Source organism: Aedes albopictus, chromosome 3 (assembly GCF_035046485.1).
Source record: "Aedes albopictus strain Foshan chromosome 3, AalbF5, whole genome shotgun sequence".
In the NCBI taxonomy this organism is placed as follows: domain Eukaryota; kingdom Metazoa; phylum Arthropoda; class Insecta; order Diptera; family Culicidae; genus Aedes; species Aedes albopictus.
Genome location: NC_085138.1, coordinates 238,842,431 through 238,982,372, shown reverse-complemented (window position 1 = coordinate 238,982,372; position 139,942 = coordinate 238,842,431). Strand labels below are relative to the sequence as shown.

The window sequence follows — 139,942 nt, the reverse complement described above, 5'->3', positions numbered from 1 at the left end:
TAGCTAATAGCAACAGAGAACTTTGTTGTCACTCGGTCATCATCGTTGAGAAGCGCCTTTCGATCGAGATTTTTACAAGGTGTTTGCAAAACTGTTGGATAGGTTGAATACGATATATTTACTGATTTTACCAAACTATCTGCCATGATTGGATGCAGTCAGAATTGGTCTCTTATTAGAGGTTTCCGCTTACTTTCCATACATCTCTTAACACGTAGGGTACATTATACTTGGTAGAACCTCAACCAGTTCCCGGGTCGGAAATGCTTTTTGCTTGTTCGATCGATGCCCATCTGATAGCAGCGTTGGAAAGAAATCCATGCCCGAGGCTTGGTCCGTTCCCGACTCAGTGTAATGGGGATAGTTCCAAGGATAGTCCTTATGTCGGCCACCGATGTCGTACACCCAACAATTCAACATCCAACTCAAAGTTTTCTGAATCGGTTGGAAAATTACAAATAAATGCGGTGGGTAATTTATTAAAATGATGCATTTAAGAAAATATTCAGCAGAGGGTTCCATTAGGCACTCATCGACAAAGCAGAAATTGGACGGCAAACGACAGACGAATTATTTGGCCCTAGGTCTGGACCGTCTGGACTGTCAAGTGTGAACACAGCTGTGTGAGCAATCTAGTTACCTAGATTATGTTCAGAAGTGTGAACACGCTCTTAAGAGCAATCAGAGAACAATTTCGGCACGCTCACAGAACATGTGCGTTCAAAATGCATCTCTGATGTCTAATAGCGTGGCACACAAAAAGACATTTTACTCCTGCACACTTTTCGAGTTCCATTTTGGCCCCATATCAACTGTGCAAAATTTCAGATCGATCGGAGAAACTATATTTTAGCGCCAGCCATTTTAAGTTTTCATACGATTTAGTATAGGGAAACTCACTTTTTCAAAGAAAAATCGCCACAGGTTGCCTCTTAGCCCCTAAAAATAAATCGATGAATGATTTCTGTTGTAAATTTTACGAGGAACCAACCCTCCGAAGACCGCAAAGCGATCTAAGGCATGTGGAAAAAATTATTGATTGAAAACCGAATGACATGCAAACGCTGTTTAACATGTAAGGAATAACAATAAATAATAAAATCGCGTTATTTTATCGATCGGGTGAAGCCTAACAACTTTTTCCACGAACGTCGCATCGGTTTGCTGTCTTTGGAGGTCTGATTCCTAGTGAAGTTTTGTACAGAAATCATTTTTAAATTAAAAAATTAAGAAATTATTTTTAAGGATCTAGGGGTGACTCGTAGCGATTTTTCTTTGCAGGAGTAAAATTTCCCCATAGTAAATCGTATGAAAAACTAAGAATGGTGGGCGCTAAAATATAGTTTTTCCAATCGATCTGAAATTTTGCACAGTTTATATGGGACCAAAGTGGAACTCAAAAAGTATACAGGAGCTTGAGTTTTTCCATTTTTTGTATTTTCCCATATAAACCGTGTACCAGGCTAATGTCTAATGATAGATTAGTTTTCATGCTTTACAAGAAAAATATAGAAACCGAGCCAAAACTACTTTTAGTATTTATTACAGCGTGTGCCAATGATAGGAACCCTGTACCAGTTATGGACATAATTGTTAATGTAAGTTCCACTTCGCACTATTTACATACATTCCTTATAGGATTAGCCATAACTGGTACACTATGGCGAAATTCGGTTCAAGGAAACTGAAAAGTTAAGGAAAATGAATTATTTCTATCACGATTTGCATCATTAAAGGTTGAAAATCAACTATGGCGATTTTGGGGTACTATAGCCATAACTGGTACTCTGAGCCTACATGAAAAAAATGTGAAATTTTCAATCACGTTTTTCTCGAAACCTTGATTTTTGAGGTGCCTAGTTCTAGCATTAAGGGGACGATACCATTTCCGTTAAACACTATTTTTAGATAACCAATTTTTGAACTGCCATATCTCCGAAACCAGTGAAGCGTATCGAATGAAATTTTGAACGTTCATCAACAATATATTGATACTTGATGCAACATTTTGAAATAAAATATTTTCTTACGACGAATAAAGTTACACCAGTTTGACATTTTCACCCATATAGAGGAAAATTAGTCAACCCACCTATATTTAAATTGTGAAGCAATAAAATATTATTGATAAACATTCAAAATTTCATTTAATTCGGTTCACCGGTTTCTGATATATGAAAATTCAAAAATAAACTGTTTGAGAAATAGTGTTTTACGTAAACGGTTCTAGCTTCACGAAATATTAACTAATCGAGCTCAAATTTGTACCAATTCTGCACATATAATAGGTTGACAAAGAGTCAAAATATGAGATTTTTTCATGCACTCTATGAAAAGGTACAGCTTGTTGAACTTTTTTGTGAGAGTAAAAAAAGTTGCCTACTCCAAACATTTTGACCACCCCCTGTATATTGAGTGTTTTAATATTTTTGCCAAGTCATTTTTTTAACTGGAACACCATAAATCAGTGCTTCCCAAACTTTTAGGAGGTTTCGCCCCCTTGGAGCTTGCGAAAAACATTTTCGCCCCCCTAGGTGAGATTTATTTGTCTATGATAAAAGTCTGAAAATTTGCCAAGCGGAAGCTTTTGGAAGCCCACTATTTGACGCTACTGTGGCAAACTGATAACACAAGTTTACAAAATAAAACGAAAGTCGTGAACTTCCGTCAACGACCAAAATTTTTGAAGCACAATTTAGTGCTGATTTCGAAACCGACCTTCAAAAAATTTAAAGTAGAACAGTTTTTGAGATTTAGCTCAATATCGAGTTTTGCAACTTTTCAAAATATGTAATTTACTAAAATTCAAATATATTGCGTTTTGTTCAACCCATTTTAAATCTTTTTCCATAAATTAAAAGCTGAATACAATACCATTCGGTCATCTGAATACAGGTTTTGCGTCAGATTGATGAAATTCATGATATTGGCGATTTTAAGGGACGATCTTCTAAAATTTTAGCAAAATTCCCTAATTTTTTTGAAGAAATGTATTTTTTTCAATAAGAAAAAACCAACTTAAAAATTCTTTCTCGACGTTTATTTGACATATCATATGTAGGCGAGTTACAGTAAAAAATTCAGCTCAATCGGAGCATTGATTACGGAGAATGAGGTGTGTGAAGTGAGCGACGTTGCTTAAAAATAGAACAAAAATCGATTTCAAATCATCATCCTTGTATGGAAAGTCGAAAAATGTTCCGCTCTACTGTAATTTTTTTTCTTCGTGTTTTCGAACTCAGGGCATGATTCTACACCAAAAATGATCATCAGCTTACCGAGTTCAAAAATGCTGTAAACTAGTGTAATTAATGTAATTAATGTAATGGGGATGTGTGTGTGTGGGTGTTTCGGTTTCTTCTGAAAAGCTTCGTTTTTTATCGGTGATTCCTGCCGCAAATTACATTTCTGGATCAAATCCAGCTGTAGCATGTACCCTTCCATCACTGTGGCTGATCTACGTGGAAATCTGGACCAACGCCGGCAAAAAATGTCATCACCAATATTCACTTTTTCACGGCCACTTGAACTGCTTCTGGGTCAATTTTTTCAGCACTCCTTTGAGCTGCTGCTTGGCCGTTTATTCAACTCGGTTCCATTCAGTTGGGATTCCACCAATCTAAAAAAAAACCACAGAGTTTGGTTTATGGATAATGACGGTATTGTTTATAAGACTTACCTCTGCTTTTCTCCTGCGGAAATTTCCGATTCTTGTTGGCTTTCTTGGTGTGCTGTTGCATTCGACACTTTTCGCTCTGCGCTTCCGAATCATTTTTTGGTTGGCATCTTCCGAGTGTTTTGACCATTCCACAGGTCCGTCTTCAGCAGCAAAATCACACCCACAAGACAACTTCCCGCCGCGGTTTTTGTTTTCGAAAAATTAGCACTGAAGTAAGCACCCAAGCACTGAAGTAAGCACCCAAGTAAGCAGCAATGACTGGCCGCGGCAAAGGAGGAAAAGGTCTTGGAAAAGGTGGCGCCAAGCGTCATCGCAAAGTTCTTCGTGATAACATCCAGGGTATCACAAAGCCCGCCATTCGTCGTCTGGCTCGGCGTGGTGGAGTCAAGCGTATCTCCGGTCTGATCTACGAGGAAACTCGTGGCGTGCTGAAGGTGTTCCTGGAAAACGTGATCCGTGACGCCGTCACCTACACTGAACATGCCAAGCGCAAGACCGTCACCGCTATGGATGTTGTGTACGCTCTGAAACGCCAGGGACGCACTCTGTACGGTTTCGGAGGTTAAGCTGTGCCAGCAACCACAACTCTTTAAACAAAACAGCCCTTCTCAGGGCTACGACCTATATTTTACCTAAGAGTTATTACTTTTAATCATCTACACTAACACTACAATAAAAATGCATAGATTTCCGGAGATATTTGAACATGGATAATATTTGAGCACATGAAATTCTTGAAATTGTTGTTTGATACAACATAAATTTCAACAGCCGATTTACCAGCAAACCCAAAAATAGTTCCAATTAGGTAACTAGCATTAGGAGGATGATTCAATCATCCAATCTCGTAATGAGTTTGGTGAAACACAAGACGTATAATTTGAAATTTGAGTGGCAATGTTGTAGGTTGGGCATAAGCATAATTTTCAAAACTCAAGAATGAGCCCGCTAAACTTTACATTGCTGCTGATTATTTAAACTTCATCTGTGGATGTTGGGCAAGCCAAACAGTCAATTTCACATTTCTAATTACCTGTCAGTAATGACTGTAAAGTAAGACCATAGTTCAACGCCTTGATGTTGAAACTAGATATAAGTATTTAAATATTCCAAAGCATAGGCAAAGGCACATCCTGTCATAAAACAGTCATTTCAAGATAAGAAGTTTATGTGATTTCATACTGATGTAGGTTTGAATCACTTTGATTTTTTCCCACAGACATAAGAAATTACCGTGCTTTTCATTCATTCATTTCATGTTGCAATTAAAAGCTAATCATAAATTTTAAGTTATGACTTGAAAATTTGGAATATCAGGAATCATTTTCAGTTAATAACTCTCTTGTGAGATCATATTGCTAGTCCTGAAAAGGACTGATTTTTGTAACGGTTTTCCACTTAAACGGCGTCGAACCCAAGCTTACTTCTTGCTCTTGGCAGCTGCTTTTTTCGGAGCAGCTTTTTTAGCTGGAGCGGCTTTCTTCGGCTTGGGAGTCTTGGGCTTCTTGGCAGCAGCCTTCGATGGTTTGGTAGCCTTTTGCTTGGGAGCAGCAGCCTTCTTCACTGTTCCGGCTTTCTTGGCGGCCTTGGCACCGGCTGCTTTGGCCTTCTTCTCACCAGCTGGTTTCTTGGCAGCAGGCTTCTTGACCTTCTTCTCGCCAGTGGCTTTCTTCGCAGCTGGTTTCTTGGCAGCCTTCTTTTTCTCACCTGCAGCCTTCTTGGGCTTTTTCTCAGCGGCAGCCTTCTTGTCCTTCAGCTTGAATGATCCTGAAGCACCGGATCCCTTGGTCTGAACGAAGGTGCCCTTCTCGACGCCAGCTTTCAGAGCCTTCCTGATGAAAATGGACAACTTGGCCACGTCGCACTTGTAATTGGCCCCGATGTACTTCTTGACGGCCTGCAGTGAAGATCCCTTCCGTTCCTTCAGATTCTTGAGAGCGGCCAAGACCATTTCGTTCGCTGGTGGATGAGTGGCTGGTTTCTTTGGCTTCTTGGCGTCTCCTTTGGCGACTACGCCATCAACAGCACAGCATGATCTGCCAGGAGTTCGGCGCACAACCCGTGTCAACACCGATGCTCCACCATTGCAGGAGATAGAAACATCCATCCGTAGCATGAAATTGAATAGAGCCCCGGGAGTCGATCGCATATCAGCCGAGATGCTCAAAGCTGACTCCATAGTATCTGCACAACTGCTGCATAAATTATTCTGCAACATATGGGAATCTACGAAATTTCCGGCCGATTGGATACAAGGCGTCTGGGTAAAGGGCACTGCATTGTTTTGATTTTGTATGGGATTTTGAAGTTTCTTGGCCTTGTTGTTTACAACACTTCTGTAAGAGTGAAAGAGAAGGAGAGAATTTCATGCAGTTCCCTATTGATTGATGCACCAAGCGAAAAGAAGAAGAAGTTTTGACATCCAAGCGGTGTGCCGTCGATTAGATCCTCGTCGCTGATTGGTCGATGGATGTAAACGGCACACCGCTTGGATGTCAAAACTCTTCTTCTTACCGCTTGGTGCATCAATCAATTGGAGGTGCATCATGTGACTGTGCAGTAAGGCCATCCCTTATTTTGCAAAAAATGGAAATGTTATAGGTTCGTTAGTAGAAAATGATCGTTTTAGCTAACAAGAGAAGTTTACGATGGTGTCCCCCGGGGATTTCAATCGGACTATTTTTGTTGCATTCTACATGTGAAAATATGTATAAATCAAAACCTTTCGGGTGATGGGCCAGTGGTGTAGTCAGGAGGGGCCCTCATAGGGGCAAATTAGACAAAATAAAACATTATTGAAAATGTATGGGTCTAAAAAACTCAACTTAAACTGATGATTTTAAAAACATCGGTTTGAGTAGAATAGCGTATTTTTTCGTTAAAAAAAAATCATGTTTTTTAGTTCCATACATTTTTTGACAACTTTAGGCCCCTTGAGGGACCACTTAGCCTTGAGATAAGGACTCCAAATTTTGGCACGATCATTTCTAAGCTAAAACGATCATTTTCCACTAACGAACTTATAACATTTCCAACTTTTGCAAAATATGGGACGGCCTGCTGTACAGTGTGCATTGTTCGCAGCAAGCAGGTTTCCACGCCGGACGATCCTGTGTGGGCCAGGAGTCTTTCCAGTGTCTTGCCCGATCCCTTCCGGGACGTCACTGGAGTAAAGCTGTATACTCCAGCTATTATCACCGCTACTATTTTTCATCGTAATCGACGAGAGTTATCGTGGGTTGATGTGGCAGTCAATTACCATGGATCACCTAAATGACTTCGAACTGGCTGATGACGATGCTGTATTAGTTCAACGGAGCATTGATATACAGAGTAAGCTCGATGATCTTGCCAAACGCTCCTCGGCGGCAGATCTTGCCATCAACGTTAACAAGACCAAATTGTTGGTCAATCCTTACAGTTTTACGGTTGCTGGGCAAGCAGCGGAGAATGTTGAAAGCTTTCAATATCTTGGTTGCCAAATGTCGGCCGATGGCAGCACGACATTGGTGTACGGATCATGGCGGTGAGAACTGCTTTTACGAGCTTAAGAAATGTATACAAAAACAATCAGATTAGTAGACGCACCAAAAATCCGAATTTTCAACTCAAACGTGATATCTGTACTATTGCACGCCAATGAAACCTGGTGTGTATCAGTGGAGAACACTCAACGGCTGCAGATCTTCATCAAATTTATGCCTGCGGTATACAATTCGTGCATAGTAGCCTCATCGTTGAATCTCCAATGTGGAGTTCTATCGTCGATGTCATCAAAAGCCGATAACGACAGAAATTCGGGAGCGAAAGTGGAGGTAGCCATACTCTGCACATGTGCGGGAACGAAATCTGTCAGCAACCGTTAGATAGCAGCCCAGCATGACATCACAGCAGAGGCAGGCCCAGAGGTGCATGTCGGAGCAGCCTTAACAAAGAAACAAAGGAAGTCGATAGAAATTTAACCTGGCTACAGGTCAAGGCGATGGCGAGCAATCGCCCAGAATGGATATCTTGCAATTTGACCGTATCCTCCCCCATGGGTGCTCAGGACTGAAAGTAAGTAATCAGGTCATCCATACTGTCTCTGAGTTTATATCTTCAAGTCTTCAGGTGTAATAGCAACTTTTTACATCGAAAAAAGCTGTAATGTGTAATATGTTATCTACCATACCCAGGGAATATTCTGAAAGTTTAGCAAACATTTCAATATCAGTTGCAGGTCTAGGCCTCCATACTGTTATTAAATTTAAAATATGTGTTTGGATGCATCCATGTCATTGACCGCAGAATGAAAATAATCCTTTGAGTAAGAGGAAGCCTAGATTATCTCTTATTATATTGAGTGATTTAATCTCTTTGCCGTGTCAATTTTAAAACTGGAAAACCATAGATTTTTAAATATTCTCAAGAAGTATTTCATAAGCTCCAATAAATCAATCTCAGCCATTGAAAACATGTTAAACATCTGTGTAAATCTATGTGTAGGCTTGTATTGTTGGCAGTATCATTCACTATGTGGTTTGGGTCGTCTACCAAACATTTTTAAATATAACCAAAACAACTGCAACTATCTTTATTTAAAAGCAAACAAAAGATGTTTAAAAAAGAAAAAATAATTTTTTTTTAACGCTAATAAAAAATGGGTCGCCCATATATAATTCGTCCGTGATGTGAATTTTATTAGAGAAACCCTTTTTTTTCACAATGTTTGCAATCACAGATTTTCCAAATTTGGAATCAAAAGGTAAGGATTTTTTACACAACATATAAAACATTAGAGATGTCTTTTTTTCCTAGTCAGGCACGAACTGTTTTTATAAACCCAGCGTTATTCTATAATGTTAACAACTACCAATTTTAATTCTGAATCAAAACAGGAACGAGCTTTAATTTCTGAGATCATGTTTGCTACTGGAACTTTCCCAAAACACGACAAAGATTGAGATTCCAGATTTAGATTATTTTGAGTTCCTGTGATAAGCAAATTAGTTATTCATTTTTATATATGTAATTCTTTGTAGATTCACAAATCACGGCTAACCAAAGGAATACACTATAATCCGAATAAAGCAGCAATATATTTAAACTTACCAACCTTGTGGTCCTGTCTTGTATATAATCACCTTAACTGTTTATTTATTTTATCTCTGAAGAAACTTCAGAAACAGATTTTAAGAAAAATCACTGCAAGATTCATTTAAAATTCATGAATTGGCCCAACTTTGGCCACTCTATTGTTGCTGTTTGTCACTGCCACACACGTAACACATTGAATGAATTAAAAAAAATTGAAAATTTAACCAAATATAACTCTTTTAGAACATTTCGGTGGCCCTGAGAAGGGCCGTTTTTGTCAGATGTGTTTCTTCGGAGCAAAGTTTCTACTTAGAGCTGGTGTACTTGGTTACAGCCTTAGTACCCTCCGAGACGGCGTGCTTGGCCAATTCTCCTGGCAACAACAGACGCACAGCGGTCTGGATTTCGCGGGATGTGATAGTCGAGCGCTTGTTATAGTGAGCCAGACGGGATGCCTCAGCAGCGATCCGTTCGAAGATGTCGTTGACGAAGCTGTTCATAATGCTCATGGCCTTCGACGAAACACCGGTATCAGGGTGGACCTGCTTTAGCACCTTGTAGATATAGATGGCGTAGCTTTCCTTCCTGCGTTGCTTCTTCTTCTTCTTGTCTCCCTTGACAACGCTCTTCTGAGCCTTGCCGGACTTCTTGGCGGCCTTTCCACTGGTCTTCGGTGCCATTTTCAAACGACTGTATACTCTGGAATCGAGAAACGAATGATTCTACCCAGGCGATTGCCTGCTCTTTTATACCCCTAGAATAGCAACGGACGCTCAGCCCCTTTTCTACACTACGTATAGCTACTGTTCATTTGCCCATCCTTGTATTGGAGTCGTGTACCATAACGAATGTATAAAATAAACGGGGAACGTCATTTCCCATCAGTACTGTTTCGTACATTCGTATCGTTAGCACCCACTCTATACATCTCTATCAAAATGTCTGGCCGTGGCAAAGGAGGAAAAGTTAAGGGAAAGGCAAAGTCCCGCTCGAATCGCGCTGGATTGCAATTCCCAGTCGGTCGTATTCACCGTCTGCTTAGGAAGGGTAATTATGCAGAGCGCGTTGGTGCCGGTGCTCCAGTTTATCTTGCTGCCGTGATGGAATATCTGGCTGCTGAAGTGCTTGAATTGGCAGGAAATGCTGCCCGTGATAACAAGAAGACCCGTATTATCCCACGTCATTTGCAGTTGGCCATCCGTAACGATGAGGAATTGAACAAGCTTCTGTCTGGAGTTACCATCGCACAGGGTGGTGTACTGCCTAACATTCAGGCAGTGCTGTTGCCCAAGAAAACCGAAAAGAAGGCCTAAATCAACTATCGACATCGTTACAATAAAAACCGTCCTTATCAGGACGACCACAAATATTCGATGAAAGAGTTACTTTAGAAAATGATGTTATATAGGTACATGAGTTAATGTACCTACCTCCAAACTTTGTTTCATGCAAGATAAGCACCACTCAACAGGCGCTGTCCATAAACTACGTAGACTCATTTTGGGCCATCCCAGAACCCCCCCCCCCTCCCCCTCCGTAGACTTTTGTTAAACAAAATTTTCGAAATTTGTATGGAGCGTAGACTTTGGCCAGACCCCCCCCGTCCCCCCCTAAGAGTCTACGTAGTTTATGGACAGGCCCACACGAGTCATTTTAAAGCTTTTGATGACAAATGATGGAACCATAATTTGTAAATTTTATCTTACAGAGATCAGTTCTAAAATTCAACAGTAACTTACAAAAGTCTAATCAATACGGGCACATAAAAAAAACGTTAAGTTTCACGTATCAGTTTTACGATACATATTTAAAAAATAAGGTTGATGTGCGGTGAATTTGAAATGTTTCAAGAAATGACAAAAAAAACCATAAAAACTTGAATGACTGTTACGAATTATTCAGGCAAATGGTCCCTCTAGAAAATACACAAATCGTAATTACGCAAATTAGTAAAAATATGGGGTCTGAATCACTATGTGTTAAAGTTATTTATCATGCATCGAATTTGAGAAATACTTTTAATTAGCGTAGAGCATAGCATAGAGAAAAGGTACATTCAACACACGTACCTACATACATACATCGAGATATAACTTTAACCATTTTGAAAAATGAACATCTCCGACAGTTAGGTAAGGATGCCAGGTATTGCAGGAATGTATCATAGTTTAGAGAGAAGTGATGTAATTTCAGATAAAAATGTGAAATACGGTCGAAGTAGTTGTGCGTTTTATTTGCGTATTCTTGGTGAAATAATCTGATTTTGGTTCTTGACTTGACATGGTTAGAAGTTATTGTTACTGACAGGTTTACGTTTAGTAATAAATCATAAATTACAAATTAAATTACATAGATTACATATTAAAATTGGTGTTTGACCGATGATTGACAATAAAAGCACCGTTACATAGCTTATTTTGATTAAACAGCCGAAATTTGTCAACCTCATGTTTTACCAAATTTTTGCATTTGGTACTCTAATATTAATAAAGGAAAATAAACCTATAACTCTATCTAGAAGCGTAATTGTGGCCCTGATAAGGGCCGTTTGTTTTTGGTCAAAAGTGTGTTCTGAGATCACGAGAGTCACATTTGTCACTGAACTTAAGCACGTTCACCACGGATACGACGTGCCAGCTGGATGTCCTTTGGCATAATAGTGACACGCTTGGCATGGATGGCGCACAGATTGGTATCTTCGAACAATCCCACCAGATAGGCTTCGCTGGCTTCCTGCAGAGCCATAACGGCCGAGCTCTGGAAGCGCAGATCAGTTTTGAAGTCCTGGGCGATTTCACGGACCAGGCGTTGGAAAGGCAACTTGCGGATCAACAGCTCGGTGGATTTCTGGTAACGACGAATCTCACGCAGGGCAACAGTTCCTGGCCGGTAACGATGAGGCTTCTTCACTCCTCCGGTAGCTGGGGCACTCTTGCGAGCGGCTTTGGTGGCCAACTGTTTGCGAGGAGCCTTTCCTCCAGTGGACTTACGAGCGGTCTGCTTTGTACGAGCCATTGCTGGTTGATTGTTAACTGAACACGATCGAATAAAGACTGAAAATGATGCCTGAACGGCAATGAGGGTTGCTTTTATACTGTCTCTCGGGTCAGCGTAGGTAACGAAACGAGAAAGAGCAAAGAAAGAATCAAATATCCGTTTTGAGAGTATAAATTAGGGTGCAAGCATCCCAACAGGCCTCAGTTTGATTTCATTCGTTCGAGTCGACACAACGCACATTACCCCAAATAAGCAGCAATGACTGGCCGCGGCAAAGGAGGAAAAGGTCTTGGAAAAGGTGGCGCCAAACGTCATCGCAAAGTTCTTCGTGATAACATCCAGGGTATCACAAAGCCCGCCATTCGTCGTCTGGCTCGGCGTGGTGGAGTGAAGCGTATCTCCGGTCTGATCTACGAGGAAACTCGTGGCGTGCTGAAGGTGTTCCTGGAAAACGTGATCCGTGATGCCGTCACCTACACTGAACATGCCAAGCGCAAGACCGTCACCGCTATGGATGTTGTGTACGCTTTGAAGCGCCAGGGACGCACTCTGTACGGTTTCGGAGGTTAATCTGTATCAGCAACCACAACTCTTTAAACAAAACAGCCCTTCTCAGGGCTACGAACTATATTTTACCTGAGAGTTATTACTTTTAATCTTCTGCACTACCACTACAATAAAAATGCATAGATTTTCGGAGATATTTGAACATGGATATGAGCATATGAATTTCGTGGAATTGTTGTTTGATACAACATAAATTTCAACAGCCGATTTACCAGCAAATCCAAAAATAGTTCAAACTAGGTAACTAGCATTTAGAGGATGATTAACATCCAATCTCTTAATGAGTTTGGTGAAACACAAGACGTACAATCTAAAATTTGAGTAGCAATGTTGTAGGCTAGGCAAAAGGATAATATTCAAAACTCAAGAATGAGCCCGCTAAACTTTACATTGTTGCTGATTATTTAAACTTGAACTGTGGATGTTAGGTAAGCCAAACAGTCAATTTTACATTTTCAAATAGGTACCTGTCAGTAATGACTGTAAAGTAAGGCCATAGTTCAACGCCTTGATGTTGAAACTAGGTATATATAAATATTCCATAGCATAGGCAAAGGCACATCCTGTCATAAAACAGTCATTTTAAGAAAAGAAGTTTATGTGATTTCAAACTGATGTAGGTTTGAATTACTTTGAATCCTTCTAACAGACATAAGAAATTACCGTGCTCAAAAATCAATTCATGTTGCAATTAAAAGCTAATCATAAATTTCAAGTTATGACTTGAAAATATTGAATATCAGGAATCATTTTCATTTAATAACTCTCTTGTGAGATCATATTGTTAGTCCTGAAAAGGACTGATTTTTGTAACGGTTTTCCACTTAAACGGCGTCGAACCCGAGCTTACTTCTTGCTCTTGGCAGCTGCTTTTTTCGGAGCAGCTTTCTTAGCTGGAGCAGCCTTCTTCGGCTTGGGAGTCTTGGGCTTCTTGGCAGCAGCTTTCGATTGTTTGGTAGCCTTTTGCTTGGGAGCAGCAGCTTTCTTCACTGTTCCGGCTTTCTTGGCGGCCTTGGCACCGGCTGCTTTAGTCTTCTTCTCACCAGCTGGTTTCTTGGCAGCAGGCTTCTTCGCCTTTTTCTCACCAGTGGCTTTCTTCGCAGCTGGTTTCTTGGCAGCCTTCTTTTTATCACCTGCAGCCTTCTTGGGCTTCTTCTCAGCGGCAGCCTTCTTGTCCTTCAGCTTGAACGATCCGGAAGCACCGGTTCCCTTGGTCTGAACGTAGGTGCCCTTCTCGACGCCAGCTTTCAGAGCCTTCCTGATGAAAATGGACAACTTGGCCACGTCGCACTTGTAATTGGCCCCGATGTACTTCTTGACGGCCTGCAGTGAAGATCCCTTCCGTTCCTTCAGATTCTTGAGAGCTGCCAAGACCATTTCGTTCGCTGGTGGATGAGTGGCTGGTTTCTTTGGCTTTTTGGCGTCTCCTTTGGCGGCTTTGGTTTTCTTCGGGGTCTTGGCTGGCGAGGCAGCAGCTGGAGCCGCGGCGGCAACTTCGGTGGTGGTTTCAGTCATCTTGATTGGAACTGGATTTAGGTACACTCGTATGTTGAGTAAAACGAATATCTATGGAACCAAGAAGTGTACGAGCCTCAATGTTGATGTCTGTGTTAGGAACGCATGATATTAAAAGAAAACTTACGGAAATAAATTATTTTGAAAACTATTGACATCAATTAATAAAACATAATTTATACAAAATGTGCATACAATAATTACATCAGTTTTATTCCGAGATTATTACTTTAATGTTAGACTTTCAATTTTGTTTAATATTGTACATGTTGGTTATTAAAATTGGCTCATTTTCTTGATTCAATATGAGATCTGTTTCATTGTCAATAAATATTTTTTTGAAAAATATCATAAAATACATAATAAAACAATTTAGAAGAAATATTCATCAATTATAATAAATTCTAGAATAGTTTCCCTCCTGAATTCAAAGCAGATTTTATTTAAAATTACGGTTTTTAATGTATTAATGAATGCTGAAGTTTCCCTGCTTTCAGTATGCTGCTTTTGCTAGAGTAATTCACCCTACTTTATCCTTGTGCCTACAAATTTATATTGAAAGTAATAAAGGAATCTGGAGTAAGCAGAAAATACATTTTACATGAGTAGAAGAATCATATGTTTGCGTTCACCACCTAATGAAAGATATTGGAAATATCTTAATAGTTATTTATGTAACGAGTTGTAAAAAATCGAGTTTTGCAACGAGTTCCATACAAAATTTTATGCAATGATTTTTTCATAATGCAACCCATTTGAGTTGCATAATGTTCATAATGCAACTCAAATGAGTTGCGTTATGAACATTATACAACTATTTTTCATTATGCAACATTTGCAATCATTTCAGTTGCATAATGAGCCAGTTCAGAAAAATTGGCCATTATGATACCAAAATGAGTTATATAAAATGTAAATTATGATACTGAACTGCATAAAGATGATTTTCTAATTTAGGAAATTGATCCGAAATATGGAAAATTGGTAGATATGAAATTTCATGCTTGGACATAGCATAGACATAGTTTTCAATGTTCTGCCAAAATATCGTGTTTTGTAACGCATATCGTAACATATATATGTGACATGGAAATTTGAATAGTTTCCATCCTTTGGCATCAAACCTTTAGAAATTATATAATTTTGGTTGTCCATCCATGAATGAAACTCACGATTGTCGTCAATCAAATTAACTCAAAACTGATGGCCCATGTTGTTCATATTGAAGATTTATGTTCTGAATTTATCGGAAAAGTCGGTCGAGAGTAGTACCGAGACTCCCTGACTCAAATAGGCTCACGCAACCACAGCACTTCACGGATAACTCTTTATTATGCCCAGCACTTGTATCTCTGGTACCTTTATCTTCCAGTTCCTTAAGGACAAGGTATTTGGAGTACATTGCTCAAAATTTCTAGAGCATCGTTTTCTAGAACCGTTGAACGGATTTGGATCAAAATGCATCACGCTAATTGTTCAGTGGTTGTCAATAGCGTGATGCATTTTAATTCAAATCCCTTCAACGGTTCTAGAAAACGATGCTCTAGAAATTTTGAGCAATGTACTTCTAATACCTTCGCTGCTTTTATCCTCTTCAGTTCCCGCAATACGTCAGAGTGTACGCGATGGGGGCGCATGGTTCTTCTTCGATTAAACGCCTGCAATGCATGGCAATGGAGGCGCATGGTCGCTATGTTCAGTTCTCACGGTTGGCGTTACGATATACTGCCCCCACTCGCAAAACAATCCCATATGAATAGGAAACCCAGCAAAGATGGGACTGTTGGGCGGCAGTATAGGGACGTAGGAAAACAAAGTCCAAAATGTCAAAGTGGAGTAAAATGGCCCAACTCATAGAATCATTCCTGAATGTGATTTAATTATATATTTGACTATATCTATTAGTAAATGGTGTCAAGATACGATTGCATAGAATATCCTTCTAGAAGCTAGGCAGACAATCCCACGGAAAATATATTGATTTCCCAATGAAAATAAACAACATACTGGAAGTTGTTGCTTGCAATTAAGGTTTTCTAGCGATTTTATTTTCGGCCAAGTGTTTCCAAGGTTATTTGCTGTTACCACTTTGAATGTCTAACAAATGCGACTATTTATCATTAAAAACGATCTCGGAATCCAGGGTATGATATTAGAATCTAACCAGTTGTTGAAGGAATGGTTGTGATTTTTACTCAAATAGCATCAAATTAGGCAAAGAGTAATAATACCAACGCTTTTACTGCTATTTCATTATAGAAACTGAGAATTGATCATCTCACTATACGAAAATTCAGTCCGCTAATAAAAATCTAATACGTCACCGATTGTGTCCTATTCCAACAAAAAAATCACCGGAAAGAGCCAATAAAAGTAGATAATGAAAATTTCTCTTCGATTAGTGAATAAAAAGTAATTGCAACGTAATGTATTTTCAGTAGAATAAACGAATTACAAATTTTGCAATTATTCTAAATAAGTACCAAACAAACAAAAATAATGGTTAGCTTTATTAGATTAAACAATAGTTCACGTTTACAATAAAAAGAAAAAAATCAATGCCCAGTGAACCAATCGTAGGGTATCGCGCCACTTGGGCGGTGGCTTCTATATTCGTCTGTTTTCCACTATAACTCAGTCAATTTTGATCCAAATGACTTGAAATGTTGTACACGGGTAGATACTATACCTATCTCACCACATTCCAAAAGTTGTGTCAATTGGTTCTCATTTGACTGAGTTATAGTGGAAAACAGACGAATATAGAAGCCACCGCCCAAGTGGCGCGATTCCCTAACGCAATCGCGAGGAGACCAGAATAAAGCGATCAGGCGCCACCATTGCAGGCGCTTAATCGAAGATGAACCATGCGCCCCCATCGCATTGACGTATTGTGGAAGCTGTGGATGGCAGAAGTGGTGGAGTGCTGCACGATGGAGGGCACCTAACGAAATGGTCAGGCCACTTTAAGGACAAACGTCTTGAAATCCCGCTTCAACAGTGCATCAGAACTTCAGACGCACAAATCTCAAGAAGCAAGCTTAACAATAGTGCATTTCATTATTCAGTTCTTGCTCACTTGTAATAAGATTAAAATAATAAGCTTAGGTGCGCTGGTTTTGTTTACGAGGAGATTTGTGCGCTCAAAATCGTCAGTAGGTGCCAAAGTCGGCCATTGTGGCGGCCATTTTGGGATTCTAACAAGTCTGTCCTTAAGGAAGTGGGAGATAAAAGGAGCAAAAAGAACAAGGAACAAGAGATACAAGCGCTGGGCAAAAAAAGGGTTCTCCGCCGACTAGTGCTGTGGTTTTTTTTTAAGTTTTATGTCCGGAAATTCTCTGCCCTTGAGTTACGTGAGGCTATTTGAGACAGGGAGTCAGGGAGTATACTCCTGACTAACTTACCCGATGATAAGAGAATATAAAAATTGCATATCATAAACATAGACACGGAAATAATGGATAATCAAATTAAAAAAAATCGTGGTATAGACGTATTTAGAATACCGTGATTTCGGGTGAAATTGATCACTTTTCGCAGTTTTATCACTTTTCGCAGTTTTTAGGGAATAATTTTTGAATACTTATCGATATGGTTCAATTCAATGCTTTAAAACAAGTACGACCATGGTTTTCATCAGTCAAAGAGGTTGATAATTCTACTGCAAATCATTTTATTACAAAAAATATCATTTGAAATAAAAAATCAAAAATTTTACTTTCGGGGTGAAATTGATCAGTCAGTGACATGTTGTTGAAGGTGCTGAAAATATTTTCTCCACCTAAATTAACCACCCCGGAAAGCGAAAAGCTACGCAAAACTTTTACATGTTTACAAAATTTTTAATTATTTAAGTTTGAAGTTGATTAAATCTTAAGAAAACGCCTGAAAGTATGCAATTTCCATACTAAATATGTTATAACTTGCCGGCTGTTCGGGTCCATATGAAGTTAACCATCAATGTTAACTTCTTCTCCCGATCAGCCTAGATAGCTGTGTAGTGTCGGTAGCGGTTGTCTCAATTGGCTAAGAATAACACTACGGACCACCTGTTCCGGGGGTAAAAGTCCACTAAACAGGGAACCCCAATCCAAGGTGTCAGGCGACCCGTGCTGATGGATGGATGGTTGAGGGGGTTTAAAATATGCTCGATCTTTAACGGAGCCCGTAACGTTGGTAGATCGCCTTTATGTGTTGCGTTACGGTTCAAGATCTACCAAACCGAACCCTAGTGACATCCGGTTTGTCAAGTTGGGGTAATGTGTTTTGGTAATAAGGATTCATGGTACAAAGTCCTTGTTACTGGTGACAGTTTCTAAAATTGCATTTATTCTGCCTTGCTGATAGTTAAAGAATCGGACTTTGCCCACCCGAGACTACACTTGATGTTAGGAAAACATACATGCTTTACGTATCTGATTGCGTACTAACCTATCAAGGACTGTTAAGTTCTGGTAATTCAAGGACTCACGTGCATTCTTATTGCAGAACACGTTCTCTAATTTGACAGAGTTTTGCAACTAGCCTAAAGTCCCGGGTTTTTCTTTGTTGTCCTGGGACTAATCTAGAAGCAATACATGGATGGGGCTAGAGTTCCGATGCATGGATAAATATCAGTACCACCGTTTTGTTTTTCTCAGAATTAAAATAGATTGTGTTTGATTAGGGGCGCTCTTTCACTGAGATTTAAATCTCTATGATAACGGAACCTTTTCATCGCAATCGATTTCTTACACCTCTGAGATAACAAAACTGGAACTGTACAGAAATCGATGCTTCATTTCCTCTCAATGACAATGGAGTAGTACGACATGCACTAAATACTAAGGATACGGGTAATGCCACAAAAGATCTAAATACTGGTCGCAGTGGCTCACCCGAACAGAAAAAAAAAAAAAAAAATGTTATAACTTCCAGAAAAGTACGATTTTATACATAAATTTTAATATTTATAGAACTTTTGATGACGAAATCGGGTTTAGCGAAAACTTGGCAGCTAGAATCAAAAATTCAAATATTCATTACATGTGCGATACAGCTACGGTAACAAAAGTTTGAAAGTGTCTTTGAACACGCAGTTTCGGAAAATATTGAATTTTATACAGAAATATGTGTCTAATTGGCTGTAAAACATGTAAACTCACCATTCAATAACACTTGAGCCAGATGATGGACATTTTTTACAAATCACTTTAAGTTATATTGTTATATTTAAGAAATAATAATGGCCCTCACGTCGATCAATTTCACCCGAAATCACGGTACGTCAATAATCCACGATAGTTCATTTATTATTATTGGTGAATTAAATGAAAAAATAGAACATCCCGAGGGTAACTCGAGTACCCTAAATTTCAAACACCTGTTCTAAAAATTCACCACTTGTTCTAAAAAACTTAGGCTGCCAAATAACTGTTGAGAAATAATTTTCCAAGTTTTAAGTTAATTCAATTGACGACAATCGTAGGTTTCATTCAAGGATGCACAGCTCTAATAATACAATTTTCAGGATTTGATACCAAAGGATGGAAGCTATTCGAATTTCTATGTCACATAAATATGTTCCGATATACGTTACAAAACTTTTGGCAGAAAATTAACAACTATTGTTATGCTATGTCCATTGTCCAAGCATGAAATGGCTTATCTACAAATCCTTTCATATTTCGATTCAATTCCCATCATTGAAAAATGATAATAAATATTCCAATATCTTTCATTCACTGATGAAAGAAAACGAGTAAATCTTCTAGTCATGCAAGTATGTTTGTTCTAGATATTTTTACTATTTTCAATACAAATTTGTTAGTAGGTACAAGAATAAAGTAAGTTGAACTACACTAGCAAGAGTAGCGTACTGAAAGCAGGGAAACTTCAGCATTTATTTATGCATTAAAAACCGTAATTTTAAATAAAATCTACTTTGCTTTCAATAGGGAAACTATTTTATTATTGGTTCAAATTGATAACTTATTCTTCTAAATTGTTTTAATACGTATTTTATGATATTTTTCAAAAAATGTGAGATCTCACATTGAATCATGAGTATGAACCAATTTTAATAACCGAACATGTATAATATTAAACAAAATCGAAAGCCTAGCATTAAAGTTATAGTCTCGAAATATAACTGGTGTAATTATTCGATGTACTGTTTGTATATTTTGTGTTTAAGTAGTTGTTGTCAATAGTTTCCCAAATAATTTATTCCCATAAGTTTTCTTTTAATATCATGCGTTCCTAACACAGACATCAACATTGAGGCTCATGCACTTCTCGATTTCATATACATTCGTTTTATTCAAAGCTCGAGTGAAACTAAATCCAGTTACAATCAAGATGACTGAAACCACCACCGAAGTTGCCGCCGTGGCCCCAGCTGCTGCCTCGCCAGCCAAGGCCCTGAAGAAGACCAAAGCCGCCAAAGGAGACGCCAAGAAGCCAAAGAAGCCAGCCACTCATCCACCAGCGAACGAAATGGTCTTGGCCGCTCTCAAGAATCTGAAGGAACGGAAGGGATCTTCATTGCAGGCCGTCAAGAAGTACATCGGGGCCAATTACAAGTGCGACGTGGCCAAGTTGTCCATTTTCATCAGGAAGGCTCTGAAAGCTGGCGTCGAGAAGGGCACCTACGTTCAGACCAAGGGAACTGGTGCTTCAGGATCGTTCAAGCTGAAGGACAAGAAGGCTGCCGCTGAGAAGAAGCCCAAGAAGGCTGCAGGTGAGAAAAAGAAGGCTGCCAAGAAGCCAGCTGCGAAGAAAGCCACTGGTGAGAAGAAGGCCAAGAAGCCTGCTGCCAAGAAACCAGCTGGTGAGAAGAAGGCCAAAGCAGCCGGTGCCAAGGCCGCCAAGAAAGCCGGAACAGTGAAGAAGGCTGCTGCTCCCAAGCAAAAGGCTACCAAACCATCGAAGGCTGCTGCCAAGAAGCCCAAGACTCCCAAGCCGAAAAAGGCTGCTCCAGCTAAGAAAGCTGCTCCGAAAAAAGCAGCTGCTAAGAGCAAGAAGTAAGCGTGGGTTCAACGCCGTAAGTGGAAAATCGTACAAAAATCAGTCCTTTTCAGGACTAACAATATGATCTCACTAAAGAGTTATAAGTTGAAAATGATTCCTGATATTTAATGTCTTCTAGTCATAAATTTGAATTTCACATTACTTCTTAACTGGTACATGTATTGAGTTTTGAATGATGTCTGTTGGAAAGATTCAATGCGACGTCGTTTTGTTTCATATAAAAAACGGACCTTGCTACCTAGTATGAAACCCAATATTACAATGCATAACCTTCTTCTTTTGAAACACTTGCAAAAAAAAAGTTATTTAATTTCAGCATTAAGAGGATGAAGTGTGGTCTTAGGTAACAACCATGTCTGACAGATAGTTGAAATTGACAGGTACAATTCAAATTGAAAGGGCAATTATTTCTTTGCTTAGCGTAAAATAGTGCTAAAGAGTCCAAACACTAAAAATTAGATTGTATAACTTCTGTTCCATCAAACTCTCACATGAGATTGAATTTATACCGTGCCCTTGAGGCTGCAACTTGGTGTGTAACTTATTCTTGGATATGCTAGCAGTAACGGCCAACGAAATGTATCCTTTAAGGACAGACTTGTTAGAATCCCAAAATGGCCGCTACAATGAACGACTTTGCACCTACTCACGTTTTCGAGGGCACTAATATTTTCGTAAACAAAACCAGTGCACCTGATCTTCTTATTTTAGGCTTATTACAAGTGAACAAGAACAGAATAATAAAATGTACTGCTGTTTAAAGCTTGCTTCTTGATTTGTGCACCTGAAGTTCTGATGCACTGTTGAAGCGGAATTTCAAGACGTTTGTCCTTAACGAATTCAAAGGCTGAATCATAATGCGTTCTCATGTTTTCGGAAATCAAAGCAATTGATTGTCTAGTGTAATGTAGAGGTATAAAAATAATCTGAAAAAATCGCATAACTAGTAACCTAGTTTTTGAAACAAGGATACAACAAGAAAATTAAATGGAAAACTCTTTTAAGGAATACGGCTTGTAGCCCTGAGAAGGGCTGTTTTGTTTTGAAAATTTCTGTTTCTGACACAGCTTAACCTCCGAAACCGTACAGAGTACGTCCCTGGCGTTTCAGAGCGTACACAACATCCATAGCGGTGACGGTCTTGCGTTTGGCATGTTCAGTGTAGGTGACGGCATCACGGATCACGTTTTCCAGGAACACTTTGAGGACGCCACGGGTTTCCTCGTAGATCAGACCGGAGATACGCTTGACTCCACCACGCCGAGCCAGACGACGAATGGCGGGCTTTGTGATACCCTGGATGTTATCACGTAGAACTTTGCGATGACGCTTGGCACCTCCTTTTCCAAGACCTTTTCCTCCTTTGCCGCGGCCAGTCATTGCTGCTTATTTGGGGTAATGTGCGTTGTGCCGACTCGAACGAATGAAATCAAACTGATGCCTGTTCGGATGCTTGCACCCTAATTTATACTGTAAAACGACGGTTGAATTTCCTCTTTGCTCTTTCTCGTCTACCTATACCCTTCTGCTTCAACACAGACTTGAGGGACAGTATAAAAGCAACCCGCATTGCCGTTCAGGCATCATTTTCAGTCTTTATTCGATCGTGTTAATTTAACAATCAACCAGCAATGGCTCGTACTAAGCAGACCGCTCGTAAGTCCACTGGAGGAAAGGCTCCTCGCAAACAGTTGGCCACCAAAGCCGCTCGCAAGAGCGCTCCAGCTACTGGTGGAGTGAAGAAGCCTCATCGCTACCGGCCAGGAACTGTTGCCCTGCGTGAGATCCGTCGTTACCAGAAGTCCACCGAGCTGTTGATCCGCAAGTTGCCTTTCCAACGCCTGGTCCGTGAAATTGCCCAGGATTTCAAAACGGATCTGCGTTTCCAGAGCTCGGCCGTTATGGCTCTGCAGGAAGCCAGCGAAGCCTATCTGGTTGGATTGTTCGAAGATACCAATCTGTGCGCCATCCATGCCAAGCGTGTCACGATTATGCCAAAGGACATCCAGCTAGCACGTCGTATCCGTGGTGAACGTGCTTAAGTTCAGTGACAAATGTGACTCTCGTGATCTCAGAACACACTTTTGACCAAAAACAAACGGCCCTTCTCAGGGCCACAATTACGTTTCTAGAAAGAGTTATGAATTTATTTTCCCTAGTTAGTATTATTGGTCCAAATGCAAAAATTTGAATACGGTTCGTTATTGTAACAAGTTTTACAGACTTTGACGAATATTGTTTGTTTAATCGAAACAAACTGAATGACGGTGCACAGAAAAAAATATGTAATTAAAATTCAGCGAGAAATCATGCACATAAAGGGAATGCTAGAGTTAGTGCACTTTTACATGAGATATATTGTAAAATTACATCACCATCGTGTAAATTTCCGCCAACCATCGCGTAAACCATCATGGACTCCAACCAGTTACGCGACTATTAGCGGAAATTTACACGATCATAACGTAATTTTACATGATATCTCATGTAAATATGCACTAACTCTAGCATTCCCTTTATGTGCATGATTTCTCGCTGAATTTTACATGAATATTTTTTTCTGTGTGGTTTAATTGTCAATCATCGGAAACACATACGTCAGTTCTAAAAAGTTACATGCATCACATTCAGATAATTTCATCAAAAACAGGGTAATTCAAACGCACAATTGAATGTTTTGCACTCAATTGGAAATCATAAACTGTCCTGCAAAGATGCAATTTGTTTTCAGTTAGCTCTCTTATTCAACTGCCAGAGAAGTTCGTCATTCAAAATGGCTGAAGTTATATTCCGACGCTATGACTTTACCCTTCCTCTAAGCAATATAATTAATGGTGTTTTTCAAATTGGAAGTATGGGTAATTATTGAGGTATATTCAGCATGTTCCGTACTTATGTTATAACGTTAACACTTAATGATTCAGATTTAATATTCTTGATGCTCTTTTCTAGAGGGATAATTTACATGAACAGCCATTAAAATTTTCGCATAACGCACGTCATTTCTTGAAATATTTCAAACCATTTCTTCAAGTTCACCATGCCTTGTTCTTTCTTATTTTTGTCATCGTTAAATCCTGACAAAAATAAAGTAGTAAATCATCATCAGATATTTTCTTAAGAACAGCACCTTTATAAAATTACTTTCCAAAATAACTCTTTCATTCAATATCTATGGTCGTCCTAAAAAGGACGGTTTTTGTTGCAACGATGTCGATGGATGATTTAGGCCTTCTTTTCGGTTTTCTTGGGCAACAGCACTGCCTGAATGTTAGGCAGTACACCACCCTGTGCGATGGTCACTCCAGACAGAAGTTTGTTCAATTCCTCATCGTTGCGGATGGCCAACTGCAGATGACGTGGGATAATACGGGTCTTCTTGTTATCGCGGGCAGCGTTTCCTGCCAACTCAAGCACTTCAGCAGCCAGATATTCCATCACGGCAGCCAGATAGACTGGAGCACCGGCACCAACGCGCTCTGCATAATTACCCTTCCTAAGCAGACGGTGAATACGACCGACTGGGAATTGCAATCCAGCGCGGTTCGAGCGGGACTTTGCCTTTCCCTTAACTTTTCCTCCTTTGCCACGGCCAGACATTTTGATAGAGATGTGTAGAGCGGGTGCAAACGATACGATATACGAAACAGTACTGATGAGAAATAACGTTCCCCGTTTATTTTATACATTCGTTATGGTACACGACTTCAATACAAGGATGGGCAAATGAACAGTAGGTATATGTAGTGTAAAAAAGGGGCTGAGCGTCCGTTGCTATTCTAGGGGTATAAAAGAGCAGGCAATCGCCCGAGTATAATTATTCGTTTCTCGATTCCAGAGTATACAGTCGTTTGAAAATGGCACCGAAGACCAGTGGAAAGGCCGCCAAGAAGTCCGGCAAGGCTCAGAAGAGCGTTGTCAAGGGAGACAAGAAAAAGAAGAAGCAACGCAGGAAGGAAAGCTACGCCATCTATATCTACAAGGTGCTGAAACAGGTCCACCCTGATACCGGTGTTTCGTCGAAGGCCATGAGCATCATGAACAGCTTCGTCAACGACATCTTCGAACGGATCGCTGCTGAGGCTTCTCGTCTGGCTCACTACAACAAGCGCTCGACTATCACATCTCGCGAAATCCAGACCGCTGTTCGTCTGTTGTTGCCAGGAGAATTGGCCAAGCACGCCGTATCGGAGGGTACCAAGGCCGTAACCAAGTACACCAGCTCCAAGTAAAAATGTGACCTCGAAGAACCACATCTGACAAAAACGGCCCTTCTCAGGGCCACTGAAATGTTCTGAAAGAGTTATATTTGGTTTAATTTTCTATGAATACTTGGCATTTTGAATGTGTTACGTGTGTGAAAGTGCAAAATGGTCATGTCTAACGTTTGCATTATAAAAATGGACTTTTTCACACAATTTTGTGAAGTTCTTTTACATTCGAGTGTCATATTTCAAAATGTTTCTCGATACTACAACTTGACTTCTACTTTCACATCCATTTCAATATATGCGTTCATTTTGGAGCTACTCCAATAAATCGTCCCCTTAATGCTAGAACTAGGTAACTCGAAATTTGACGTTTTTGAGTTGAATATACCATTATGTCGAGCTTTTTGAGCTCTATAATATATCCAAAGACCAATAAAATACGATTATAAACGACGAAAATATTCACCATTTTCAAAACTAGGTATCTCAGTGTAGAATACAAGAACTGAGTGCTATAACTAGGTAACTAAAAAAATCATATCTAATTTCAACCGCACATGTTAAAAGCCATCGGACGCTTGGACGTGGAAATGTTACGAGCCATTCTTTTGTTAGTAGATTGAAAATCTACTACTGTTTTTCATTTTAGGTTTAAAAACTTAAAATATTTTACTTGTATTGATTAAGCTTAAAACTGTGATTGATCGTAGACACTTTTATCTCCTTATTCATTCGCAAATATAACGGAGGTAATGATATTCTGTATTGACATGAATCTACAATAGACTGGATCAACAAGGTCGATTTTATAGAACAAAGCTTTTTAGATTTCTTTTAGCGTCCATTGCAAAATTTAGGATCGATTGGTTGCGTTCCCGTATGCCGCATTGCGATTAAAATTTGTATGGGATTTTGTATGGGAAAACGTACTTTCATAAGTTTAAGAAAAATGTCTGCGACCAAATAACTTATGACATTAAAGTGTAGCCTAGGATATGTAGAAAAACCGCAAATTTATCAGAGGCTTATAAAAAAGTTATTGCCAGGAGGCAATATGGACCAAAAATTGAGATTTTATTATTGTTGTTATTCCTTAAAAACAAACGTTTTGAAATTCCGCTTCAACAGTGCATCAGAACATCAGACGCACAAATTTCAAGAGGCAAGCTTCGAACAATAGTGAATTTTATTATTCTGTTCTTGCTCACTTGTAATAAGCTTATTATAAGAAGCTCAGGTGTGCTGGTTTTGTTTACAAAGAGGTTTATGCGTTCCAAATCATAAGTAGGTGCCAAAGTCAGTCATTGTGGCAGCCATTTTGGGATTCTAACAAGTCTGTCCTTAACATGTTAAATGTTAAGCACCATCGCATAATCTGTACGTTACAACTTTCGTCGCAAGTGTCAATTCGCTTTGTGGTCTTCGAAAAATCTTTTCAGCACGTCCAAGGCTATATCTTAACGCAGTGCTTCTCAAACTGTGCGCCGCGGCGCCCTGGTGCGCCGTGAACATCTCTCAGGTGCGCCGCAGGCTCTTGAGTCAAAACACAAAGAATAAACTCTTATTATTAAAGGCAGAACATATTTTTTGTTGTTTATGTTTTATTTAGTAAATCTAGTGTCACCTCACAGACTTTTTTGTATTCTATACCAACGTCCTGCCTTTTTGAGGGAGACTTCAAAAGAAAATTACTCAGAGGGGTTTTCCCTCTTCTAAATTATCAATTAAAAAGTAAACATTTTAAAGTCAACGAATGTTTTCCGGAATTTCTTAATATTATCATGAAACATCTAGACTTTTACAAAGTTTTTAAATTTTCGGAATTTTGAAAATTCAAACGTTCTGGGACGATATTTTTACTTACATCACTATCATATATCACTTATCGTAAAAAAAAATCTGAGACAATTTATATGTCAATTTTGTCAATGATTCTGAATACCGTCTTTTTTGAGTTGTGTCCCTCCGCATTAAAAAAAATGACACCTCACCGTCACTATCAGCCGTCTTGACAGCTTCTGAATAATACATTTTCATATATATTTCCCCTAAAACTTGGTAATCTACGCGCTTTATTTAACAAATTTAAAAGCTTTGCAATGCAGTCCTCCAGAAACCTAAAATTTGTGTTAAGTTCTGTTCATTATTAAAATTCTATGTAAAAAGTTGTTGGTGCGTAGCGACGTTTTTGAAAATTTCAAAAGGCGCCGCGGTAGCAAAAAGTTTGGGAACCTCTGTCTTAACGTCATCGATTATATAGTTGACGAAAAACTTAATCCTCTTATTAGAAAAAAAAATGCAAAAAAGTGACCTTTCTCATACTAAATCCCATACAAATTGCAATCGCAATGCTGAATGCGGGGACATAATCAATCGCAAATTTTGCACATTTTTACGGACGCTAAAAGGAATCAAAAAAGCTTTGTTCCGGGTTGATGCGTTTAAATTCAAATTCTACCATACAACGTTCACCCACTCTAATCACGACTCTAAAACGTCGTTTGGCATGATATAATTATAAGTCGAAATTTGCTTTTGTTTTTTTTTACATTTCGGGTAACATGGAATCCCTATTCTTCATAAGTTTCTCGATGATTTCAAATAGTAAATTTATAAGAAGAAGAGAAATTAGTAACTTTAGTAAAATTGCCTTCAAAGGCCTGTACCAGTTTTTCTAGCGTAACCAATAGATGCTGCTTGTAACATGAATAACCACTTGTTTATAATTTGTTTATACATTCCACTAACTCACTTCGGAAACTGTCCATTTGTTTTTAATGCAAGCGTTAAAGTAGCTCAAAAAAGGATTTACCATGAATTTCAGTCTATGCCACTTGAAAAAAATAGTGGTAGAGACGTAGCGTAATATCGAGTGATGTTCATTCATCACTTTTCACAGTTCTTGACGTCCTATTGTGTCTCGTATCGCAATGAAATACACATTCAAACATTTACGCTTGAAAAGAAAACTTTGTACAATATGTGGCACGAATTCACTGCGCAGTGGTTTTTTTCGATTTTATTACTAGTTTTTTAAACCTTTCAGGACGCGCGCCATCGAGCAGCTGAAACTGCACCGCACTCGCGCTATATACGGCAAGCGAAATTTTGTTGGTAGTGCTGTAGTTTTTGCAACGACGCGCGTCCTGAATCAATACTCAACAAATTCTCGCTCGATTTTATCATGGTTTTCGTTTCATTTTATCACGTTTTTTTTTTTTATAAAGCATTACGAGTTCAACATGAAATAGCACAGAAACTGTAATACGACATGTTCGGTGTAGTACTAGAATTATAGTAATGAGCTGAATTTTTGTATGGTGAGAAGGTGAATTCTCTATTTTTGCAATGAAATGGTGTGAACAGCGTGGGTATTATGATTCCTTGCCTAATTTAATGCTGTTTGGGCACACTTTGGGCAACTGTATTGTTTAAACTGCAAGAAATGGAGACAACAACAACACTGTTGCCCAAAGTTTTGCTCAAACATCAAATTAGGCAATGAATCATAATACCCACGCTTTTTACACCATTTCATTGCAGAAACGGAGAATTCACCTTCTTACTATACAAAAATTCATCTCATTACTTCAAATCTAGTACTTCCTGATTGCGTCCTATTTTAAAATTGTAATATATATATATATATATATATATATATATATATATATATATATATATATATATATATATATATATATATATATATATATATATATATATATATATATATATATATATATATATATATATATATATATATATATATATATATATATATATATATATATATATATATATATATATATATATATATTATTTTTCAATAGGACGCAATCAGTGAAGTACTAGATTGAAAGTAGTGAGCTGGATTTTTGTATGGTGAGATGATCAAATCTTCATTTCTGCAGTGAAAAGGTGCAAACAGCGTGGGTTATATAATTTCTTGGCTAATTTGATGCTGTTTGAGCAAAAGTTTGGGTATCTGTGTTGTTGAAGTTGCAAGAAATAATGAATACAACAACACAGTAACCCAAACTTTTGCTCAAACAGCATCAAATTAGTCAAGAAATCATATAACCCACGCTGTTTGCACCATTTCATTGCAGAAATGGAGATTTGATCATCTCATCATACAACAATCTAGCTAACTACTTTCAATCTAGTACTTCACTGACTGCGTCCTATTGAATTTAAAGGTTTAACAAATTATGTATACTAATCCCAAAAATAAAACAATTATGAGCGGAGTTTTTGTATGGCGAAAAAGTCAATTCTCCGGTTCTGCAATGAAATGGTTCAAAAAGTGCGGGTACTATGATTCCTTGCCTAATTTGATGCTGTTTGAGCAACACTTTCGGTAACTGTGCTTTTAAGTGGCAAAAAATGGAGAAAATAACAATACGGTTACCCAAAGTTTTGCTCAGACAGGATCAAATTAGGCAAGGAATCATAATACCCGCACATTTTGAACCATTTCATTGCAGAAACGGAGAATTGATCCTCTCGCCATTCAAAAATTCCGCTCATTACTTCAATTCTAATACTTCATTAAGTTTTTGACAAACTAAATTTATTTTGACATAAGTTTTATCAATTTTAGTGTGATATGGGGTGAATTTATTTTCAGCATGGTGAGTATCATGGGTCCATATTCTCTAAACAACAGAAAGGATTCTTTGATAACTTAAAACACTCTTATGTTGTGTATCGCAATGATCACCTGCATCCTTACACTGCAAATTTTGTTTACTGGTATTCAGCAAACTTTGCTGTTTTTTTTGTGTGTGCTGATTTCATTCAGCAATGCGAATTTACTGAATATCAGCAATTATTTTTCAACTTGCTGAACCATCCAGCAATTTTGACAGTTGATCAGCAATGTTGTGCTGAAATTCAGCAAAAACTTTTCAGCAAATTCAGCACACTAGACTGTATTCCCCCCTCTTACCCCTAGAGCGTTACGTAAGTTGTGGACGGCGACTGAGGGTCTTGATATCACCTTTTGGAATCTTATCCATGATAGCATTCAATAGGCTGTAAAATTTCCTTTTCTTTTGCATTGCAGTAGCATCGCTTGGCGCGTAACATTGGATCAGTGCCCAGGTTGCACTACCAGGTAAGCACACAACTCTTAGCTGGTGGTCTTTGTCATCGATTGACCCGTGGAAGCATGTGGTAGGCACCTATGAAGACCAGAGCTATGTTGTACGCTCCTTGTCAACTCACCATTTTGCAGCCCTTCGGATGACCTAGCCCATTCGAAAAAAATATCTTTCACCATCTCTTGACATGTTCATGTTATGCACCAAACCAAACATGCTTGTATTGATAAGTACTATCTTGTTAAGTTAATAAAACAAAACAAGATATAAAACAAGCTATGCTCGGGATGTCCAGCAACCCGTGTGGCTCATCTCTTCCGAATAACCAATCGTAACGCAATCGCGAGGAGACCAGAATAAAGCGATCAGGCGCCACCATTGCAGGCGCTTAATCGAAGAAGAGCCATGCGCCCCCATCGCATTGACGTATTGTGGAAGCTGTGGATGGAAGAAGTGATGGAGTGCTGCACGATGGAGGGCACCCAACGAAATGGTCAGGCCACTTTAAGAAGTGGGAAATAAAAGGAGCAAAAAGAACAAGAGATACAAGCGCTGGGCAAAAAAAGGGTTCTCCGCCGAGGGGTAGTGCTGTTTTTTTTTAGTTTTATGTCCGGAAATTCTCTGCCCTTGAGTTACGTGAGGCTATTTGAGACAGGCAGTCAGAGTACTACTCCTAACTAACTTACCCGATGATTACAGAATATAAATATTGCATATCATAAACATGGACACAGAAATAATAGATAATCAAATTAAAAAAACGTGGTATAGAAGTATATAGAATACGTCAATAATCCACGATAGTTCATTTATTATTATTGGTGAATTAAATGAATAAATAGAACATTCCGAGGGTGACTCGAGTACCCTAAATTTCAAACACCTGTTCTGAAAATTCACCACTTGTTCTAAAAAACTTAGGCTACCAAATAACTGTTGAGAAATAATTTTCCAAGTTTTAAGTTAATTCAATTGACGACAATCGTAGGTTTCATTCAAGGAGGCACAGCTCTAATAATAAAATTTTCAGGATTTGATACCAAAGGATGGAAGCAATTCAAATTTCTATGTCACATAAATATGTTCCGATATGCGTTACAAAACTCGATTTTGGCAGAACATTAACAACTATTGTTATGCTATGTCCATTGTCCAAGCATGAAATGACTTATCTACAAATCCTTCCATATTTCGATTCAATTCGCATAATTGAGAAATGATAATAAATATTCCAATATCTTTCATTTACTGATGAAAGAAAACGAGTAAATCTTCTAGTCATGCAAGTATGTTTGTTCTACATTACTTTACTATTTTCAATATAAATTTGTTTGTAGGTACAAGAATAAAGTAAGTTGAACTACACTAGCAAGAGTAGCGTACTGAAAGCAGGGAAACTTCAGCATTCATTTATGCATTAAAAACCGTAATTTTAAATAAAATCTACTTTGCCTTCAGTAGGGAAACTATTCTACTATTGGTTCAAATTGATAACTTATTCTTCTAAATTGTTTTAATACGTATTTTATGATATTTTTCAAAAAATGTTAATTGACAATGAAAGAGATCTCACATTGAATCATGAGTATGAACCAATTTTAATATCCGAACATATACAATATTAAACAAAATCGAAAGCCTAACATTAAAGTTATAGTCTCGGAATATAATTGGTGTAATTATTAGATGTACTGTTTGTATAAATTGTGTTTAAGTAATTGTTGTCAATAGTTTTCCAAATAATTTATTTCCCATAAGTTTTCTTTTAATGTCATGCGTTCCTAACACAGACATCAACATTGAGGCTCATGCACTTCTCGATTTCATATACATTCGTTTTATTCAACGCTCGAGTGAAACTAAATCCAGTTACAATCAAGATGACTGAAACCACCACCGAAGTTGCCGCCGTGGCCCCAGCTGCTGCCTCGCCAGCCAAGGCCCCGAAGAAGACCAAAGCCGCCAAAGGAGACGCCAAAAAGCCAAAGAAGCCAGCCACTCATCCACCAGCGAACGAAATGGTCTTGGCCGCTCTCAAGAATCTGAAGGAACGGAAGGGATCTTCATTGCAGGCCGTCAAGAAGTACATCGGGGCCAATTACAAGTGCGACGTGGCCAAGTTGTCCATTTTCATCAGGAAGGCTCTGAAAGCTGGCGTCGAGAAGGGCACCTACGTTCAGACCAAGGGATCCGGTGCTTCAGGATCATTCAAGCTGAAGGACAAGAAGGCTGCCGCTGAGAAGAAGCCCAAGAAGGCTGCAGGTGAGAAAAAGAAGGCTGTCAAGAAACCAGCTGCGAAGAAAGCCACTGGCGAGAAGAAGGTCAAGAAGCCTGCTGCCAAGAAACCAGCTGAGAAGAAGGCCAAAGCAGCCGGTGCCAAGGCCGCCAAGAAAGCCGGAACAGTGAAGAAGGCTGCTGCTCCCAAGCAAAAGGCTACCAAACCATCGAAGGCTGCTGCCAAGAAGCCCAAGACTCCCAAGCCAAAAAAGGCTGCTCCAGCTAAGAAAGCTGCTCCGAAAAAAGCAGCTGCTAAGAGCAAGAAGTAAGCGTGGGTTCAACGCCGTTTGAGTGGAAAATCGTACAAAAATCAGTCCTTTTCAGGACTACCAGCATGATCTCAGTAAAGAGTTATAAGTTGAAAATGATTCCTGATATTTAATGTCTTCTAGTCATAAATTTGAATTTCACATTACTTCTTAACTGGTACATGTATTGAGTATTGAATCATGTTTTTGAATAATGTCTGTTGGAAAGATTCAATGCGACGTCGTTTTGTTTCATATAAAAAACGGACCTTGCTATCTAGTATGAAACCCAGTATTACAATGCATAACCTTCTTCTTGTGAAACACTTGCAAAAAAATTTATCTTCAGTATTTAGAGGATTTAGTGTGGTCTTAGGTAACAATCATGTCTGACAGGTAGTTGAAATTGACAGGTACAATTCAAATTGAAAGGGCAATTATTTCTTTGCTTAGCGTTAAATACTGCTAAAGAGTCCAAACACTAAAAATTAGATTGTATAACTGCTGTTCCATCAAACTCTCATATGAGATTGAATTTATACCGTGCCCTTAAGGCTGCAACTTGGTGTGTAACTTATTCTTGGATATGCTAACAGTAACGGCCAACTAAATGTATCCTTTAAGGGCAGACTTGTTAGAATCCCAAAATGGCCGCCACAATGAACGACTTTACACCTACTCACGTTTTCGAGGGCACAAATATTTTCGTAAACAAAACCAGTGCACCTGATCTTCTTATTTTAGGCTAATTACAAGTGAACAAGAGCAGAATAATAAAATGTACTGTTGTTTAAAGCTTGCTTCTTGATTTGTGCACCTGAAGTTCTGATGCACTGTTGAAGCGGAATTTCAAGACGTTTGTCCTTAACGAATTCAAAGGCTGAATCATAATGCGTTCTCATGTTTTCGGAAATCAAAGCAATTGATTGTCTAGTGTAATGTAGAGGTATAAAAATAATCTCAAAAAATCGCATAACTAGTAACCTAGTTTTTGAAACAAGGACACAACAAGAAAATTAAATGGAAAACTCTTTTAAGGAATACGGCTTGTAGCCCTGAGAAGGGCTGTTTTGTTTTGAAAATTTCTGTTGCTGACACAGCTTAACCGCCGAAACCGTACAGAGTACGTCCCTGGCGTTTCAAAGCGTACACAACATCCATAGCGGTGACGGTCTTGCGCTTGGCATGTTCAGTGTAGGTGACGGCGTCACGGATCACGTTTTCCAGGAACACTTTGAGGACGCCACGAGTTTCCTCGTAGATCAGACCGGAGATACGCTTCACTCCACCACGCCGAGCCAGACGACGAATGGCGGGCTTTGTGATACCCTGGATGTTATCACGTAGAACTTTGCGATGACGCTTGGCGCCACCTTTTCCAAGACCTTTTCCTCCTTTGCCGCGGCCAGTCATTGCTGCTTATTTGGGGTAATGTGCGTTGTGTCGACTCGAACGAATGAAATCAAACTGATGCCTGTTCGGATGCTTGCACCCTAATTTATACTGTAAAACGACGGTTGAATTTCCTCTTTGCTCTTTCTCGCCTACCTATACCAATCTGCATCTATCCAGACTCGAGAGACAGTATAAAAGCAACCCTCTTTGCCGTTCAGGCATCATTTTCAGTCTTTATTCGATCGTGTTCAGTTAACAATCAACCAGCAATGGCTCGTACTAAGCAGACCGCTCGTAAGTCCACTGGAGGAAAGGCTCCTCGCAAACAGTTGGCCACCAAAGCCGCTCGCAAGAGTGCTCCAGCCACCGGTGGAGTGAAGAAGCCTCATCGTTACCGGCCAGGAACTGTTGCCCTGCGTGAGATCCGTCGTTACCAGAAATCCACCGAGCTGTTGATCCGCAAGTTGCCTTTCCAACGCCTGGTCCGTGAAATCGCTCAGGACTTCAAAACCGATCTGCGTTTCCAGAGCTCAGCCGTTATGGCTCTGCAGGAAGCCAGCGAAGCCTATCTGGTTGGATTGTTCGAAGATACCAATCTGTGCGCCATCCATGCCAAGCGTGTCACGATTATGCCAAAGGACATCCAGCTGGCACGTCGTATCCGTGGTGAACGTGCTTAAGTTCAGTGACAAATGTGACTCTCGTGATCTCAGAACACACTTTTGACCAAATACAAACGGCCCTTCTCAGGGCCACAACTATACTTCTAGAAAGAGTTATAAGTTTATTTTCCCTAATGAGTATTATTGGTCCAAATGCAAAAGCTTAGTAAGACAAGGAATTAAAATACGATTCGTTGTTATAACAACTTTTGCATACTTTGACTAATATTGTTTGTTTAATCAAAACAAACTAAATGACGTTGGTTTAATTGTCAATCATCGGAAACACATACGACACTTTTTACAAGTTACATACATCACATTTAGATAATTTCATCAAAAACAGGGTAATTCAAATGCACAATTGAATGTTTTGCACTCAATTTGAATTCTTAATTTTCCTTCAACGATGCAATTTGATTTCATTTAGCTCCCTCATTCAACTGCCAGAGAAGTTCGTTATTCAAAATGGCTGAAGTTATATTCCGACGCTATGAGTTTACCCTTCCTCTAGGCAATTTTATTAAAGGTGTTTTTTAAATTAGATGTATGGGTAATTATTGAGGTATATTCTTTATGTTTTGTACTTGTGTTATGACGTTAACGCTTAGTGATTCAGAACTCATATTCTTGATGGGGTGCGTATTAATAGGAGTTATCTTTACGATTTTGCTCTTTCCTAGAGGGATAATTTACCTTAATAAATGAGTAACAGTCCTTAAGGACAGACTGGTTAGAATCCCAAAATGGCAGCCACAATGGCCGACTTTGGCACCTACTCACGATTTCGAGGGCACAAATCTCTTCGTAAACAAAACCGGCGCTCCTGATCTTCTTATTTTAAGCTTGTTACGAGTGAGCAAGAACAGAATAATGTAATGCACTGCTGTTTGAAGCTTGCTTCTTGAGATTTGTGCGTTTGAAGTTCTGAAGCACAATTGATGCGGGATTTCAAGACGTTTGTCCTTAAAGTTTTTATGATTCTTCGCATAACACACGTCATTTCTTGAAACATTTCAAGCCATTTCTTCAATTTCACCTCGCTTTGTTCTTTCTTATTTTTGTCATCGTTAAACCCTGACACGTATTATGTGTGTGTTCAATCGAGTTCAACGATGTGTATGAAAGTTGCTGTAAAACTTAAAAATCAGCCTTTTGAGATTGAAATTTATACATTTTTCCAACATTTAGCAACAAAACCATAAAAATGACTCATTATGAGTTGTGCTAGTCGTGCACGAAGCGGAAACCAAACATTTGAAAGTAGTCAATCATCACTAGATATTTTCATTAACACAGCGCCTTTATAAAATTACTTTCTAAAATAACTCTTTCACTCAATATCTATGGTCGTCCTGATAAGGACGGGTTTTGTTGCAACGATGTCGATAGATGATTTAGGCCTTCTTTTCGGTTTTCTTGGGCAACAGCACTGCCTGGATGTTAGGCAGTACACCACCTTGAGCGATAGTAACTCCAGACAGAAGTTTGTTCAATTCCTCATCGTTGCGGATGGCCAACTGCAGATGACGTGGGATAATACGGGTCTTCTTATTATCACGGGCAGCGTTTCCTGCCAATTCAAGCACTTCAGCAGCCAGATATTCCATCACGGCAGCCAGATAGACTGGAGCACCGGCACCAACGCGCTCTGCATAATTACCCTTCCTGAGCAGACGATGGATACGACCGACTGGGAATTGCAATCCAGCGCGGTTCGAGCGGGACTTTGCTTTTCCCTTAACTTTTCCTCCCTTGCCACGGCCAGACATTTTGATAGAGATGTGTAGAACGGGTGCTAACGATACGATATACGAAACAGTACTGATGGGAAAACGAATATTCACGTTTATTTTATACATTCGTTATGGTACACGACTCCAATACAGGGATGGGCAAAAGAGTAGTAGGTATACGTAATGCAGAAAAGAGGCTGAGTGTCCGTTACTATTCTAGGGGTATAAAAGAGCAGGCAATCGCCTGGGTAGAATCATTCGTTTCTCGATTCCAGAGTATACAGTCGTTTGAAAATGGCACCGAAGACCAGTGGAAAGGCCGCCAAGAAGTCCGGCAAGGCTCAGAAGAGCGTTGTCAAGGGAGACAAGAAGAAGAAGAAGCAGCGCAGGAAGGAAAGCTACGCCATCTATATCTACAAAGTGCTGAAACAGGTCCACCCTGATACCGGTGTTTCGTCGAAGGCCATGAGCATCATGAACAGCTTCGTCAACGACATCTTCGAACGGATCGCTGCTGAGGCTTCTCGTCTGGCTCACTACAACAAGCGCTCAACTATCACATCCCGCGAAATCCAGACCGCTGTGCGTCTGTTGTTGCCAGGAGAATTGGCCAAGCACGCCGTCTCGGAGGGTACCAAGGCTGTAACCAAGTACACCAGCTCCAAGTAAAAATGTGACCTCGAAGAACCACATCTGACAAAAACGGCCCTTCTCAGGGCCACCGAAATGTTCTGAAAGAGTTATATTTGGTTTAATTTTCTATGAATACTTGGCATTTTGAATGTGTTACGTGTGTGAAAATGCAAAATGGTCATGTCTAACGTTTGCATTATAAAAATGGACTTTTTCACACAATTTTGTGAAGTTCTTTTGCATTCGAGTGTCATATTTCAAAATGTTTCTCGATACTACAACTTGACTTCTACTTTCACATCCATTTCAATATATGCGTTCATTTTGGAGCTTCACCAATAAATGTGAAAATGTGTTGAAAAATAAAATGTGTTTACCAATGATTTTCTACTGAGGACATACAGTGCATTGCAGTGCACCTCTGTGCTCCACTGAGATAAAATCGCCTAAAAATTTATACGAATATACCTTTGCATAGTTGATGAAAATATAAGGAAAACATAGATGACTGTGATCATTTTTGGCTTTGAAGTAGGGTAGGGGAAGCACTTAAGAAACCACGATTAAATCATATTATAAAATTGGTAAACTTTTACATCACATGCACTTTTATCTCCTTATTCATTCGCAAATATAACGGAGGTAATGATATTCTGTATTGACATGAATCTACAATAGACTGGATCAACAAGGTCGATTTTATAGAACAAAGCTTTTTAGATTTCTTTTAGCGTCCATTGCAAAATTTAGGATCGATTGGTTGTGTTCCCGTATTCCGCATTGCGATTAAAATTTGTATGGGATTTTGTATGGGAAAACGTACTTTTAAAATTAAAAAAAAATGTCTGCGACCAAATAACTTATGACGTTAAAGTGTAGCCTAGGATATGTAGAAAAACCGCAAATTTATCAGAGGCTTATGAGAAAAGGCAGGCAACATGGACCAAAAATTGAGATTTTATTATTGTTGTTATTCCTTAAAGACAAACGTCTTGAAATTCCGCTTCAACAGTGCATCAGAACTACAGACGCACAAATCTCAGGAAGTAAGCTTCAAATAATAGTGAATTTTATTATTCTGTTCTTGCTCACTTGTAATAACCTTAAGATAAGAACCTATGGTTTTGTTTACAAAGAGGTTTATGCGTTCCAAATCATAAGTAGGTGCCAAAGTCAGTCATTGTGCCAGCCATTTTGGGATTCTAACAAGTCTGTCCTTAACATGTTAAATGTTAAGCACCATCGCATAACCTGTACGTTATAACTTTCGTCACAAGTGACAATTCGCTTTGTTGTCTTTGAAAAAGCTTTTCGGCACTTTCAAGGTTATATCTTAACGCCATCGGTTATATAGTTGACGAAAAACTCTTATGAGAAAAAAAAATGCAAAAAAGTGACCTTTCTCATACTAAATCCCATACAAATTGCAATCGCAATGCTGAATGCGGGGACATAATCAATCGCAAATTTTGCACATTTTTTACGGACGCTAAAAGGAATCGAAAAAGCTTTGTTCCGGGTTGATGCGTTTAAATTCAAATTTTACCATACAACGTTGACCCACTCTAATCACGACTCTAAAACGTCGTTTGGCATGATATAATTATAAGTCGAAATTTGCTTTTGTTTTTTTTTTACATATCGGGTAACATGGAATCCCTATTCTTCATAAGTTTCTCGATGATTTCAAATAGTAAATTTATAAGAAGAAGAGAAATTAGTAACTTTAGTAAAACTGCCTTCAAAGGCCTGTACCAGTTTTTCTAGCGTAACCAATAGATGCTGCTTGTAACATGAATAACCACTTGTTTATAATTTGTTTATACATTCCACTAACTCACTTCGGAAACTGTCCATTTGTTTTTAATGCAAGCGTTAAAGTAGCTCAAAAAAGGATTTACCATGAATTTCAGTCTATGCCACTTGAAAAAAATAGTGGTAGAGACGTAGCGTAATATCGAGTGATGTTCATTCATCACTTTTCACAGTTCTTGACGTCCTATTGTGTCTCGTATCGCAATGAAATACATATTGAAACATTTACGCTTGACAAGAAAACTTTGTACAATATGTGGTACGAATTCACTGTACAGTGTTTTTTTTTCGATTTTATTACTAGTCTTTTTAACCTTTCAGGACGCGCGCCATCGAGCAGCTGAAACTGCACCGCGCTCGCGCGGTATACGACGAGCGAGGTTTTTTTGGTAGTGTTGTAGTTTTTACAACGACGCGCGTCCTGAATCACTACTCAACAAATTCTCGCTCGATTTCATCATGATTTTCGTTTCGTTTTATCACGTTTTTTATAAAGCATCACGAATTCAACATGAAATAGCACAGAAAATGTAATACGACACGTTCGGTGTAGTACTAGAATTGTAGTAATGAGCTGAATTTTTATATGGTGAGAAGGTGAATTCTCCATTTTTGCAATGAAATGGTGTGAAAAGCGTGGGTATTATCATAACTTACCTACTTTGAAACTGTTTGAGCAACACTTTCGGTAACTGTGTTTTTAAGTGGGGAAAAATAGAGAAAATAACAATACGGTTACCCAAAGTTTTGCTCAAACAGCATCAAATTAGGCAAGGAATCATAATACCCACACTTTTGAACCATTCCATTGCAGAAAAGGAGAATTGTTCTTCTCGCCATACAAAAATTACGCTCATTACTTCAATTCTAGTACTTCATCGATTGTGTCCTATTATCATGCTGCATTTTTGTTTCAATATCAACCAAAAAATTGTATGTATTATCGTTTTTTTTTTCTTGCAGCAATAGCAAAAAAAAATAATGATTTGCAATCGTTTATAGCTGAAATTGTTTTCGAAATTGCTGTCAAAGGAACATTTTTCTGTACTATTTTTTTACCGTTAAAACGGCATCCCATAGTAAAAACAGTGCCCGGCACAAAAAAAAAAAAAGATCCAGTGGTTAAAGTTTCTAATAAACTAAATGCAAAAATAATAAAATATATGTACCTTTCAATGAATGTACTTCATCCATTTTTCATTGTTTTAGTAGTCTATATTGAAAAATTTTGGGTTTTTGTGGAATACAATGATTTCTAATAAGATTGGAAAAGTTTCATGAAAATTAGGTATGACAGAAAAAAGATCTACTTAGCAATTAGTTCTGAAACTTCAAAAGTTTACCAAATTTTCCCACGTTTTCGTTTGTTTGTGTATGCTATAAGTTTTTGACATACTAAATTTATTTTGACATAAGTTTTATCAATTTTAGTTTTTTTTTAGTTTTTATTAACCCTAAAAGGGATACCTTCATGGCCTCAGTTTCGTCACCTCGCTGAGTATGTTCCATCAAAGGCGAGCTCTGAAAGGCACCTGGGGTCCAATGGACCGCAGGCATCCCTTTTACGGTTAATGTGTATTTTAACTTAAATGCTAATTCCACACTCATCAATTTTAGTGTGATATGGGGTGAATTTATTTTTAGCATGGTGAGTTCTTCTTCTTCTTCTTGGCGTAACGTCCTCATTGGGACAAAGCCTGCTTCTCAGCTTAGTGTTCTATGAGCACTTCCACAGTTATTAACTGAGAGCTTCCTCTGCCAATGACCATTTTGCATGCGTATATCGTGTGGCAGGCACGAAGATACTCTATGCCCAAAGAAGTCAAGGAAATTTCTTTTACGAAAAGATCCTGGACCGACCGGGGATCGAACCCGTCACCCTCAGCATGGTCATGCTGAATTTACCGCCTCGGCTATATGGGCCCATGGTGAGTATCATGGGTCAATATTCTCTAAACTACAGAAAGGATTCTTTGATTACTTAAAACACTCTTATGTTTGTGTATCGCATTGATCACCTGCATCCTTATGGTAAAGCTTGCTAGAGGTTCTATTATATATCTAGATAATTACAAATGTATTAAAAGTGATACACACGGTGTATATTCATAATATTAACATCTCAAGTCAACATACGTAACGCTTTTTTTGCATGAAAATACAAAACAAAATGCACGAGTCGTAACACTCGACTGTATCCCCCCCTCTTCCCCCTAGAGCGTTAAGTAAGTTGTGGACGGCGCATGGGGGCTTGATATCACCTTTTGGAATCTTATCCATGATAGCATTCAATAGGCTGTAAAATTTCCTTTTCTTTTGCATTCCAGTAGCATCGCTTGGCGCGTAACAATGGATCAGTGCTTGGGTTGCACTACCAGGTTAGCACACAACTCTTAGCTGGTGGTCTTTGTCATCGATTGACCCGTGGAAGCATGTGGTAGGCACCTGTGAAGACCAGACCTATTTTGTACGCTCCTTGTCAACGACAACTCACCATTTTGCAGACCTTCGTATGACCTAGCCCATCAGAAGAAAATATTTTTCACCATCTCTTGCTATGTTCATGTTATGCACCAAACCAAACATGCTTGTATTAATAAGTACTATCTAATTAAGTTGATAAAACAAAACAAGATATATGCTCGGAATGGCCAGGAACCCGCGTGGCTCATATCTTCCAAATAATCAATCATAACGCAATCGCGAGGAGATCAGAATAAAGCTATCAGGCGCCACCACTGCAGGCGCTTAATCGAAGATGAACCATGCGCCCCCATCGCATTCATGTTTTGTGGAAGCTGTGGGTGTCCAGAAGTGGTGGAGTGCTGCACGATGGAGGGCACCCAACGAAATGGTCAGGCCACTTTAAGGAAGTGGGAGATAAAAGGAGCAAAAAGTACAAGGAACAAGAGATACAAGCGCTGGGCAAAAAAAGGGTTCTCCGCCGAGTAGTGCTGTGTTTTTAAGTTTTATGTCCGGAAATTCTCGGCCCTTGAGTTACGTGAGGCTATTTGAGACAGGCAGTCAGAGTACTACTCCTAACTAACATACCCGATGATTACAGAATATAAATATTGCATATCATAAACATGGACACGGAAATAATGGAAAATCAAATTGAAAAATCGTGGTATAGAAGTATTTGGAATACGTCAATAATCACCGATAGTTCATTTATTATTATTGGTGAATTAAATGAATAAATAGAACATTCCGAGGGTGACTCGAGTACCCTAAATTTCAAACACCTGTTCTAAAAATTCACCACTTGTTCTAAAAAACTTAGGCTACCAAATAACTGTTGAGAACTAATTTTCCAAGTTTTAAGTTAATTCAATTGACGACAATCGTAGGTTTCATCCAAGGAGGCACAGCTCTAATAATAAAATTTTCAGGATTTGATAACAAAGGATCGAAGCTATTCAAATTTCTATGTCACATAAATATGTTCTGATATGCGTTACAAAACTGGATTTTGGCAGAACATTAACAACTATTGTTATGCTATGTCCATTGTCCAAGCATGAAATGGCTTATCTACAAATCCTTTCATATTTCGATTCGATTCCCATAATTGAGAAATGATAATAAATATTCCAATATCTTTCATTTACTGATGAAAGAAAACGAGTAAATCTTCTAGTCATGCAAGTATGTTTGTTCTAGATTGCTTTACTATTTTCAATATAAATTTGTTTGTAGGTACAAAGATAAAGTAAGTTGAACTACATTAGCAAGAGCAGCGTACTGAAAGCAGGGAAACTTCAGCATTTATTTATACATTAAAACCCGTAATTTTAAGTAAAATCTACTTTGCCTTCAGTAGGGAAACTATTCTACTATTGGTTCAAATTGATAACTTATTCTTCTAAATTGTTTTAATACGTATTTTATGATATTTTTCAAAAAATGTTAATTGACAATGAAAGAGATCTCACATTGAATCATGAGTATGAACCAATTTTAATAATCAAACATATACAATATTAAACAAAATCGAAAGCCTAACATTAAAGTTATAGTCTCGGAATATAATTGGTGTAATTATTAGATGTACTGTTTGTATAAATTGTGTTTAAGTAATTGTTGTCAATAGTTTTCCAAATAATTTATTTCCCATAAGTTTTCTTTTAATATCATGCGTTCCTAACACAGACATCAACATTGAGGCTCATGCACTTTTCGATTTCATATACATTCGTTTTATTCAACGCTCGAGTGAAACTAAATCCAGTTACAATCAAGATGACTGAAACCACCACCGAAGTTGCCGCCGTGGCCCCAGCTGCTGCCTCGCCAGCCAAGGCCCCGAAGAAGACCAAAGCCGCCAAAGGAGACGCCAAGAAGCCAAAGAAACCAGCCACTCATCCACCAGCGAACGAAATGGTCTTGGCCGCTCTCAAGAATCTGAAGGAACGGAAGGGATCTTCACTGCAGGCCGTCAAGAAGTACATCGGGGCCAATTACAAGTGCGACGTGGCCAAGTTGTCCATTTTCATCAGGAAGGCTCTGAAAGCTGGCGTCGAGAAGGGCACCTACGTTCAGACCAAGGGAACCGGTGCTTCAGGATCGTTCAAGCTGAAGGACAAGAAGGCTGCTGCTGAGAAGAAGCCCAAGAAGGCTGCAGGTGAGAAAAAGAAGGCTGCCAAGAAGCCAGCTGCGAAGAAAGCCACTGGCGAGAAGAAGGCCAAGAAGCCTGCTGCCAAGAAACCAGCTGGTGAGAAGAAGGCCAAAGCAGCCGGTGCCAAGGCCGCCAAGAAAGCCGGAACAGTGAAGAAGGCTGCTGCTCCCAAGCAAAAGGCTACCAAACCATCGAAGGTTGCTGCCAAGAAGCCCAAGACTCCCAAGCCAAAGAAGGCTGCTCCAGCTAAGAAAGCTGCTCCGAAAAAAGCAGCTGCTAAGAGCAAGAAGTAAGCGTGGGTTTAACGCCGTAAGTGGAAAATCGTACGAAAAACAGTCCTTTTCAGGACTACCAGCATGATCTCACTAAAGAGTTATAAGTTGAAAATGATTCCTGATATTTAATGTTGTCTAGTCATAAATTTGAATTTTACATTACTTCTTAACTGGTACATGTATTGAATTTTGAATCACGTGTTTGAATGATGTCTGTTGGAAAGGTTCAATGCGTCGTCGTCTTATTTCATATAAAAAACGGACCTTGCTGCCTTGTATGAAACCCAGTATTGCAATGCATAACCTTTTTCTTTTGAAACACTTGCAAAAAAAGTTATTATCTTCAGTATTTAGAGGATTTAGTGTGGTCTTAGGTAACAATCATGTCTGACAGGTAGTTGAAATTGACAGGTACAATTCAAATTAAAAGGGCAACTTTTTATTTGCTTAGCGTAAAATACTGCAAAAGAGTCCAAGCACTAAAAATTAGATTGTATAACTTCTATTCCATCAAACTCTCATATGAGATTGAATTTTACACCGTGCCCTTAAGGCTGCAACTTGGTGTGTAACTTATTTTTGAATATACTAGCAGTAACGACCAACGAAATTTATCCAAATAATTACTTACAATACCTTTAAGGACAGACTTGGTAGTATCCCAAAATGGCCGCCACAATGGACGACTTTGGCACCTACTCACGTTTTCGAGGGCACAAATATTTTCGTAAACAAAACCAGTGCACCTGATCTTCTTATTTTAGGCTCATTACAAGTAAACAAGAACAGAATAATAAAATGTACTGTTGTTTAAAGCTTGCTTCTTGAGATTTGTGCATCTGAAGTTCTGATGCACTTTTGAAGCGGAATATCAAGACGTTTGTCCTTAACGAATTCAAAGGCCGAATCATAATGCGTTATCATGTTTTCGGAAATCAAAGCAATTGATTTTCTAGTGTAATGAAGAGGTATAAAAATAATCTCAAAAAATCGCATAGCTAAATACCTAGTTTTTGAATTAAGGATAAAACAAGAAAATTAAATGAAAACTCTTTTAAGGAATATGGCTTGTAGCCCTGAGAAGGGCTGTTTTGTTTTGAAAATTTCTGTTGCTGACACAGCTTAACCTCCGAAACCGTACAGAGTGCGTCCCTGGCGCTTCAGAGCGTACACAACATCCATAGCGGTGACGGTCTTGCGCTTGGCATGTTCAGTGTAGGTGACGGCATCACGGATCACGTTTTCCAGGAACACTTTGAGGACGCCACGAGTTTCCTCGTAGATCAGACCGGAGATACGCTTGACTCCACCACGCCGAGCCAGACGACGAATGGCGGGCTTTGTGATACCCTGGATGTTATCACGCAGAACTTTGCGATGACGCTTGGCGCCACCTTTTCCAAGACCTTTTCCTCCTTTGCCGCGGCCAGTCATTGCTGCTTACTTGGGGTAATGTGCGTTGTGTCGACTCGAACGAATGAAATCAAACTGAGGCCTGTTGGGATGCTTGCACCCTAATTTATACTGTGAAACGACGGTTGAATTTCCTCTTTGCTCTTTCTCGTCTACCTATACCAATCTGCATCTATCCAGACTCGAGAGACAGTATAAAAGCGACCCGCATTGCCGTTCAGGCATCATTTTCAGTCTTTATTCGATCGTGTTCAGTTAACAATCAACCAGCAATGGCTCGTACTAAGCAGACCGCTCGTAAGTCCACTGGAGGAAAGGCTCCTCGCAAACAGTTGGCCACCAAAGCCGCTCGCAAGAGTGCTCCAGCCACCGGTGGAGTGAAGAAGCCTCATCGCTATCGGCCAGGAACTGTTGCCCTGCGTGAGATCCGTCGTTATCAGAAGTCCACCGAGCTGTTGATCCGCAAGTTGCCTTTCCAACGCCTGGTCCGTGAAATCGCTCAGGACTTTAAAACCGATCTGCGTTTCCAGAGCTCAGCCGTTATGGCTCTGCAGGAAGCCAGCGAAGCCTATCTGGTTGGATTGTTCGAAGATACCAATCTGTGCGCCATCCATGCCAAGCGTGTCACGATTATGCCAAAGGACATCCAGCTGGCACGTCGTATCCGTGGTGAACGTGCTTAAGTTCAGTGACAAATGTGACTCTCGTGATCTCAGAACACACTTTTGACCAAAAACAAACGGCCCTTCTCAGGGCCACAACTATACTTCTAGAAAGAGTTATAAGTTTATTTTCCCTAATGAGTATTATTGGTCCAAATGCAAAAGCTTAGTAAGACAAGGAAATAAAATACGATTCGTTGTTATAACAACTTTTGCATATTTTGACTAATATTGTTTGTTTAATCAAAACAAACTAAATGACGTTGGTTTAATTGTCAATCATCGGAAACACATACGACACTTTTTACAAGTTACATACATCACATTTAGATAATTTCATCAAAAACAGGGTAATTCAAATGCACAATTGAATGTTTTGCACTCAATTTGAATTCTTAATTTTCCTTCAACGATGTAATTTGATTTCATTTAGCTCCCTCATTCAACTGCCAGAGAAATTCGTTATTCAAAATGGCTGAAGTTATATTCCGACGCTATGAGTTTACCCTTCCTCTAGGCAATTTTATTAAGGGTGTTTTTTAAAATTAGATGTATGGGTAATTATTGAGGTATTTCTTTATGTTTTCTACTTGTGCTATGACGTTAACGCTTAGTGATTCAGAACTCATATTCTTGATGGGGTGCGTATTAATAGGATTTATCTTTACGATTTTGCTCTTTCCTAGAGGGATAATTTACCTAAATAAATGAGTAACAGTCCTTAAAGTTTTTATGATTCTTCGCATAACACACGTCATTTCTTGAAACATTTCAAGCCATTTCTTCAATTTCACCTCGCTTTGTTCTTTCTTATTTTTGTCATCGTTAAACCCTGACACGTATTATGTGTGTGTTCAATCGAGTTCAACGATGTGTATGAAAGTTGCTGTAAAACTTAAAAATCAGCCTTTTGAGATTGAAATTTATACATTTTTCCAACATTTAGCATCAAAACCATAAAAATGACTCATTATGAGTTGTGCTAGTCGTGCACGAAGCGGAAACCAAACATTTGAAAGTAGTCAATCATCACTAGATATTTTCATTAACACAGCGCCTTTATAAAATTACTTTCTAAAATAACTCTTTCACTCAATATCTATGGTCGTCCTGATAAGGACGGGTTTTGTTGCAACGATGCCGATAGATGATTTAGGCCTTCTTTTCGGTTTTCTTGGGCAACAGCACTGCCTGAATGTTAGGCAGTACACCACCCTGTGCGATGGTCACTCCAGACAGAAGCTTGTTCAATTCCTCGTCGTTGCGGATGGCCAACTGCAGATGACGTGGGATAATACGGGTCTTCTTGTTATCACGGGCAGCATTTCCTGCCAGTTCAAGCACTTCAGCAGCCAGATATTCCATCACGGCTGCCAGATAGACTGGAGCACCGGCACCAACGCGCTCTGCATAATTACCCTTCCTGAGCAGACGATGAATACGACCGACTGGGAATTGCAATCCAGCGCGGTTCGAGCGGGACTTTGCTTTTCCCTTAACTTTTCCTCCTTTGCCACGGCCAGACATTTCGATTGAAGATGTTTAGAGCGGTTGCTAACTATACGAATGTACGAAACAGTACTGATGGGAAATCGACTATCCACGTTCATTTTATACATTCGATATGCTACACGACTCTAATACAAGGATGGGCAAATGAACAGTAGGTATACGAAATGTCCAAAAGGGGCTGAGCGTCCGTTGCTATTCTAGGGGTATAAAAGAGCAGGCAATCGCCCGGGTATAATCATTCGTTTCTCGATTCCAGAGTATACAGTCGTTTGAAAATGGCACCGAAGACCAGTGGAAAGGCCGCCAAGAAGTCCGGCAAGGCTCAGAAGAGCGTTGTCAAGGGAGACAAGAAGAAGAAGAAGCAACGCAGGAAGGAAAGCTACGCCATCTATATCTACAAGGTGCTGAAGCAGGTACACCCTGATACCGGTGTTTCGTCGAAGGCCATGAGCATTATGAACAGCTTCGTCAATGACATCTTCGAACGGATCGCTGCTGAGGCATCTCGTCTGGCTCACTACAACAAGCGCTCGACTATCACATCTCGCGAAATCCAGACCGCTGTTCGTCTGTTGTTGCCAGGAGAATTGGCCAAACACGCCGTCTCGGAGGGTACCAAGGCCGTAACCAAGTACACCAGCTCCAAGTAAAAATGTGACCTCGAAGAACCACATCTGACAAAAACGGCCCTTCTCAGGGCCACTGAAATGTTCTGAAAGAGTTATATTTGGTTTAATTTTCTATGAATACTTGGCATTTTGAATGTGTTACGTGTGTGAAAGTGCATAATGGTCATGTCTAACGTTTGCATTATATAAAAGGGCTTTTTTACACAATTTTGATGAAGTTCTTTTACATTCGAGGGTCATATTTGAAAATGTTCCTCGATACTTGAACTTGACTACTTACTACTTTCACATCAATATTCATTCACTTCAATATATGCATTCATTTTGGAGTTATACCAATAAATGTGAAACAGTGTTGCAAAATAAAATGTGTTTTCCAATGATTTTCTACTGAGGACATACAGTGCATTGCAGTGCACCTCTATGCTCCACTGAGATAAAATCACTCAAAATTTTATAAGAATATACCATTTCATAATTGATGAAAATATAAGGAAAACATACATGACTGTGATCATTTCACATTATAATAGGGCTTCGAAGTAGGGTAGAAGAAGCATTTTTAAGAAAACACGAGTAAATCATATTATAAAATTGGTAAACTTTTGCATCACTTTCACTTTTACATCCTTATTCATTCAGATATATAACGGGGGTAATGATATTCTGTATTGACATGAATCTACTATAGCCTGGATCAACAAGATAGATTTTATAGAACAAAGCTTTTTAAATTTCTTTTGGCGTCCATTGCAACATTTAGGATCGATTGGTTGCGTTCCCGTATCCCGCATTGCGATTAAATTTTGTATGGAAAAACGTACTTTCATAAGTATAAAAAAAATGTCTGCGACCAAATAACTTATGACGTTAAAGTGTAGCCTAGGATATGTAGAAAAACCGCAAATTTATCAGAGGCTTATGGAAAAAGTTATTGCCAGAAGGCAATATGGACCAAAAATTGAGATTTTATTATTGTTGTTATTCCTTAAGGACAAACGTCTTGAAATTCTGCTTCAACAGTGTATCAGAACTTCAGACGCACAAATCTCAAGAAGCAAGCTTCAAACAATAGTGAATTTTATTATTCTGCTCTTGCTCACTTGTAATAAGCTTAATATAAGAAGCTCAGGTGTGCTGGTTTTGTTTAAAAAGAGGTTTATGCGTTCGAAATCGTGAGTAGGTGCTAAAGTCAGTCATTGTGGCAGCCATTTTGGGATTCTAACAAGCCTGTCCTTAACATGTTAAATGTTAAGCACCATCGCATAATAATATCTTAACGTCATCGGTTATATAATTTACGAAAAACTTAATCCTCTTATGAGAAAAAAAATGCAAAAAAGTGAGTTTTCTCATACTAAATTCCATACAAATTGCAATCGCAATGCTGAATGCGGGGACATAATCAATCGCAAATTTTGCACATTTTTCTTGGACGCTAAAAGGAATCGAAAAAGCTTTGTTCCGGGTTGATGCGTTTAAATTCAAATTTTACCATACAACGTTGACCCACTCACGACTCTAAAACGACGTTTAGCGTGATATAATTATAGGTCAAAATTTGCTTTTGTTTTTTTTTTTCATTTCGGGTAACATGGAATCCCTATTCCTCACAAGCTTCTCGATGATTTCAAATAGTAAATTTATAAGAAGAAGAGAAATTAGTAACTTTAGTAAAACTGCCTTCAAAGGCCTGTACCAGTCTTTCTAGCATAACCAATAGATACTGTTTGTAACATGAATAACCACTTGTTTATTGTTTGTATAGAAATTCCACTAACTCACGTCGAAAATAGTCCATTTGTTTTTAATGCAAACGTTAGAGTAGCTCAAAAAGGATTTACCGCGAATTTGAATCTATGCAACTTCAAAAAATAGTGGTAGCGTAATATCGAATGAAGTTCATCCATCACTTTTCACAGTTCTTGACGTCCTAGTATGTCTCGTACCGCAATGAAATACACAGATTTTATTACTAGAGTCTTTTTTACCTTAAAGGACGCGCGCCATCGAGCAGCTAAAACTGCACCGCGCTCGCGCTGTATATGACGAGCGAGATTTTTTGGTAGTGTTGTAGTTTTTACAACGACGCGCGTCCTGAATCACTACTCAACAAATTCTCGCTCGATTTCATCATGCTTTTCGTTTCGTTTTATCACGTTTTTTATAAAGCATTACGAATTTAACATGAAATAGCACAGAAAATGTAATACGACACAATCAATGAAGTACTAGAATTGTTGTAATGAGCTGAATTTTTGTATTGTGAAAAGGTGAATTCTCCATTTTTGCAATGAAATGGTGTGAAAAGCGTGGGTATTATGATTCCTTGCCTAATTTAATGCTGTTTGACCCGAGCAGAAGAGAATATCAAATTAATAACTACGAAATAACATAACGTGTTTTTATATCTTTGTTTGTTATCATTATCTTATCAAGGCATTACTTCTCCATAACATCTTTTGTAGGGCAATCTTATTTTATTATGAGCACGGTATTGGTATACATTCATTAATTAACATTTAAATAATATGTTTTGTTGTAAATCAAATTTAGTTATTATTTAGCTATAAAGCGTGCATAAATATTTAATCAACAATACCACAACGATAACAAGTTTGGAAATTTTCATGTCCGGGGGAACGAGATATACGGCCGAGAGAAACACTTCCACACGCGGACATTACATAATAAAAACATGCACAATGTGCATTGCACATTTATTAACACAAGACTACTATTTACATTATGTACACAATATTACAAACGAATTAAAAGTAATCTCGCGGAGATCGCGCGGGCAGCATCTTGCTGCTGTAGCAGATGATGGCGTTCTGTTTTTGTTGCTTCTGTTCGTCGTCGTCGTCGTCGGCGGCGGCGGTCGTCGTTTATCTGTCGTCGTGATAGAGACGAGCCGAGCCGATGATGCTTGTATAGGGGGCAGTCGTCTCACGTTAGATCCCGTTCACAACATCTCCCCCTTTTAGGATGACGAACGATATTGAACCAAGGTAATTTTCTTCGACGCTACGAAGAAATCCTTGATCGCACGATGTGGAGTGAAGCTCGTTGTTGCCCCACCATTGCACTAACCGTTGAAAAAGAATGATGCGCAGGATGCCGACTATCTGCTGCTGCCGTGTGGCCAGACAGGATGCATCCGATGACGCCGTACATCTTCGGGATCGAAACCGGGCTTACGCAGAAGGACGTGGCCAAGTAAACGTCTGGCTTCTGCTGGGTTGCGCGATCCAAACGGTGTTGAACGAGTGGAATGGTGGAAACGAGCGGCTGTCTATTGGACCGAATCTTGGTGCTGTAGGAGGAAACTGCGTGGATGAGTACGTCTCCTAGCGAGCTGCGATTGCCAAGTCCAAAAGATGTTGGTGATTATGTCGATGCGAAAACGGCCAACTTGAAGATCGACGGTACATCACCAAAAGAGGATGCCGTGTGTGGATGGCATCGGACTCCTTGCTATGGTGCATGCTGGATGATGATGATGTAGGAGGAAATGAGTATTCCGAATCGAACCGGGCCGATGTGGGAGGACGCTGACTGGGCGTTCGGACTCCCACTGGGTTGCGAGATTCGGCGATGTGCATCTTTCGGAAACAACCTGAGCTGCCACAGGAGGACATCATTGACTGATGATGTGCGACTCCTGCCGGGTTGTGTTTTCCGAATGGCGGCGAAGATACAACTTACTGCGTTACTCCATTTTCCCTCCTGCGTAGATTCGTTGAGTTGGTCGTTTGGAGCTGCGGTACGACCCAACTACGAAAAACCTCGTCGCCACTTTCATGTCCGGGGGAACGAGATATGCGGCCGAGAGAAACACTTCCACACGCGGACATTACATAATAAAAACATGCACAATGTGCATTGCACATTTATTAACACAAGACTACTATTTACATTATGTACACAATATTACAAACGAATTAAAAGTAATCTCGCGGAGATCGCGCGGGCAGCATCTTGCTGCTGTAGCAGATGATGGCGTTCTGTTTTTGTTGCTTCTGTTCGTCGTCGTCGTCGTCGGCGGCGGCGGTCGTCGTTTATCTGTCGTCGTGATAGAGACGAGCCGAGCCGATGATGCTTGTATAGGGGGCAGTCGTCTCACGTTAGATCCCGTTCACAACAGAAATTTACGTTGTTTTCAGCATTTCGTGATGGAGAGCTTATGCATAATCTCTCATCTGTTCACCATCCTCTTCTCTCTGGCCTTACATCCTCACTGGTAGCATACCAGCTTCACAGCCTTATGTTTTAGTGTTATAGATAGTAGAGTCAACATTAATCAGCGGAGATGAGCGACCTATATACAAAAGAACATGTTTTCACGATCCCAACAACGCCAAAGAGCCATTTTACAAGATGTTTTCGTTCAGTAGTAAAATTCCAAGAGGAACTTATTGAAAGGTTTTTTTAGATAGATACCATAAACTTCAGACAAGTCTTCTAGAGAAATTCAAAAAATTGTGTCGATTATGGGGAGAGGGGGGCACTCTATCTCCCTCGTGGTATTTACCATACCTAATATTAAACATAAGGTACATTGTTATATTTCAGGTACAGTCGAGTCTCTTACTAAACGAATTCCTATTAAACGGACTCCTATCAGACGAACTCCTATTAGACAGGGGTGAGCGTTATAGGAGACTAAGAGCTTATGGGATTTCGGCTTTTTGGGGGGTGTGGCCTATTATCTCGGGTGTGTTAAGAGTTAGCGCAATACTTTTTCGGCAAAGTTTTAGGGTTTGATAAGATCTACCATTTAGAAGAATTGCGAAACAAGTGTTAATTTTTATGTAAGTTTATGTCATTCTGATCAACTTATCCAAAGATACCAACTTTTTAAGTTATCAGGATTCTGAGCTATGAGGTTTCTAAAATTTGTATGTTCACTAGCGCCGCCTAGTGGCAGAATTGCGAAACATTTGTTTATTTTTATGTAAGTTTATGTCATACTGATCAACTTTGCTTAAGACACCAACTTTCTAAGTTATAGGGATTCTGAGATATGAGGTTTTGAAAATTTACTTGCTCACTAGCGCCGCCCAGTGGAGGAATTTCGAACTTCGCAACTCATCGTCAGTAAGTTATTGGCGTACCCAACAACTTTCCCGAAGACACTATACTTCCAAATTATCAGGGTCTTGAGCTATCGCATATCGTAACGTTTGCTTGACAACCTGATATGGTTCTTGTAGTGCAATTTAGCATCAAATTGTTGATGGTCCCTCTAGCGGCCAAGTTGCCAGCTAATCATATGAACCAAAGTTCTAAATGGTAGATCTTATCAAGCCCTAAAACTTTGCCGAAGAAAGTATTGCGCTAACTCTTAACACACTCGAGATAATAGGCCACACCCCCAAAAAGCCGAAATCCCATAAGCTCTTAGTCTCCTATTAAGCGGATTCCTATTGCGCCTCCCGACCAGTGATCTTATAAGAGTCTCGACTGTATATTAAATAAATTTTGTTTAATGAATGATTGATATTGAATACATGGTTATAATTTTTGTAATTATAATCAATTTTGTTTTTAAATTATTATCACTTCAAATATTCAAAATTTGTTATTGAAATATTTCTTTATTCATTATTATTAAATTGTTATTGAAACCAACAAAACATGTTATCAAATTGGTCTTCCAGGAACATTTTTTTGTTATGAGTTTTGTTATTTTGCCGCTTATGACAGACAAGTTTATAACATAATATGTTTTGTTAATAACATGAAAATAACTGATTCTATTGCTCAGATATTTTGCCAAAATAACGCATTTTATTATGGTGTTGTTATTTCCTTCTGCTCGAGGAGCAACACTTTGGGCAACTGCATTATTGAAATTGCAAGAAATGGAGACAACAACAAAACCAGAGGCGACGCGTGGTCTAATAGGGGACCTGTTCAACATTGAGGATAAATTCAAAATTGCAATTTGGTACATTTATGTTAAAGAACAGGTATGAGAGATGAGAATTACATATTATATGCATTCCAAAACTGAAAGTGGTGCACTTTTCTTCTGAATAATCGTAGATTTGTTGGAGCCAAAACGAATTCGTGGCCGTTTGATTACAGACGTCAGTCGTTTAAGTTTAACATGGTACACACTTAATTTGGAGTACCGTGTTCGGCAAATTTTTGACGAAAATAGAACAGCTGAATACAGCTATATTGCATTGTTTACCTTTTGCATCCGGTTTTGACAGTTGGTGTACTGAGCCTCAGTAAAATCGATTACCGAAGCTACCGAAATAGTTCTGCTGTTCTATTTTCGTCAAAAAAGTGCTGAACAGGAAATTCAGGATTGAGTGTGTACATACTTGGAGTTTGGGTTTATTTCCCATTCCACTACTGGAAGAAAGCTTTAGTCAAACAACAAATCCTTCACATGGCCACCATGTTGTGGTGCTTGAATGTCCGTCTGACATGATTAACGAAACATGCAATAAAACTACTTTTCCAGATAGTGAGAAAGATTCTGAAATGGATCTTAATCAATCTAATCCTTACGATCACCTTGGTTAATTTGGTTCAATGTTAAAGCCGATTAAAATAAGTTTTAGGATGAATATGGGAGCGTGAGATTACTGATGGCACACATACCCTATGTTGATCAACATAAACCAGCCCGGCTTGGAAAAGTTTAATAAGAATTGCATTTTGACTCTGAATAATGTACGCAATAAACGCCAAATGAAAGCACATTCAGCTTCAGTAGCAACTAGCAAGTAGGTACGCATGGTTGGGTGGTGCGCAAGCCACGCGCATTGAAAGCATGCAATGATGACGGTGAGAAAATTTCCTTCTTTTTTTTCTTCGTTTTTTCTCTCTCGTTCAAGCCGGTGGGTTGAACACGATGAGAGACACCGACGCCAAGCTGCATGCAAGTTAACCGCGCTTTTTGGCGCAACACGGTGAGAGTGGCTCACACAGCGGTATGTTGGTTTAGCAAAAATGGTTCTGCTAGAATTTAGTTGTAATCATTGAGCGCTTTTTGATTTTGGGATAAGAACATGACGACATTCACGTAATTAAACTATTTTGTACTGAAATCCGTTTTCTGCGGAAGCATTGTCATGTGCGATTTGAATGATCCTATGCGAATTGATCCTCAATCCTATGCGAATCATTTTTAGCGTCAAACAAAAACGCGCACGAGAGACTCCCAGCATGTGATAGCAAACGTTGTTCAAATTCTCCTGTAGAACGGGTTGATCTCACACATTTACACCTCCAGCCGTATACAAACATCCGACCTATTGCAGTGTGTTGGGGCGTTCATATATGGGAGCTTGTTCAACAGAAAAAGTTGAACTAGGGGAAAGTGGGGCAATATGCCATTTTTCAAACTTTCATCGTTTTCAATGATATATAGCCTCATTTGTTAGGCTTTCAAAGTGGTAACAGCAACTAGACAATATTTGCTCGATGCTTCAACAAAAATATTCACTAAATTATGGCATTTTCATCGATTTTTTGCGATTTCAAAAACTGGTTCGTAAAACGGAAGTGGTGCAAAATGACCATCTGCCATGGGGTAAGATGCCACTTCATGAAAACATTCAAAAATTACGTCCATCAGTTTTCGGGCATTTCCGACTCCTTTTCCCCCCTCTGTCCCGCTTTTTTCGTATACTCAATAAATGGAGTGTTACCCCCCTCTCCACAAAACGATGATCGTAATATTTGAATGACCCCTAACATGGATAGCGTAGACTTCAACAACCATGCGCCTCCATGGGTGCCTCAATCTACTTGGAAACACTTGGCTGGTAATAAAATCTCCCGAAAACCTTAATTGCAAGCACGAAAAACCGGAAGTTGCCAATTTTCATTGGGAAATCAAAAGATTTTCCGTGGGTTTGGCGGCCTAGCTTCTAGAAGAATGTTTAATGCAAATATATCTTGACACCATTCAACTATAGCAATGATCAAGTCCCATTCAGGAATGATTTTATGCGTTGGGCCATTTTACCCTATCTTGGCATTTTGGGCTCTGTTCCCCTACGGTGCGGTGTGCTTGTTTTGATTCTCAGCCTTTTCACGATGGGTAGGTGGGGCGACTGTCTTAGAGCAAGTTTACCGGGGGCTACTATCTGGGTGAGTAAAATGATTGCCCACAGAGTTGTCATTTTAGTTTAGTTACTCATTTCCTCACCGGTCGCTACTATATTTAGTTACCGGATTGCGTACCGGCCGTTGCCAAATACTGTTACGGTATAAACAAAATATTTTGGAAACCTATTTTGGAAAAATGTCTTCTGGGATTCCCCAGGAATTCCCTCTGATATACCAGCATGAATTTTTACTGAGTATCCTCGAGCAATACGTACTAAGATTTTCCCAGGAATCTCTTCCGGAATTTTACCTGAAATTTCTACTGGGACTTCTCATTCTTTTCGGGATTCCTCCTTGAATTTCTCCGGGGATTCCTCCAAGAGTTCCTCCGGGGATTCATTCAGGAATTTCTCCAGGGTTTCTACCAGGAATTCCTTCGGGGATTACTCACGGAATTCTTCCGGGGATTCCTCTAGAAATTCCTCCGAGGATCCTTCCAAGAATTCCTCCGGGGATTCCTCCAAGGATTCCCCCACGAATTCCTCCGGGGATTCCCTCAAGAGTTCCGCCGGGAATTCCTCCGAGGATTCCTCCGGAAATTCCTCCGAGGATTCCTCCGGGAATTCCTCCGAGGATTCCTCCGGGAATTCCTCCGAGGATTCCTCCGGGAATTCCTCCGAGGATTCCTCCGGGAATTCCTCCGGGAATTCCTCCGAGGATTCCTCCGGGAATTCCTCCGAGGATTCCTCCGGGAATTCCTCCGAGGATTCCTCCGGGAATTCCTCCGAGGATTCCTCCGGGAATTCCTCCGAGGATTCCTCCGGGAATTCCTCCGAGGATTCCTCCGGGAATTCCTCCGAGGATTCCTCCGGGAATTTCTCCGGGAATACCTCCGAGGATTCCTCCAGGAATTTCACTGAGGAATCCTCCGAGGATTCTTCCAGGAATTCCTCCGAGGACTCCTCCGGGAATTTTTCCAAGAATTTCTCCAGGAATTCCATTAGGAGTTTCTCCAGGAATTCCTCCGGGGGTTCATTCAGAATTTTCGGATGTTCCTTCAGAAAATTCCTCCGTGGGTTTTTTATTCAGGAATTCCTCCGGGGATTCCTTCCGGATATTCCCCGAGGATTGCCCCAGGCATTTCTCCAGGAAATCCTCACGGAAATTCCTCCGGGAATTCACCTGAGGAATTTTCGGATGAATTTCTAGGGGAATCTTCGAAGGAATTCTAGGAGGAATCTCCACAGAAATTTTATATGAAATTCCCGGAGGAACTGCCGGATTAATCCCCGGATAAATTCTTGAGCAATCCTGGAGGTTTTTCTGCAATAATCTCCGTAGGAATAACCGGAAGAATTGCTGGATAAATTTGCGGAAGAATTTCTATACGAACTCTTGCAGGAATGCCAAGAGAAATTAAAGGAGGAGTTTCCTTAGGAATCACAGGAGCAATCGCTACAGGAATCTCTGGAAAAATTCCTTGAGGTATCTCAAGAGAAATACCCGGGCCGATTTCTAGATTAATCTCCGGAGGGATGCTTGAAGAAATTTCCGAAGAAATTCCTGGAGGAACTCTTTGAGGAGATTATTGAGGAATCCAAGGAGAAAATGCTGTAGGGTTCTCCGGAGGAATTTCTGAAGAATTTTTGGAGAATCTTCCGGAGGAGTTCCTGGAGAATTCCCCGGAAGAATTCCTGGAAAATTCCCGGAGGAATTCCTGGAGCAATGCCTGGAGGAATTCCTGGAGGAATACCCGGAGGAATTCCTGGAGGAATACCCGGAGGAATTCCTGGAGGAATAACCGGAGGAATTCCTGGAGGAATACCCGGAGGAATTCCTAGATTAATACCCGGAGGAATTCCTGGAGGAAAACCCGGAGGAATTCCTGGAGGAATGCCCGGAGGAATGCCCGGAGGAATTCCTAGAGGAATTCCCGAAGGAATTCCTGGAGGAATTCCTGGAAGAATTCCCGAAGGAATTCCTGGAGGAATTCCCGAAGGAATTCCTGGAGGAATTTTTGGAGGAATTCTCAGAGGAGTTGCTGGAGGAATTCCCGTAGGAGTTTCTGAAGGAATTCCCGGAGGAATTATTGGAGGAATCCCTGGAGAAATCCTCGGAGGAATTTCTGGAGGAATTCCTGGAGGAAACCCCGTAATTCCCGGAGGACTCCCCGGAGGAATTTTGGTCAGGATGGCCGTTTGACCTAAACCTGTTCCGGGTGGACCGGGTTCACCGAAATCCCCTCGACGTGCAGAGCGAGATTTTCCGTTTCTCGCTCACGCCCCGGGAGACATCCCACAGCAGTGACACTCATTTCTTCCGGCTTGTCCTCCGGTGATTCTTTCGGTGGTCGTACTCTGCCCCGCTTTGACGGAGAGGCTTCCACTCCTCCTCCTCCATTGTGGTGTCGTGCTTCCTTCGTAGAGGCTGTCCCTTCCGTTTGGGAGTGATATTTTCTTTTGATTCTTCCAACACTTCTCTCACCCGAACGCTGCGACGGGTACTCCTGGACATTTTTGCTTGTGATATTCGCAGCAGATTTTATCTAACTGCAAGTGTTTACCAAATTTGTTGCTTACCACTGGTGCGTTTTGTTCGAAACAAACAAATAAAAACAATACAGCACTTTTGACATATATGAAATAGCAATCGTTTCCCGCGCAACTATCGGGCGCCTAAATTTGTGCGCCCGATGTTTCCCGAAAGCCTCGCTGCTATTTTACTAGCCCGGTTAGTAGCCCCCGATAAGGTATAGCGCTATGATACTGCGCTATGTAATTTAGTTTAGTCGCGCACCGGTAAAGGTGCTCAGTGGTGGGAGGGGTGGTACGCACCAGATTTTTTGTTCTAACGGAGATGCAATGTATTGAAGTCTTGTATTTTTTTTTAAGTTTCTGTGTTAATATAACATTTAATCCATATCATTTAGGTTAAATTAAAATGACAAAGACTGGGATGGTGAAACAATTCCTATTTATTTTCTTCCAAATCGAATACCTGTGCAATGAACCGGTTGAACACGCCGACGAGACGCCTCTGAACAAAACTGGTGTCCAAAGTTTTGCTCAAACATCAAATTAGGCAATGAATCATAATATCCACGCTTTTTGCACTATTTCATTGCAGAAACGGAGAATTCACCTTCATACCATACAAAAATTCAGCTCATTACTTCAAATCTAGTACATCCTGATTGCGTCCTATTGTAAAATTGTAATATATATATTTTATTTTTCAATAGGACGCAATCAGTGAAGTACTAGATTGAAAGTAGTGAGCTGGATTTTTGTATGGTGAGATGATCAAATCTCCATTTCTGCGGTGAAATGGTGCAAACACCGTGGGTTATATGATTTCTTGGCTAATTTGATGCTGTTTGAGCAAAAGTTTGGGTATCTGTGTTGTTGAAGTTGCAAGAAATAAATAATACAACAACACAGTAACCCATACTTTTGCTCAAACAGCATCAAATTAGTCAAGAAATCATATAACCCACGCTGTTTGCACCATTTCATTGCAGAAATGGAGATTTGATCATCTCACGATACAAAAATCCAGCTAACTATTTTTAATCCAGTACTTCACTGATTGCGTCCTATTAAATTTAAAGGTTCAATAAATTATGTATACTAATCCAAAGAATAAAACAATACGACACAATCAGTGAAGTACTAGAATTGAAGTAATGAACTTATTTTTTGTATGGTGAGAAGATCGAATTTTCGTTTCTGCAATGAAATGGTACAAAAAGCGTGGGTATTATCATAACTTACCTAATTTGAAACTGTTTGAGCAACACTTTGGGGCCATTCATAAACCACGTGGTCATGTTGGGAGGAAGGGGGGGGGGGGTTCGCGCAAAGACCACGGTCCATACAAATTTAATTTTCTTTGTATGAACGAAAGACCACGCGAGGGAGGGGGGGGGGGGTCGGAATCTCCCAAAAAATGACCACGTGGTTTATGGACAGCCCCTTTCGGTAACTGTGTTTTTAACCCTAAAAGGGATACCTGGGGTCCATTGGACCCCAGGCGCCTTTTAGAGCTCTTCTTTGATGGAACACACTCAGCGAGGTGACGAAACTGAGGCCATGAAGGTATCCCTTTTAGGGTTAAGTGGCAAAAAATGAAGAAACTAACAATACAGTTACCCAAAGTTTTGCTCAAACAGCATCAAATTAGGTAAGGAATCATAATACCCACACTTTTTGATCCATTTCATTGCAGAAACGGAGAATTTACCTTCTCGCCAAACAATAATTCCACTCATTACTTCAATTCTAGTTGAAACGGCATCCCATAGTAAAAACAATGACCGGCACAAAAAAAAAGATCCAGTGGTTAAAGTTTCTAATAAACTTAATGCAAAAATAATAAAACATACCTTTCAATGAATGCACTTCATCCATTTTTCATTGTTTTAGTAGTCTGTGTTGAAAAATGTTTTTGTGGAATACAGTGATTTCTAATTAGATTGGGAAAGTTTCATGAAAATAAGGTATGAAAGAAAAATGATCCACTTAGCAATTAGTTCTGAAAGTTCAAAATTTTACCAAATTTTCCCACGTTTTCGTTTGTTTGTGTACGCTATTATGATGTTTTTGACATATTAAATTTATTTTGACATATTTTTTCTTAATTTTAGTATGATATGGGGTGAATTTATTCTTAGCATGGTGAGTATCATGGGTCAATGTTCTCTAAACTACAGAAATGATTCTTTGATAACTTAAAACACACTTATGTTTGTGTATCGCAATGATCACCTGCATCCTTATGGTAAAGCTTGCTAGAGGTATATTCTATCATATATCTAGATAATCACAAATGTATTAAAAGTGGTACACACGGTGTATATTCATAATATTACAACATTATATTCATAATAAAACAAAATGCACGAGTCGTAACACTCGACTGTATTCAAACCCCCTCACCCCCCCCCCCCCTCTTCCCCCTAGAGCGTTACGTAAGTTGTGGACGGCGCCTGAGGGTCTTGATATCACCTTTTGGAATCTTATCCATGATAGCATCCAATAGGTTGTAAAATTTCCTTTTGTCTTGCATTCCAATAGCATCGCTTGGCGCGTAACATTGGATCAGTGCCCAGGTCGCACTACCAGGTTAGCACACAACTCTTAGCTGGTGGTCTTTGTCATCGATTGACCTGTGGAAGCATGTGGTAGGCACCTGTGAAGACCAGACCTATGTTGTACGCTCCTTGTCAACTCACCATTTTGCAGCCCTTCGGATGACCAAGCCCATCCTTCATGGCCTCAGTTTCGTCACCCCGCTGAGTGTGTTCCATCAAAGACGAGTTCTGAAAGGTGCCTGGGGTCCAATGGACCCCAGGTATCCCTTTTAGGGTTAATAAAACAAAACAAGATATAAAACAAGTTATGCTCGGGATGTCCAGGAACCCGTGTGGCTCATCTCTTCCGAATAACCAATCGTAACGCAATCGCGAGGAGACCAGAATAAAGCGATCAGGCGCCACAATCGCAGGCGCTTAATCGAAGAAGAGCCATGCGCCCCCATCACATTCATGTATTGTGGAAGTTGTGGATGTCCAGAAGTGGTGGAGTGCTGCACGATGGAGGGCACCTAACAAAATGGCCAGGCCACTTTAAGGAAGTGGGAGATAAAAGGAGCAAAAAGTACAAGGAACAAGAGATACAAGCGCTGGGCAAAAAAGGGTTCTCCGCCGAGCAGTGCTGTGGTTTTTTTTAGTTTTATGTCCGGAAATTCTCTGCCCTTGAGATACGTAAAGCTATCTGAGTCAGGGAGTCAGAGTACTACTCCTGACTAACTTACCCGATGATTACAGAATATAAATATTGCATAAACATGGACACAGAAATAATGGATAATCAAATTAAAAAATCGTAATATAGAAGTATTGAGAATACGTCAATAATCCACGATAGTTCATTTATTATTATTGGTGAATTAAATGAATAAATAGAACATCCCGAGGGAGACTCGAGTACCCTAAATTTCAAACATCTGTTCTAAAAATTCACCACTTGTTCTAAAAAACTTAGGCTGCCAAATAACTGTTGAGAAATAGTTTTCCAAGTTTTAAGTTAATTCAATTGACGACAATCGTAGGTTTCATTCAAGAAGGCACAGCTCTAATAATAAAATTTTTAGGATTTGATACCAAAGGATGGAAGCTATTCGAATTTCTATGTCACATAAATATGTTCCGATATGCGTTACAAAACTTTTGGCAGAAAATTAAAAACTATTGTTATGCTATGTCCATTGTCCAGCATGAAATGGCTTATCTACAAATCCTTTCATATTTCGATTCAATTCCCATAATTGAAAAATGATAATAAAGATTCCAATATCTTTCATTTACTGATGAAAGAAAACGAGTAAATCTTCTAGTCATGCAAGTATGTTTGTTCTAGATTACTTTACTATTTTCAATATAAATTTGTTTGTAGGTACAAGAATAAAGTAAGTTGAACTACACTAGCAAGAGTAGCGTACTGAAAGCAGGGAAACTTCAGCATTTATTTATGCATTAAAAACCATAATTTTAAATAAAATCTACTTTGCCTTCAGTAGGGAAACTATTCTACTATTGGTTCAAATTGATAACTTATTCTTCTAAATTGTTTTAATACGTATTTTATGATATTTTTCAAAAAATGTTAATTGACTATGAAAGAGATCTCACATTGAATCATGAGTATGAACCAATTTTAAAAACCGAACATGTATAATATTAAACAAAATCGAAAGCCTAACATTAAAGTTATAGTCTCGGAATTTAATTGGTGTAATTATTAGATGTACTGTTTGTATAAATTGTGTTTAAGTAATTGTTTGTCAATAGTTTTCCAAATAATTTATTTCCCGTAAATTTTCTTTTAATATCATGCGTTCCTAACACAGACATCAACATTGAGGCTCATGCAGTTCTTGATTTCATACACATTCGTTTTATTCAACGCTCGAGTGAAACTAAATCCAGTTTCAATCAAGATGACTGAAACCACCACCGAAGTTGCCGCCGTGGCCCCAGCTGCTGCCTCGCCAGCCAAGGCCCCGAAGAAGACCAAAGCCGCCAAAGGAGACACCAAGAAGCCAAAAAAGCCAGCCACTCATCCACCAGCGAACGAAATGGTCTTGGCCGCTCTCAAGAATCTGAAGGAACGGAAGGGATCTTCACTGCAGGCCGTCAAGAAGTACATCGGGGCCAATTACAAGTGCGACGTGGCCAAGTTGTCCATTTTCATCAGGAAGGCTCTGAAAGCTGGCGTCGAGAAGGGCACCTACGTTCAGACCAAGGGAACCGGTGCTTCCGGATCGTTCAAGCTGAAGGACAAGAAGGCTGCAGCTGAGAAGAAGCCCAAGAAGGCTTCAGGTGAGAAAAAGAAGGCTGCCAAGAAGCCAGCTGCGAAGAAAGCCACTGGTGAGAAAAAGGCCAAGAAGCCTGCTGCCAAGAAACCAGCTGGTGAGAAGAAGGCCAAAGCAGCCGGTGCCAAGGCCGCCAAGAAAGCCGGAACAGTGAAGAAGGCTGCTGCTCCCAAGCAAAAGGCTACCAAACCATCGAAAGCTGCTGCCAAGAAGCCCAAGACTCCCAAGCCGAAAAAGGCTGCTCCAGCTAAGAAACCTGCTCCGAAAAAAGCAGCTGCTAAGAGCAAGAAGTAAGCGTGGGTTCAACGCCGTAAGTGGAAAATCGTACAAAAAACAGTCCTTTTCAGGACTACCAGCATGATCTCACTAAAGAGTTATAAGTTGAAAATGATTCCTGATCCTGATATTTAATGTCTTCTAGTCATAAATTTGAATTTCACATTTCTTCTTAACTGGTACATGTATTGAGTTTTGAATGATAGATTCAATGCGACGTCGTTTTGTTTCATATAAAAACGGACCTTGCTATCTAGTATGAAACCCAGTATTACAATGCATAACCTTCCTCTTTTGAAACACTTGCAAAAAAAGTTATTTAATTTCAGCATTAAGAGGATGAAGTGTGGTCTTAGGTAACAACCATGTCTGACAGATAGTTGAAATTGACAGGTCCGATTCAAATTGAAAGGTCAATTATTTCTTTGCTTAGCGTAAAATACTGCAAAAGAGTCCAAACACTAAAAATTAGATTATATAACTTCTGTTCCATCAAACTCTCATATGAGATTGAATTTATACCGTGCCCTTAAGGCTGCAACTTGGTGTGTAACTTATTATTGGATATGCTAGCAGTAACGGCCAACGAAATGTATCCTTTAAGGACAGACTTGTTAGAATCCCAAAATGGCCACCACAATGGACGACTTTGGCACCTACTCACGTTTTCGAGGGCACAAATATTTTCGTGAACAAAACCAGTGCACCTGATCTTCTTATTTTAGGCATATTACAAGTGAACAAGAACAGAATAATAAAATGTAGTGTTGTTTAAAGCTTGCTTCTTGAAATTTATGCATCTGAAGTTCTAATGCACTTTTGAAACGAAATTTCAAGACGTTTGTCCTTAACGAATTCAAAGGCCGAATCATAATGCGTTCTCATGTTTTCGGAAATCAAAGCAATTGATTTTCTAGTGTATTGTAGAGGTATAAAAATAATCTCAAAAAATCGCATAACTAGTAACCTAGTTTTTGAAACAAGGATACAACAAGAAAATTAAATGGAAAACTCTTTTAAGGAATACGGCTTGTAGCCCTGAGAAGGGCTGTTTTGTTTTGAAAATTTCTGTTGCTGACACAGCTTAACCTCCGAAACCGTACAGAGTACGTCCCTGGCGCTTCAGAGCATACACAACATCCATAGCGGTGACGGTCTTGCGCTTGGCATGTTCAGTGTAGGTGACGGCGTCACGGATCACGTTTTCCAGGAACACTTTCAGCACGCCACGAGTTTCCTCGTAGATCAGACCGGAGATACGCTTGACTCCACCACGCCGAGCCAGACGACGAATGGCGGGCTTTGTGATACCCTGGATGTTATCACGTAGAACTTTGCGATGACGCTTGGCGCCACCTTTTCCAAGACCTTTTCCTCCTTTGCCGCGGCCAGTCATTGCTGCTTACTTGGGATAATGTGCGTTGTGCCGACTCGAACGAATGAAATCAAACTGATGCCTGTTCAGATGCTTGCACCCTAATTTATACTGTAAAACGACGGTTGAATTTTCTTTTTGCTCTCTCTCGCCTACCTATACCAATCTGCATCTATCCAGACTCGAGAGACAGTATAAAAGCAACCCGCATTGCCGTTCAGGCATCATTTTCAGTCTTTATTCGATCGTGTTCAGTTAACAATCAACCAGCAATGGCTCGTACAAAGCAGACCGCTCGTAAGTCTACTGGAGGAAAGGCTCCACGCAAACAGTTGGCCACCAAAGCAGCTCGCAAGAGTGCCCCAGCCACCGGAGGAGTGAAAAAGCCTCATCGCTACCGGCCAGGAACTGTTGCCCTGCGTGAGATTCGTCGTTATCAGAAGTCCACCGAGCTGTTGATCCGCAAGTTGCCTTTCCAACGCCTGGTCCGTGAAATCGCCCAGGACTTCAAAACTGATCTGCGCTTCCAGAGCTCGGCCGTTATGGCTCTGCAGGAAGCCAGCGAAGCCTATCTGGTTGGATTGTTTGAAGATACCAATCTGTGCGCCATCCATGCCAAGCGTGTCACGATTATGCCAAAGGACATCCAGCTGGCACGTCGTATCCGTGGTGAACGTGCTTAAGTTCAGTGACTCTCGTGATCTCAGAACACAATTTTGACCAAAACCAAACGGCCCTTCTCAGGGCCACAACTATACTTCTAGAAAGAGTTATAAGTTTATTTCCCCTTATTAGTATTATTGGTCCAAATGCAAAAGCTTAGTAAGAAAGGAATTAAAATACGGTTCGTTGTTGTAACAACTTTTACATACTTTGGCTTATATTGTTTGTTTAATCAAAACAAACTGAATAACGTTGGTTTAATTGTCAATCATCGGAAACACACACATACGACAGTTTTTACAAGTAACATGCATCACATTTAGATAATTTCATCAAAAACAGGGTAATTCAAACGCACAATTGAATGTGTTGCACTCAATTTGAAATCTTAATTTCCTTTCAACGATGCAATTTGTTTTCAGTTAGCTCCCTCATTCAAATGCCAGAAAAGTTCGTTATTCAAAATGGCTGAAGTGGTATCCCGACGCTATGAGTTTACCCTTCCCCTGGGCAATATAATTAAGGGTGTTTTTCAAATTAGATGTATGGGTAATTATTGAGGTATATTCTTCATGTTTCGTACTTGTGCTATGACGTTAACAGTTAGTGATTCAGAACTCATATTCTTGATGGGGTGCGTATTAATAGGATTTATCTTTACGATTTTGCTCTTTTCTGGAGGGATAATTTACCTAAATAAATTAGTAACAGTCCTTAAAGTGTTTATGATTCTTCGCATAACACACGTCATTTCTTGAAATATTTCAAGCCATTTCTTCAATTTCACCTCGCTTTGTTCTTTCTTATTTTTGTCATCGTTAAACCCTGACACGTATTATGTGTGTGTTCAATCGAGTTCAACGATGTGTATGTAAGTTGCTGTAAAACTTTAAAATCAGCCTTTTGAGATTGAAATTTATACATTTTTCCAACATTTGGCACCAAAACCATAAAAATGACTCATTATGAGTTGTGCTAGTCGTGCACGAAGCGGAAACCAAACATTTGAAAGTAGGTAGTAAATCCCCAACTAACAATTGCAAGTCACAAACAAGCAAGCTTGCTGAATTGTTGCTTAATAATGGTAATGATAGCTGAACTAAAATTATGCTCAATACGTAACTGTTTAAATGATTTTTCATTTGAGAAAATAGTCAATGTTCGACTTTCCTCATCGGTATCAACAATGATAAATTAAAACACTTTTCAAAAGTTTAACAAGAAATTTATTCGACAAGCATTGATTCTTTAACAAAAGAGTTTAACAAAACATTTGTCTGCATCTTATCAAGCTGATGTATCGATAAGCATATGCTCCTGAACAATATACTTTTCACTTGTCAAATAAACGCCTTCAGCCCGTCATAGTTTGACTCGCAACTTTGTTCGGATTATGGGATAAATCATGGCTAAAACTGTTTAGACAATTTAGGACGCGCGCCATCAAGCAACCGAAACTGGACCGCGCTCACGCTGTATACGACGAGCGAGGATTTTTGGTAGTGTTGTACTTTATACAACAGCGCGCGTCCTGAAGAGTTAAAGAACCAAAATTTTAAACGAATCACATAAAATAAAACAGAATAGAATCATGTAGTTTAACCACAAACTTATTTAGTTTAGCATTGAGTGCCAAGAGACGTAATCAACGTAAAAATGAGGCAATTATTTATTATTATTAGTAGGTAACAAGATATATTGTACCTTGATTATTATTTTTTTAGTTCGATTGTATGAGACGCTTGGGTCTATGCATTCGACATTTCAGTGCTGAATATCGTTCCCACAATCACCTAGATAATCAAACAGCATTCAGAAATTGACAAATTTCAAGTATCCCTAAACATCCTTATGCACTATTTATTGAACATAATATCAAGATTCCATGACAAAAACATAAATAAAAAATGCTTAACAGATCTTCGACTGAGCATGAGTAGATAACCTGAACAGATGCTGTGAATGCACCACGTCTAAGACCATACCGCATCACATATTGTCATACATTTTTAAAGATCGATATTTAATAATAAAAATAAAAAAAATATTCATATCGCAATTAGTTCGTCTGGAAACAATATCTTCAATAAGGACCAACACTTTTTGGCCGCATTCGATACAAGTTTTCTCACCGTGCGATAAAAATACTGACAGCGAAATCAGAATGGAAAACACGTGTTTTGGGCTGAACAGCTGTTGAAGCATAAGGCGTTGTTCAGTTGATTAGCACGTGCTGTGCTAATTCACCACTGCTGAACACAAGTTCAGGAGTGATCATTATTGAGTCATGGGAAGATTATGTTTTGCTTCGGGTGCTGCATCTCACCATCTCTAGGATGGCGCAGATAGGAAGGCATGCGGCTGGCGATTGACAGGTCTCGAGTTCTAATCCGGATTTAGGTAATTTTATATGTAATTCTTATTTCATAATAGGTGTTCTCAACATGAGAGCAAATAATTACTCTCGTGAGAGTTCAAAATTTTTGCTTTTTTTTATTTTCAGTCATTTTTGTCAAAGCTGAATAACAACTTTCTTGTACATTTGTAAAACGTTTTGAACAACAAAAAATCACATATCACATAAAATTGGTGCACAACATGATGCTTTATAACTTCTCCAAATTTGTGTGAACAAAACCCGAACATAGGTTGTACGTGAAAATAATTCAAATGTTATTCAACATTATGCTGAATTAATTCGTCATAATGGTGCCTGTTAAATGAGTGATTGTTAGTTGGGTCATCACTAGATATTTTCATCAACACAGCACCTTTATAAAATTACTTTCCAAAATAACTCTTTCACTCAATATCTATGGTCGTCCTGATAAGGACGGTTTTTGTTGCAACGATGTCGATAGATGATTTAGGCCTTCTTTTCGGTTTTCTTGGGCAACAGCACTGCCTGAATGTTAGGCAGTACGCCACCCTGTGCGATGGTCACTCCAGACAGAAGCTTGTTCAATTCCTCGTCGTTGCGGATGGCCAACTGTAGATGACGTGGGATAATACGGGTCTTCTTGTTATCACGGGCAGCATTTCCTGCCAGTTCAAGCACTTCAGCAGCCAGATATTCCATCACGGCTGCCAGATAGACTGGAGCACCGGCACCAACGCGCTCTGCATAATTACCCTTCCTGAGCAGACGATGAATACGACCGACTGGGAATTGCAAACCGGCGCGATTCGAGCGGGACTTTGCCTTTCCCTTAACTTTTCCTCCTTTGCCACGGCCAGACATTATGATAGTGATGTGTAGAACGGGTGCTAACGATACGATATACGAAACAGTGCTGATGGGAAAACGAATATTCACGTTTATTTTATACATTCGTTATGGTACACGACTCCAATACAGGGATGGACAAAAGAGTAGTAGGTATACGTAATGCAGAAAAGGGGCTGAGTGTCCGTTACTATTCTAGGGGTATAAAAGAGCAGGCAATCGCCTGGGTAGAATCATTCGTTTCTCGATTCCAGAGTATACAGTCGTACGAAAATGGCACCGAAGACCAGTGGAAAGGCCGCCAAGAAGTCCGGCAAGGCTCAGAAGAGCGTTGTCAAGGGAGACAAGAAGAAGAAGAAGCAACGCAGGAAGGAAAGCTACGCCATCTATATCTACAAGGTGCTAAAGCAGGTCCACCCTGATACCGGTGTTTCGTCGAAGGCCATGAGCATCATGAACAGCTTCGTCAACGACATCTTCGAACGGATCGCTGCTGAGGCATCCCGTCTGGCTCACTACAACAAGCGCTCGACTATCACATCCCGCGAAATCCAGACCGCTGTGCGTCTGTTGTTGCCAGGAGAATTGGCCAAGCACGCCGTCTCGGAGGGTACCAAGGCTGTTACCAAGTACACCAGCTCCAAGTAAAGGTGTTGCCTGCAAGAAACAATCTGACAAAAACGGCCCTTCTCAGGGCCACAGAAATGTTCTAAAAGAGTTATATTTGGTTTAATTTTCTAGTTATACACGCATAAAAGTGGAAAACGTGCAACATTAGCTTGGATCCAGTGGTACCGTAATATCGGGTGAAATCACCCACCACAGTTTTAGGCTTTCAATGCAACGCTTTAAAATGTTTACGTTGGTAGATATCAGCAATCAACGCAACTAAAACTGTTACTACTTTGTCAATTTGCAGACGAAATTGATAAGTCGATACAGTGACTTTGTGAGTGCTGATAAAATGCTTACCAACCGTTTTAACTAGACAATACACAATTCATATCTTATAACGATTGTAGCACTAGAAATTACAGCCCATTGTAGCGAGCAACCTTCACAAGGACAAGGCATAGCGCGAAATTTTAAACGTTATCATCTCGATATTGTATTTTTGAAAATAGCCGTAACGACGAAACTAGTTGATCGATTTACAAACTTTAAAAAAAATATATTGTTCGTATGTATTCCAAATTCTAAAGCACACCTCTCTTTTTTCTTGCCACAGTACGGAGCTGAGAAGGAATCAAATGGAGCTTGGTGTGCAAAATCTCTTGACCATTCCGGTCAAGGAAACAAAGGGCGATGAACGAAAACTACGAAAGATGCCCTCAAGTCGATCAATTTCGGCCAAAATCACGGTACATGCTATCTCTGGAAATTTCATGTGGTTTGAAAATGAATGAGTTGTAGTGGAATAAAGAGTCACTGCTCACTGGCCATAAGGTGTCACAAACCCTAGTTAATGTTACTCGTTGACTTAGTGTTAGTGAAGGCTATGAAACTTAAATACCTAAGCAGCAGGCACTCTCATGAACGCACCGTTAGGTACCGTTACCGTAATTCAACATCTACGCAGCAAGCGCCAGACGTTACCAACTCAACGTGGTGGTACATGAGTGAACTAATCGTAGTCTGGCTATGTTTGTTGATTACCTGTTGCACGGTCATGGTCAACTTATCTGTTTTCCTGGGTTCAGCCTATCAAAAGTTATTTTTGTTTGTAAACACCAGCGAAATAATCACAACTAGTGCCTGTTATCGCCCAATCGATTCAAAGACATTTCAGCATGTTTACTATCGGGAACCCGTCCAGTTCGTTAGCACTACGCGAATGAGCACATGCTGCCTCATTTTCACTTTGACTGTGCTCACGTAAGGTGCCAGTGATCGAGCCAATGGAGATCAATTGTTTTCCCAGCGAGGTATGGTGTTTTCCCAGTAGAAGCATATTTGTACTGATAGATTTGTTTTAGGTGCTTTGCTGTATATTCGACTTTCTCACGTGGAATGATCGAAAGCGTGCCTCTCTGGTATGTCGTCGTTGGAATGGAATCATCAATTCAGATCGCTATCTGCGTCAGTCCAAGTTGGTCCTGTACAACTATACTAAAGTGCAATTCTTCTCAGGAGTTGAAGTCGGTCTCGTCAATACTCAAAGAAACATAGAATTTCACTCAAGCCCCATGCTGGATACAGACGAACTCCTATCGACAATAAACGAGGCCTTCCCAAGTGGCGAGGCGGTCGTTGAGTGTGTTGATCTATTCCTAAGATCCGATCATGAGCAACTCTGCAACTTAGTGATAGTGAATCTACCAAAGCTCAAACAACTGAAGCGTTTGAACATCTTAGCCAACGAGGGTTTTAAAACATTGAAAAAAGAGCTGCTTCTTGAAAACGAGACCTTGGAAATATTGAAACTATCGTTTTATCAAAACACACCGTGCCATCTTCAAACTCCAAATCTCCGTTCGTTGGACTTAGTGATAAGATATCCAAGTGATAGCCAGCTGTTGTATGCAGTTAGTCATCAGCTGAAAGAGTTAACGGTTACCTTCCAGTCCAAAGACTTGGTTGCACAGCTGTTCACATGCAGCTTCGAAAACCTGGAGAAGCTGAACATTTCCATTGAAAATGATAAATATCTACCATACACTGTTTCGCGAGCTCCGATCATCTGCTGGCATGAAATTCAAGCGTTCATAAATTCAATACGAGGCCTAAAAAGACTAGAAGTGGTGGACAAATGTAACATGCTTCGGCACAACTATTTGAAAGTTTTCACGCACGCAGAAAACTTAGAATATCTTTCTGTTAATTACATAATACTTGATTGGACAATAGTTGAATTTGTCTCCGCCTTCAAAAACCTTCGCTATCTAAACCTACGAGGATGTTCAACTGCTGGAGAACCCATTCTTCTGGATTTACCCCATCTTGAAGAGCTCCAGATGCCTTACAAACATTACGCCACGTTACCATGCTCAAATCTTCGCAATCTGACGACGCTTACTTACAGCAGCTCGCAAAAGAATCACGCTCAGTTCATCCATCAAATCACCAAAACTTTCGCAAACTTGAGAACTCTGAATCTATTAAATTTTGACTATGAGCTATCCTCAAACTCATTCGAATTCCTAGATCACCTAACACTCCTGAAAACATTGACCATTCGAGATATGTCAGTGTCGAATGAACTCTTCATGAAATGCCCTCCATTACCGACTCTGCAGAAACTTGAGCTCAGAACTATTGTGACGGTAAGAACATAGCCAAAATTATGAACCTACTCCATTTAAAACAATCTTTTTCTTCCCTTCGTAGGAAATCTCGCTGCTGGATTGCTTTCCGGAAAAGCTCAAGCATCTGTACAAGCTGGATATCCACAACTGTTTTTTCTACATTTTCACCAACGATGAATCGAAATCTTCCATTACGTTCGAGCGATTGAGAAAGCTAATGCCTCGCTGTCGGATATCGACGATTGACTCGACCGTCTTCACAAACGAGCAATATGACCAAAACCCGATCTACATTCCCGGCTGAAGAGCGATGGTATTGTGAAAAAAAAAAAAGTTTTTCGTTTGTTCTTCTGTAGATTGTGTGCTGTTTGTTGTTCAATTTCATGAATAGCTACTACGATAACTTTGTGATAACATGTTTTAGAAGTAATTTTTAAAGTGGAACATGCATTACTAAGTGATGTTGTAGGTTTATTCTTAGCTTATGTGAGTAGAATAGAAATAAAATTAATCATATGTTCTTGTTTAGTCATTATTATATACCCTTTTTTCATCTATGTCTATAAGCACAAATTTCCGAACATGCATTTGGAGTTGATACTGATACCTGTGCCTATGAGGTCACCGATTCAAGTTTCTACCCGACTAACATTTCATGTAAATTTAAAGGTCTACAAGGCTCTTTGAATACGGCTTCAAGCTTCCCGACTAGAAAATTATATCAAGTTTATATCATATTGCATTATGATGTTATGATGTTTCTATAACCTTTGTTTGAAAATTGACAATACACAAGCTCTTCAAAGTTTGTATGGGAATTACTATGGGAAAATGACTTTTTTCATTCACTTTACCGTAGCATTTTTTCAACTGCCCTAGAGTGTTAGTTGGCCCTTGGTACTCCCACGCTACTCTATCAGCTTCAACTCTACCGAAGACCACATTCAAATCGGACGCTTCATTAATAAGTTATTGATTTTTATCCAGAATGAAAATCTTTGATCATGGTGGTTACACTATTCGATGGACATCACTGCAGTTTGCCTTGAAACATAGTAGCCATGATTTATGTGTGCTATCTTTGGCGCCATGTGCATCAATGTTGCCTGCTGGGAAGCTGAACGATAACTGTTAAAGTTTTTCCAGTTGGATAAAAATCGATAACTAATTATTGCGACGTCCGATTTGAATGTTGTCTTCGGCAAAGTTGTAACTGATAGAGTAGCCTAGGAGTAGGGAATCGCGCTACTTGGGCGCTGGCTTATATTTTCGTCTGTTTTCCGCTATAACTCAGTCAAATTTGAACCGATTGACACATTTCTTGGAATACGATGAGATTCAATTGGAATACGGTGAGAAGTCATTTGGTTCAAAATTGACTGAGTGATAGTTGAAAACAGACGAATATAGAAGCCACCGCCCAAGTGGCGCGATACCCTAATATACATAGATGACCGTACATTTTGTAGTTGCTACTCCGTCATTTACTAGGACAAGCATAGTTTCAATGCACACATAACTAACAAATGGAGCTTAGGGCTGGCTTACTATTTCCAGTGTGTATATTCGAGAATCCTAAGAAAAGAACTTAGTGTTCTTTTACTACTTTCAAAGCTATTAAATGAAGGGCTTGCTTTGCTTACCATTGCATTGATTTGTATATCGTATACCCGGAATGAGAATCGATCCTTTAATTTAGACTTTATATAAAAGTCGACGTTTACCTGATACTACTTTATTGTAGATCGTTTCATGCGTGTGAGCAATTACGACTCTTTCGAGTAACATTTTTACAGCTTTTGGTGTGAAACATTTTAGCTGAAATTTAATTATCGGGAAATTGGTACAAAACTTTGGAACTTCTGTGTACAAGATCTGGTTTTCTGATTCATAGAAGAGTCCTAAAGAACATTGGCGTAGCTAGCTTTTTCCTTTTCCTTACTCACTCTCCTAAACAAACGCGTGAAAGAGCGGGATGCGAGAGGGGGCCTGTGCCCCCTCTTTCATCCTTCCCTTTCTCGTGTTTGTTTAGGAGAGTGAGCGAAAAAAAAAGATAAAGCTAGCTACGCCAATGCTAAAGAACATACTTTGTATTAGATAGATTTGTAAATCAAACGAATCTATATTTAATATTGATAATTTTGTGAAAATGTATGTATACAAATTCAAAAAAGTGCCCACTGAACAATAACTTCTGAGTTTTTATTGGCATAAACAGAACAAGGAATTTAAATGTTATATGAAAAATTGAAAAACGAAAGAACAAATCCCAACAACTTGTTTTGTTTATTTTTATAGTGTTAGATTCATATAATGGAAATTGGATGGCTTTGCACATTTTCAAATGGTAGTCTAGATGATTTTTTTTCATTGCAAAGATATTCAATAAGTCTTATTAATCATGACCAAATTTAACTTATAGGATTCTGAAGGAATTCTGGCTCCACTGTATAAATTTGTGAGAAACACGCTAAACAGATGAAAAAGAAAGTAATTAGAAAAAGTTTTTTTCCTTCGAAGTGCAAATCTTGCGATCTATATGTGCTATTAGACAATTTGATATATTGTCTTTCAGACAATTTTCCAAAAGTCAGCCTTAGATCACTTTTTTGTAGGTCTTGCCATTTTCGAGCCGCACTGATTTAAAAAAAAATCGATAAAAAAACTTTCGCTCTTTTCAAATGTTGGTCTCGAATCTATACTAACATTTGAAAAGCGAAAGTTTTTCTATCGTTTTTTTTTTTCAATCAGTATGGCTTACGTATCGTAGCGCTGCAGAAGGTGTGTTGGACAGGATCCATGGTGTGAACGTTTAGAGTTAATCAACCCAAAATTATTGTTGAACAGTAGAAGAACAAAACACTCTTAAGCTTAATTTTAAACAAAAACGCATACTACGCGCAGCTCGAACACGAGTACGACCGCTGCCCAAGCCACGTTGTCGATATCATCATAGGAGACCTAAACGATCAGGTAGGCCAGGAGGAGCAATTCAGACCGACGATTAGAAAGTTCAGCGCCCACCTGCTGATGCGAGGTATGCACTTCCAACGGAATCGCAAAAGTAATTTTTGTTCGGTGCATTATTTTTTCGTGACCGGAATGGTCAAGAAATTTAGCACAGCAAGCCCCATTTGAGTTGACGTTTCGTTTCAGCTCCGTACTAAGATCCGGAATAAAGCAACGCTTTATTATTTCTTGAGCGACCCCTCAATGTTATATACACGATTGGAGTGTTGGGTTCGATTAAACTAATTACTAAATAACGAATTATAACCGAGACTTGTGATACGGTAAATAAGTAGTAATGAAACGCGCGTCCGTCCGGGTGTGCAGTCAGTAAGTAAACTGATGTTTATTGTATTGTCTCCACTGCTGTACCAGACAGCCAGTGGTGTAGCTAGGGGTGGATGCTACAGTTCTCCCCCTTTTAGTTATAAACACATTTACAATTTTGTATTCAGCAAAACTTAACTGCCGTAAGCATCTCTTTAAACAGTTCAATTCAACGGCTAAACTTAACTACCGCGAAACAATTGCAAATCGGTGAAACAAGCATACCGGAAACTAATTCAGCTTAAATGTCTTCATGACAAGTTACAGTTCAAACAAACAAACAAACATAAACAAACGAAACTAGTAATATTCAAAGTCAATATCTTTCTTCAGACGCTTAGGTCGCTTAGAACGCTTGACCAACTCCTGTCGGTTCTTCGATGGTGACGAACGATTCTGCATACGACTTGACGGGCCGGCCTGCGGTTCGACTTGTTCGGGCGGCAAACTTGACGATTCTCGTTGATCTTCCTCTCGTGACAAACTTCGTCGGCGCGGAACACTAACCTCCGCGTCAGGACCACGAGCTGTGACCCCGTTACGATCGTCTCCGTCACGGTAGATAAAAGATTCGGATGGAAAACCGTAAAATTCGTCTTCGTCGTCGCTAAACCTTTCGTCATCGTCCTCTCTAGTACGTTTTCTTCGTTGAATCCTCTCGCTCCTTCCCAAGACCAAACCTCGGCGCTTCGGGGTGCCAACCAACTTGAGCTGATTGCGGTGAGCAGAGTAAACTCTTCCTCCAACAGAAACCTGAAAGACATTTGAGGAGATACGTTTGAGAAATTTGGCTTCTAACCATCGTCTGATATCCGTAGGTCTGAAATTTTTGTAGTAAACTATATCTCCAGGACGCAACTTGTCAATCCAGTCATGCTTCTTAAACTTAGGACTATGTACAACACACTTATCCACTTCCTTGGGCTTCGTCGAATGATGCTTAAAACTATTCTTTGGATGGATCAAATCCAACAGCGTCTTCGGCTTAAAACTAAACAAACGTTCGGATGGAAATGTTCTTCCGTCCTCTAAACAAGTATTCCGGTAACCAAACAAGAAATACGAAACCAGGTCTTCAGTACTCAAACCAGTCATATCCGGATCCAGTAGAAACTTCTTTAAACCTTCCTTGACTACTCGAACCATGCGCTCCGCCTGTCCGTTGCTCGATGGGTTGTACGGTGGACTCTTCATCACCTTCACTCCATGTTTTTCGAAGAAAACTATAAACTCTTTCGAACTAAACGGTGGTCCGCCATCTGTAACTACTACGTCAGGTAACCCAAACCTAGCGAACACGCTCATAAACTTTGAAATGACTCTCCTGGCATCTGTTCCAAACTTCATGTACTCAACTTCCAACCATTTAGAAAAACTGTCCACAATGACCAGGAAAACCTTGTTGTCGAAGTAGAAGAAGTCTGCATGAATACGTGTAAACGGTTTTGTTGTAGGAATCCAACTGGAACTTGGTACTGGCTTTGCAACTGCATTCATCTGGCAACACACACTACATGATTTGACGAAACTTTCGATGTCATTGTTCATTCCATACCAGTAAACTGTCCTTCTAGCCATCTGCTTGATCTTGGTGATTCCTGAGTGATTCTTGTGCAACAGCTTCAACATCTGCTTTTGTAAACTAGCAGGAATAAACACACGATACTGGTACAATAAACAACCTTCGACCAGTTCAAGATCTTGATGCTGTGCATAAACGTCCAAAAAACTACGCTCCAACTTCTTCGGCCAACCATGCTTCATGTAGAAAACTATTGTCTGTATAAACTCATCTTGTTTTGACTCGCTGGCAATTAAAACATGGTCCAAAGGAAACTCATCGTAAACGTTCAAACTTTTGATAAACTCTCGTTGCAACGAAACTGGAACTTCATCTGGCAAAGGAAACCTTGAGCAAAAGTCTGCATTGCCCATCTTCGCTGACGGTCTGTAAACAATGTCGAAATCGTAGATATTCAGTTCCATTACATATCTTTGCAGACGCGTTACGAACAACGAATTTTTGCCTTCTTTGCCAAATATGCCGATCAACGGTTTGTGATCTGTATACACAGTAAACTTTTTTCCAAACAAAAACTTGTGAAACTTCTTTATGGTACTCACAACGGCCAACGCTTCCAAGTGTAAAATTGGATAGGACTTCTGCGAGTTAGTTAAACTGAAGGAGGTAAAACAAATGGGCCTCTCTTCTCCATTGATTTTGTGAGCAATCACGCCACCTAACCCATAACTGCTAGCATCTGTTACAACAACAACAGGCTTTTGTGGATCAAAAAACTCAAGTAGCTTTGAAGACAACAAACATTGCTTACTTTCGTTAAACACTCGATGACACTCATCGGTCCAGACAAACTTAACGTCTTTCTTTAGTAAACGATACAAACAGCTTAAACGTGAGGATAGATTTGGGATAAACTTACCGTAGTAATTTATCAAACCAAGAAACGCTTTCAACTCGGTGACGTTATTCGGAACATTAGCTTTCCGAATCGTTTCGACCTTTTCTGGACACGGCAACAAACCTCTATCGGTTAAAATGTGACCCAAAAATGGCAAACTTGTCACAAACCATTTGCATTTCTGCAAATTTACTTTAATGTTGGCTTTAGAAAGTCGTTCCAAAACCAAGTAAAGCTTTCTTAAACAGTCCTCGTAATCCTCACCAGCTATTAAAACATCGTCTAAGTAGCAATAAACTCCGTCTATGCCTTGCAAAACTTGATCCATGACTCGCTGAAAAATAGCAGCACTTGAAGAAGCACCTTGTGGTAAACGATTATACGAAAACAAACCTTTGATCGTATTAATCACCATAATTTTCCTAGACTTTTTCGACAACATTAACTGTGTATACGCTCCGGCAAGATCTAAGGAACAAAAAACTTTAGCACCGGCTAGTGAAGCAAACATATCCTGTGTCAACGGCAGCGGATAGGTGTTCGGAATGATCACCTTGTTGATCGAAACCTTGCAGTCGATCACCATCCTGATACCACCGTCTTTCTTCACTACAACGATCACCGGCGATGCCCACTCGCTTGCATCGATCGGTGTTATGACGCCATCTTTCTCCAAACTGTCCAAATGTTAAACAACCTTGTCCTTTAAACGCAATGGAACGTCATACGCACGTTTGAAAATCGGTGATGCTCCTTTCTTCAACACTAGATCCGCCTCAAAACCTTTGATGGGAGTAAACAACGACTTATCAAAAACATTGGCAAACTTACCCTTGATATCGTCCACGACACGTTCCTCCGACATCGGCAACGACAGCTGATTCAGGTTTGAACTACTGCCGAACGCACTCCTCCATTCTGGGAAAAAGATGTCCAGCCAATCTCGTCCAAGTAACGGTGTGAACGAGCTCCCACAGCGCAAAACAACTAGTTTGACGAACTTCCGACGTCCGTTCAACTCCACCTGCACTGGAATCTGTCCTTCGACCACCAAACGACTTCCGTTGATCACCGCTAATTTCTTCGTACACTTCTGCATCGGAATATCGGCGAATTCTCCCTCGTAGTTGTCCTTGCTGACTACGGAAACTGCAGCTCCACAGTCTATCTCCATGTTCAGACGAATCCCCTCGACCAACACTGATCGGAAACACGGCTCGTTGATTTTGCCGATGGAAGAGATCATCAAGCACTCCATGTCCTCATCGTCCGAGACAGATCTGTTCAACCGCCGACGTAAACTCTTCGTGTACTCCGTCATCTTCGGTTTTTCTGCAGGAGAATCCACAAACTTCACAGATTTCTTGTCTTTGTTCTTCAGGTCGTAGCAGAAGCGGCGTGTGTGACCATCTCTGCCACAGAAACTGCAATGAAACTTCCGTGATCGGGATGAAGAACGATTTCCACGGTTAGACGAAACTGGACTACGGCTCCTGTACCGCTTGCTTGCTCCACGGCTCCGACTCCTACTACGGTATCCACCACGTGAAACTGCTGGCTCTTGTCGCTTTCCAAGCCTGTTCAAAACACTCACTCGACCGGATTCACGAGAAACTAGCTTTCGGTTCGCTCCAGCTAACTCTCTGTTGATGATGATCTTCTCCGCCTTGGCTAGCGTCAAACCTTCCTCATCAAACAAACGCTGTTGAACATCCGGGTCGCGAATTCCACACACAAGCTTGTCGCGGATTGCGATGTCCTTGAACTCGCCAAACTCACACATCACCGCTTGCAGCTTCACAGCTAGGATGAAATCCTCCGCACTTTCGGTAGAACCTTGGACTCGTTGATAAAACTTGTAACGCTGGATCATGTCGCTCTCTGTCTTGTCGTATCGCTTCTTCAACGCATCAGTAATCTCCTTGAACGTCACTGTCTTCAAGTCCTTTCCAGGAAACAGAAGCTTCAACTCGCTGTAGACTTCCTTGCCGCATGCCGCCAAAAACGATGCTTTTTGTTCATTCGGATCCGCCATCTTGTTGTCGATGAAGATCCATTCCATCTGCTCCAGGTACTGGCTAAACGGAATCGTACCGGGCACGTACGGCTCAACGTGATTCACTAACGGCATACTGACAGCAAATAACAAACGACGAAAACTAGAAAACGATTTGATGAATTATTACACAAAACCAAACTAGATTTTTTTTTTCAGTGTAATAATCGAAAAAAACTGATCAAAACAAACAGTTGATAAAATAAATGCAAAAACTTAAAAACTTTTTTGCGAAAACTTTTTGTCCTATTTTTCAACAGTTTTGACCCACAGTGCAAACTATGTTGTTACTGTGTCAACATGAAAACTTTCAAACTGTTTTCAAATGATCGTACTCAACGACAAACTTTATCAACGAAACGTGAAACAAACAAACCAAACTGTTGTTGTCGCTCAAAACTAGCATAAACTATGAGCCTCTGCACGAATGTGGCGTACTGCTCACTCCCACAGAAAACTTGAAAACAATTCGCACAGTAAAAGTCAAATGTGACTTTTACTGTGCGCGGTGTTTTCAAATTTTCTGTGGGAGTGAGCAGGACAGGGCAAATTCATGCAGAGGCTCATTTCTGCTTTTTCCTCTGAGCATAAACTATGCAACGATGTCGCACAACAATCTGCGAAACAATTTTTGTTGCGGGGAAACTTGACGCAACACTGTGTGACAAACTACAATGTTGGATGAAACAAACTACTCGTACGTGACAAAAATGTTCGGCTGCGACTAAAAGTCGTTCGTGTTTACAACACACAAAGCCAGATCACTGTACGGACACAAAATGAAACACAATTTCTTTGCTTGCTAGGCAGAAGAAAATGGTTCAGAAACTCACTTTGTGCATGCAATTAAAACTCAATTTCTCCGTATATTTCCACTTATCGTAGGGACAAACTTACGGTTTTTGCAGCAAACCTGGGCAAAGTGATGAAACAAACCAACTCCGGCGGTGTAAGTACCGCGCAAACTGTTGCTGTTCCCTCCGCCGCACAATGGTCGGAAAAAGATAAAGTTCGGCCAAAACTCTTTTTATGTGTTTAATCGAAGTTATAGGTTGCCCAGATATGGTATATAGTGTTTTTAGTGTTTAAAAAGAGGTATTCAAAAATTACGTAATTTCAATAATTTCAAAAACAGTGAAAATCAGTAAACTCCATATTTTTTGCGTTTTTTGTTAGAAAATCAATTCGGATTTAAATAAATGATCATCTTTCGATCAAATCCAATCAAGTTTGTTCAAAACGTGTGAAAAATGTGGAAAGATAAATTTTATTTCAGTAAAAAATGGAAAAATAACGTAAAATATATGAAAAAACATGACTTTTTTAAAAAGCTCTAATTTGAAAAACTGCAAATTTCTGCAAAATATTTAAACGTTTTTAGGCAGCTCTAAGCATGATGTTTAAGATGTACTATTCGAAATTGCGGCGACACGTGACGACACGAACCGTTTTTTAACTTAAAAATTCCCAAAATTTCTAAGGTACAATATATGAAAATTTGAAAAGTTTTGTGACATATTAATTTTGAATCATACGTGCATTCAAACAGTCCAATAACAAGCTTTCATATGCTGGATAACTTAAAACATATATTCCATTCTCAAAACATTATTATTTTACTTTTTTCGAATAATTCATTTTTCAATTTTATGACTTAGGCCACTTTGGCAGTAAAAATGTCATTGAAATACAAAAGCTAGTATTCTTTTAATTAATAATCATAAAAGTACAGTACATTAACTTTGTTATAAGGTGAAATAAAGTTTAAAATTATCAATTTCGTTTTTTGGGAGTTTTGGCCGCCCCTTTGTATGGAGCCCGACCAATGTGCGTCGTCGCAAAGGGATGAATGGGGAATGGGCTGGCTCACAGTAAAACGCCCAACAGCAGATGAATACGCCAATTTATCACTGGCAAACCGGAAAACTTGCACTTTTTTAACACTTCCCGGGACGCGAAACAACTCCACTTCTCGTCGCCACTGTTATTGTCGCGCTTATCTTTTATTAGAGTCCTGCGGCGGTCGTACGCTCGCAAGGCATACCGCCGCATGACAGTCGCAAGGCAAAACAGAAGAAAAAGTGTTCCCGCCAAAAACAAAAGCACGTGGGTTTCGCGAAGTGACAGATGTTTTCGAATGTATTTGTGACGAACGGCAAGAGTAGCTCAGTGGAATGAGTGTTCTTGCTGTCAAACCCCATATAGTGGAATTATATACTTTTAAATCTGGTGACGCTGTTATGATTAGTGACTGTCGCGCTGATATAAGAAGAAAGAGGCAGATAATCGCCATATTCTGATTTTTCTTGAGAGGCATAATATATACACGATTGGAGTGTTGGGTTCGATTAAACTAATTACTAAATAACGAATTATAACCGAGACTTGTGATACGGTAAATAAGTAGTAATGAAACGCGCGTCCGTCCGGGTGTGCAGTCAGTAAGTAAACTGATGTTTATTGTATTGTCTCCACTGCTGTACCAGACAGCCAGTGGTGTAGCTAGGGGTGGATGCTACACTCAATTATTTATTATTTCTAGACCTCCGACACTACCTGATGAAGATAAAACTTGGTAAAACTGCACCCAAAACTTTCCGCCATCAACAATGTACGTTACCGACACGCAGCGAGGGTGGTCTGCTGCAGCAAGGAACCCGGTAGAACATGTAGAAAATGTTACAAACAGAAGCGGAAACATCAGAACCGTCATTTTCTGGAGAAAAAACGCCACCTGTGAGTAACGTGGTGTGAAGAAATGCGGTGTCGTTTCTGAGAAACACGGAAGTTCTACCAGAAGTCTAACGCATCCCGCAACGGCCGAAATATGCAGCGATAAGGACCGGGAGCTTTATTTTTGGGGTCTCCAGTTAGCCTAGTGGTTAAGGATCGCCAATCCGGATACGGCGGGTTCGATGCCTGTTACGGTAGGGAATTTTTTCTCGACCGCCCGGGCATAGTGTATCATTGAGCTTGCCTCACATTAAAATCATGCAAAGAAAGCCCTTCAATTAACCTTCACGTACCCGACCCCTGACAACTCATTTTCAAAATGCTGCAAATTGGTGCAAATTTATTATACTCAAGTGGCCATGTATTATCCGGAATCATTCCGGAGAAATTCCGGATTGTGCTGGGGTCGGGGGGTGGGGGAGTTGTCTGTTTTGCCAAATGGTTAAAAGTGATTATTTCGTGTGCTATTGTGTTTTAGAGGCCCCCGCTGAACCTGTTCCAGGAGTTCCGGAGCGGCCACATCAGTTGATACATACTTCAGTCATTTTTTTCCATTCTCTCGAAATCATGATGATTGATACGTCGCACGGCATCATGCACAACAGGTAAACAAAATAAGTTTGATTAGTGTGAAATTTCGCTGGGAAATGATGATTCAGTGGATTCTCAAATTATCACAGTAGTCTAAACATTAATAAGAAACCCAATACCAGATGACACCCCCTTGGAACCTATGATAGATTTTCCGGGGTGGCCATATTAATTGATACAGACTTCAGTCTATTGTTTCTGACTCAGTCATTCAAAATCATGAAGATTGGTGTGTCACAAAACATGTTTAGGTTGAAAATCAGAAGTGTCCCTAATGAGGCCCCGTGGTACCTATCACGGTGATCCGGATGGGTCAACTTATTCAAATCTGGTTATCGCTGATGCCTTTCACTGTTCGCGACAAAAATTTCGCTGAAAATCGATGGTTCAAACACAATAACACACGAAACACTGGCGTTGCCACGGGGAGGGTGGGGTTATAGGGTTAAACACCCATCGCACCCCACCCCAGAGCTAAAATTAGCAGAACAAATTTTCAATATAAAGGGCTTTGTAACTTGATGATTTTGTGGCTATATCGGTCTCTTTCTACTCATAAGTATAAGGGAGTAGAGATCAAAGTGGATAATGAAATGATAGATATGATAGAATTCGCTAGGTAGCGAACAAGTGTGAAAATTTTATAGAAGGTGAAATTAGGCAAGTAGGTCATGTATTGAACGAATACATCGAATGCGTGAAACTTCTGCCGTGCGACCTGTGCTTTTAAACAGATCGGCTTGGTTGGTAGTTCATACCTAATTTACCTAGGGAATCGCGCCACTTGGGCGGTGGCTTCTATATTCGTCTGTTTTCCACTATAACTCAGTCAAATTTGAACCAATTGACACAACTTTTGGAATGTGGTGAGATAGGTATAGTATCTACCCGTGTACAACATTTCAAGTCAATTGGTTCAAAATTGACTGAGTTATAGTGGGAAACAGACGAATATAGAAGCCACCGCCCAAGTGGCGCGATACCCTAGTTCATACTAATTTCACCTTCTATAAAATTTTCACACTTGTTCGCTACCTAGCGAATTCTATCATATCTATCATTTCATTATCCACTTTGATCTCTACTCCCTTATACTTATGAGTAGAAAGAGACCGATATAGCCACAAAATCATCAAGTTATTAATAGAATACGGTCGATAAATCAGCATATGATATGAAAAGTTTGGCTCAAAAAGAAAAGTGTTCTATCCTATAAGATCGAAAACAAAACCTAATAGGAAGAACACGCCGCGATATAGACATACCTCTATGAACGGAGTGCGAATTCCGAAAAAGCTACCGATCGATAGAATTTGTGATGAAAACAGAACAATACATTAGGCAGTCGGGTGCCTGAAACTTTTGCCAGTCTTGGTAAGGTGGTATGAACTACCAACCAAGCCGATCTGTTTAAAAGCACAGGTCGCACGGCAGAAGTTTCACGCATTCGATGTATTCGTTAAAATTTTCACACTTGCTCGCTACCTAGCGAATTCTATCATATCTATCATTTCATTATCCACTTTGATCTCTACTCCCTTATACTTATGAGTAGAAAGAGACCGATATAGCCACAAAATCATCAAGTTATTAAGGAGAAACTTCAGAGAATACCAATATGGCTACCACAATGGCCGACTTGGACCCCTACTCACGTTTTCAAGAGCACCAATCTTGAAAATTCGTAAACAAATGCGCTCGATTTGGAAAAGCTGCCTCTTTTTGCAAGTGAGCAAAGCCAGGATAAACAAGTGCGGCTTGGTTCGAGGCCTCGTTCATCAGATTTGTGCCTCTAAAGTTTGTATGCAAAGTTGCAATGGGATTTGTTGACGTTTCACCTTAATAGAATACGGTCGATAAATCAGCATATGATAAAGGGCTTTGTGACAAAAAACTTTTAGCACTTCTATGAGCACTAGAGTGGGTCATCGCTTATATGGAAAAATGAAAATTCATTGGTATCCCATCAGATCAAAGTTTTTTTGGTCCCATTTCAGAACCCAAATAAGTGTGCAAAATTTGGGCGCGATCTGTTATGTCTACGTTTTGCGCATCGCGTTTGAAGTGTGTATGGGATTTTACATGGGAAAACACACTTTTATGCATTTCTCTCATGACAAGCTCGAATTTTTCTAAAACCATGTAGCCGATAAAGTAAAAACATAGCCTAGGGTGTCCTGAAAAACTTTGTAGAAGACTGCGAAGTGATCTGATGCTTATGAAAAAAGTGATAGCGTTGGCATTGCTTGGCGAGACAACTTGATTTGGTTGCTATTGTTATTCCTTTACATGTTAAAACATAAACACATGCATGCGGTTCGATGGTTATAACTATTTTCACAAGCATCGGATCGCTTTGCGGTCTTCAACAAAGTTATTCAGAACATCATAGGCTATCATTTTACAGTATCTGTTAAAAAGTTTCAGACAAACTTTTTCAACTTATGACAAAAATGCAAAAAGTATGTTTTCCCATACAACAGCCCATACAAATTTCAATTGCAATGCGCTAAGTGTAGACGCAACCCATCGAGCTCAAATTTTGCACAGATACTCAGGATTCGGAACGGCACCAAAAAAGCTTTGATCTGAGAAAACGGTTCCGATGACCCACGCTAATGAGCACCTGAATGGCGTAGATAACGTTGGTATGGAACACTACGTTGACGGAGGAAATGGCTACGACAGTGTAGCAGAGGGCGGAAATGATTTAACTCCCACGCTGAGGAAAGTTAAGGCTTTACGGGGCGTCATCAGAATCATCAATAATTGCTCTCAAGCTTCGAAGATGCAAATCTCGAGTTCCACTGCATCAAATGGGCTAAAAATTTGATCGTTTGTATGCTTACATGTGATGAACAATCGACTGAGTTTTCAGTTAGATCAGTGCACTGGATCTGGAGATTTGCATCGTCAAAGTTTTGGGGATAATGATGATGCAAGAGACGAAAGATAGCGTATCACCTTAAGGATGCCAAGCACCAGCTCAAACAAACAAAGCAGCTAGTGAGAATGGTATCGTAGCTGAACTCTTCAAGATGAGCCCGAAAATTTGGTCACCTGTCTGCACCTGCTGATAGTCAGGATCTGCTACCAAAGCACATCTGTCAGAACAGCTACCAAAGGAGTGGAAGGAAGGGGTAATCTGACCTATTCGCAAGAACGGTAACCATTTGTAAAGTGAGAATTCCGAGCATCACAATAAAGTAATCTGGGCACTTTTAGAGCATCCCAAAAATTCACAATTTAGTTTAAGACGCCAAGTTTATATCGCATCGATTTTCAGAGTTACAGCTGCTTTTCTATGAAAAAAATGTACATATTTTCAAAATTCAATGAAAGGCTTCCAACAAAAACAGCACACACAGTTTAATCACCATGAATAGAACAAAGTACGATCTTTTAAATGCATCCTAGAGATTGAAAACCTATTTGTTCCTTAGCCATACCTCAAGGCTTTAAAAAAAATGTTATTTTTCGAAAAAAGTTAATATTCCTTTAACTATGTGAGATAGAACATTATAGTCCTTGGAAAAAATATGCGTCGTTGATAGTTCTAAAAATGCCTGGAACTGTAGGAAAACTGAATTTTAGGGATCACCCTAACATGACTATTTATAAAATCATAAGTTGGGAACCATAAGAGATAGAATAATGAATGGTTTCTTCAGCAAACTTGCTCCAAATAAGTTATTCTACAATTTTGTAGAACATTTTGTAAACGGATATAAGAAGCAGATATTTGGATCAGCTGAACTACCCGGGTAGAGGTGAATGGCAAACCAAAAACAAAAGAATAACAAATTTTATTGTCATAACTAATTTTTCCATTCATGAGTTCTTCATGAAAAGCTTAAAACAACATGTCAATAGCATAATATGATATCATATCAAAATATGCCATTCGTTAGTCATTTATCAAATTTGGAAGAATAACTACTGAATGTCTTATTTTACTATCATAACAAATTTTGCAATTGGTGAGATATTGTTGACCTCTTACGAGTTTGATGAACCATCGCAGTTTTGGCTTTATAAGTGCATAAAAATGACAAAAATTGAACTTTGGTTATTCTAATGGTATCTTTTGATATTTGTTTGAAATTACTTTCCATCCCGAAAAATTAAAAGTTTTCATGTTGTTATTGGAATAAACAACTTAATATGTCCTCCTTTGGGTGACAAACGAATAACTAATTTTGATATTGTTCTGTTTTCAATAACTGAATAATGGTATATTTTGAAATTCTCAACCTTATTTTTTTTTTGCTCTTGGTTTGCCGTTGTAATGTCAAAATTTGACATTCTTTAGTTATTTTATCGAACAATGCCAGTTATTATTTTTGCCCTTTTGTCACTTATTTCAAACAAACCAATGACAAATTTTACCATTCAGTAATTCATTTTGAATGGTAAAACTTGCAATTGTTTTGTAATTTTTTTCTGCCCGGGTAGAGGTACCATCCTAATCAGGAAATGATGAGGAAAAGGATCCAGAAATAAAAAGAAACTCTTCCAAAGACACCATGCATCTAAGGCCAGTAGTACACAAGGTCAAATATTTGATAAGGAAAGAACTCAAGAAACAACATCTGTTTGACACTAATGAAAATTCGATCGAGTCAAACAAGATGTTTGAGCATTGTGTGAGTCGCGAGATTTGAAGGTGCATCATCATTCGTTCCTACTACGGGCTCCAGAAGAAGCTGCAGTCTAACCAGATTATCCCCGCACTAAATGCACCATGTACAAAACATCGATAAGACCGGTGCACCGCGGTGGTCCTCTACGAACACGACCAATAGACCATGAGCAAGAAGGACTTGCAAGCACTCGGAGTATATGAGCATGCTAAATACTGCCTTCGGTGGTATGCAGAAGAACGGTGTGTGGCGGAGCAGAATGAACCGCAAGTTCGCTGACCTCTACGGCGAACCTAGCATCCAGAAGTTCCAGAACCCAGCATCCAAAGCCCGAAGAATAGGTTCGGTGGGCACCTCGGGTTGCAAGAATGCTGGACTACACTACAACCCTGCGAAATTGGTGTTCGCTTATGATCCGGTAGCGTTGCCACAAGAAGGCGTGGAACACACAGAGAACGGTGGGCGCACAAGACGGAACGTGATCTGGCGAGCATTGGGCGTGACCGAGGATGGAGGACGGCAGCCACCAACCAAGTAATTTGGCGTTCTATTGTTAATTATGACTTACAAATAAATTTATGTGTGCATTATATAAGGCTGAGAACGTGAAGTGATCAAAAGGTGGAAGCAGCACTTCGAGAAACGTCAGAGTGCTAATGTGCTACTTTGCTCACGTTTGCGGTCTACAGGAGGTCATGTTCAAAACCAAGTTCAAAACGTTCATTTGGTAAAGAAGGCTCTCAGTTCCAGCGGAGTGCTCATATTTTGCCCAAAGTTACATTTTTTTAAGTTTGAAGGCGGTAGTCTTGTTCTGCAACGCTTTAAGTTTTAAAGCCGGTCTAATCTTTAACTGTCAAATCAAAACGCAACCATAGCTCATCAGCTATGGCATTTTTGCAAACATTCTCCAACGTTACGTCCCTAATGTCAGCCATTTTCTCACGTTCTCACTCGTTTTGTACACAGCAGTCGGGCAATGCAGTCAGTGCGATGAAAATCCCGCACTTCAGTCCCATTGCAACATTCACTTCGCTCAGTCAGTCGGTGTGTTTCTAGTTTTGCAGCTCGATGTAGAAGCGAATCGAGCGCTCATAGTTTTCCCACCTAAATAAATTTGTTCTCGCACACTTTCCCTCTTGCCCGGTGTACCCTTTACAACGCTGTTGTTGTCTGTTTCTTCTGTACATCGTCGCCGTGTCGTCGTTAAATATTCCGGTATGTCACACACGTTGTCTGGTGATCATTAGAAGTTACTGTTACCGAGTCTATCCGTCGTTCCATACACAATGCTCCTTCTGTGACGTGTCTCCGAATGATCTTTCGCATTTGTATGGGAATTGGGAATAAAAATTCATGGTAACATTTTTAGGAAGACTAACGCCAAGCATAATATACATAGAGATAGACGCCGAGAGTTGTGAAGCTCGACTTGTTTATTTTTGGTCTATTTCTGGGTTGAAGAAAGTGAAGGAAGTGAAAAAGTCGAATGTATGTGACCAAGCCGTGAAATCTGTAGTGACATTTTTTTTTCTCCACACCGTAAAATGAATGTGAATTGTATTCAATGCTCAAAAGCTTAAACGAGATAGATAACAGTGCAGTGTGATTTCCTGCTGAAAATAACACACCGGTAGATATTCGATGTGCTTGAATTGTGTTTCTTATCTCGTATTTCCACAGATATCAGAAGAAAAAATTGTGTGAAACCATTGACGAAGCAAAGTCTGAGTTAGGGTCGGTCGACGACGTGTGCAACTGTGTTCGTGTATAGCTATTCGGAAACGAAAAAGTGTGAAGTTCAGTATTTAAAACAAGCAATCACGGGAAACACTATGCCGCAGTTCTACAAAGTAGAAATCAACAAAACGGAATGGGAGGTACCGCAGAAGTACCAAATGCTCACTCCAGTAGGGAGCGGGGCCTACGGACAAGTCTGGTAAGTGTCGATTAAATGAATAATCTTTCAGCGTGATCGGTGCCTTACATATACAGAAATCGTATTCCGGGTGAAATGTAGCTACTAATAGGTGCGGGAATGACGTCATAGTTTGCGCTGGCATATGCGGGATTCATTCACAGATGTTGACATTCTGGTTACTGGTCTAGGCACTGATGATAGAAAGCGACGAAATGAACGAAACGCTTCTGAATTCATTTTCAAACCGGTTGTTTCGTCTGCAACTACCCACACTTGTTGTTATTTATGGACACAGGTCGTTGCGAGTCGATGTCGAAGAAGACAAATTGTATTGTTTAACATGTGCTCTATACCTGCGATGATAAACAATTTACATTTAGAGCACAGGTCTGTTGTTGCACATTGTTGTGCTACATTATGGTATGATTCACCGTTGAACGGTAATTTTAACAAGGAATCTGTGAAAAATTAGTTGACCTTTTCTTTTTAGAGATCAGTATCAATCTAAATCTAGGGGGTGATTAATGCATTCAGCTTGAATTTAGTTATCTCTTCTAAATGGTAAGCAAGGCTAATCGGAACTTTGTCAATAATGCATGTAGGGTATCGCGCCACTTGGGCGGTGGCTTCTATATTCGTCTGTTTTCCGCTAAAACTCAGTCAATTTTGAACCAATTGACTTGAAATGTTGTACACGGGTAGATACTATACCTATCTCACCACATTCCAAAAGTTATGTCAATTGGTTCAAATTTGATTGAGTTATAGTGGAAAACAGACGAATATAGAAGCCACCGCCCAAGTGGCGCGATTCCCTATGTAATAGTAAGAAATCAAAGCTTTTTTTTCTCAGAGATGGCGCCACCACATTAAAAGTAAAATCATTTTTCTTGTATGGACAAATCGCTGGCTTGCACTTGTTCCGCATCACAACGATTTGTACCCTGGGGCAAAAAGTTGCAAATTAGAAACAAAATCATTATACCTATGCGTTTCTTCCAGATTCATTACAGTAACAGAGAATTTATTACGCCACCATACAAATTTCAAGCTGTTTACTTCTTTTTTTCTGACTGGCATTTTCCACCCGTGCTGCGCATGATGTTTCCGAGTGGATAGGTGCAGGCGGCGCCGCTGTATATGTGGAAAACACGTGGAACACGAGCGCCATCTATGATTCCGTAGCGTAAACTTTTCTGCTTGTTTACACTGTTATCATGTTTACCGCATTTATCAGAAAAGCGCCTCTACCGGCACTCTAGCAAAAACGCAGCTGATTACTTCCTATTAATCATAATGCTTACATTGAATTGTCGAGGTTGTTTTGTCGTTTAAATCAAACAGTACGTATCTGATAACGAACTAGTGGGGACCCGATTTTGTCAGTCCCCGATTTTGACAACCTCCGATTTTGTCAGCTTTTTTTGAAGTAGAAAAAAAAAGTGTTTTTCATTCAGCATTTTAACTTTATAATAAATATAAATTCAGTTGATGTCTTTAGGCGTCATACAAAAATTACATAATGAACAAAGCTCGTGTAACTTTTGAAAACGGCCAAACTTTGTTTCAAACTTACACATTTAAGACATTATAGCACTCAACCCTAGCCAAAGTTTCAAGCCAATATCGTTTTAAATTGTTAAAAGATTCCCGCTCTCTCTCTCTCTCTTCTTGGCGTAACGCTCCAACTGGGACACAGCCTGCTCCTCAGCTTAGTATTTTATGAGAATTTTCACAATTATTAACTGAGATCCCCCACAGTCAATGTCTATTTTGCATAAATTTTCCAAAAATTTCTTCAAAGATTTCTCCAGAGTTTTTTTTGTTGAGATTAGGCTCTGGAAATTAAAGTGCAAAGGCAGCGAAAACGTAGTCAATTCAGAAAGTATGGTAATTATTCCCTTCGTTGTGTTAGTACCTATTGTTGCGGCAATGGCAAATGAGCACTTTTTCGATTGAAATGTTACAAAAGGCATTTTCAATAGATGTATTATGCTTAAATTATGAGATTGCACTTTTTGTGGGCTTAAGATTTGCCCAAACACCTATTTCAAAAAAATATTTTCCTTAATATTTCTGCTGCTGTGTTCCTATTGTTGCGGTACGTACCGCACCGATCAGGCTAAGGCCGGGGTGACCTCTGCTGTACATAGTAGCCGTCTCCATTCCACTCGGTCCATTTTCGCGGTATGGACGATGGTTGGTTCTCTTAGCAGCTGATGCAGCTCGTGGTTCATTCGCCTTCTCCAAGTCCTGTCTTACATCTGCACTCCGCCGTAGATGGTACGCAACACCTTCCGTTCGAAAACTCCAAGGGCGCGTTAACCCTCTGCAAGTAGGGCCCATATTTCGTGCCCATAGTGGACGACCGGTCTGATCAGCGTTTTGTAGTAGATAGCTAACTTCGTGTTACGACGAACTTTATTCGATCGTAGAGTTCTGCGGAGTCCAAAGTAAGCACGATTTCCTTCCACAATGCGCCTCTGAATTTCTCTACTGGTGTCGTTGTCGGCATTCACCAGTGAGCCCAAATACACAAATTCTTCAACCGCCTCGATTTCATCACCGTCGATATAAATTCGGGGTGGCGGGCGCGGCGATTCCTCCCTAGAGCCCTTTGCCATTATGTACTTTGTCTTCGACACATTAATGCCTAATCCGATTCGCCTAGCTTCACTCTTTAGTCGGATGTACGTTTCCGCCATCGTCTCAAATTTACGAGCTATAATATCAATATCATCAGCGAAACCAAGCAGCTGAGCGGACTTCGTGAAAATCGTCCCACTCGTGTTCATCCCCGCTCTCCTTATTACACCTTCTAACGCAATGTTGAACAGCAAGCACGTAACCTTGTCGTAACCCTCTGCGAGATTCGAAGGGACTCGAGAGTGTCCCTGATACTCGAACTACGCACATCACTCGATCCATCGTCGCCTTGATCAATCGTATCAGTGTATCCGGGAATCCGTATTCATGCATAATCTGCCATAGCTGTTCTCGATCGATTGTATCATACGCCCATTTGAAATCGATGAACAAGTGATATGTGGGCACGTTGTATTCGCGGCATTTCTGCAACACCTGGCAGATGCCGAACATCTGGTCCGTTGTAGCGCGTTCACCCATGAATCTAGCATGATATTGCCCCACGCACTCTGTTGCAATCGGTAATAGACGGCGGCATAAAATTTGAGAGAGTATCATGTAGGCAGCGCTCAGTAGTGTGATCACGCGGTTGTTCCCGCAATCCAACTTGTCGCCCTTTTTGTAGATGGAACTCACGATACCTTCCATCGTACGTGGATGCTATCGACTGTTTCGAATTCACAGGGGATTTTTCGGCTTTCAGTCTATTAAGCTTAACTTAACCCTTGAAAAAGATGGTAAAACCCATTGAAACGTCGGGCGTAAGAAAGATACTTTCGTTTTAATCGCTTAATAGACTGAAAGCCGAAAAATCCCCTGTGATACCTTCCATCTTTCTTTCGGTAATACTTCCTCCTCCTAAATCTTGGTAAAGACCCAGTGTTATGCTCTCACCAGTGTTTCTCCACCGTATTTTAAAAGCTCGCTTGGTAGTTGATCTGCTCCAGCGGCTTTGTTGTTTTTCAACCGACCAACCTCCTCCTCAATCTCTTGGAGGTCAGGGGCCGGAAGTCTTTCGTCCTGTGCACATACTCCTAGATCTGTTACCGCGCCACCTTCGGTACATGCAACGTCGCCATTGAGGTGCTCATCGTAATGCTGCCGCCACCTCTCGACCACCTCACGCGCGCTCGTGAAAATATTCCCGTGTTCATTTCGGCACATGTTGGCTTGTGGCACAAGGCCTCTGTGCGAGCGGTTCAGCTTCTCGTAGAACTTTCGTGTGATCTTAGCGCAGTACAGCTCTTCCATCGCTTCGCGATCTCGTTCTTCGTGCTGGCACTTCTTCATCCGGAAAACTCAGTTGCTGTAGCCGAGGTACTACCTATGGCGGATCGGATGTCCCTCCAGTCATCTTCAAGTGTAGCTGCGCCAAGCTGGCCCTGCCGTTGGTAGGGCCACTGCCAGCTGCTTCGCGTTGTCTTGAACCACTTCTACGTTACGCAGCTGCTCGATGTTGAGCCGCGGCGTTCGACTTCAACGCGTGGTAATAACCGTCGAAAGTTTGGAGCGTATATGCATACAGCGACTAAGTATTGATCCGAATCTATATTCGCACTGCGGTATGTGCGGACATTGGTTATATCCGAGAAGAATTTACGATTAGAACGTGGTCGATTTGGTTTTCTGTTTGATGGTCGGGTGATCTCCAGGTGGCTTTGTGGATATCTTTGCGGGGGAAGAAGGTGCTTCGGACTACCATACCACGGGAGGTTGCAAGGTTTACGCATCGCTGGCCGTTATCATTCAATACGGCGTGCAAACTGTTTCGCCCGATTACCGGTCTGTACATTTCCTCTCTTCCTTCCTGTTCCATCGTATGTTCGCTCTAACTGCGCGTAGAACGCTTCTTTCTCGTCATCAGGTCTCCCTTCGTGTGGGCAGTGGACGTTGATGCTGCTGTAGTTGAAGAAACGGCCCTTAACTCTCAACATGCATATCCTTGCGTTGATCGGCTGCCACCCAATCACACGGTGTCGCATCTTGCCCAACACTATAAATCCTGTTCCCAGTTCATTGGTGGTGCCACAGCATTGGTAGAAAATAGCCGCTTGATGCACACTTGCCACACTTTCTGTCCAGTCCAACAAAGTTCCTGCAACGCCACGATGTCGAAGTTACGGGGATGTAGTCCGACGTAGATTATCCTGTCACATCCTGTGAAACCTAGTGACTTGCAATTCCATGTTCCAAGTTTCCAATCGTAGTCCTCATTTCGTCGCGTGGGTCTTTGCCGAGTCGTATTTTCTGCTATGTTATTCGCATTGGGGATTTTTACGGGTGGCTTATTGGGCCTACGCCACTTTTGTCTTGCCGGAGGTCATCGTGCCAGTTCTGTTTAACGTCCCAACCAACACTGGGACGATCACGCTGATGGGGCTACCACCTTGGATCTAGCTGGGCGTGATGCAGCATTTCCTACTCAGCCTCTGGATGTCAGAACAGCAGGGTTCATAATTTTCATCTTAGCGATATGAAATACGCTACTCTCACGAAGGCGGGAGAGTTTATTTTCATCATTTTGCTTGAAACCACTTTTCCCATGCTGCACTTCTTTCAAGAATAGCGAATAATGATAACTGAAAACAGACGCTGTTTGAACCGCACTTCCTTGGTAAACAGACGCTCGGGTCGTACCTCCTCAATCTAGATGAAGTCAGAAGGATAATAGTACCCAGGCTGCACTACCAGCTAAGCACACAACACTCAGCTGGCGGTCTTTGTCATCGCTTGACCCGTGGAAGCATGAGGTAGGAACTTGTGAGGACCAGAGCTATGTTGGGCGCTCTCCTTATCGACTCACCGTTTTGCAGCCCATTTCGACCTGCATAATTATGCGATTTCTGCTTGTCTGGGGTGGCGGGATATAAGAGTATACATATAAAAATTAGCTTTGAGACATCTGAGTTCTATCTTGGATGTAACACTAGTTTACAGCATTTTTGAACTCGGTAAGCTGATGATCGTTTTTGGTGTAGAATCATGCCCTGAGTTCGAAAACGCGAAGGAAAAAAATTACAGTAGAGCGGAAATTTTTTCGACTTTCCATACAAGGATGATGTTCTATTTTTAAGCAAAGTCGCTCATTTCACACACCTCTTCTTCTTCTTCTTTATGGCTCTACGTCCCCACTGGGACTTGGCCTGCCTCACTTCAACTTAGTGTTCTTTGAGCACTTCCACAGTTATTAGTTGAAGGGCTTTCTTTGCCTGCGATTGCATGAATTTGTATATTGTGAGGCAAGTACAATGATACACTATGCCCAGGGAGTCGAGAAAATTTTCTCGACCGGAACGGGAATCGAACTCGCCGTCTCCGGATTGGCGATCCATAGCCTTAACCACTAGGCTAACTGGAGACCCCGTTCACACACCTCATTCTCCGTAATCAATGCTCCGATTGAGCTGAATTTTTTACTGTATCTCGCCTACAAATTAAATGTTAAAAAGACGTTGAGAAAAAATTTTCTAATTATTTTTTCTTATTGAAAAAAATACATTCCTTCATATATTTTTGGAAATTTTGCTAAAATTTAAGGAGATCGTTCCCAAAACACGCCAATATCTTGAATTTTATCAATCTGACACAAAACCTGGATTCAGATGATCAAATGGTATTATATTCAGCTTTTATTTTATGGAAAAAGATTTAAAGTTGGTTGAACAAACCGCCAGATATTTGAATTTTATTAAATTCCATATTTTAAAAAGTTGTAAAACTCGATATTGAGCTGAAACTCAAAAACTGTTCTACTTTAAATTTTTTGAAGCACGATTTCGAAATCAGCGCTAAATTATGCTTCAAAAATTTTGGTCGTTGACAGAAGTTCACGACTTTCGTTTTATTTTGTAAACTAGTGTAATTAATTACTTTTCGAAAAAAGGAAGTATTACAGGCACATCTTTGTAACGACGATGGATATAGTCCCCTGCCAACCGCAGTGCCAAATCTGGTGATGGAATCTCTTCTGGATAACGTTGTTGGAATGAAAAAAAAACGGCAGGACTCATGAATATATGAACAAAAAAAAAAAGAAACAAAATCAGGGTCGCCTATTTTTCCGGAAAACTCAGGTATATTTTTTTGTTTTCCCCTGATACTCATTGGCGTAACTAGAGGGGGGGGGGGGGGGGGGGCAGGGGGGCCAGCCCCCCCCCCCCCCCAGAATCCGCTAGGCCCCCCCCCCAGAAATTTTTCATGACTTTATATATGGAAATTAGAAAAAATCTGAAAACCACTGTCGTGGTGACACACATTGATCTATAATAGACATTTATTTGGCATAATATGTGTTTAAATTGACAGTTATTGGAGACAATTCTCAACTTGTTACTCTTTACAAGATCATTGTCTAAAATGGTCTATGTAATTAGTTAGTTTTGTATGGAAATATTATATAACCAGAGTTATATAAAAAGCAATACTTTCTACATCTTTTTTTTTAAATCGCTGAGAAATTAAATCTAAATGATAATTTCCAGGGATTCCATGATGAGTATCTTTAAGAATCTTTGAACTTTCTAGCAGCATTACCGCAAAATATGGTGAGTGCTTCTTTATGGAATTCAAGTATCATGTGGGAAAAAAATGTGGTTGAATTTGCAATGGAATTCCAGCAAAAGTTTTTCAATTCCTAGTGAGAATAGATGTCACATAATAAGAAATGATCCATGTAGCTGAAGCGTAAACGCAAGTGCATTCATTAAAACCATGCTGGAGGTGATTTCTAGTCGGTCACTATTAATTTCTTTTATTTCGTGGGCCAGGGGTATTTTTGCGTCTATCAAACAACGCACAAATTGAAATGGTCATTGAGGAAGTTTTAATATATATAAAAGCTGGTACTGCAATGGGTAATCTTGAAGGTATTCATGATTGGACTTGTGAAAGACTTGGTATTCATGAGAAAATTGTGAAAGAATTCCTAGATGACTTCTTGGAGAATTTCTTGGCTTCTGTGTCCCTCTAAAAGTATCTAAAAGAATTTCAATACAAATCGCTGGAGCAATTCCTCTAAAAATCCATCAAATTATTCAAAAAATCTAAAGTAATCCTAAAAACAACGCTGGGGTGAATTCCTGAAAAACATTATGAACGGACTACTGAAATTTTTTTAACTTATCGCTGAATAAATTTTTGAAAAAATCCCTAGTGAAATTTCGGAAGAAATCATTACAAGAATTATCGGAGCAATACCTGCAGGAATCCCTGGAGTAATTTCTGAAAGTATACCTGGAGGAATCCCTGGATGAATTCCTGGAGGAATCCGAAGAGCAATTATGCGAGGAATTTCAGGAAAAAAAAAATCTGAAGAATCCGCATCAGAAATCTCTGTAGAAATTACTAGAAATTTTTTAGATGAATCTTTGGAGGAATTTCTGGATGCATTCCTGGAGGAGTTCTTCGAGAAATCACAGGGAAAATTCCTAGATGTATTTCTGGAGGAAATCTCCAGGAAATCTTCCCGGAAAAATTCCATGCAGAATCTCTGGAATAGTTCCTGGACTAATGCCTGAAGCTTGAGGGGATTTTTTTTTATTATCGTACAAATAGGTACGAAGGTTCTGAAGGTTGATGATTTTTTTTTCATACGCACGCCTTGACGCACCATTCACCGTGGATCTAAGAGGATTCGGGGTAAATAAGGGCTGTCATTTGACACCAGTCTTATAAACATTGTTGGTGCCGCTTTTAATTGCCTTCATTATAGGTTAAAATTAAAGCAATATCCACAGAAGTAGGAAATTTTTCACTAAATTTGGTGATATAGTACAATTAGTAAAGGGTAGTAAGGTCGCCTAATTCCGTGGTAGGTCACCATTCACCGTGATAGTAGGGACCCATTCACCGTGTATGAGAAATTTTATTCTACTTTGTTTAAAAATGATCAAAACAACCCAGCCAAGGGAATTTTCTTCGTTTAAATTCATTTCAAGTAATTACTTGCAAGATTTTATTAGAAAAACGAATGTTCAAATTTTCGTTTTTTTCTAGATATATGGGACAATATGGGGCACGGAGAATGGAGACCATTGATTTTTAGGGTACCCATTTACCGTGCCTTTTTGTTTCAATTAAAAAGTACGAGTAATCGTACTTTCTTGTTAAACTTACTTCGGTAATGCAAAATACATACCTGATATGTGAATTTAACTGCTTCTTGGTGGAATAAAAACGTTACTACATTTAGTTTATCGCCTAAATCACCTTAGCGCAGTTTTCGTTTTTTCACTATGAATGCAGTGAACGAGCTGAAACCCGCTTCATGAAAGCACACTTTAGTGTCAAAATGATACTTTTAAGTGTTTCTAATGAGCGTTTTGACATGGTAACAATACATTAGTGTTGTATTGGTGAAATTGAAGGGAAATTGTCATATCATTCAATCATAATATGGAAATAATGAAAAAATATTCGAAGGCACACGGTGAATGGAGCCCCCCACGGTGAATGGCGCCTTGACGGTAGGTAGGGATCATATATATTTGGAAAACTAAATTGAAAAAAATCAAGGTCGCCTAATTTTCCAAAACACTCCAGTGAAAAACAAACATTTTCCACAGACACCTCCTAAGGACTGTTCAATTTATAAAACGGACAACTTGCTTGTGCGACATCTTTTTTATTTTTCAATTTTTTGCATAACTTTCTATAGCTATTCTCAAATGTGGGAAAAATATAACATTAAGCAAAATGTTCTTTATCGTGTAACTGAAGCAGTTTTCGTAAAACATCAATAAAAACTCTTTTCTCAAAATTTCCACATGCTAAACATGCATATTTTCATGAAGTTTTTAATGTATTGGAATCTTATACTATTCTACTAAAGGTAAAGCTCAATAGTTGGTTAGTAATAATGCATCAAGCAGCCACCAGTTTGATATAGTAAATTGCCTTGTTTACAAAGAAATTATTAAAAAATATTTATTCAAGTCCTTTGATGCAATAGCATAACAGATTCGGCTAAAAATTGGTCCAGAGTAGAAGAATATTGCTTTCTGAATGAGGCAGAAGAAAAAAATACCTTAATTGCATTCTTCATCAAAAATTTAATCCAGAAAGATGGTTATAGTAAAAAAAATGCATACTATTTGTTCTATTGATGCAGATTTTCGTCTCTAGCGAATCTTGTTATTATTTCTTTTCAACAAATTTGGTCCTATGTTATTGTACTTTATTTAATAACAATCAGATATATTATTTTTTATTTCCAACATCATTGTTGTTGAAAACAGGGCCTACGTGACACCGCTCTTTCAGCAAGGCAAGTAAAACACTTAGTTGAACTTTGCTCCATGCTATAAAGCTATACAAAAAATCATTTTATTAAAATAACATTAATTAGAACATAAAAACACTTACATCTACGGTGCTTTCTCCCGTTCAGTCTCTTGTTTTCACATCTATTCAGTTACATGTATGACGGAACGGGAATGACAGAAAACACAAAGTATAAAACAATACACATGTATACACAATCAACTCCGACACTGCGCAGGGGTTCGCAAACTATATTCTTACGTAACACTTCCCCCCGTAACACTTCATAGCAAACAATGTCGAAGTTTTACCATTTCTCATCGTCAAGAATCGATGAGCCTACGTGAGAATCTGGGTTCCCGCGACGTGTAGCAAAACATGGTCTTCAATAGAAATGGTGCTTTTTCATGGAAACCTTTGGGACATGCTGTACGACTGATTCACGTTCGACTCTACGGTGCAAGTAGTATAGCTTGTAGAACAGTCAGTTACATTCAATCTCGCGTTGTCCAGTTTCCATCAGACGCGTTATTTCGATGATGACGTAATTGCCGCCACGGTAACCATCCTCCTCTCAATCGAATCTGAATGTATTTACCTTCCATTGGGTGATGGTGAACGGCGTAGATCTTTATAGTGTTGAAAACAGGGCCTACGGGACACCGCTCTTTCAGCAAGGCAAGTAAAACACTTAGTTGAACTTTGCTCCATGCTATAAAGCTATACAAAACATCATTTTATTAAAATAACATTAATTAGAACATAAAAACACTTACATCTACGGTGCTTTCTCCCGTTCGGTCTCTTGTTTTCACTTCTATTCAGTTACATGTATGACGGAACGGGAATGACAGAAAACACAAAGTATAAAACAATACACATGTATACACAATCAACTCCGACACTGCGCAGGGGTTCGCAAACTATATTCTTACGTAACAATTGTTATGTAAAATTTACATCAGGTTTCATTGTTATTTGGAAGAACCTTCAAAGAACGAAACTGTTTTGATTACTGTGCCTGTAATGGCACACAGTAACCAAACCAGCAATGCTATTAGGAAGCAGTTCTCTGCATTTGAAACCTCATTATTCCTTCTGGAATATTATAAATAATGGATATATAAAAACTGGATATATAAAAAATGGTTTATTGTATATGTTCATGCCCTTTTTGCTTTACAATTGAATTTAAAAAAAAATCGAATCTCACTTGAGACTTTAATGCATTAACAACTAATTTTCCAGTTGAATTTAAGCTTCGCCAGAATGTTTATTACTCATGCTGCTGCAGCATGACACATACTTTTTTGATATTGAAAACAATACACCATTTGTGAAAAGTAATTTTATATAAATTTTCAATTTTCAGCAATCGTAAAATTCACCTCATTGAACATCTGGCCGATTTTCTATGAAATAAAACTATTTTTATTCGATTCAAAAATCGTTACTATAATGAAAGATGATGTACTGAAAAACGAAGCAAGGGTGGTTAAATTTGAACTATGCGTCTTATTTTTAGAGCCTTGTAAAGTTGTCCGATTTATAAATTGAACAGTCCTTACTTTGAAAAATCATAACTCAAGAAGAAGCATCATAGACACTTTTTTTTGTGAAATCATAAGCAAATTTTCTATGCAATTCAAAGATGTACTTCTGGAGGAAATCCTAGAAAATTTTCTGGACAAATTCCTGGCGGATTCCCTGCAGAAGTTAATGGAGAAATTTCTGTAGGAGGCATCCCTGGAGAAGTTCCTGGAGTAATGCCTGGAGCATTAGAGAAATTTCTGATAAATTCCAAGATACATTTCTGGAAGAAATAACAGAAGAATTTCTGGAGAAATTCCAGGAGGAATTTTTGGAGGAGTTGGAACGTAGAGCCATAAAGAAGAATAAGAAGAAGAAGAAGAAGAGGAATACCTGGAGTTGAAATTCATGGATTAATTCCTGGAGGAAACCTGCAAAAATTTCCAGAGGAATCCCTTGGAAAAATTTCTATAGAATTTCCTGAAGAATATCCTGAAGGAATATCGGAAGCAATCTCTGAAGGATTTCCTGCAGAAATTTCTGAAGAAATTCCTGTAGGAATTTCTGAAGAAATACCTGCAATCTTCGTAGAATTTCTGTAGGAGCCCCTGGAGACATTGCGGTAGTAATTTCTGAGGAATTCCCATATGCATTCCTGATGGACTTTCTGAAGGAATTCCTGGGGTATTTCTGAAGAAACATCTTGAGGAATTCCCGCAAAAACTCTTAGAGAAATTTCTACAGAAATGCTTGGAAAGAACCCTGGAGAAATCACTGAAACAAATTTCTGGAGGAACCTTAGGAGAAACTCCTGGAGCAACTTCCGGACAAGTTCCAGGCGGAACCTCAGGAGGAATTTCTGGACAAATCTCTATAGGAAATCTTGGGGAATTTACATGGAACTATTCATGGACGAATTCCACGAGGAATCCCTTAATCAATTCTTTGAGGAATCCTTCAATGAATTCCTGGAAGAATCTCTTGAGGAATTCTGGAAGGAATCCATGGAGAAATTTCTGAATAAACTCCTAAAGAAATTCCTAGAGAAATTCCTAGAGAAATTCTGAGAGAAATTTCTAATGGAGTTCCAGGAGAAATTTCCAGAGGAATTTCTGGAGGAATAACAGGAGCAATTTCAGAAGGAATTTCTGGAAGAATTACTGGAGGAATCATCGGTGGAATTTCTGGAGGAATCCATGAAAAAAATCCTGGAGGAATGTGTAGAGGAAATCGTGGAGAAGAAATTCTTGGATTAATTCTTGGAGGAAACCCTGGAAGGTTTTCTGGAGGAATTCCTGGAAGTATTCCTGAAGGAATTGCTGTACGAATTTCCGAAGAAATTCCTGGAGGAATTCCTGGATCCATTCCTGAATAAAGAATTTCTGGGGAAATAAATCCCTTGAAAAATATTTGAAGGAATTCCTAGAGAAATTTCAAAAAAAATTCATTCAGGAATCCCAGAAAGAATTATTAGAATATTTCTTCGATAAACTCCGGGAGGAATTCTTGGGGTTATTTCTTAATGAATCTCTGGAGGATTTTCTAGTTAAATTCTTGGAGAAATTGCGGTAGTAATTTCTGAAGGAATCCTGGATGAATGCCTGGAGGAATCTCTATAGAAATCTCTGGAGGAACTTCTGGAGGAATGCCTGGAGGAATCCCTGGATAAATTCCTGGAGACATGCCTGTATCAATTCCTGGAGGAATCTCTCGAGAAATTCCTTAAGAAATCCCTGGAGAAATTCCTGGACTAATGCCTGGAGTAATCGCTAGATAAATTTCTAGATGAGTTCCTGGTGGAGTTTTTAAGAAAAATTCTGGGAGGGACCATTACAAGAACTTCCGGAGCAATCTCGAGATGAATTCCTGGAGAAATCCAGAAATGAGTCCACGGAGAAACTCCCAGGAGAAATTTTTGAAGAAACCTCTTGAAAAATTCCTAGAGGAATCCTTAGAGAAATTTCTAGAGAAATTCTAGGAAGAGTCCCTGGGAAAATTCTTGGAAAAATCCCTGGAGGAATCCCTGAAGCAATTTCTGGAGAAACCTCAAGAGGAATGCCTGGAAAGTTCTGGACAAATTTCTGTAGCAAGTTCTCGACAAATTCCTTGCGGAATACCAGGAAGAATTCCTGGATTAATTTGTAAAGGAATTTTTGGGGAAATTCTATGGAACTGTCCCTGGAAGAATTCTTGAATGAATTCCTGGGGGAATCTCGAGAGAAATTCTGGAAGCAATCAATGGAGGAATTTCTGAAGAAATTCCAAAAGAAATTTCTAAAGAACTTCCAAGAGAAATTTCTGAAGAAATTCCAAGAGAAATTTCTAGAGGAATTTTGGAGAAATTCCAGGAGGAATTTTTGAAGGAATTGCGGTAGTAATTTCTGAAGGAATTCCTATGGGAGTTCCTGGATCAATTCCTGGAGGACTTTCTGAAGGGATTCTTGGGGTAATTCATAAGAAACCTCTTGAGGAATTTCTGGAGGCATCCTTAGAGGAATTTCTAGAGAATTACTTGGAAGAATCCCTGAGGGAATTCTTGGAAAGAAACCTGGAGGAATCCCTGAAACAATTTCTGGGAGAACCTCAGGAGGAATTCCTGGACAAATGTCTATAGGAAATCTTGGGAAAATTTCGTGGAACTATTCATGGAAGAACTCCAGGAGGAATCCCTAAATGAATACCTTGAGAAATCCTGAATGAATTCCTGGAAGAATCTCTAGAGGAATTCTGGAAGGAATCCACGGAGAAATTTCTGAAGGAATTCCTGGAGAAATTTTTAGATGAATTCAGAAAAGAATTTCTGGTGGAGTTCCTGGAGGAATTACTGCAGGAATCATCGGTGGAATTTCTGGAGGGGTCCATGAAATAAATCCTGGAGGAATGTGCAGAGGAAACCCTAGAGAAGAAATTCCTGGATTAATTCGTGGAGGAAACCCTGGAAGAATTTTCGGAGGAATTCATGGAAGAATTCCTGGATCCATTCTTGAATAAATTCCTGGAGTAATTCCTGAGGAAATACCTGGGGTCATTCCTGGAGAAATTCTTGGTAGAACTCTTGCAGGAGTCTCTGGAGAAATGCCTGAATGAAATCCTAGAGGAATGCCAGGAGGAATACCGGAAGAATTCTTGAAAAAAATCCGGGAGGAATCTCCGAAGGAATCCCTTGAGGAGTTCCTGGAGAAATCTCAAGATTCATTCCTGATGAAATACAAAGTTCGATTTCTGAGGGAATTCCAGGAGGAGTTTCTGAAGAATTCTCAGGGGAAATACTGAAGAAACCGCTGAAATTCCTGAGGAAATCCTGAAATCCTGGATTAATTCCAGCAGGAGTTTCTGGAGGAATCCCAACAAAAGTTCTTGCAAAAATGTTAAAAATAATCTCGGAATTCGTTTTTGAAAGAATAACAGAAGAAATTTGCGGTGAATCCCTGGAGGAACTCTTGAAGTAATTTCTGAAGAAACCCGATGAGGAATCCCGGAAGCAACCCCATGAGGAACTCTTTATGGAATCACAGGCGAGCTTTCTTAGCGAATACCTGGAAGAATTTTTGCAGGAATATTCCTGGATAAAAAATTGAAGAAATCAATGTCTGCAGTAATTGTTGATGGAATACTAGGATCCCTAAAGGTTTTTTTGTACAACTTTTTCAAGCAAATCTTGGAGTATTTTTTAAGAATTTGTAAGTAAAATTTTCTAAAAGAATTTCTGGAATACATTCCTGCAGAAATACTTCGAATCATTCCAGATGTAATTATTGGAGCAATCTCTAGTGGAATTCTGGAAGGCATATATGTAGAAATCTCTGAATTCCTGCAGAAATACCCTAAAGGATCTCTGGAGAAATTCCTGAAGGAAACTTCAAAAACAGCACTGGAACAATTACTGGAGGAACCTCTAAAGATATCCCAGGACAAATCCCCAAAAAATGTCTAGTGGAATCCCTAGATAAATTATTGATTGAATTTCTGGAAGAAGGAAGCCAAGATGGAATCACTAAAGCAAGCTATGGAAAAAAAATCTTGGAGGAATTGTTCGTACTCATACAGTTTACGAAACTATGAACAAATCTGAAACAGTCATTTTGATTACTTAAAACTACAATACCGATTTGCATATTCACATATCGGGCGCCCATCCCGCTTAAAATTCATCTCAAGTCAGGTCCCCCCTGGGCCCCCTCCAGGAAAAAATCCTAGTTACGCCAATGCAGTGATACTACTTACTTTGAAAAATCATAACTCAAGAACGAACCAACGAAGAAATTAGAAAATGGAAGCAAATTTTCTCAGAAATGCAATAATACATAATATGAACTGGAAAAAGTTTTCCACAATTTTTTCCACAGTTGAGAAAATTCGTAAAGAAAAGCCGAAAAACTATGCCCGAACTCGTTAAAAATTTACAAAAAAAATATTTTTGAGAAGGTTATTTCATAAGCTTTAATCGGCGAAATTTTCAGAATACAGAGTACACTTTTTTTCGTTTTTGAGTTATGCCCAATTTTGTAAAAAAATATCCAAATGTGCCATATAAGCCTTTTCTTTGAAAAATCATAACTCAAGAATGATGCATCTTTATTGCGTAGGGCATAGTTTTTCCGGCTTTTCTTTATGAATTTTCTAAACGGTGGAAAATTTTGTGGAAAACCTTTTCCACTTCATATTTTATTAAATTTCTGAGAAAATCTGCTTTCATTCTCTAAAAAAACCTTTATTTCTAAGATTCTTTGTTCTTGAGTTATGATTTTTCAAAGAAATGCTTATATAGCACATTTAAACATTTTTCAACAAAATTGGCCATAACTCAAAAACGAAAAATAAAAGTGCATTCCAAAATTTTCAGATATTGAAGCATATGAAATAACCTTCTCAAAAACATTTTTTGGATTTTTTTTTTACGAATTCGGGCATAGTTTTTTACAAATTTTCTCGACTGTAGAAAATTGTGTGGAAAACGTTTTCCAGTTCATATTTTTTTTTGTTTTTTGGATTTCTGAGAAAATTTGCTTTCATTTTCAAAGCAAACTTTGTTTCTACAATGCTTCGTTCTTGAGTTATGATTTTTCAAAGTAAGTAGTGTCATGGGAAAATAAAAAAATTGCACCTGAGTTTTGCGGAAAAAAGGGGACCCTGATTTGTTTTTCTTTTTTTTTTGTTCATATTTGCATGAGCCCTGCCTGTTTAATAAGTTTCATGAAAATCTGAGACCCTTCGGCCCCATTTGTACGATAACAAAAAAAAATCCTAGATGTAAAATTTTGTCAGCTTCCTTTGTATTTCAGATGCCGGAATCCAAAATTGCTGATGGATTTGTTGAAATTTGATTTTTTGACAGTCTCTTGAACGTATCGTGGTTAATGGTTCTCATATAAAAACTGCAGTGTTTACTCACAACATGGGTTGCTAAAGGTGCTTTGAAGACTTTGTTCGTAGACATGTGAAGATCATATGTATTAAATTAAAGTAGTATAAAAGTTGCTTCAATTTTTTATCCTTCGATGTTCTTGAAAATTGACCATTTTAGAGTTAAAACTGTTTTAAAATTATAAAAGGACACGTGTGGCAGCAATGTGTTTATGTGATTCTGAAAGTCAAGTGCATTTGATTGAGGTTGGATTTATTTTACGAAAACTTGCGATAAATGTTGTGATTTTCGTATGTTTTGTGCAATACATTTTGATTGACTTTTGTTCCACCGCGCACCACTAGGTATTTGGTGTTTCAAATCTCGCATAGTTTGTTGGGAAATGTTCACTTTCATTTGGATGTCTGTGCTCTGTGGTGTTAATACCAATAGTGCTCCCTTTCACGAAGCCGATGATATTTACCAAGCCAAAATGTATTGAAAATCATGTTAGAATATTAACAAATTCGCAACAACATGATACTGCCGTCTGTTAATGCAGGTAGTCGCATTTTGTCACAGATGTGCAAATGAGCTACGCCAATGTCACCGATTTTGTTTGGCTTCTGCTCATTATTGCTTCCTGTCTGGATGGATCTGGTATTGGTATCGAACCCTAATGTGTTACAGAAACTGGACTTTCTTGTGTGAAATAGGGGAATCACAATTTTTTAGAGGTTTTGAAATTTTTATAGAACTGCGTTCATATTAAAGATTAATTTTGTCAGCAAATAATGAAAGTAACATTCATACATAAAACATCGCGTGTACTCAAGCAGCCAAAAGGCCAATTGCGTTTGATGAATTATCAAAGGCCTGGCTGGAAGCAAAATCAATCTTTTCGGATTTCCAGTACACCATTTGCAGCTTTGACAGAGCTATTACAACAGTACCTACATTAATTAGCCATGTCTACACTCTACGCAGCGATCTCGAGGCAACCGGCCCAACTGAGTCAATCAACTATTGCCACTTCGAACTATATAATTAACTGTAAACCTTTTTCTCTTTACTTTACGAAACAGCTCGGCGACGGATACACAGCACAACGTTAAGGTGGCAATCAAAAAACTGGCGCGCCCTTTCCAGTCGGCCGTCCACGCCAAACGGACCTATCGTGAACTTCGCATGTTGAAGCACATGAACCACGAGAACATAATCGGCTTGCTGGATGTTTTCCATCCCGGAGGGAACACACTGGATTCCTTCCAGCAGGTCTACCTGGTCACCCACCTAATGGGGGCGGACCTGAACAATATTATACGAACGCAACGTCTCTCGGACGACCATGTACAGTTTCTAGTCTATCAGATATTACGGGGCCTTAAATACATTCACAGTGCTGGTATTATACACAGGGTAAGTAAGAACTATTTTATGGCGTTTCCAACTATCGACTTTTAATGTTTCGCGTTTTGGTGTGGTGTAGTAGCATAAAAGTAAATTGCCACCGTTATCGTTATTAATGTTTAGCCACGATATGAAGTCGGTACACAAGCCAACAACAGGTTGTGAGTGAACGTTAGGTTCTTTGATGGTTGTAGAGATACTACCGTCTATAGAATTTGATAACACAAAGGGATATGATACGGGTAATGTTCATGTTTTGGTATTCAAATCATCCAGATTAGATAACCCAATATAGTAAAATGTTAAGGTTGCATGTCGCATCAATGAGCTTCAAAGGAACCATTGACTTTTTTTCTTTTCTAGAAGTGTTTGCCTCGCTTTTTTTTTAACACTGAAAATTCTGCAATAACGCAGCTGAAAAAGTGTGGGTTCGTAATGCCCACTGTGCGTGAGCATGAGTGATTCTATTGTATACGAATATTCGCTTTCATGGCTAAGAATTGTTACTTTGAAATTTCGAGCCATATAAGCCATAAATATTTATGCGTTCTGCTTGCATAAACGTTCAAAAATGTAATTCGAATATTATATTCCTGCCGACTTTAATTTCAGTAAAAAAATACAACTTCAAGAAATTGTGCTATTTTTTCAGAAAAGATCATTGCCATTTGAATTCGATGATTGAATTTTTCTTGCATTTTTTTATTCTCAAATTGTGCATAATCAGTTGGCCATTCTGACTCTAGTCTTACTTTTGAGAAGGACCTATCAGGTATCAGGTATCAGAAGGCCGGCTCCAGAGGCACGTTATCCTCCATTTGGGACATTTGTGCCATCGCCATAATAATAGCCTATTGCATCATCTACCTGAGGAAAAAAGGAAGGAAATAAGGATAAGGACAGGTAGGGAAATAGGAAAAAATACGCTGGAAGAGGGTACTAACGCATAAGCGTACCACAATGGGTTCAAACAGCACCCTGAAAGAAGCACTGTAAGAACCCATAAAGCGAAAGAGAGCCTATAGCTCTTTACCACAGTGGATTAAGAACAACAGAATATCCTGAAGATTCAGGTTTCTGATGTCAGTTTCACTTAATAAGTGTTTACCGAATACTCGGAAACGCAGTTGCGCAAAAATTGGACTGTTACATATCAAATGATACGAAGTTCCATAATCGGATTTACAGCTATCACATGCAAATGAATCAGCTTGCTGAATATTCGCCATGTGATAGATGAGTCGGCAGTGGCCAGTCAATGCTTTGACCAGAATGCTACAATTCTGCTTTGACAGATTTGTAAGATACTTCGCCACCCTTGGAGATGGCTCAGTACAATACAATTTGGTTTGACGACATGACTCCAAACTATTCCAGTATTGTCTATGTTGAGTGGCAGCCCAGGTGTGAATCTGAAGCTTTACCCAACACTTCGATATCGGAGTAGCTGGCTCAGGGCCCATGAAGTCATGTGATGCTCCAGTGCGAGCTAACTTATCAACCATTTCATTTCCAGCGATGGGAGAATGGCCAGGTATCCATGCAAGGTGAACAGCGTTTGCTGAATTCAGCTCCTCGATTTGAGTTCGACAATCGATAAGTATCTTCGACCTAGAGTTGGCGGAAGCAAGTGCTTTAATAGCAGCCTGGCTATCTGAACAGAAGCATATTACTTTGCCCATTACGTGCTGCTGAAGTGTCGATCGCACTCCGCACATAAGAGCAAAGATTTCGGCCTGAAAACGGTGCAGTGTCTACCAAGTGAGTAAGACTGATACAGCCTTAGCTCACGAGAATAAACACCAGCACCTGCTCGACCTTCGAGAAGGAAGCCATCAGTGTAACCGACGATGCCGTCTAAAATACTTCTCTCCAGAAAACCAGATGTTCACTCTTCCTGGGAAGGGAATTTCGTGAAAAATGTTCTACATGGGAAATTACAAGCAATTGTAAGATCACTTGGAGCAAGGACAATTTTGTCCCAATTCACTAAAAGTGGAAACAACGAGGTGTGTGTTGATGTGCGGTTCACAGGAGTTTCCTCTAGTAGACCGAGTGGCCGTAACCGGTAAGAGCAAGAAAGTGCTTCTTGTTTGAGATGAATGAACAATGAAATGAAGTGGAACAACGTCAAAGAGAACTTCGAGCGCTGCCCTGCAAGTTGAAGAAAACGCTCCAGACATCGCCATTAAGCACATCCTTTGGAGATGGCCTAGCTTTGATTGGATCGTTCTCTTTTCGCCCTTTTGCCACCACACAAGACATTCATAGGCCAATATTGGCCGAACAATAGTTGTGTAGATCCATTTGATATATTTGGGTTTTAGACCCCAAGTTGTACCAAAGGTTCGCCGGCGTTGCTCGAAGGCCATACAAGCTTTCTTGATTCTGAACTCAATGTGAGGTGTCCTCGAAAGCTTGGAATCAAGAATGACTCCAACGAACTTTACCTGCTCAGTCAAATCGATTTCAGAATCAAAGAGACGCAAAGGTCGAACGCCATTACAGTTTTGCCTTTCCGTAAAAAGAACAAGAGATGTTTTACTCGGATTAACCGAAAGGCCATATTGGCGACACCATCTCTCAAATACCTGAAGGGCGCTTTGCATCAGGTCGAAAAGGGTGGTGATGCACATACCAACTAACAATGCTAGGTAGTCGTCGGCAAAATCATTAGTAGGAAAACCGCTATTATTGAGTTGCCTCAATAGCGTATCTGCTACGAGATTCCACAAAAGCGGTAACAAGACTCCCCTTGGGGGCATCCACAAACACTCAATTTCATAATCGCTGCTAGACGCAATGTCGAGAAGAGATATCGGTTTTTAAGCATTTGATGAATCCAATTGGAAATCATTGGAGATATATCATGACTCCGTGCGGCTTCCAATATGGCATCGAATGGCACATTGTCAAAGGCACCCTCAATATGTAAGAAAACACCCAAACAAGATTGCTTTTGAGCGAATGTTTTCTCGATATCGTAAACAACCTTGTGTAAAAGAGTCACAGTGGACTTACCCGATTGGTAGGCATGTTGGTTCACATGAAGAGGCACGTTGGCCAGATGAACATCACGGATGTGATGATCCACAATGCGTTCTAAGCATTTCAGGAGAAAAGAGGTCAAACTGATAGGTCTGAAACTCTTTGCTTATTCATACGACGCACGACCCACTTTCGGAATAAACTTTACAGTAATATCCCTCCAGGATTTGGGAATATACCCTGTAGCAAAACTGCTAACAAGTAGTTTTTTCAAAACATGTTTGAAATAATCAAATCCCTTCTGAAGCAAAATAGGATAAATCCCATCTGCCCCAGGAGATTTGAAAGGAGCAAAGCTATTAAGTGCCCACTCAATCGATTCTATAGTTACAATACTCCGAGCCGAAGCTAAAGAATCATAACTACAAGAAAAGACATCAGGTTCATCCGAAGATGTAATATCCACACATCCAGGGAAGTGTGTGCTGAATAAGTAGTCCAGAACTTCCTCATCAGATGAAGTCAGATCGCCATTTGACACACGAAGTTCGTTCACTCGGAAATCCTTAGATTTCGCAAGGATTTTGTTTAACCGACTGACTTCACTCAGCCTGGAAACATTTGTACAAAGGTGTTTCCAGCCGGATTGTTCAGCAGATCGGAGAGCTTTTCTGTAGGCCTTGCGAGACGACCTGAAAGCCTCCGAGTCAGCCGAACGTCGTCTATTCCAACTATTCCTACATTGTTTCCTGAGCTTCACCAAATCAGAGTTCCACAAAGGGGTTCCTTTGAGAGTCCTCACAGACCGCAGAGGGCAAGCTTCTTCAAAAGCTTCCATGACCAAGGTCGTTGTAGTATCGACGGCATTATCTAAATCACTTGGAGTGTCAATGGATGGTGAGTATTCTTGAAGTTTGGCCGCAACCAAATCAGTTAAGAGATCCCAATTGGTTGACCGGGGATTCCTGAAACGCAAAGTTTGCAAAGTAACATCTCTGATTTTTTTTAAATGTTACGCCAAAATTCCTGAGTTTCTGATAAGAATGTAAATAAAACCAGGGTATAAATCGACAGCTATATATCACAAAAAAAAAACAAAAGATTTAAATAAATATATAATGTATAGAAAAACTATACAAAGCAGTGTACTCATTAAGTTTCCCAAAACATATTTCTTTCCTTTGCAGGATTTGAAGCCGTCCAACATCGCGGTGAACGAAGATTGCGAGCTGAAAATTCTAGACTTCGGTCTGGCCCGCCCCACAGAGAACGAAATGACCGGCTACGTCGCGACTCGGTGGTACCGGGCGCCGGAAATCATGCTCAACTGGATGCACTACAACCAGACGGTGGACATTTGGTCCGTTGGGTGCATCATGGCCGAGCTGCTGACGGGACGAACGCTGTTCCCCGGGACAGACCGTATCCTTTTCTTAATTCATACATATATTTCCGTGTGGAACTATTTGGTTTCTTATATCGATTTTGTCAGAATGCTCACATTATGGTGAATGTTGACCGTTGTTGGTTGAATCGTTGGTGGGTGATGCCTTGGGTCCGGCAACTATTGATAACCTGTATTATAGAGAGCGTTGATTGGCACGTGCTTGTGTGTGGATGGGTGTATCGTGTATATGCATGCTAATGATTTCATTATTCGCACGACCATGACTGCTCGATTAACAATCGTCTCATATCTCATTAAAATCGCATTTGTCATTTATTTTTGTGCATGGTAGATGTTTTTATTCATACCTGTTTTCCATTCGCTCACTAATTTTAGAAATGTTAAGAGAACTCAATAACATTGGAAATGAACTTAAATATGGGTTCTTCATCACGGTGATAGATACATACATCACATTATATTCATGGTTCATAAAAAAAGGAAAAATGTAGCATCCTTTTTCAAAAATTCATATGTTCAGAGTTATTGCGAAACAGGGATGCCAGATGATTTTTTGGAAAATCTGTATCCCGTGCTATGTATCCCATACCAAATTCAACTAGCAATGTTAGGTGGTCGTCGGCAAAAATCATAAGTAGGAAAACCGCTATTATTGAGTTGCCTCGATAGCGTATCTGCTACGAGATTCCACAAAAGTGTTGACAAGACTCCCCCTTGGGGGCATCCACAAACACTCAATTTCCTAATCGCTGCTTGACGCAATATCGAAAAGAGATATCGAGTTTTGAGCATTTGGTAAATGGAGATATACTATGACTCCGTGCGGCTTCCAGTATGGCATCGAAAGGCACGCGATCAAAAGCATCCTCGATAACTAAGCAAACACCGAAACAAGATTGCTTTTGAGTGAATTCTTGCTCAATATCGTAAACAACGTGTAAAATAGTCACAGTAGTGTAGTTACCAGATTGGTAGGCATGTTGGTTCACATGAAGAGGCATGTTAGCCAAATGAACATCGTGGATTTAATGATCGACAATGCGTTCTAAGCATTTCAGGAAAAAAGAGGTCAAACTGATAGACCTGAAACTCTTCACTTCACTTACAGTAATGTCCCGCCTAGGTTTGAGAGTATACCCTGTTGCAAAACTGCAAACAAGTAGTTTTTTAAACATGTTTGAAGTAATCAAATCCCTTGTGCAGCAAAACAGAATATATCCCATCTGCTCCAGGTTATTTGAAAGGCGCAAAGCTGCTTAGTGCCAACTCAATCGAATTTATGTTTACGATATTCTGAGCCAAAGCCAGAGAATCATAACTGCAAGAAAAGACATCAGGTCCATCCGAAAAGTGGGGAGTGTGTACTGAATAAGCACTCCAGAACTTCCTCATCAGAGGAAGTGAAATCGTCATTTGACAAATGAAGTACGTTCACTCGGAAATCCCGTGATTTCACAAGGATTTTGTTCATTCGACTGACTTCATTCAAACTGGAAACATTTGAACAAAGGTTTTACCAGCCTGATCATTCAGCAGACCGAAGAGCTTTTTCCTGAGTTTGGCCAGATCAGAGTTCCCCTTGTAGTCTTCACATACCGCAGAGGGCAAGATTGTTCAACAGCTTCCATGATGAAGGACGTTGTAGTATCAACGGCATCATCTAAAGCACTTGGAGTGTCAGTGGATGGTGACTATCCACGGATTTGGTCACAACCAAATCAATAGAGATCCCAGATGGTTGACCGAAGATTCCTGGAATGCAAAGCTTGCTAAAGTAACGTTTAAATGTTCAAAAAAGATGTAGCGATGATCCGATAATCTGAGGGGTTGCCCTGTGGGTTTTGTCAACCCTTTTTTCGTCATGCAAATGTGGGCCGCTCTAATACTATACGTAACTTAAAGCACAGACAAACAGATGTAGCTCTTAGAGGAAACTCATCAAAAACTTTTACCTAGTGTCTTTTTCATGAACACACTGAAACCTGTTGGTAGAACCGCGTGAAACAATGTCAGCTATGAAGGATTTCGATTTGACGGTTGTCTAACACGTACATCACTACACCAGGGGTGAAAGATCCTACCCTTTACGCCTACTCATACATGCCCACATGCGCGCCATCTACTGTTGGTTCTAATTTGTAAACATCTTCTGTTTAATGGTTTGTAAACATAAACATCAGTGTTTTTCTCTCGATTTTGATGCTTATGATCAGTATTTTCGATCATTATCGACATTTGTTGAGTCTGGGTTGGCAAGTGCCAATGAATTATCCTCACATTTGAGCAAAATAATCGCCCAGAGTTTTCAATTTTCAACCGATTTTCGCACCTCAAACAAAACAATAACAAAAACAAACGAGAGTAGAGGTTAATATTTCATAATGGTGAAAGCAGAACACAGATTTTTTTCAGAATGACATTTTTCAATCAATATGTTGAATAAACCATCCTTTATGCGTGAATCACATACTGATTTGCTTACAGCATGATAAAATGGTATTAAAATCAATTATGAAAACAAAAATTGATTTTTTTTGGCAGTTACGTTATTCTATTGGTTCTAAAACATGATAGAGGGTATGCGAAATTTGTTCCCAGTTGACAGGCAACTTTCAACCCTGCACTACACAAATCACCCTGTAATTTTCGTTTGCATCATTCAGCAACGTGTACACTGTCAAACGTCAAAGCGATTGAACACTAGCGCCTCTGGTGGAAGGAACGCGGAAATTAAATTATATTTGAATTTATCGATTGATGTTTTGAATGGTGTTACGTCTGTTTCTATGTGCTTGAAGCGTACAAAAAATTAAGTCAATTGGTTCAAAATTATAGCGCAAAAATGCCCAAAATAGAAGCCCTGCCGAGGTGGTTTCACTTCCGTATTTGATCGTGGTGTTTTGTTCCGAGCTATTGCTCTGTAGTATGTATATCAACTTATGTTAGTGTACACTAACAACTGAAGTCGTTTTTTTATTTATTTTTGTCACTTTTGAAATTGATTGCATTTAGCCTTCAAACGTATAGAAAAATCGTTTGAGTTGGGTTCAAGAATACCAAAAATCTCCAAAAAATTACCCTCATGTAAACAAAACATAAATCTCACAACTGGCATGTACCATTGATCACCGAAACAGCCCGTTCTGCCATTAACCATACGAATGCATCGCGCTAACTAATCCGTAAAATTACCCTCCACATCGTTAACTAGCGAATACGTAAACAAAATACAGCGTTCACTTTACCATTTGCGTGCTACCTACTACAAACACATAAACATACACATGCTACGTTTCCATGTTCTAACTGAAATTTCATCAAAACCACGTTCTTCAACCGAACGTACTCACCCCGTAAGATGCAATGTGACACGTGATTTTCTCTCAATTCATAAACTCAAAACTTTTCGCTGAATAACTATACCTCTGACCACCGCCACCACCTCCACCATGACAACAACAACTACAACAGACATCCATCAATTAAACCTAATAATGGAAATATTGGGAACACCGAACGAAGAGTTCATGGCGAAAATATCCTCGGAAAGTGTGAGTAATAATAGCGTTTCTATATTTTCCTTTCGTCTTGTTTCCCGGTATGCTTGAAAGATCACCTGTATACTATAGATACTAACCGTTTTTTTAACCACCGTAGCACTGCTTTCCTTTTGCAATCTGTTTTTTTTTGTATTTAGGCTATTTCAAGGAATTTCGCGCTAAATCTGTGGGAGATTTTGTACGCTGCATTTATATGAACTGGTTTTATTTATATGAACTGTGCAAAACAAAACTTTGCTTATTATCAACAGAAACTTTGCTGATATTTTTTTATTCAAACTTTCTGTTTGGTAAATTTTCGAAATATTTACAAAAATAGATCAGCATTTAACACTCCGTGATTTTTTTGAATTTTCTGAACTGTAAGCTTCAACACAATGTATTTTCGAACTGTTACAAGACTTGCAGGGCTGCAGCAAAACTTTGCTGCCGACCACTATAGAATGTTTGAATGATCTTAGCTTTAATTGAGCAAAAATGCTGTAACTTGTTTTACTAAATTCACCAAAATTCCACCTATCATAAATTGAAAAAAGTAGAGTGTTTATTATGTCTTGAAATAAGGAAAAATTCAAATCATATCGTCCCTCTTATTGTAATATTGATATGCAAAGAACATTTTTCCAGAGGTTTGGCCTGAAATCATCTCCTGTCTAAATTGATTTTAAATTACTAACCGGCCCCGTGCACAGTATGAATCACAAATGAACCTAATTTAGATGTAGCAATACACATATTTCTCTCCTCATACTGTAATTGTTCACTCACCTCTCGGCTGCTATCGCATTCCTCTTGTAGCGACCTTTTCTGAATGCGTTCACTTTTTCTGTCGTCTGTTGGATGCCCGCGCACGCTCTTTTTCGCTATACCCCTAGGTACCTACATCTTCTATATGGCTATACTTGTACTATCAGCATTCTTTCCTCTCCCCTCAGGGGGGACTGACTAGCTGGCTCTCTGGCTGGCTGGCCAACCGTTTTTCCGAACATATTTTTCTTGGTCTGGTTTTTTCACTTGTCGGTCCATAAATGCACTACGCACCGTCTACTTTAATGAGCGTAATTGAGACATTAGTGCTGCTTTTTTTGCGCTTCAAAAAAATGCCAGGGTTATGCTCAAGAAACGCGAAACGATCTGGTATGGTTTTGATTTTCAACAGTTTGAATTTTCATATCAAAATGAAGTTATATTTGATACATGAGATAGACAGAATGATGTTTGCATTTGTTTGCTGCATCTTTAAAAAAAATGATCAGTGTAATCCTCGTTTCAACTCAACTATGGAATAGAACTTTTCATTTTTGAGTCATATGACACATTCCACGCGTTACGTTTTGCATGAGAATCACACTTTTGCTTCCAAAAATGGGTATGCTGTCAAATACATGCCAACCACCCGAGCAAAGTCTGATAGCAAATTGAAAACTAATTTTGATGTTGTGATATTGCAAATTTTGATAACTCAGGTTGTTGTCGTTTTGGTCGTTTTAACGGTTAAAACATCAAAAATGAGAGCAGAAAAATGTTCCTGTGACAGCAAGTTGAAAACAATTCCTGCTATCGATGATAGCAAATTGATAACTGTTTTTGTTATCAGCGCAAGAAAAATAAAAAAATCTTTAAATATAGAATTATTTGGTTGATATCAAATCATAAATGCAATAATATATAATTGCATTAATGATATATCCCTAGAATTACTTTACATAGTTTACTAAAAGATTTAAAACTATTCTAACACTAAATATTAACAATGATTTAAAATGACAGCAAACCGAAAACAAAATTTGAAATCAAATTAAGTAAATATAAACTGATATCAAAATGTGATATCAATTTGTTGCTGAATACAAATCATGTTTTCGATTTGCTGTAATTTTGATGTTGGACTTTGCTCGTTGGACTTGCAGTATATCAAACGATCAGATTTGATTAGAAGATTCATTTCATACATTGTAAAGGAAAATTGGAACAGTTTACTTCAAGAAATATCGAGAAATAGAGCGTAACGGGACACCATCGTAAAAAATGACAAATTTTGACTTAACGCCAAAAAATTAGCTACTTTCTCGAAACATTTTTAAAATTTTTAAGTACTATAAGTAATTAAGTAATATAAATAATTATCTTCATTTTGGTGCAAAGAGAATCAAAATCGACTGCTGGAGCATTGGAATATCGTTCAACGAAGTTCAAAAACCACGGTGTGGAACATTTAGCGACTAAATGTGGTCATCCACACGATTGCTTATAACAGGGCACTCGGTTGGGGATGTACAGAAATAAAACGATCATTGTAATCTCAGCGATTGGAATGAAGTTTGTTTTAATTTCCATACTGTGACGCCAAATACGTACAAGGTGGTTAGTCATCAAACGTTTGTCATAGTAAGCACTTTCTGATAGATCTTATCAATAGTAATGCCTAAAAAATTGTTCAATATTGCAGATATGCAAAAAGTGCATTCTGATTAAAACCTTAAAGTTCTATCGCAGGCCTGAAAATATGATTCTAATTTATAGGGCACGAAGTTCTTTCCTTCTCTTTCACTCCTACAGAAATTCTGTAAACAACAAGGCCAAGAAACGTCAAAATCCCAAAACAATGCAGTGCTCTATATTCTTGATGAGATTCTTCCTTGGGAATCCTTCGGAATCTTCTGCTGAGATTTCTAATTTTCTCTGAGATTCCTGAAAGGTTCCATCTGAAATTCTTCCAGGAACTCCTGTTGGAGGTGAACCATTCAGGAGGAATTAATTTCATAAAATACTCCCTAATAAACTCTGGGAGGACGTCCATTAGACACATGCGAAATAGTTCCAGAACGAACATCAGCAGAAATTCCAGAAGGATCTGCAGGAATTCTAATAATTTCTCGGAATTCTTAGAGCAAGCCCAGGAGTAGTTACTGAAAGAATCCCGGAAGGAGCTCTTGCAAGAATCTCGGAGAAGTTTTTTGAGTATGTAATACTGAAAGAAGCTCTTGTAACATTCCTGGAAGGATCTCAGAAAGATTTCCTGAAGAAATCCAGGAAGAAACTCCGAAAGGAATCTTGCATGGAACCCATGGAAGGAATCTCAGACGGAATTTTGGAAGGAGTTTCTGCAGGAATTCCGGATGAAATCCCGGGAGAAGTTGCAAAAATTCTCAGGAATATTTTTCTGAAGTCAAAAAAAAAGTTCTGATGACATTCAAAAAAAAAAAAAACTATTGAGAAAAAAAACTATTGAGAATCCTGGAGAATTCCCAAAGCTCCTATAGAAATACCGGAACAAATCCCTGAAAGTCCCAGAAGGAATATCTGAAAAAATCCTGGAAAGAGAACCTGGAGGAACCTTTTAGGAATCTCAGAAAGGATATCAGAGAGAATTTTTGAAGAAACTTCTAAAACATTCTCAGATGGAGCTCTCTGACGAATTACAGAAGAAAATCCTAGAGGAATCCTAAAATATATTTGTGAATAAACCACGGAAGAAATTCCCAGAAGAATCTTCCGTGATAATCTTTTAGATTATCCTGGATGGAATTCCTGGAGCAATCTCATCTCAAAATTACCTAATTTCTAGGGAAATTTCGGAAAAATTTCTGAAGGAATTTAGGAACTAATTAAGTGATCCCAAGTATTTCCTTAAGTATTTCTTAAGAAATCCCAGAAAAATCCTCTCGAAGAATCTCGGGAATACTTCCTGGGGATTCTGACAAGAGCCCCTGAAGGAATTTCAGATGGAACCTCTTCAGAAATCTCAATTGAAACTCCTGGAAGAACTCCAGAAGGAACTTCTGAAGGAATAAAGCCGCAATAATCGAGACACAGAAGTATGGCTGTAGCTCTGTAATGAATCGGTAAAATTGGCCAAATAATTGACTGAGAACTCTTTGGTGTATGTTTATTATTTTTGCCAAATTTTATAAAAATCGATGCATTACTGGATGAAAAACAAACAGACGTGGTTTTGAGCATTTTGTACAATCATGGTCAATTTTCATTCGCGTAGTAGATGGTTCTTTAACGCTAGAGTTCAAAGCTCTGTGATGATAATTATGAAATTTCGTTAGCAGTTATGATACTTATAGAGACATTTTCTTGCAGAATTTCATCAACTTTTATCAAATGGTTTGAAAGCTACTGGTGTTGATAGGGATGAGTGATAGAGAAAATTTTTCGTGTTTTTCATGTGCAATATTTGCCTATTAATAACTTTTGAATTTCTCTGCCAATTTCCATGAAATTTTCACAGAAGACAGTTGATTATGTGTATATTATGTCTGCAAAATTTGATGATTATTGGAATAGTACTTTCAATAATACAATCGAAACAATAAAGGTTGCTGACTAATTGCTGTCTGAGGGGCTAAAATCACGGTCAGTCCCAATACAGTCAGGTTTTTTTTACGCGGTTTTCATCCGCGTAAAAAAAAACTCCATAACAAAAAAAAATTTCATCGTCTTATTTTTGCATGATTCGTCGAGAAATGGTGAGACTTTTTTTACGCGGTTTTTTGAATTTTGAACTGAGTTTTTTTTTACGCGGTACGTATCCCCCGCGTAAAAAAAACCTGACTGTATATGTTTCGCCTATAAAACTGTTGATAGTGCATCGATTTTTTTTTTTTTTTGAAATTTTGCCTGTGCAACGAATGTTGATTGAGAGGTTTGTGTTCGAAATTTCAGCCATTTCCTTTGCCAAATTCAAAAGTTACAGCGCTGACAAGCAAAACTAGGGGCTGTACAAAATTCAATGGCGCACATTCAACTCTTTCATTGCTACAACAAAAAGTACTGCACCGATTCACATGAAATTTTGTAGGTGAAATGAACACATCTTAAGATGTTATTAGGCCAAATTTGAGCAATTTTAATGTATCTCTTACAGATTTACAGCTGTATTTCTGTGTCCCGATTATTGCGGATACAGGCTTTACTCAATAAACCTCGGGAGAATCTTATCAAGAACTTTCTGAAAATCCCACAGGAAACTCCTGGAGGTGTCTTGGAACAAATTTGTAGAAAAACCGTGAAGGATTTCTTGAAGGAATCTCTGATGGAATTCCTGTGGAAGCCCAGAATGACATACTAGAGGGGTACCACCGTGCCTTCTTCAAGTTATTAATTAGCAAACTTTCCCACGCACACGAACCCCGCACATCATTTTCTAAATCTCTGAATCTTCCTCGGAAGTTCTAAGTTTGCACCCTTTTCATTTTTTTTTCTATATTAAAATAAGAATAAGATCTTATGAACAAGACTTAAAGATTAAATTTTATTCATAAAAAAAATCCTTATAAATATCATATTTATATGATACTAGCTGTACCCGGCAAACTTTGTCTTGCCTACTGCGTTTTTTGACGTTTCAAGATTCTAGCCAAGACCATGTCCCTGGTCAAAATGTAAGGAAGATCGATTTTCAAAAACTCTCAATTTTTCCATGTTTTATGCCTCCACGATACTTGATGGGAAACTTTTTAAAGTATGCTTAATCTAATGGAAAGACGTCTGATCAATTTCGACCCTAAGATCAATTTGTCCCCGGTTTAAGGTATACATTATTATAGTTGATGCAAAAACTTGGGCAAAAATATTATTACCAGATACCTAAATACTGCCCTCGGACCATTGTGCAATGACACTACAAGCAAGCACTATGTTTCACTGATAGCGAAGTTTAAAACAAAGTTTCACAAAAAAGCAACACCAGTACCAACTAATTGAATCAACCGTTGTGATTTTCTCTGTGTTTTAACATTCACATTTTTACAAAATAACAGACGTATAATGAAACAGCTGTATAATCAAATGCTGAAAGTTGGACTTTTATTGTTTACTAGAGCAGATGGCTCACAAGACATTAACTGTTATTTATAAAAATTAGATTCAAAATCCAGCTCAAAATAGTTATTTATGTAACGAGTTGCAAAAAGTAGATTATTTCAGCACGGATCATACATTTATCCAACGAGGTTTGCCGAGTTGGATAAATTCGAAGAAAGCTGAAAAAATCGAGTTTTGCAACGAGTTACATACAAAATGCTATGCAATGATCTTTTCATTATACAGCCCATTTGAGTTGCATAATGCAACTCAAATAAATTGCATAATGAACATTATGCAACTATTTTTTCATTATGCAACTTATTGCAGTTGCATGATGAACAAGTGCGGAAAAATGGGTCATTATGATATCGAAATGATGCCGAATTGCAGAAATTAGTTATAAGTATTATATTTGTTAGGTGGATATTCAGCTGGCGGCTAATTCATCTCTAAATTAAAAAATGAATAAAATTCGTGTTTTAACACCAAAATCGAAATAAAAATTAAACGATTTTGAAAAGCTATTTGTCAAAATATTACAACTTAAAAAAAACAACCAGACAACGAAATAATTGAAACTTTAGCATGGTTTTATTACGAATAAGTAGTTAAAAAGTAATAGCATATGGAGTTTTATCTGTGTTAAAGTTCATAAAATACAAAGTTTTTAGTTTTTTATTAGCGTGTATTTAAACTAAAATGACATATTCATTAAAATATGTGGTCATTCCATATGAAGTGACCGAGAAAAAGTGGAAACGTGTTATCGACCATCACGGATTTTGACCAAATTTTGTTGGAATGTTTGTTCAAATGGAGGAAGAAAAAATCCAAATTTTGGTGCCGTTCGGATCACCCCTCGGCCCGTGGCAGCACCCCTCGTCTTTGCCAATAAAAGAAAAATCCAAGTTTTCGCTTCCTTTTCTTAATTTATAGCTTTGAAACTATAACATATACATATTTGTGACCTTTGGCTGTTTTAAAGAAAATTGTTGGAGGAATCCAGGAAAAATATTATTTTTTCGATACAGTGTTGCCAAACATGTTATTTTTCAATTTTAAAACTTTAAATCGATTTTTCGTCGAATGAGTATATTTTGATTTCAAAAAATTTGATTCCATCGTGTTTATCAGACATTTTCCAATCGAAACAGCTTAACTCTCCGAGGTCTTTTTGGCCGTTCCAGAGATACAGCGTTTTTAAGCTTGAAAACCGATTTTCTCTAATATATAAAATAAGTCCAATTTACAAGTTTCGCTAAGAAAACATTATTCGATGCAATTTAAAGGTGATTTGGGCTAATTTATACCAAGGAGAATAGAAAACTATGTAAAAATAATAATATGACAGTGTTGCCAGTTTATCAATTATGGATTTATTAGAATGGATAACAATAAATTGCTAAAATTTAAAATTTATGTATTATAATCCTAATTTCAATTGAAATTCCACCCATGTAAACATTAAAGTTGACGAAAGTGTTGCCAGACATTTTAATTTTATTGTAAAAATCTACATGAGAACTTTTGTATCAAATCAAATTATCAAGCAAGAATCATAAATTCCTTTGTTACAATTTTATTACTATTGACAACACTAAACCTTGATAGTTTTCCCTTTAATAAGGGCAGTGGTAAATTCAAATGTTCACTGAAATTTATTCATGGTTCAGAATTACGCTAATTGATTCCGACCGTTTTGGTGTATTTTTCGGATGTTTTGGCTTTTCAGTCCGATTGTGAGATCAAACACAACCTTATGTTCTCTTACTCCGACGGATCTTTTTCAAGATCCGATACGGATCGAAACATCGGAGTAAGAGAACATAAGGTTGTTTTTGATCTCACAATCGGACTGAAAAGCCAAAAAATCCGAAAAATAAGTTCAGAATTACAAAAAACCATTCTGGATGGCATGTTATTTCACAAGTTGCTAATCATTTTTTTGTTTATCCATTGTTTTGAACTTGTACGGGGAAAGGAAAGTTCCCAAAAGTGAGTTCAGTTAACTCCATTAACTCGCATATAGACAGAGTACTTAGAGTAGAAGTCCTTTTTACCCAACCACCAGTTCAAATTACTCAACTATCAATACTATGTCACTTACTCATTTTTGGCCAATCTTAATGTTGTTTAAGCCTTCAGTACACGCTTTGCCAAGTGTGCAAACTTTTTCGCTCGCATCAACCAACAGCAAAGCTTGACATTTCCGATGTTTTGTCAATGTTGGCCTGTTGGATTATGCGTGCGGAAAAGTTTACACACTTGGTAAAGCGTGTACTGAAGGCTATAGTTGCCTGGATAACTACACCTCGAAGCGTCGGAGTAAACGAACATAAGGTTGTTTTTGATCTCACAATCGGACTAAAAAGCAGCATCCATTTATTACGTAACGCCAAAATCGACATTTTTAGACCCCCCATCCCCCCTCCGTAACACTTTTTTTGTATGAAAATCCAAAAGTTTTTGTATGGACCGTAACGGACCCCCCTAGAGCGTTACGTAATTTGTGGACGGTGCCAAAATACACCAAGAACAGTCGGAATCAATTAGCGTTATTCTGAACCATGAATAAATTTCAGTGAACATTTGAATTCACTACTGCCTTTATTAAGGTTGAAGGATTCGCCATTGACATAATCGTCATCATTGAAAATACGAAAGCAGTTTTCTCGCTCAAAACATGAATGTTCGAATTGAAAATGTATTCACTGTACTTCATTCTGCACCCGCAATACAGTAAATACTATTTCACTGCCGAAATTTCAGCTTTGAATGAGAAAACTTCTTTTGTATTTTCATTGATGACGATTATGTCAATGGCGAATCCTTCAACCTTAAAGGTTTGTTCGAAGAATAGAGAGTTGCACACCAAATGAAAACTATCAAGGTTCAGTGTTGCCAACAGTAATAGAATTGTTAAAAAAGATTTTATGATTCTTGCTTGATAATTTGATTAGGTACAAAAGTTCTCATGTAGATTTTTACAATAAAATTAAAATATCTGGCAATACTTTCGTCAACCTTAATGTTTACATAGGTAGAATTTCAATTGAAATAAGGATTATAATTCATAATTTTTTTAATTTTAGAAATTTATTGTTATTCATTCTAATAAATCCATAATTGATAAACTGGCAACACTGTCATATTATTATTTTTGCATAGTTTTCTATTCTTCTTGGTCTAAATCAACCCAAATCACCTTTGAATTGCATCGAATAATGCTTTCTTAGCGAAACTTGTAAATTGGACTTATTTTATATATTAGAGAAAATCGGTTTTCAAGCTTAAAAACGCTGTATCTCTGGAACGGCCCAAAAGACCTCGGAGAGTTAAGCTTTTTCAATTAGAAAATGTCTGATAAACACGATGGAATCAAAATTTTTGAAATCAAAATATACTCATTCGACGAGAAATCGATTTAAAGTTTTAAAATTGAAAAATAACATGTTTGGCAACACTGTATCGAAAAAATAATATTTTTCCTGGATTCCTCCAACAATTTTCTTCAAAATAGCCGAAGGTCACAAATATGTATATGTTATAGTTTCAAATCTATAAATTAAGAAAAAGAAGGGAAAACTTGGATTTTTCTTGTTTTGGCAAAGACGAGGGGTGCTGCCACGGGCCGAGGGGTGATCCGATCGGCACCAAAATTTGGATTTTTTCTTCCTCCATTTGAACAAACATTCCAACAAAATTTGGTCAAAATCCGTGATGGTCGATAACACGCGGTGTGTACACTTGGTGTGGAATGACCCGTATGAAGAATTAGTTCCACGAACTTGTCAGGCATATAATTTTATTATTGAATGGCCAGAACTCTATCTGCAATGAATTGCATAGGCATCAGCAATCATGGCCCTCCATATGTTATTCTATCTCCTTGTCTTTTTCCAGACAGAAGCGTCAAGGCAGAAATCAGGCCAAACATTTCAAAAGGTCCTATCTGCATTTGAGAGGCTCTCTTTGTTCACTTTCTCTTTCAATTATTGCAATGTAATGGTACACTTTTCAACTATTTTTGCAGTACAAATCAAAAGACGATTGTTTTAACCATCGTTCAATGCAAGGAAATAATCATAATACAAATAAACAGCTGCGATATTAACGAAAGAGAGGAAAACCAAAAAGAGCTTCACTTTTGCAGGTCCCTTCAGACATGTTTGACCTGAAATGTTCTCTCTCCGTTGCCAATGGTGCTGAACATTTCTAGGGTAATTCGCCAATTGTTGAACGGTTAGTACCGGCATTTTGGTTTTCGTTTGTTTTTCCGTGCATAATTCCACTTTGGTTGAAAAATATCCAGTGAACGTCTAGATCTACTTATCCCTTATACTGCCCATTGAATTTGTATTCCCTTAAATTCCATTTTCTAAGAGAAAATAGAACATTTGTATGAGAAGTCTGTAACCCAAATGTTGAACGCTTCCTTAAGCTAGCTCATCCTAATGTTGGACGGTTCTCGCCAATTGTTGAACGGTTGAAGCTTTGTTCGTAATTGATGACGTATAACCCGACATCAACCTATCATTCATCTGTTTTTATTTTGGGCACCAAACCCAACATAGACCCAAAGGAGAAATCCTGACTGCGCTGTTACGACGTTTCCATGGAGATGGCAGCGCTACCTTGGATGGTTTTCGGTGAGATTGTTCTGATCATTACTACTACGAATGGAACTAAATACGTGCCAGTTTCGAAGATTACCTTTGAAGCAGGAAGTGTGTTTGCAATGTCACTATCCATTTGATAACGGTAATGCACACATGCGGGGCTTGTTGTAAGTGAAAGTGACCTCGGAATGGACGTGAGTAACCAGACATTCTGAAACGGGTCACTGGATTCCAACAGAGCTATCACCTTTCAACTCCCGGGCTAAAGATGACTTCAGATTGTAGTGTGAAATTCAGAAAAAAATTTATGTATGACTGCAGACATCTTTCTTCCATAATACCACTGCCGGACAGTGGGAGTTGAATTGTATATACACACACACACACACACAAACCCAACATAGACCCAACAGTTATCCGATATGAGTCCAACAGTGGTCCAACATTTGATAAAATTTGACCCGACTTTAACCCGACATCCGATATTTTTTCACTCTGGCGGATTTTTTCCGGATTTTTCGTGTTTTGTGTCCATCTAGTCCCAGCTAGTGACAATTAATTTAAATGACAAGGAATCGCTGATTTGAAGACAGTTCTAGTGGACTGAAATCGTTTTAAACATGATTAGATGCAAACATGGCTGAAAAGATTTGATTAGAAGCGAAAACGACAAAAGAAAAGTACGCCTTTGAAAGCCCCTGAAACACTCCTGGAAACCCATGGGATCTACTCAACCCCCAAGAACACTCATGGAACGTCCTTGAAATGCCTTGAAAATCCGTAGGTTGCTCCTGAACCCCCTGAAACGCCTTAAAATACTCCTGGGATCCCCTTAACACTCTGCATTCCTCTTGAACACTTCTGGAACGTCCTTTGAAAACCATTGGAACCTTTCTGAAGCCCTCTGGAGCACCCCTGGAACATCCCTGGAACGCCCTTGAAACCCCATGAAATGCACGGTTAGGTAAAGTGAAAAAAAATCTGGCAGTCATGCTAACATCGTAGGTTATGCCAGTGTTCAACAATTGGATCATGGATGCATAATGATAGTGTGATAAGAAAAATATTTTTTTTCAAATTAACATACAATGAAAATATGATTTGAAACAATGTTAAACTGTTAAGGACATCCTTCCAGTTCTTGTAACTATGGTGTGACTTTGATATTTGTGGTCAATTTGCCCGCAAAGCTTATTTCGTAACAGCAATTTCTTAAAATTAATCTTAAGAATTGTGCAGTTTTCGTGTCATCAGCGGTACAAAATTTTCAATCAATATTTTTGACGTAAAATATGTATAATTTAGTAACTTAATTGAAGCAATATCGTAATACACATGTATATGCATTAGGCTGCGGCTTATTTTTCAAAAGTTGTTGAAATCTGGAATTCGTAAGCTCTTTTGGATTCAAATGGCACAAAAAGAAAAACCTCTGAGTTTAAGCCAAAAATATTGAGATTTAGAGGTCGCGCAATCGTTTCAAAGTCGAATTTTCGAGTAATAAAAAGGTGTTTTCACTTCAAGTGCCATAACTTTCTCAGTTTTCAACCGATTTTCAATCTTTTTTTTTATGAATTTCTCACAAATTTCAATTAAACTCGTAGAACATCATTTTTTTCCAAAGTCACGCAAAATATGAGTTTTTGAAGATTTATTTCATTTTTTTCTTCTTTTAAAAAATTTTTTAACTTTAGAGTCCTATAACTTTTTAACCGTTTGACCAATTTTATTTTTTTAGCTTGCTTTTGTAGATATTTTTGTTGCCTAAGAATGCTGTGAATAAACTATACCTTTAAAACAACGTTTTAAAATAGATAAATACCAAAAACCGTTCAGAAACACGTATTATATTGGAAAAATCAGAATTTTGGCAAAATTTTAATAGTTTTCATGCTTAGTTTCGAGCTCAAAGTGAAAAAATTTTACTAAATAATCATTAAGAAGCCTTAAAATTCAGTTTTTGATGTGTTCTGAATCAAAAAATATTTTCATGTTGGAAATGCGAGAAAAAAAAAATTCGAAATAAAATCCTCCAATCAAGCCTCCAATGTGTTCCATATCCCTAAATATGATGCTAAATATCTGGTTTGGAGTAAAAAATTGCAAATATTTGCCAAAAACTCCAAATATGCATGAAAAAGTCAAGTTTCATGTTCTGGCAGTTTTTGGTGAAAAGTATCATAAAAATGACTACTTTGATGAAAAGTTTGTTTAGGACAAAGATAGGCAACAAAAATATCTACAAAAGCAAGCAAAAAAATTTAAAATTGGTCAAACGGTTAAAAAGTTATAGGACTCTAAAGTTAAAAATTTTTGTAAAAAGAAGAAAAAAATGAATTAAATCTTCAAAAACTCATATTTTGCGTGACTTTGGAAAAAAATGATATTCAACGAGTTTATTTGAAATTTAATTTGTGAGAAATTCATAAAAAAAGATTGAAAATCGGTTGAAAACTGAGAAAGTTATGGCACTTGAAGTGAAAACACCTTTTTATTACTCGAAAATTCGACTTTGAAGCGATTGCGCGACCTCTAAATCTCAATATTTTTGGCTTAAACTCAGAGGTTTTTCTTTTTGTGTCATTTGAATCCAAAAGAGCTTAAGAATTCCAGGTTTCAACAACTTTTGAAAAATAAGCCGCAGCCTAATATGCATCTACATCATACGTTTATGTTGAGCAAAAATTACTTAAGTAAGATTTATAATAAAATTTTCAGAAACTGTTCAACATTTGGGTAGTGTTCAACAATTAGCGAATTACCCTATAATGTTTTCTTTTTCTGGCAGCAAAATGGCAAGATATTTCTGTCTATAGTGGAGACGTGGGGTATAGAATGTTTCTATGTGTTCAGGCTATTTGTGCGTTTTGGACCATGTTACCCTTTAGAAATTTGTTGGAGGAACTAGGGTATTGGTTCCCTTATTAAGCATGTGGCTCCCATTTTCATCCTACGAAAAACAAAGGATTGAAGCGCTGTTTGTTTTGTTTCTTATTTTTGTATTTTTTGTTAGAAGTGGGCATGAAAACACAAAGAACGAAATCAATCGGTGCTGTAATCGCTTGTTTTCGAATAGGATGAATATGGGAGCATGAGATTACTGATGGCACACATACCCTACAATGACAATCATCAAATGAGCCGCGAATGCGAATATGGTAACAAATTCGATTTTGCTTCTAGTGGATCCGTTCAATCATCATAAAAAATTAATTGTGCCGAAACCCGGGATTGAACCGGGGACCTTTAGATCTTCAGTCTAACGCTCTCCCAACTGAGCTATTTCGGCGCATGTTAAATAGTTGACACAAATCTATAACACTGCAAGCGGCAAAATTCACTAGGTTTACAATAAGGATTTCCTTTAGTTTGTAATATTTCAGTGAATAATATTTGTGATTCGTACAGAATGTTTTATTTTCTTGTTACGGATTTTTTTTCGATCAGCCAATGATGGACGAAAGCAACCTCAGTAGGGTGTAACGAGTAGAATTCGACCCACCAAAGAAGTCAATAAAAATAATCATGAAGTGATCAATCCTTAAAAAATCGATAATTCGTAAAACTATTCTGTTTAAAATGTAAGCTAATGAGTAATAGCATTATTTGAGCTAATGAGTTAATAGCATAATTTGACATTTGGCATGAGTCGGAGGCAACCATTAAAGTATCATTTATTCAAATGATATATACGGTATATTATACAATATGAAATCATGAATAGTGGCCAGATAACCATCAAAAAGATTTTATTTGCCGAAACCCGGGATTGAACCGGGGACCTTTAGATCTTCAGTCTAACGCTCTCCCAACTGAGCTATTTCGGCAGATGTGAATGTCGCATGCTACTTGTCTTGAGGTTACGCTACACTACAAGTCAAACATCATGATACATAAAAGTTGTTGCGTGCTACGTAATCTATCACGTAGCGTCGCTGAATGTAGTGCAACAATCCATCATTAGTGTGACGTAGCTTGGCATTTCAAATGTTAAACGTTGAAAATATTTTACTCTGAGCCTGAGAATCAATAAAGCCCGAGGATTCTGAGAGACCACCTAGTCAGATAATATGTAGCATTAGTTGAGCCCTTCGTGTAATTTAGTTCTGATACCCTTATATACACCTAAGGCCCAGACATTTGCCTTCTATTAACTTTGTTCTGTTCCGTTAACTTTCTGCTAAACTGTATGTATATTGAATTTTCAAAATGTGCATCTGGACCCAAGTGAAAATACCTTATCGTAAGGAATTATTCGGGAAAACCCCTCTTTCATGTCATGTACTTTCTATATTTGCTTTTACACATCAAAATTATGTTTTCAAAAAAAAAATCAATACAAACCAGTTACCTTAACTCAAATTATTTAAACTTTTTTGCCATTGTCGATCGCGCATTATATTTAATTACCCTGCGCCTTCTAATTACATCACTAAACATATTAACGCGCCCGGTCACACATTAGATATCGACCATCTCACGCGCATCATGTTCTTTTGCGGAACCCCTGATGGGGAACTGATGCAAAAGATAACTAGTGAAGAGGTAATGTGATCACATTATAGGCAGCAGTTAGCATAAGCAGTGCTACCGTGGAGTTTACCCGCCTATAGAATTTGCTCTGTTGGATTTTGCATGAAATACTGAAATCTGTTTCGTTGCAGGCTAGACATTACATCCGATCATTGCCCAAAACGGAAAAGCGAAACTTCAGCGACGTGTTTCGTGGTGCCAATCCTCTTGCGATCGACCTGTTGGAAAAAATGCTGGAACTAGATGCCGATAAGCGTGTGACCGCGGAACAAGCGCTGGCTCATCCGTAAGTATTGTTATTTTGCAGACGATCCAATTTCTATAACTATCGCCATGTTCAAAACATTATTTCAGGTATCTCGAGAAGTACGCTGACCCCACCGATGAACCAACATCCTCGCTTTACGATCAAAGCTTCGAAGATATGGATCTGCCCGTGGAGAAGTGGAAGGGTATTAATACAGATGTCATACGTTTTCAAATTCCAATATTAACACTATCTCTACCTTTTAGAACTGGTTTTCCAAGAAGTGCTCAATTTCGTTCCCCAACAGCATGCACACATTGGCGGGGATGGACAGTAAGATAGCCACCTGTTCCGTACAAGGAAGCCAACCGGAAGGAGGAACCGTTGGACAACACAACTGTTAAATAGCGTCTAGATATTACCTACTATGTCTTAAAAATCTACAAAACAAACCTGCAACGCTAATCAATCATGCCTTGGATAATCCAACTGTTGAATCCATCTTCTAACAATAATTCATCCAGCTGTACACGATCGTACCCATAACAACTTCTAGAAGCTACACATAAAGACTCAAATCTTAAGAAAGAAAGTGATCAGTAATGTGAATAGTGTGAACAACAAGTAGTATTGAATGGCTTCATTGGCAGGGATTTATTTCTAAAAAGAGGAGAACATATGTGGAATGGATTTTACATTACGAATAATGTATAAACCTTGAGATGGTATTTTCAAATTGATTTATTGTTTATATTGCATAAGTTTCAATAAATAAGAAAAACAAAGTATGGGAATAGCTACAATCTGTTATATTGACAATATGATTGATAATTTTTTGAAAGATTTCCCCCAAACTCTGCATTTGGCTTCTTATTGATTGTAGCTTAGAAATGCTTATCGTAGAGTGACTGTACGTACATGTCATTGTCAAGTGTTGCATACAATGAAGTGTGATTTCATTTTGCTCTGTAGTTCCCATGGTTGCTCTAGAGCGCCATCGTTTTTCGACGAACTCGGGACAAACGGAAATAGATGAATATGATACAATAACTAAATTGAAAAGTCTCCAAGATCATTGGCGTAAATAAGAAGGGGTAGCGTAAATAGGGGGGGCTAGAGGGGGCTTAGACCCCCCTAGAAACCCATAAGCCCCCCCCCCCCCCAGAAAATCTTTAAATTACATTGTAGAGCCTACCTGGATACTGCAACAGACACTGTAGCCCCCCCTAGGAATTTCACCAAGTGACGCCAAGTGGTCACCAAGACATTTACTATTGCCTTTGAACAAGCATCTGAAACCAGGATAGCTTGCAATAACGCATTGAAATTCTGGCAAACTGCTTTTTTAAAATGCACACTAAGGTTCTGCATTTGTTTGAACAATTGTGATAAGCTGCCATGACAGCCGGAGATTTTCACCAATAACATTACACATTATTGGCGTTTATCGACGAAAAACACTAAAATTTATGTTATCCCATGGATCGCATCACCGACCCAACGGTGACTCCCAGATCTCTCATCCTTTCCGTCTAACAAATACCCTAGTCCGTTCTGCGTTGTGGGGACGCAGAGTGCTCTCGGTCTCTAGTAGCAACAACCAGTACACTCTAACATTCCTTTCCCTTCCCAGCTGACTATAAGGACTTGGCCGGCGCCGTTATTGATCAAATATGCATGAGCTGCTAAAATTGCACTTTGAGAATAAGTGGAATGTCCCAGCCCCTTATTCAGTTGGATCTCAGTGCAACTGGTACCAGTTCAGATCAATCACGGAGGAGCAACCATTGACATGTATAGTCAGAATTGATCGTTGATCGTTGATCGATCGAAAAACACTAAAATTTATGTTATCCTAAATTCATTGAATTTCCCCTAACTATACAAAAGCTTAATAAATATGGTATTTTTTTAGAATCTTAAGCAGACTTGTAAAAGGGCTCAAGACACTCCACAGACCAAATTGTAGGACAAACAAACCGACAAATTGATATTATAGAAAGAAAATTTAATGATTTCAAAATGGCCGAGATGAACTAGCCTAGGGCTAAAAATCTCGTTAATACAGATAAAAAAATGATTTCAAAAATATTTTTCCTGTAAAATACAATAAAGTATCGTTGTTTTGGGGGCTTGACTTTTTTCGTTTATCCATACTTTCCTGACATCAGAGTGATTTTTACATACGGATTCTAGAAGAACTATGCCATATGCGCAATAGGGTATATGTACCATTCCTTGGCCTAATTTGCAAGCCGCCTTGACAATTTTGACCATAACTCATGAATTAATAGCACTAGAATTTATATGTCGACCCTATTACACACTCTAGGCAATGCATGTTTCACCAATTGAAGTAAACTAACGTAAATATTCAAGAATTTACTTAATTAAGTTGAAAAGATTCGATACGATGGTATGCAACGTTGGTCTATAGTACAAAAATTGGCCTATTAGTGGATACAACGTTGGCCTATTGCTTTCCATGCACTAGAACCACCTGTTATTTCATTTTTTCAATATTTCTGCTGTAGTATTATCTCTGTTTGTTCATCAATCTTACTTTTAAATTACATTTTCGGAGCCAAATTTTCAAAAAAACTATAAATAAATCACTTAAACTAAAGTTCTTTCTTAATTTAATAACGAAAACAACGCAACCCTATTATTGTGTTATATTTTTACAGTCACCGCACCCAAAATCTTTCTTCCTGTTCGTTTTTTCTGGTTCTTACGCAAGAAATGTTGTTGACGTCTTTTTATCGCTGTTTTTGACGTCGCTTTACTGATGGGCCACGATTTGGGTACATAGTGAAAAAAATGTCCTCAATATTCGGCCCACATTCAATTTGTAAAATAGTTATTATTCGTTGAAAACAAATACACAAGTTCAAAATAGCTTCTTTGACCGTCAGGTATCAGGTATCAGAAGGCCGGCTCCAGAGGCACGTTATCCTCCATTTGGGACATTTGTGCCATCGCCAAAATAACAGCCTAAAAAGGATTTGGATGGGGATAGGGACAGGTAGGGAAATAGGAAAAATACCCTGGAAGAGGGTACTAACGCACAAGCGTACCACGATGGGTTCAAACAGCGCCCTGAAAAGGGCACTGTAATAACGCATAAAGCGAAAGAGAGCCTATAGCTCTTTACCACAGCGGGTTAAGAACAACAGAATATCCTGAAGATTCAGGTTTCTGAAGTCAGTTTCACTTAATAAGTGTTTACCGAATACTCGGAAACGCAGTTGCGCGAAAACTGGACAGTTACATATCAAATGATACGAAGTTCCATAATCAGATTCACAGCTATCACAGGCAAATGAATCAGCTTGCTGAATATTCGCCATGTGATAGCTGAGACGGCAGTGGCCAGTCAATGCTTTGACCAGCATGCTGCAATTCTGCTTAGACAGATTAGTTAGATACTTCGCCACCCGTAGAGATGGCTCAGCACTATACAATTTGGTTTGACGACATGACTCCAAACTATTCCAATATTGTCTGTGTTGAGTGACAGCCCAGGTGTGAATCTGAAGCTTAACCCAACACTTCGATATCGGAATAGCTGGCTCAGGGCCAATGAAGTCATGTGATGCTCCAGAGCGAGCTAACTCATCAGCCAATTCATTTCCAGCGATGGAAGAATGACCAGGTACCCATAGACAGAGATGGAAACACTCTCATCGTGAATTAACTCGCGAGTGTAAAAGCAACAAACGGTTTACTCACGGTGCCGAGAGTAAGCCGTGTGTGAGTTTATTCGCACCCGCTTGCTTCACGAGTATGAAGCAAAACAAAAACAAAAACACTCATGAATTTTTATTCGCGAAGAACAAGTGGAGATGCGGGAATTGCATTTTAGTGCGATTTTAAGAGCAAAACAAGTAATTATCCATCAGATAATAGTGTTTTATGCTTTATTGTTCCTGAAAAGTTAATCTGTCGGCCGTGTTAATTCGTTTTTTCACAAAATTGAAAAATGTTCAGAGCTGCTTCGCGAATCAATCACGAGTGCGACCAGCTTCGTTAGCTCGCGAGTGAAGGAAGTGCGAATATATTCTGGATTCTGTTGTTCGCGAGTAGGATAGCTTTGCGTTTGTGTTTACTCAGCTGCATTCCTCACTGTTTTCCATCACTGCCCATAGAAGGTGAACAGCGTTTGCTGAATTCAGCTCTTCGATTTGAGTTCGACAATCGATAACTATCTTCGACCTGGAGTTGGCCGAAGCAAGTGCTTTAATAGCAGCCTGGCTATCTGAACAGAAGTATATTACTTTGCTTATTACGTGCTGCTGAAGTGCTGATTGCACTCCGCACATAAGAGCAAAGATTTCGGCCTGAAAAACGGTGCAGTGTCTGCCAAGTGAATAAGACTGATACAGCCTTAGCTCACGAGAATAAACACCAGCACCTGCTCGACCTTCGAGAAGGGAGCCATCAGTGTAACATACGATGCCGTCTGAAATACTTCTTTCCAGATAACCAGATGTCCACTCTTCCCGGGAAGGGAATTTCGTGGAAAATGTCCTATATGGAAAATTACAAGCAATTGTAAGATCACTTGGAGCAATGACAAATTTGTCCCAATTCACCAAAAGTGAAAACAACGAGGTGTGTGTTGATGTGCGGTTCACAGGAGTTTCCTCTAGTAGACCGAATACCCGTAACCGGTAAGTGCAAGAAAGTGCTTCTTGTTTGAGATGAATGTGTAGTGGGGCAACGTCAAAGAGAACTTCGAGCGCTGCCGTGGGAGTTGAAGAGAACGCTCCAGACATCGCCATTAAGCACATCCTTTGGAGATGGCCTAATTTTGATTGAACCGTTCTCACTTCACCCTTTTGCCACCACACAAGACATCCATAAGCCAATATTGGCCGAACCACAGTTGTATAAATCCATTTGATATACTTGGGTTTTAGACCCCAAGTTGTACCAAAAGTACGCCGGCATTGCCCGAAGGCCATACAAGCTTTCTTGATTCTGAACTCAATGTGAGGTGTCCAGGAAAGCTTGGAATCAAGAATGACTCTAACGTACTTTACCTGTTCAGTCACATCGATTTCAGAATCAAAGAGACGCAAAGGTCGAACGCCATTACGGTTTCGCCTTTCCGTGAAAAGAACAATAGATGTTTTACTCGGATTAACCGAAAGGCCATATTGGCGACACCAACCCTCAACTACCTGAAGGGCGTTTTGCATCAGGTCGAAAAGGGTGCTGATGCACATACCAACTAACAATGTTAGGTAGTCGTCGGCAAAACCATAAGTAGGAAAACCGCTATTATTGAGTTGCCTCAATAGCGTATCTGCTACGAGATTCCACAAAAGCGGTGATAAGACTCCCCCTTGGGGGCATCCACAAACACTCAATTTCCTAATCCCTGCTAGACGCAATGCCGAGAAGAGATATCGGTTTTTGAGCATTTGGTGAATCCAATTGGAAATCATTGGAGATATACCATGACTCCGTGCGGCTTCCAATATGGCAACGAAAGGCACGTTGTCAAAGGCACCCTCGATATCTAAGAAAACACCCAAACAAGATTGCTTTTGAGCGAATGCTTTCTCGATATCGTAAACAACCTTGTGTAAAAGAGTCACAGTGGACTTACCAGATTGGTAGGCATGTTGGTTCACATGAAGAGGCACGTTGGCCAGATGAACATCACGGATGTGATGATCCACAATGCGTTCTAAGCATTTCAGAAGAAAAGACGTCAAAGTGATAGGTCTGAAACTCTTTGCTTCTTCATACGACGCACGACCCACTTTCGGAATAAACTTTACAGTAATATCCCTCCAGGATTTGGGAATATACGCTGTAGCAAAACTGCAAACAAGCAGTTTTTTCAAAACATGTTTGAAATAATCAAATTCCTTCTGAAGCAAAATAGGATAAATCCCATCTGCCCCAGGAGATTTGAAAGGAGCAAAGCTATTAAGAGCCCACTCAATCGATTCTATAGTTACAATACTCCGAGCCGAAGCTAAAGAATCATAACTACAAGAAAAGACATCAGGATCATCCGAAGATGTAATATCAACACATCCAGGGAAGTGTGTGCTGAATAAGCATTCCAGAACTTCCTCATCAGAGGAAGTCAGATCGCCATTTGGCAAACGAAGTTCGTTCACCCGGAAATCCTTAGATTTCGCAAGGATTTTGTTTAACCGACTGACTTCACTCAAGCTGGAAACATTTGTACAAAGGTTTTTCCAGCCGGATCGTTCAGCAGACCGGAGAGCTTTCCTGTAGGCCTTGCGAGCCGACCTGAAAGCCTCCGAACCAGCCGAACGTCGTCTGTTCCAACTCTTTCTACATTGTTTCCTGAGTTTCGCCAGATCAGAGTTCCACCAAGGGGTTCCTCTTGTGATCTTCACAGACCGTAGAGGGCATGCTTCTTCAAAAGCTTCCATGATGAAGGTCGTTGTAGTATCAACGGCATCATCTAAATCACTTGGAGTGTCAATGGATGGTGAATATCCATGAAATTAACAATCACCGCACCCAAAATCTTTCTTCCTGTTCGTTTTTTCTGATTCTTACGCAAGAAATGTTGTTGACGTCTTTTTATCGCTGTTTTTGACGTCACTTTACTGATGGGCCAAGATTTGGGTACATAGTGAAAAAAATGTCCTCAATATTCGGCCCACATTCAATTTGTAAAATAGTTATTATTCGTTGAAAACAAATACACAAGTTCAAAATAGCTTCTTTGACCGTCGCATCAAATGTTCAGTTATTGAAAAGTCAGTTCGAAATGTTCCAGATTCATGCCACTTATGATCATGTGTATAGACTACCCACTAAACCGTAGAATCATGGCGTATACAAAAGCTAAACAAAGTGACATTTTCATTCAATTTTAATGTTCCAAAGTGCTAAAATTGAAACGAAATGTTACAGTTGTTTGGCACATAGCTTTTCCGATATCCAGTTATGCGTGTTTGTTTGAGTTTTTGGTTTACATTGAGATAGGCCGAACGAGGGGACTATGCCAACGAAGCATCCCGATACCCTATTTACCTTACAAACTTGTTCCTAAATAGGTTGACAAAGGGTATTATCAGCAGGTTTTTTCTCTTCGTTATGAAGGTTTTTTGTTGGTCAAATTACCTGAAACTTGATCGTAAAATTCAGCTTGTTTGGGAAAGATTTAAAACCAATTTAAAAAAAAACCCTGGGACAAATGAACCAAAAAGGTCGAAAATACGAAAGTTCTCCTATTGCGAATGAAACTATAACGGTTGATCAGAAATATTTTTGGAAATAGCTCTTATGCTCTACACATAATTTAATAGCAACATTACTGCGGTGATACACTTATCTATTAGTGCGACAAAAAAATGTTATACAACAACAAATGTCGTGCGACATATTTCCTGTATCAATACCTTGTTGCTGCAACATGAGGTAAAGAAGACAGAAGACATGAACGCTTTTAGTACAAGTCTAAATATAAAATGCATGAAACATTTGTCGTGTTTCGAGCAACACGATCAATATTAGTAAGGAAACTTGTTCGTGTTTTAACACAAAAAATCAAACAAAACAAAGGGAAAATTAATTACTACAACAAAGGGAGAATTTGATTTCTTGTAGCTACGTAGCATTCCAAATATATTTTATACCAATTTTACATCGAATGTCATTAATTCCTGTTTTTTTTTTTAGTTTTTGTATGATTGTTAGGGTTTCTTGATGAATTTCGTAACGCAAAAGGGAGAGAGGGGGAATGGGCTCAACACAATGTCACGAACCAGACAGAATATAAAGAAATATTTCATTTACAATTACAAATATACAAGTTATGATATGAATTTAAGGGCGATCATTTCCACCATTAAATTTTATTTGTAACCTACACACTCCCTTGTCTGAATAGTTGTATGGAACTCTGAAAAATATTGAATAGATTTTTTAAACCCATCCGTCGAAACTCCTTCCGACGACTTCTTGGAAAAGAGGATGGAGAAATATGTAAACCAGCCAGTAATGAAGACACCATGCTGACGAGACGACTATACAATCATTGTTCCACAGTTTGCAGAAAGCTAACGGCTTATATTACATTTTGATAAGGCAGAATAATGTGAGGAATGAGTATATTAATTTTACTAAATTGTACTGAACAAGCCCAGATATGTTAATCTCAACATCTTTTGTATGCCCTTAAGATCCCTCTCTCACATCGTTTCCGTAGTGTAGTGGTTATCACGTCTGCTTCACACGCAGAAGGTCCCCGGTTCGAACCCGGGCGGAAACATTCTTTTTGCCAATCTGTGACTTCATGTTTGTTATTTCTGCTGTTAGATCACTAGAAGTGTCAACTAACATAGGGTAACGTGGCGTAAGATGCCGCTTTTCAAACTTCCATCGTTTTCAATCATAAATACGTCATTTGTTAGGCATTCAATGCACAGTGGTTCCCCCATGGGTCATTAATCCAAAAATTTGACGTCAGTGAGACTGTGATATCATTACGGTAACATAAAGTTTAATGCTTTAATGACTAGGGCCAATCATTACTTTTATCAAATGTTTGCTGAAACTTTTCCGCAGAGCTCATAAAAGTTGATGTTCTTGCGTAGACATTTAATTTG

At 39.1% G+C, this 139,942-nt stretch overlaps 25 protein-coding genes and 3 non-coding genes across 30 annotated transcripts; 14 read left to right on the top strand and 14 right to left on the bottom strand.

The window, feature by feature from the left end:
• Window positions 1-3,924: 3,924 nt before the first annotated feature.
• LOC115264629 (histone H4) lies at window positions 3,925-4,264 on the top strand. The gene has a single exon (XM_029868509.2). The coding sequence runs from the start codon at window positions 3,934-3,936 to the stop codon at window positions 4,243-4,245; it is 312 nt and encodes a 103-aa protein (XP_029724369.1). The 5' UTR covers window positions 3,925-3,933; the 3' UTR covers window positions 4,246-4,264.
• An 805-nt stretch (window positions 4,265-5,069) lies between these two features.
• LOC115264616 (late histone H1-like) lies at window positions 5,070-6,248 on the bottom strand. The gene is made up of 2 exons (XM_029868493.2): window positions 6,194-6,248; window positions 5,070-5,689 (listed from the first exon to the last, which is right to left on the bottom strand). Exons 1-2 carry the CDS (start codon window positions 6,246-6,248, stop codon window positions 5,100-5,102), a joined length of 645 nt encoding a protein of 214 aa, XP_029724353.2. The 3' UTR covers window positions 5,070-5,099.
• Window positions 6,249-9,007: 2,759 nt separating this feature from the next.
• Window positions 9,008-9,484, bottom strand: LOC115264618 (histone H2B-like). Its single transcript, XM_029868495.2, has one exon. The coding sequence runs from the start codon at window positions 9,433-9,435 to the stop codon at window positions 9,061-9,063; it is 375 nt and encodes a 124-aa protein (XP_029724355.1). The 5' UTR covers window positions 9,436-9,484; the 3' UTR covers window positions 9,008-9,060.
• Window positions 9,485-9,635: 151 nt separating this feature from the next.
• On the top strand, window positions 9,636-10,082 carry LOC115264620 (histone H2A). Its single transcript, XM_029868498.2, has one exon. It carries the CDS (start codon window positions 9,694-9,696, stop codon window positions 10,066-10,068), a length of 375 nt encoding a protein of 124 aa, XP_029724358.1. The 5' UTR covers window positions 9,636-9,693; the 3' UTR covers window positions 10,069-10,082.
• A 1,277-nt stretch (window positions 10,083-11,359) lies between these two features.
• On the bottom strand, window positions 11,360-11,770 carry LOC115264617 (histone H3). Its single transcript, XM_029868494.2, has one exon. The coding sequence runs from the start codon at window positions 11,768-11,770 to the stop codon at window positions 11,360-11,362; it is 411 nt and encodes a 136-aa protein (XP_029724354.1).
• A 1,330-nt stretch (window positions 11,771-13,100) lies between these two features.
• Window positions 13,101-13,860, bottom strand: LOC115264615 (histone H1-like). Its single transcript, XM_029868491.2, has one exon. The coding sequence runs from the start codon at window positions 13,832-13,834 to the stop codon at window positions 13,166-13,168; it is 669 nt and encodes a 222-aa protein (XP_029724351.1). The 5' UTR covers window positions 13,835-13,860; the 3' UTR covers window positions 13,101-13,165.
• Window positions 13,861-20,142: 6,282 nt separating this feature from the next.
• LOC115254130 (histone H1) lies at window positions 20,143-20,863 on the top strand. The gene has a single exon (XM_029868492.2). The coding sequence runs from the start codon at window positions 20,174-20,176 to the stop codon at window positions 20,840-20,842; it is 669 nt and encodes a 222-aa protein (XP_029724352.1). The 5' UTR covers window positions 20,143-20,173; the 3' UTR covers window positions 20,843-20,863.
• Window positions 20,864-21,868: 1,005 nt separating this feature from the next.
• LOC115264622 (histone H4) lies at window positions 21,869-22,268 on the bottom strand. The gene has a single exon (XM_029868501.2). It carries the CDS (start codon window positions 22,223-22,225, stop codon window positions 21,914-21,916), a length of 312 nt encoding a protein of 103 aa, XP_029724361.1. The 5' UTR covers window positions 22,226-22,268; the 3' UTR covers window positions 21,869-21,913.
• Window positions 22,269-24,055: 1,787 nt separating this feature from the next.
• On the bottom strand, window positions 24,056-24,512 carry LOC109420132 (histone H2A). Its single transcript, XM_019694445.3, has one exon. The coding sequence runs from the start codon at window positions 24,443-24,445 to the stop codon at window positions 24,071-24,073; it is 375 nt and encodes a 124-aa protein (XP_019549990.1). The 5' UTR covers window positions 24,446-24,512; the 3' UTR covers window positions 24,056-24,070.
• A 148-nt stretch (window positions 24,513-24,660) lies between these two features.
• Window positions 24,661-25,146, top strand: LOC109420103 (histone H2B-like). Its single transcript, XM_019694408.3, has one exon. It carries the CDS (start codon window positions 24,703-24,705, stop codon window positions 25,075-25,077), a length of 375 nt encoding a protein of 124 aa, XP_019549953.2. The 5' UTR covers window positions 24,661-24,702; the 3' UTR covers window positions 25,078-25,146.
• Window positions 25,147-31,988: 6,842 nt separating this feature from the next.
• On the top strand, window positions 31,989-33,008 carry LOC109431192 (histone H1). The gene has a single exon (XM_029868490.2). It carries the CDS (start codon window positions 32,042-32,044, stop codon window positions 32,705-32,707), a length of 666 nt encoding a protein of 221 aa, XP_029724350.1. The 5' UTR covers window positions 31,989-32,041; the 3' UTR covers window positions 32,708-33,008.
• Window positions 33,009-33,722: 714 nt separating this feature from the next.
• LOC109420140 (histone H4) lies at window positions 33,723-34,172 on the bottom strand. Its single transcript, XM_029868750.2, has one exon. It carries the CDS (start codon window positions 34,097-34,099, stop codon window positions 33,788-33,790), a length of 312 nt encoding a protein of 103 aa, XP_029724610.2. The 5' UTR covers window positions 34,100-34,172; the 3' UTR covers window positions 33,723-33,787.
• A 1,924-nt stretch (window positions 34,173-36,096) lies between these two features.
• Window positions 36,097-36,586, bottom strand: LOC109431220 (histone H2A). The gene has a single exon (XM_019707432.3). It carries the CDS (start codon window positions 36,513-36,515, stop codon window positions 36,141-36,143), a length of 375 nt encoding a protein of 124 aa, XP_019562977.1. The 5' UTR covers window positions 36,516-36,586; the 3' UTR covers window positions 36,097-36,140.
• Window positions 36,587-36,731: 145 nt separating this feature from the next.
• Window positions 36,732-37,329, top strand: LOC109420106 (histone H2B-like). Its single transcript, XM_029868462.2, has one exon. It carries the CDS (start codon window positions 36,774-36,776, stop codon window positions 37,146-37,148), a length of 375 nt encoding a protein of 124 aa, XP_029724322.1. The 5' UTR covers window positions 36,732-36,773; the 3' UTR covers window positions 37,149-37,329.
• A 5,789-nt stretch (window positions 37,330-43,118) lies between these two features.
• Window positions 43,119-43,872, top strand: LOC109420122 (histone H1). The gene has a single exon (XM_019694433.3). It carries the CDS (start codon window positions 43,173-43,175, stop codon window positions 43,839-43,841), a length of 669 nt encoding a protein of 222 aa, XP_019549978.2. The 5' UTR covers window positions 43,119-43,172; the 3' UTR covers window positions 43,842-43,872.
• A 1,054-nt stretch (window positions 43,873-44,926) lies between these two features.
• On the bottom strand, window positions 44,927-45,326 carry LOC109420100 (histone H4). Its single transcript, XM_062859705.1, has one exon. It carries the CDS (start codon window positions 45,255-45,257, stop codon window positions 44,946-44,948), a length of 312 nt encoding a protein of 103 aa, XP_062715689.1. The 5' UTR covers window positions 45,258-45,326; the 3' UTR covers window positions 44,927-44,945.
• Window positions 45,327-47,036: 1,710 nt separating this feature from the next.
• Window positions 47,037-47,464, bottom strand: LOC115254131 (histone H2A). The gene has a single exon (XM_029868496.2). The coding sequence runs from the start codon at window positions 47,423-47,425 to the stop codon at window positions 47,051-47,053; it is 375 nt and encodes a 124-aa protein (XP_029724356.1). The 5' UTR covers window positions 47,426-47,464; the 3' UTR covers window positions 47,037-47,050.
• A 177-nt stretch (window positions 47,465-47,641) lies between these two features.
• Window positions 47,642-48,110, top strand: LOC115264619 (histone H2B-like). Its single transcript, XM_029868497.2, has one exon. The coding sequence runs from the start codon at window positions 47,686-47,688 to the stop codon at window positions 48,058-48,060; it is 375 nt and encodes a 124-aa protein (XP_029724357.1). The 5' UTR covers window positions 47,642-47,685; the 3' UTR covers window positions 48,061-48,110.
• Window positions 48,111-63,087: 14,977 nt separating this feature from the next.
• Window positions 63,088-63,910, top strand: LOC115264611 (histone H1-like). The gene has a single exon (XM_029868485.2). The coding sequence runs from the start codon at window positions 63,115-63,117 to the stop codon at window positions 63,781-63,783; it is 669 nt and encodes a 222-aa protein (XP_029724345.1). The 5' UTR covers window positions 63,088-63,114; the 3' UTR covers window positions 63,784-63,910.
• An 887-nt stretch (window positions 63,911-64,797) lies between these two features.
• On the bottom strand, window positions 64,798-65,227 carry LOC115264614 (histone H4). Its single transcript, XM_029868489.2, has one exon. The coding sequence runs from the start codon at window positions 65,159-65,161 to the stop codon at window positions 64,850-64,852; it is 312 nt and encodes a 103-aa protein (XP_029724349.1). The 5' UTR covers window positions 65,162-65,227; the 3' UTR covers window positions 64,798-64,849.
• A 146-nt stretch (window positions 65,228-65,373) lies between these two features.
• LOC134291667 (histone H3) lies at window positions 65,374-65,832 on the top strand. Its single transcript, XM_062859703.1, has one exon. It carries the CDS (start codon window positions 65,413-65,415, stop codon window positions 65,821-65,823), a length of 411 nt encoding a protein of 136 aa, XP_062715687.1. The 5' UTR covers window positions 65,374-65,412; the 3' UTR covers window positions 65,824-65,832.
• Window positions 65,833-68,657: 2,825 nt separating this feature from the next.
• LOC115264612 (histone H2A) lies at window positions 68,658-69,112 on the bottom strand. The gene has a single exon (XM_029868486.2). It carries the CDS (start codon window positions 69,042-69,044, stop codon window positions 68,670-68,672), a length of 375 nt encoding a protein of 124 aa, XP_029724346.1. The 5' UTR covers window positions 69,045-69,112; the 3' UTR covers window positions 68,658-68,669.
• Window positions 69,113-69,265: 153 nt separating this feature from the next.
• On the top strand, window positions 69,266-69,734 carry LOC115264613 (histone H2B). The gene has a single exon (XM_029868487.2). It carries the CDS (start codon window positions 69,303-69,305, stop codon window positions 69,675-69,677), a length of 375 nt encoding a protein of 124 aa, XP_029724347.1. The 5' UTR covers window positions 69,266-69,302; the 3' UTR covers window positions 69,678-69,734.
• A 784-nt stretch (window positions 69,735-70,518) lies between these two features.
• Window positions 70,519-72,814, top strand: LOC109431252 (uncharacterized). Its single transcript, XM_019707480.3, has 3 exons — window positions 70,519-70,954; window positions 71,006-72,292; window positions 72,357-72,814. The coding sequence occupies exons 1-3, from the start codon at window positions 70,928-70,930 to the stop codon at window positions 72,576-72,578; spliced, it is 1,536 nt and encodes a 511-aa protein (XP_019563025.1). The 5' UTR covers window positions 70,519-70,927; the 3' UTR covers window positions 72,579-72,814.
• A 16,242-nt stretch (window positions 72,815-89,056) lies between these two features.
• Window positions 89,057-132,143, top strand: LOC109420146 (mitogen-activated protein kinase p38b). Of its 3 annotated transcripts, none has more exons than XM_029868484.2 (8): window positions 89,057-89,268; window positions 89,734-89,989; window positions 107,837-108,170; window positions 112,337-112,571; window positions 131,019-131,098; window positions 131,218-131,372; window positions 131,441-131,538; window positions 131,600-132,143. In XM_029868484.2, exons 2-8 carry the CDS (start codon window positions 89,886-89,888, stop codon window positions 131,668-131,670), a joined length of 1,077 nt encoding a protein of 358 aa, XP_029724344.1. In that variant the 5' UTR covers window positions 89,057-89,268; window positions 89,734-89,885; the 3' UTR covers window positions 131,671-132,143. The 3 variants fall into 3 exon arrangements, with proteins under 3 accessions (XP_029724344.1, XP_029724342.1, XP_029724343.1); XM_029868482.2 differs by lacking the exon at window positions 131,019-131,098 and adding an exon at window positions 116,029-116,108 and having other exon boundaries at window positions 89,058-89,268; XM_029868483.2 differs by lacking the exon at window positions 131,019-131,098 and adding an exon at window positions 116,029-116,108 and having other exon boundaries at window positions 89,058-89,409.
• On the bottom strand, window positions 129,770-129,842 carry Trnaf-gaa (transfer RNA phenylalanine (anticodon GAA)). The gene has a single exon. It is a non-coding gene; the product is annotated as a tRNA-Phe (tRNA).
• Trnaf-gaa (transfer RNA phenylalanine (anticodon GAA)) lies at window positions 130,308-130,380 on the bottom strand. The gene has a single exon. It is a non-coding gene; the product is annotated as a tRNA-Phe (tRNA).
• A 7,389-nt stretch (window positions 132,144-139,532) lies between the features above and the next one.
• Window positions 139,533-139,605, top strand: Trnav-cac (transfer RNA valine (anticodon CAC)). The gene has a single exon. It is a non-coding gene; the product is annotated as a tRNA-Val (tRNA).
• The last annotated feature ends 337 nt before the right edge of the window (window positions 139,606-139,942 follow it).

Bases quoted from the DNA above. Each gene is read 5' to 3' on its own strand.
- LOC115264629 (XM_029868509.2), top strand. From the start codon at position 3,934: ATGACTGGCCGCGGCAAAGGAGGAAAAGGTCTTGGAAAAGGTGGCGCC.
- LOC115264616 (XM_029868493.2), bottom strand. From the start codon at position 6,248: ATGGCCTTACTGCACAGTCACATGATGCACCTCCAATTGATTGATGCA. The intron at 5,690-6,193 runs GTAAGAAGAAGA...TTGATGGCGTAG, and splicing joins ATTGATTGATGCACCAAGCG to TCGCCAAAGGAGACGCCAAG.
- LOC115264618 (XM_029868495.2), bottom strand. From the start codon at position 9,435: ATGGCACCGAAGACCAGTGGAAAGGCCGCCAAGAAGTCCGGCAAGGCT.
- LOC115264620 (XM_029868498.2), top strand. From the start codon at position 9,694: ATGTCTGGCCGTGGCAAAGGAGGAAAAGTTAAGGGAAAGGCAAAGTCC.
- LOC115264617 (XM_029868494.2), bottom strand. From the start codon at position 11,770: ATGGCTCGTACAAAGCAGACCGCTCGTAAGTCCACTGGAGGAAAGGCT.
- LOC115264615 (XM_029868491.2), bottom strand. From the start codon at position 13,834: ATGACTGAAACCACCACCGAAGTTGCCGCCGCGGCTCCAGCTGCTGCC.
- LOC115254130 (XM_029868492.2), top strand. From the start codon at position 20,174: ATGACTGAAACCACCACCGAAGTTGCCGCCGTGGCCCCAGCTGCTGCC.
- LOC115264622 (XM_029868501.2), bottom strand. From the start codon at position 22,225: ATGACTGGCCGCGGCAAAGGAGGAAAAGGTCTTGGAAAAGGAGGTGCC.
- LOC109420132 (XM_019694445.3), bottom strand. From the start codon at position 24,445: ATGTCTGGCCGTGGCAAAGGAGGAAAAGTTAAGGGAAAGGCAAAGTCC.
- LOC109420103 (XM_019694408.3), top strand. From the start codon at position 24,703: ATGGCACCGAAGACCAGTGGAAAGGCCGCCAAGAAGTCCGGCAAGGCT.
- LOC109431192 (XM_029868490.2), top strand. From the start codon at position 32,042: ATGACTGAAACCACCACCGAAGTTGCCGCCGTGGCCCCAGCTGCTGCC.
- LOC109420140 (XM_029868750.2), bottom strand. From the start codon at position 34,099: ATGACTGGCCGCGGCAAAGGAGGAAAAGGTCTTGGAAAAGGTGGCGCC.
- LOC109431220 (XM_019707432.3), bottom strand. From the start codon at position 36,515: ATGTCTGGCCGTGGCAAGGGAGGAAAAGTTAAGGGAAAAGCAAAGTCC.
- LOC109420106 (XM_029868462.2), top strand. From the start codon at position 36,774: ATGGCACCGAAGACCAGTGGAAAGGCCGCCAAGAAGTCCGGCAAGGCT.
- LOC109420122 (XM_019694433.3), top strand. From the start codon at position 43,173: ATGACTGAAACCACCACCGAAGTTGCCGCCGTGGCCCCAGCTGCTGCC.
- LOC109420100 (XM_062859705.1), bottom strand. From the start codon at position 45,257: ATGACTGGCCGCGGCAAAGGAGGAAAAGGTCTTGGAAAAGGTGGCGCC.
- LOC115254131 (XM_029868496.2), bottom strand. From the start codon at position 47,425: ATGTCTGGCCGTGGCAAAGGAGGAAAAGTTAAGGGAAAAGCAAAGTCC.
- LOC115264619 (XM_029868497.2), top strand. From the start codon at position 47,686: ATGGCACCGAAGACCAGTGGAAAGGCCGCCAAGAAGTCCGGCAAGGCT.
- LOC115264611 (XM_029868485.2), top strand. From the start codon at position 63,115: ATGACTGAAACCACCACCGAAGTTGCCGCCGTGGCCCCAGCTGCTGCC.
- LOC115264614 (XM_029868489.2), bottom strand. From the start codon at position 65,161: ATGACTGGCCGCGGCAAAGGAGGAAAAGGTCTTGGAAAAGGTGGCGCC.
- LOC134291667 (XM_062859703.1), top strand. From the start codon at position 65,413: ATGGCTCGTACAAAGCAGACCGCTCGTAAGTCTACTGGAGGAAAGGCT.
- LOC115264612 (XM_029868486.2), bottom strand. From the start codon at position 69,044: ATGTCTGGCCGTGGCAAAGGAGGAAAAGTTAAGGGAAAGGCAAAGTCC.
- LOC115264613 (XM_029868487.2), top strand. From the start codon at position 69,303: ATGGCACCGAAGACCAGTGGAAAGGCCGCCAAGAAGTCCGGCAAGGCT.
- LOC109431252 (XM_019707480.3), top strand. From the start codon at position 70,928: ATGGAGATCAATTGTTTTCCCAGCGAG. The intron at 70,955-71,005 runs GTATGGTGTTTT...GATTTGTTTTAG, and splicing joins TCAATTGTTTTCCCAGCGAG to GTGCTTTGCTGTATATTCGA. The intron at 72,293-72,356 runs GTAAGAACATAG...TTCCCTTCGTAG, and splicing joins AGCTCAGAACTATTGTGACG to GAAATCTCGCTGCTGGATTG.
- LOC109420146 (XM_029868484.2), top strand. From the start codon at position 89,886: ATGCCGCAGTTCTACAAAGTAGAAATCAACAAAACGGAATGGGAGGTA. The intron at 89,990-107,836 runs GTAAGTGTCGAT...TTTACGAAACAG, and splicing joins GGGGCCTACGGACAAGTCTG to CTCGGCGACGGATACACAGC. The intron at 131,099-131,217 runs GTAATGTGATCA...GTTTCGTTGCAG, and splicing joins AAAAGATAACTAGTGAAGAG to GCTAGACATTACATCCGATC.